General features: G+C 39.7%; 6 protein-coding genes across 9 annotated transcripts; 2 read left to right on the top strand and 4 right to left on the bottom strand.

Moving 5' to 3' along the window:
* Positions 1-9,372: 9,372 nt before the first annotated feature.
* On the bottom strand, positions 9,373-18,381 carry leo1 (LEO1 homolog, Paf1/RNA polymerase II complex component). Its single transcript, XM_067584950.1, has 14 exons — positions 18,229-18,381; positions 16,429-16,577; positions 15,570-15,859; positions 14,364-14,572; positions 13,942-14,046; positions 13,739-13,833; positions 13,351-13,499; positions 13,006-13,090; positions 12,784-12,878; positions 12,566-12,700; positions 11,465-11,600; positions 10,251-10,443; positions 10,029-10,126; positions 9,373-9,739 (listed from the first exon to the last, which is right to left on the bottom strand). The coding sequence occupies exons 1-14, from the start codon at positions 18,284-18,286 to the stop codon at positions 9,605-9,607; spliced, it is 1,932 nt and encodes a 643-aa protein (XP_067441051.1). The 5' UTR covers positions 18,287-18,381; the 3' UTR covers positions 9,373-9,604.
* On the top strand, positions 11,614-41,731 carry tmod2 (tropomodulin 2). Of its 4 annotated transcripts, none has more exons than XM_067584968.1 (11): positions 11,614-11,632; positions 28,830-29,051; positions 31,876-32,032; positions 37,118-37,240; positions 37,535-37,609; positions 37,700-37,830; positions 37,925-38,032; positions 38,144-38,287; positions 38,726-38,870; positions 39,034-39,065; positions 39,440-41,731. In XM_067584968.1, the coding sequence occupies exons 2-11, from the start codon at positions 28,926-28,928 to the stop codon at positions 39,710-39,712; spliced, it is 1,314 nt and encodes a 437-aa protein (XP_067441069.1). In that variant the 5' UTR covers positions 11,614-11,632; positions 28,830-28,925; the 3' UTR covers positions 39,713-41,731. The 4 variants fall into 4 exon arrangements, with proteins under 4 accessions (XP_067441069.1, XP_067441061.1, XP_067441086.1 ...); XM_067584960.1 differs by lacking the exon at positions 11,614-11,632 and adding an exon at positions 22,916-23,052; XM_067584985.1 differs by lacking the exons at positions 11,614-11,632; positions 39,034-39,065 and adding an exon at positions 22,917-23,052 and having other exon boundaries at positions 39,440-39,608.
* Positions 41,732-50,795: 9,064 nt separating this feature from the next.
* Positions 50,796-57,215, top strand: lysmd2 (LysM, putative peptidoglycan-binding, domain containing 2). The gene is made up of 3 exons (XM_067584936.1): positions 50,796-51,239; positions 53,063-53,409; positions 56,444-57,215. Exons 1-3 carry the CDS (start codon positions 50,994-50,996, stop codon positions 56,493-56,495), a joined length of 645 nt encoding a protein of 214 aa, XP_067441037.1. The 5' UTR covers positions 50,796-50,993; the 3' UTR covers positions 56,496-57,215.
* Positions 57,216-57,295: 80 nt separating this feature from the next.
* On the bottom strand, positions 57,296-71,616 carry scg3 (secretogranin III). The gene is made up of 12 exons (XM_067584922.1): positions 71,122-71,616; positions 70,209-70,261; positions 69,997-70,039; positions 69,577-69,801; positions 67,658-67,800; positions 67,196-67,351; positions 66,899-67,121; positions 66,425-66,541; positions 63,163-63,246; positions 62,617-62,727; positions 60,563-60,652; positions 57,296-58,194 (listed from the first exon to the last, which is right to left on the bottom strand). The coding sequence occupies exons 1-12, from the start codon at positions 71,222-71,224 to the stop codon at positions 58,076-58,078; spliced, it is 1,467 nt and encodes a 488-aa protein (XP_067441023.1). The 5' UTR covers positions 71,225-71,616; the 3' UTR covers positions 57,296-58,075.
* Positions 71,617-79,170: 7,554 nt separating this feature from the next.
* Positions 79,171-104,263, bottom strand: tnfaip8l3 (tumor necrosis factor, alpha-induced protein 8-like 3). Its single transcript, XM_067584909.1, has 2 exons — positions 103,747-104,263; positions 79,171-80,374 (listed from the first exon to the last, which is right to left on the bottom strand). The coding sequence occupies exons 1-2, from the start codon at positions 103,790-103,792 to the stop codon at positions 79,812-79,814; spliced, it is 609 nt and encodes a 202-aa protein (XP_067441010.1). The 5' UTR covers positions 103,793-104,263; the 3' UTR covers positions 79,171-79,811.
* Positions 104,264-112,686: 8,423 nt separating this feature from the next.
* cyp19a1a (cytochrome P450, family 19, subfamily A, polypeptide 1a) lies at positions 112,687-115,793 on the bottom strand. Its single transcript, XM_067584895.1, has 9 exons — positions 115,530-115,793; positions 115,273-115,423; positions 115,027-115,181; positions 114,725-114,919; positions 114,447-114,561; positions 114,229-114,340; positions 113,876-114,038; positions 113,476-113,717; positions 112,687-113,168 (listed from the first exon to the last, which is right to left on the bottom strand). The coding sequence occupies exons 1-9, from the start codon at positions 115,723-115,725 to the stop codon at positions 112,911-112,913; spliced, it is 1,587 nt and encodes a 528-aa protein (XP_067440996.1). The 5' UTR covers positions 115,726-115,793; the 3' UTR covers positions 112,687-112,910.
* Between the last annotated feature and the right edge of the window lie 3,619 nt (positions 115,794-119,412).

The following is a 119,412-nucleotide window of genomic DNA, read 5'->3' as shown; positions in this document are numbered from 1 at the left end:
TATAGTTTGTGAGTGGAGGTCAGGAAAGGGCACATATGTAAATCTGCTATCATGTAAGAGTCACAGATAAAATAAATGTGTGAGACTCTGACTGACACTCCTCAGAGAGAAGAGTGCATATATTCCCACACGTGCTGATACAGCAGACACTTTCGTCCTCTTGCTCCCTCGGCTATGTGGACCCCCGGCTCCTATAGCTTTGTCTACTACACTTTACTCTCTTGGCAGTACTTGAGAACCTTTAGCCTACATACCATGAGAACAAGGAGAGGAGAGTTATTCTGAGAAATAAAGTGAAGCAGAATTACCAACAGGCTGTCAGACAGATTGACACAAAAGAAATCCAGACAGTAAGGCGGTGAAACGGCAAAGAAAGAAAAGCTTGGGGGAACTAATGAGGGTATTTTGATGGGGGAGGAGGAGTCTTAGCCAAGGAGACATGTCATGGCCAACAAGAATGCGGTCTATCTGATTAATCTGGTAACGGGCCAAGGAGAGGAGGTGTTGAGTTAGGAGTTAAAAAGGAAAGAAAAACAAAATTTTCAAAGAGATGAGCAATGATTTGTCATTTCTCAAAGCAGAAAAACAAAAATAAAAATGAAAAAAAGAGGCTTTGTGGGGCCTGGATGGGAATGGGATGAATGGTGGCACTGTCTACTTCATAACATCTTTTCTAAGAAACAGAACCACCTATATGGTGCTGACTATTTTTAACTACTTTCCATTTGCATTATGCTGTCAGCGTATTTGAGAGGGTTGAAGCTGCATGGGGCGTGACCCGCAGCACATTATGTTGCCTGCATCGTCATGAGGGTATAATAACTGCAAAGGAAATGTAAGGGACATATGAGGAGAAATTAAGAAACTGAAAAGAAGCAGACATACATGAATTAAGAAACTAAATTAAGAAACTGAAAAGAAGCAGACATACATGATCACAGATACCTCCTACATAATTCAACAGAAGAGTCAACGGTCCCGGTCCAGTGTTTTGTCTGTTCACTTTGCTTGTCGTTGCTCCTAATAGCTAATGAACCAAAACATTTTTGAGTGAGCTATTTTCTGAAGTGCCGGCTCACACAGAGATGATTGTGCAGAGTGAGTGAGCTAGAGGCAGTAGGTTTAGTTCAGCGGGTTTATTTCAGGGACAGAGAGAGAGAGAGAGAGAGAGGAAGTCTTCAGCTCTGGGGAGTCCTCAATGGAATATGCTGCTCTTCACATTCAGGCTTGCTGTGGGCATTCCTCACTAAGACAGAGACTATACTTCCCAGCATGCAACCGAGCCTCCTGGCATTTATCAGTCAGTCAGTCAGTCAGTCAGCCATTCCCAAGTAAATGTCCTACATTCAACAGTGCATAAAAAGAGCAAAGGTAAACAAGTAGTAGTTAAATGAACTCAAGTGTGAAACTCACTCATGGTGATAAATCCTTCCTTTGGGTTTTAAATGATTAACTTGACATGTAAGCAGTATTCAAATGTTGCACTGTAGCTGGTGTATGGTGCGTGGTGTTATTTTTTTCTAATTTGGGAGATTTCGTGCTTTTAGATCAGTTTGATTTCATACTTCTCTACAGCTGCAGAAATATAATTGAAGAAATAGTTCAGCATTTTGGAAAAGTCCCTTTTTTCAGGAGATTAGATGAGAATATCAGTATGAGTTATGTTTGTGTGTTAAGCACTCAGCTGCAACCAAGTTATTAGCCTAAAAAAATATGCCTACACTTTTGAAGCTTGTTAATTATTATGCTGTGTCATGTTTGTTTGTGTAAAAAATAAAACTTGTGGTTTTAGGGGGAGTTTTGTGATGTAACTTTGGACAGAGGCTAGCTGTTTTCTCCTGTTTCCAGTCTCATGCTAAGCTAGGTTAAACTAATTGCCTCCTGGCTCCAGCATCATACATGAGAGTGGTATCAACTCTTGGAAAGAAATTGAAAGAAAGTCACAGTAACTGCATTAAGAAACATCACATTTAGGCAAATAAACCAATTCATCCATAATTCATCACATAATTCATGTTGCCGGTGCTTTGTTGCAATAGTCAGGAATCATATGAAGCAATACCACAAACATCTGCATTTCCCAAAGACATGAAGATATTTTAAGAATGAAACGTCCTTTATAGAGTGTGGATTTGAGGGTATGTTTTTCCAAATATTGGAAAGCATGTCTCTAAATGTGTCATATCCCCCACAAGTTGTTCAATTCCAACCTATGTATTTGTCTGCTGTCAGAATTTTTTTTCTTTCTTTTAGCTCTGTTAGTTTTCTGATTTTGCTTTATAAACTCAGTATAGACCCCCCCCCCCCCCCTTTCTTTCCGACATACATTGTGTTCCAGTAAAATGTCCACAGCATGTGTGTGTGTGTGTGTGTGTGTTCTTACTGTAATGTGCTGAGCTGTGATTGTTAATATGATGTTGAAAGAGAAAATCCCTCCACAAAGGTATGTAACCTCACAGATCAATCCTCTTAACTGATTAAAGCTTTACCAGAGGTTGCACTCCCTGCAGCCATCTGCAGGTCAGCTGCCTGCCGTTATGGAACAAACTGGGTTCAGCGGTGATTAGGATGATTACAGCTGTTGTTGTCTTTGCAGAAATAAATGAACATCAACCACAGCAAATTTAACATTAAGCATTGTACAAAAACTGTAGATAGTCTCAGCTGTGTTTAAGGTTTATTCTCAAAGAAATGAAACAGATTCTTTGCATTTGGGAATCTCTGAATGACAGTGCATCACGCTGAGAAACAGCAATCTGACGTGATCGGTTCATTCATTTCCCAGGTCCATTCACTTTATAACAGGAAATGTGCACTTTGAACAACTTTATTGCTTTCTCCAATTTCTACTTCCTTCTTGACCCAGTTTGAACACTTGAATCATCTGACTATTTTCCTCTGTGTCTGCACTTCTCTGCTATGTCACAGTTAAGGAGACTGGAAGTGGGTCAGACCAAGCATATGAGGGGCCCTGAAAAGAGGCTACCCAGCAGGCTAGACCATTGTCCCCTCACTCCAGGTATGAAATTGGTGTGTGTTTTGTGTGTGTGTGTGAATGTATGTGTGTGTGTGTGTGTGTGTTTGTGCCTTTAGCGTCTCTCTAATGCACTGGTGTTCTCATTCAACTGATGCTCTATTTGTGGAAGTATCCATGGTGATAATGATTTGCAGTCATGGAAAAGGGTAGATGGACAAGTGGAAGCGTCTATTTGGCACACATGGGTGAGATCTCTGCTTCCCTGCCAGTTTTATATCCTATATAAAGAAGTGGGGTAGTGGGCTGAACAGGGATAAGGGTTGTGCGGGTAAGGATGGGTAAAAAGTTTCAGAATGGAAGAAAAAAAAAAAGGAAGTACAGAGCGTTTAGAGCTCCAGTCAGGCCCCGAGGGTAAGTTGGATTTGCGAGGAGACACGTAGCTGTACATTCCCAACATGACTAAAGCTGCTGCGTTCTGCTTTCCTTGCTTTTCTACAGTATAGACCATTACATAACCAGCAGCCTGTGGCATTAATGACGTTGTTAACTAAACATTTAAGTGAAAAGTACATGCACACCACAAACACACTGTACAAATCCAAAGACTGCATAGTCTCATAGGAAAACCATATGGAAGTCCTAAAAGTCAGCAAACATAATGTGAAAACAGAAGAAAACGACTGACTGCTGAGAAATATTCTGTTTACTATTGACTGTGCACTTCTGCAGAAGACATAGAGGGACTTCAGAGAATGAGAGCGGGAGGGAGAAATGGGCACAGGGTGAGAAAACATGTAATTAGCCAAAAACAACTGTTACCTGGAGACTACAGATAGGAATGGGTGGGAAAAAAGATAGCTTTGTTAAACAAGTCCTGCTGATATGAGGTGCGTGTCACTTGCATTTTGCATTTAATTCTTGATTGTTGGTGGTGTTGTTGTGGAGCACTTTGTTGTTAAATGTCTTTAATTTTTTAAGTAATGTCTTTCCTTTTGTGGTTGTATTTGTCTGACAGTTGAGACAGACACGAAGAGAATTTCCAAAAGGATAATAAATTAAACTAACTAGGTATACACACACACACACACACACACACACACACACACACACACACACACACACACACACACACACACAATCATAACCAGATTTTATAATTCCCTCTCCGTCAGGGGCCTGTTTTGAGCAGACAAAGGCGTGTTAGCTTCAGTAGAAACCAGTTCCTCTCCCTCCGCAGCAGCGCTCTCAGCAGTTCGCTATGGAGTGATTTCATAACTAAAGACAACAGAGACCAGGCCATCAATCATCAACCAATCAAAGCAGACATCTAAGTGAAAGTGTCCCAAAGGGGATATAAATGTTACCCGTGGTGCCGTGTGACCGAGGATGAAGAAACAACCCCTCACTGTTTCCTCTGATACTTCATAGCTGCAGATTTGTTCCGCAGGGTCGAGGACATTATGCCAATGTAGCATCAAATGTAGCATCAAATGTAGCATCAAATGTAGCATCAAATCGAAGCTATCAAATCTAATTTCGGTGACTTCTCCTCAGTGTGTGAGCCTTTTTTGCTTTACACACTATGTAACCGAGGAACTATTTTAAGTTGTGCACAGATTTGTTTCAGCCTTTCTCTGACATCAAGGACTCTAAATATCTGTGTTACTAAGACAGTTATGAAAACTGGTGGGAGACCAGTTCAACTGCACCAGAGAAAAAAGTGACGCTGGTTTCCAGGCAATCAGGACTCAATTAAACTAAACTGGTCACTCAACCAAAGTCTGTACATACACACAAAATCAGTACATTAGTGATCTGTTATTATGCTCTAAATGCTCTGGCTTATCTAACCGAGGTGGTGAGACATTAGGGGGTAGGCGACAGACAAATTGAGATGGAAAAAGAGAGAAAGACAGAAAGAGAGAAGGATTGCTTGGCTTGGTGTTGGCAGGGCAGTTAGATAACTGAAGGTCAGAGGCAGAGTGTACTGTGCTGTGAGTCACAGCAGGCTCTGAAATACCGCAGGCTGGGGAGACTGGGCGAGCTCTCAGCCCACACCTGACCTCAGCACCTTTTCCCCTTCCTCAACACTCCACTCCTCACTCATGGTCCCCCCCCTTCTCCTTCATCCGTCCAAGACATGCATCTCTTGGACAGTGTGTTCTACTTTCTTATTTTACTCAGTACTGGTAATCAGGAACTTTCTGACCTTTAGAGAAAGGCTTTATAGGAATCCATAACCCATGTCTTCCCAACATTTCACCTGATCCGTTTGGGACTCTTTTATACAAAAGCAGATGTCTTGTGATATCCTCCATGTCAAGCTGTTTACATATACTGCTGGCATGAATGGTATGGGTCAGGAATTGTGTCACATTATTGACTATTTGCGAGCAACCCATGTTAGGTATGTGTGCCCATCTGAGCCTGGTCTTGAGATTTATCATTTATATGGTCCTCTGGACACAGGTCAACCTTTTTAAAAGGACACAAAGCCACCAAGTCTGTAATTAACATCCTTCACTTACATGTGAGCTCACAACGAGGCAACTAAAACTGTTTTTTTTCATTTATGCATTCAAATTGGTTTTGTAACAGGATGCAAGAAACAGATAGTGATGGTGCATTTGGGAGACAAACAACTTTTTGTATTTAATGAGGTAGAAGAGTGTCCCTTGCTCTAGAGGAGCTGTGCCACAGAGGGTCACCTTGCTTGTTTTTTTTTTTTTTTTGTCTGTTTTCAGAAAAGCTCTAGTGTAATCTGTGTGCAGAGCAGCTCACAGCTGAAGGTAACCCGTTGTTTACAGATTAAGCTCTGTTCCTTCAACAGAACAGGCTGACCCAAATCGTTAAGGTCAGGAAGGAAAAAACAGATGATACTGAATTGTTACAGTTGTGTTTGTGCATGTGTGTGTGAATAATGCACACCTGCTTGTGTGTAAGGGAAAATGTTCTCGCTAAGACCCTCGCTGCAGTCTTTGGACCAGTGTCATGTGTGAGTGTTTGAGGATCCCGTGGTGAGAGTAGAGTATTGTGTTTCTATTTTATTTATTAGCCTCTTATATAAGCACCAGCAGGGGGAAAGGACATACTGAGACAGGGGTAAAGGGCACCAAGCTATCAAATATAGTCAGGGTACACAGAGTCTGTTATTGAAGTAGTATAGAAAATTACGAGAATGAGATTATGGGAACAAAAGATAAAGCACAAAGAAAAAGGACTTCTCATATATTTATAAAATCTTTATCTTCTGAAAATATTTTGACAACTCCTGGGAAACTAAATGGGAACTACAGATAAGAAACTCGATTACATAGTAAACTGGATTGAGAGTTTTGAGCAAAACTGTGTTTTTTCCTGTTTACAGCAACAAAATGTACTGTATGCAGCACTTTTTGTATCCATTTGTGGACACTTTATGGTCGCAAATATATTCAACTGACCATCAGAGCTCGACAAGAACTCATCTTACAGTATTTAATTTCAGTTACTACCACTTCCTCTCTGATAAAGGTCTGCAGGGACTGAAAGGTTACTTAGAACACTATTTTTATTGCATGTTGAACAAGTAGAAAACATTGCTCTATAAAAGTGAGACAACACAAAATAGGAAAATATAAAAAAAAATATACATGAAACAATACAATTATTTTAACCACAAAGAAGCCAACAAAGAAAGGACATGATTAAGCAAATATCTTTCATCAGCTTTCATCTACAGAGAAAAGAAAGAAGAAAGGGAATGAAAAATAAAGTGGGTGTTGCTCATTTATTTATCTTGAATCGACGTGTGGGAATCTCTTTTTTTTTAACATACTAACATTACCTCAGCACAAAACGTGACTACAAAACAATGTTATAATTATGATGAATCCAGGAATGAAACCAAGGTATGAGTCAAGTAATGTGAGTGTGCAGAATATTATCTGACAAAAAACGTAGCCAATCAAAACAGACGTACAGTATCTGTGGTATCTGGACACACACACAAACACACACTAAGGGCAAACAAAGAGGCGGCCGAGACTAATGGAAACACATCTTTGTTTACTTCAAGAATCACCTGGCCTGATACTGACCCAGCCGTTGCCTCCCCGAGGGCCTAATTGGCAGAACGGTGGCCAAGTTACCCCTGAATGACACTGGAGTTGCTCCAAATGACTGACCCATGTTTCCCTGTGTCTGCCTGCAAGGCTCTAGGATTAGAAAACATACTCTCTCTGCTCTGCTCTGCCCCTGTCTGTGCTTTCTTTACAGAAAAATGTGATGTTACATCGCAAGTCCAGGTTCAGGCTGGACAGCGGGACGATGGAGGGAGCAAGGAGAAACAGCCGGAAGTGATACAGAGCAAGAGATGAGGTGAAGTGAGGGGAGAAAACAAAAAAAAAAGAGGGTAAAATGCTGCAGCCCTCCCTCCTGTCTCATCCTCTTTCAGTGCTGACTGTGTATAGCAGTGCCTCCCCCTCTCCTCTCCTCTCCTCTCCTCTCCTGTCCCCTCCCTTCCCCACTCCTTACTGTGTGGAACTGGGTTTACATAACCTACTGCAGTCTGAGATAGCGCAGCACACAACAACTGACGACACCTTCGCTTTCAAGGCAACAAAGACACACAACATTTGCATGAAGCAGCATTAAACATTCATGCTATGCACTATATATAGCTTAGAATGTGCTAAACAGGACACGGTTTCTACTCACTGCTGTCACATGCATGTACAAGCACACGTACACACACACAGGCCTGTCATGAGTAGACGACAGGAAAGCTGCTGGGTACAACTCGCCCTCAGCAATAAGTGGTGTAATCGGATGAAGAACTCATCCTCACCCTGCACCTTTATTATCAATTTTCAGGGAACTGGTCTTGTCAGAAAACACAGGATCTTTTAAACACTACTGTCCTAACAGAATTACCTCTCGTACACAAATCTGCCTGTACCGTGTGAACGGTACTCAAGAGGACTTCTAAAACTTTTCCCAGAGCAGTGTGTGTGTATGTGTGTGTGTGTGTGTGTGTGTGTGTGTGTGTGGCACAGAGAAGCCGTTGTCAAGAGAGAGAATGCAGCCATTTTATGTAACTCTTGATCACTGAGTTAGTGTTTTACCAGTTTTGTATTGTGGGTGGCTACAGCCAGTTCTGTCTGGACGGGGCTCGGGGAGAGGTCTGATTTGAGGGTTATCTATCTCTGGGAAGCTAGTTGTGTGTGTGTGTATGTGTGTGTGTGTGTGTGTGTATGTGTGTGTGTGTGAGTAAGGGGGAGTGTGTGCGTCATTCAGGCTGATGAACTTGAATCAGTAACCGGGGCTGTTGTTCTCTACATTCCCCTCTCACTCTGTGGCTCAATGGGGATCAAGGCACAATACCTCATTCGACCTCGCTCGCTTTCTTACAACTGACGCACTGACGTTACTGGCCGGCCCGAAATGTTCTTTGAGGGTCCTTCAATTTCTATTTTTAAATATTTCATAATAACATCATGTATTAGCCAATATATTTTGACATAGATTTCCACAAAAGGGCAAACTGCTGACTTTATCTCGAAAATATGATGCTCAACTGTGGCTACGTTATCAGTTACATCAGATTCAAGAAATAAATAAATGATTTCAGCAAGACTACTGTGGTATTTTAAAAAGTTGAGGCATGTAAAACAGACATAAAAAGGCAAGATACAGATAGATGCTCAATTTGTAGCAACACTAGCAGCATGACCACCTTGGCCCAGACTAAAATATCCCCTAAACTATTGGACGGCATGAAATTTTGCAGAGATTTATGGTTCCCAGATGACCATAACGTACTTCTTAATGCTAATTGGTCAACGTAAGCACACTGAAATGCTAAGCTAAGATTGTAAAACATTATACCTGCTTAGCATCAGCATGTTAGCATTGTGATTATGTTAGCATGCTCATGTTAGCATTTAGCTCATTCCTGTGCCTGAGTGCTGCCTCACAAAGCCAATCTTATCTGACTTGTGACTTCTCTTCTTGTCAAATATACTCTATTACTATTTTATATTACTATTTTGGTTTACTTAAGGCAGTTAATTAGTGTTAATTAGTAATTAGATTTATTTGACAATGATAAAGGTTAAAACAACATGTCCAGGTATAAAAACTAAAATGGTTGATGATTAATAGAGGAGGAAGCTTATTTTCATAATGGTCTTGATGGGAAAACGAACAGGGAAAATGCTGGGGGGCTAATTTGATAAATTAATTTGTAAAATGTAAACTGAGGTAGGTGTTGCTTTTACCTCCTTTAACCTCTCAACATTTATCCCATTAACATCCTTTTTGTTTGGAAACTGGACTAAACAGTATGTTTCATAATCTCATGGCAGTGTGATTCATGCATATGAATCATATTGTTAAAAAAGATAAAAAGGGGCTTTGGGAAGCTTTGGTTACATAAGACAACCATTTCTTTATTTCTCACCTCAGCTGTACATAACATAAACAAGCAAACACACAGTCTCACACACACACACTCACACATACACACACAAACACACACACACACAGGCCTTAAGAAAATATACAAAACAAATTATGGCTGTTTATACGCCATGTGGGCTGAGCACTGATAATACAGTGGAATGGTAAAAAAAAAAAAAAAGTGAATTATTCATCGTCATCTTCCTCTTCTTCCTCCTCCTCCTCCTCTTCCTCCTCGTCGCTGATGACATACTTCTTAGCCTTCTTGGTGGCCATCTCATCATCGTCCTCTGCCTTTCGTTTGCCCGATCCTTCACCCTCCTGCACAAAACAAAGAACAGGATAGATGAAGCGATAATACGCTGAGTGCAGAGGACATTGTGTACAGCTTGTCAGTACTTTCAGTTTGTCATGTTCCAGTTGAAACTTAACATGACTTTTTGTTTGCAGAAACAGTCAGTGCTGAGTTAAGTGCATATATTAGTCCAGACTAGTATTTCCTGTCTCGTTACATTCACATGAAAGTAATGCATGAAAAGTTGGCTTTTTAATCCCACCGGTGCCCTGCATCACACTGCCCCCTGTCTGTCCTGCAGGATACTACACCTACCTCGTCACTGTCTAGCTTCTTGGCCTTCATCAGCCTCTGGGCTTTGTCATCATCAGAGCCTTCATCGCTGTCTGATGAGTAGATCCTTGCTCGCTCCTCTGGATTGGGTGCAGAGAAAAAAAAATATGTTGTTGACTAGATCTGAGTGATTTCATGAAAATAAAAAAACTCTTCTGGCTCTTGTGAGACAAAACAAAAAGTGATTGTGCCAGATGTCCTCACCTCTCAGGCCTCCTCCTCCCTTGTATTTGCTCTTGATGGCTGCCAGGCTGATGGCCTCCTCGCCCTCCTCCTCGTCATCGTAGCGGTCGGGCTCCAGGTAGCTGCTGCTCAGGCCTCTCTGGTGCTGCTTCTCCCTCATCCTCCTCTGCTGGGACTCTCTGCGGATAGATGCACGCAGACGCTCTTCCTCTTTCTGCAGGGAGAGACACCATTTTTACATTGACAAAGTGCACAATTCCTGTGATAAGCACACCTGTACAATGTATGATAGTGCAACGGTGCTTTAGCAATGGGTGAAGGAAATATTTTATTAGGAGAGAAATGATAAATGATGAGGTGTTATAGGTATTTTAAATATTAGTGCTAGGTATACCATAAGCAAAATTAATTAAGAAATGTCTCGTCAAAGTCTTCACAAATGTCTGTAACATAAACATCTTCTTACAGCTGCATGAACTGCATGAACTCTTCCTTGATCAGTATTTGCTGACCGCCACCTGTACATTTTGGCTGCTCATCAGCTCCAGTCTCGTTAGCCAAAACCCTTTCTAGGCATTCTTCATCTGAATAAGCTGTACTTTTGAAGAAAAAGCTGCTTTGTTGGTTCTATCCAATTGTAATTAGGATGTTCATTGGAAAACAAACAAAAAAACAACAACCTTCTGTTACAGCTCAATGCCAGTACAAATACAACTGGCAAGTACGACTGCTAATGAAGAGCGAAGCCACGCGCGACGGTAATTATATAGATTCTCTATGTGCTCCACCAGCTTCTACACATCATGCCAAACTCAGACATTCTACACTGATACATACAGTGATGATTATAAAGCATTTAGCATGACCTGCAGTAGCACCACGCTGCCTTTTTTTTTTTTTTTTTTTTTTTTTAACCAGGTCCTGTCACTCTGTCTCAGCCGAGCAGAGTGAAATTATACACGATGCCATCGGCGGTGTTTGTTTGGGTTGACAGTTGATATACAACCAGCCCCCGAGACTTGCTGACACTGTTTCCACTTCACTGACCACTGCGTGACCTCATTATGTAAGCACGTCAGGTTATGTCTTTATGTAACCGCGGACGATTGCTTGTCAACAAGTGGGCCTCATGTGATCTTTTTTTGGTCCCCGTGGTGACAAAAGCATTCTCAGACAGAGCTGAGGAAAGACAAACAGAACAGAGCAGAGGACATAAGAGAGTGCGAGCGTGTTACCTTGATCATTTCGTTACGATGCGACTCGGGATCCCGTCCGGCCATGGGAAGGATCCTGATCTTCTGTGTCTTGGAGCAGCGGTCAGCCAGAGACAGGGTCATCTTCCTGTGGGTGGCGCTGTCTGTGGAGTGGGGCCTGACGAGACACAGGAAACACAAAGAATAAAGGTGACTGTGCTTATTTCCCCAGAGCTTATCTGCTTATTCTTTAAAAACAGAAACTTTTGAGGTCACTTTTAGCCAGTTTATTTCATTTTCAGGTATAATTTGGTCATTTTTTTGGTACCACAGTGATTTGAGGGGAATCAGTTTTTTATTCTGTTTATGGCTGCATAAATATCAACATACTTGCTGCCTCAGCTTTCCCTCCTAAAAATGGCTCAATGTTACTGAAATAGAAAGGACAGTAAAGATTCTCCTAGTGATCAGCTATTATGTAACAGAGGTATTTGCAACTTTGTTGTTGTTTTTTTTTTTTTTTAAAGGAATCAATATGTTGCAATAAATGAGGGAGACTTTTTGTTCGCAGACCAATCTCTCACTTCAAAAGCCCCCTCCTCTCTCTCTTTCTTCTCTGTTCCATTCATTTGTCATGTTGCATAACTCTCCTTTCAAAAAAACATTGCGTCCTAACCATCTGTACCCTGAGCTGCTTCAGCCCTAGTCCTAATCAAAACTCTGTGCTGATGAGAATACTCAATCAGAACGAATGTCAATATCCTGTCCGGGAGCATGGAGGGCCGTTGTGCCATAAAGCAGCTTTGGCCAGTGTCCTACTAGTCCCATGTGGTCTGAGAAGACAGAACATCCAGGTGGACTTGGGGGCGCTAAGAGGCTTACACAGTTCTTATTGTGAGAAACCTGGGCAGCTTGTACAAGGTGATCCAAGGACTTACAGCATAGAGTACATTTCAGAATGGAGCTTGAATGAAGGCTGCTATTGTTGTTGTTTGGAAATAGAGGGGCTTATGTGGCGCATATGCAGACAGAGGAGGAGTATCCCAAACAACTCCACATTTTGCACCTAGCGAGCGTTTGTGTGTGACGTTGTCCTTAATAGCAGCCTGTCCCCGATACAACGATGGTATGTGACTGCATTACCTGAATGTGAGTTTGGTTTTGAACACAGCCTGTCCCTGTAGTCCAGTACCCTGCCGGATGAACAGGTGGTTGTGGTCTCCCTGGAGAGGAGCTTTGTAAACATCAAACACTTCGTTTCCCAGGTGGAGGGACATGCTGTGGCGAGAAGAGCGAGTTTTAAAGCACGGAAAGTACAGAGAGTAACAACCACCAACATCTGTCTTGACTGTAATACACACCTGCCGTCAGACCATTTGACGATACGCGCGTTGCTCTCTCGTGTTTCGTTTCCCTCCTCGTCTTTCTTGGCCCGCCACCGAATAGTGTTCTCCACCTGCGGGAGAAGCAAAAGAAAAAGACTCTGGTCACTCTTTGATAACAAGATAACTTTCACTTTAAAATGTACCGACAGGCATCTGATAGAAAATGAAACACACATTCACGTATACACAAAAGTATACCTTCAGTTTGAGCCTGGTGCGTCCCTCTTCATCCAGCATTTCTTCATCCTCAAACTCATCCTCATAGTATTGAGGATCAAAGGGTCTATAAAGGGCAATCCAATGAAAATCAAATTAAACACACCTCTAAGTTACACAGAGGATTTGAGGGTCATCAGGACCAGACGTATTTAGCTGAACACTATGAACAAAAGTACATTATAAGCTTTAGTCATTTTCTTCCTCACTAGAAATGTCTTTAAAAGTATCAAAAATTCTGTGTTTTCTCATCCCTTTCTATCTTCGCTTTTCTCTATTACAGTGTGTGTTTAAACTGTAGTTTATTGGCAGTGTCAAGGATCTGACCTGGGCTCCACAGACAGGAAGTTAGGCAGCTTAACAAAGTACAGGTCAGATCCCAGGTCAGTGCTGACTTTGGGGATCTCTACTTCGATACGAGTCTCAGGTGCAGGTTCTTCTTCTGCCTGCTCCCCCTCCATCCCATCCTCTGTATCCTGAACACACACACACACACACACACACACACACAGAGAGAAAAGGAAAGAGAACATTTAAAAACAACACTGTATGATTCATTGAGCCATGATAATAGGGATCAGCTCAGAGAGGCTTAGTGAGAGGCTCTGAGAAAAAGAGATTTGGGAAAAAAAAAAAAAGGACTCGGCACGATTTAAGGCTGGATGATCAGCAGAGGAAAGAGAGACAGAGAGCGAGAGGACAGGCAGATAGATACCAGGGGCTGTCCTGGGGTCGGGGGCTTTTCTGCATCGCTGTCTGAAGAGATGTCGTCGGCCTCTCCGAACAGGTCATCTGCTGCTGATTTATTTCCTGTGGGACAGTATAGAAGAGGGACTTTAAACTTTAAACTACATAAGTGCAATAAAAATGCCAACATGATTTCCGAAACATATATTTTTGCTCAGACGGTCTTCTTGCCTTTCTTTCCTCCAATATCACTGTCAGAATCGGAGTCAGAGGCAGCTTTTGCTTTGGTTTTCTGTCTGAGGAAATCGTCTTCGCTGTCGCTACCCTTTGCAGACTCTGAAAAGTAAAAAAAACAAAACTGCATCATATATAACAGCATGACAAATTAACCTGTTATGGTATGAATTTGTGCCGCAGGACATGAACACATCCTGCAGGAAAGTAGAAAGGATCACTACCACATGCAAAAAGTCTAGGAGATAAAGTTAGTCTCATATTAATCTCAGAGTCCTGAGATTAACTCCAGAGCTCAGGATAAAATATTTTACATATGGCTCTAACTCTCTTCCAAAAAATCTAATGTGTTAGGATTAACACGGAGGGTTGGCTCATGATCCGTGGCCTCAAATTATGACACCAGACCCCGGGAGTACCTGACTTTCTGTTCCTTGGTCCCTCGTCATCAGAGTTCTCTCTTTCTTCATCTGAGTAATGTCGTTTCTCCTCCTCATCCTCTGACTGGTCGCTCTTAGCGCCCCTTCCCCATTTCTCATCATCTGACTGGTTCTCCCTGCCAGAAACTTCTCCGTCAGAGTGAGGGGTGCCGGGTCCCGACTGCGGAGTCCCAGGATCACTGTGCACACTGGTTTGAAACAGACACGTTAGAGAAAAATAGTATCAGCGAATAAAAATCTGCCAGTCTGAAACATGAATGATGATTTGACTTCATTGACGCACAGTCACAGAGCCGGTAGAGCGACCTCCTAATGTCAACACAGGTTAGGCTAAAACCGTTCATGGTCGGAAAGTCACCCAAGATGGAGGAATAACTTACATTTGTTGATTTGTTAAGTTATTTAAAGAATTAGTCAAGCAGAACACAAGTCAATAATGATTAGAATTGATTAATTATTTTTGCCTTTATTAGTCAGCTGACGGACAGGACATGAAGGGGAGAGATAGAGGGGTATGACACGCAGCAGCTGGAGTCAAACGGGAATTTTAATTGATGGCTTATTTATTTAAACAGATGCACATTCACAGTTTTCAGCTTCTCAAATGTGAAGCTTTTCTATTTTGTGTTTTTTAATGTAAAATGAATATTTTTGGTCTTTGGACTGTTGATTTAAAAAGAAAAACTACTGAATATGTCACTTTGGGGTCTGAAACTAGTGATCTGGCGTTAGACATTTTATGAACTAAATGTTTATTTAGAAGAAAATAATCAGTGTTGTCAACAAACCCCATGAAAAACAAACCCAACAATGTGTTAGTCTGTCTTTCTATACTTTCTGATTTCCCCAGCCTGTCAGCCCCAAACCCATTTATTGCTACTTAAGATGTAGATCTTTAAAAAAAAAAAACAGGTGGTTCATTTGTAAAAAGAGATAAGAAATTTCCTTTAACAGCTGGGCACTGTTGTTTTTAGCAAACAAGAGGAAATAGTGCATTTCTGTGGCCTCTTTGCTAGCAGCAGATTAATATACATTTGGTCTGTTAGTATTTACAGCAGCAGGACGTTGTGTGTGGGATTGACTATGTGTAATTTTCTGAATCAGCACCAATATCATGTCCCCTTCCAGCATCATCTCATGTTACCTCAATTAAACAATGAGTCACATCAGCGTGTGTCATCTTACCTTCTGTCTGAGCGGACGCTGCCCCTTTCAGAGTGAGGGCTCCCTGCTCCAGACATTCCACTGCCAGCTGGGCTTCCACCATCAGACCGGTGGCCCCCGTCTTCCTCATCTTCATCGTCATCTCGATGGCCGCGCTCTGAGCCGCTGTGCTGCTCCGCGTCAGAGTGATCGTTGTCCCCCTGGTCCGAGTGCATGCTGGCGTCCGACTGATTGCCTGACCGCTCCGACTGGTTGTCGCTGCCGCTGTGTTGACTGTGTTGCTCATCCTCGCTGTCGTCTCCAAACAGCTCCTGATAGGTAGAAGGGAAGGACAGTAAGTTTAGCTGGTTTTTAGATCTATCGTCTAATATGGCTGATGCTTGAAAATAAGCATGAAAGGAGGGCTGTGGATTTTGTCCCCTATCACTTCCATTGTAAGCACAGTATGAAGGGATCTCTTAATGGTCCGTATGAGCAGGAGGGATGATTACAGTATGAAAAACATGTCAACGTTCATTTGGGCAGCTGACTTTTGTTTTAGGTCAGACTTGAAACCATCCTTAAAGCTCAAAATGTTCCATTGTCCTTGAAAACAATGACTTCTTGAATGGGAAGATGTAGATGGGAGCCAATATGTTCTAGAGAGATTATTTCCTGGTGGAGACTTCCATTCTCTTTAATGTCACTGATATGAAAATGCAGGCACGTTAAAGTAAGAATGTAAGACATGTTCATTTATTTCTTGCCTTTACACCTTATATTAGGGTGATTGATGGACAGAGCTCAAGCTAGCTGGCAGTGTGTTCGAATGGTCTTTACTCTTAAACCTCCAGACCGGAGTTCACACTGCATTTCTGCTTAGTCAGATAAAGGCCCACACCTTATTCATACTGGGCTTTCCTGCCTCCTGGCCTTCATCTTCATCATCATCATCTCGTTCCCGGTCACTGTCGCTACCGCTGCCGGAGGCGTTGCTGGCAGACCGGGGTCTCTCCTGCTCCGAGTCTGAACCGGAGCCAGAGCCGGACTCTGAAAAACAAACTGTACTGTTATTCTTCTGGCACATAGAGGAGCACAGTTCCTCACTTCACGCTGGGTGGACGTTGTGGTTGCTTAGTGACACATTTAAGCGCATTACAATTTGTCTCACTAACTTTAATACCAATCATTATTCCTAAAACACTGCGTGACACACTCTATATGGATAGCTCATTTTCTCACAACACACACTGTGAGCCTTGGTGATCAGAATAGATTACATTGCTTTTTCTAATAAACTATATTACTTCCAGTTCCATTGATTAATGTGCTAATTCTGTAAATTCTCACATTGAAAATATTCCTTTGATCAGTAGCTTTCAAACATAAATGTTTCATCAATTTAAGTATTTGGGTATTGTCATAATGCCACCATTTCCCCACTACGTATCGCAGAAAGGGCAATAATCAGATGAAATGCTGTGGCCAGTGACTTGGTGGAGGAAGTTTATATTTTATTTTACATACAATTTCTACAGTAGATCATAGTTTACCTGAATGTGTTGTTTTGAGATATTTGTCTTAACTGCTCAACAGCAGAAAGCCTTTCATGTTTTACAGTTCTGTTGCTGACACTGCAAGTGAATACTAAGGTTGCGCGATATATTATATAAATTCGTTAACTGTCAGAAATTGTGCCAAACCGTTTATGCTGTGGAAGTTATCCCTTCATAATCTCTGGGTGTTGTGGGGTATTGTAAGCAATGTTTGTCAGGTATTCAATTCACTTGACCAAAAGTTAGTTATTTGTTCTGTAAACTATCAAAATGTCTTGTTTTGTCCTGACCAACCGTCCACCACCCAGATATTCAGTTTACTATCATAGAGGACTAAAGAAAACAAAATATTTACATTTTAGAAGTTCAAGTTCAGGTTTTTTTGTTTTGTTTTTCAGAAGTGTACTCAAAACTATTAATCAGTTATCATCAACATAGTTAGAAATTAATTCAATAGTTGGCAACTAGCTAATCAATTAAATCAACAAATCCTTAAAGCATTTAGCTGTGATGGCCAGTGAGTTTGGTAGAGGTGGTTTAGATTTAGTCTTACATATCATTTTCTACAATAAATCCTGGTTTACATGGAGTTGAATTGAGATATTTGTCTTAACTGCATATTTTATGTCTGTGAATATGTTATATATCAGATATAGGGACATGTTAAAATACTTTAGGTTAAATGCTTTTTTTGTTGAAACTGCTGCTTGCATTAGTTATTTATCTGTGTAAAAGGAAAATAAATGTGATGACAGTGATGCAATGGCTGGTTAATTGATTAAATCTTGGAATATAAGTTAACAGCTGATCAGGAAATGTGCTTGAGTTATAAAAAAAAAGGTCTGTTACTGCATTCACAAGCGAGACGATTTAAGGAGGAGTTCAATCCGTTTCATAAAGATGCAATTTTAGCCAGCTAGCTGGTTACTACTAGCTAAAATAAAAGGTTAAAAGATCGGATATCACAAAATTATGCTGGTTCCTAACAAAGCAAGTGTTTAGAAAGCACACTGGAGTTCATGCAGGCGAGACATGACTGTGTAACGACGTTACAGTTTCCCTGATCACCGTTTAGCCAACGCTAAAGCTAAAATCACGTAACAAACAAACAATAGCTTTCAGGCTGATATCTAGCTACAAGTTACCTCTCTGATCATTGTCGCTGTCTCCATCACTCCCGAACAATTCATCCATGTCCGCCATTTCTTCCAAACTGTAGTAATAATGTGACCTACAGGAAATGAAAGCAGAGCTTCGAGAAAACGTTTTTGTTTCCGAGGTCAATCGATTGACCAAGAGGGAGCTGCTGGCGAATTATCGCGATGTTAGGGTTCAGGTTAAGGTTAGGATTAAAATCTCACGAGAGTTTCGCGAACCGTCCCTATGTTTGATAGGCTGCTCTTATAATACGTCCATGATCCAATCTAGCACCAACCCTGCTGTAGTGAGCTTTAACTGCCACACGGAGGCGGTCATTTTACATGTTTGACACATTTCTCCAACTGAAATATTTTCATATTTATAGACAATTACGGTTTGTGTAGGAATTATGGCTACTATTGACAATAAACAATGATATTTAAACTGTACTATATTTCTTATTTACACTGCTCTTGCATTTTAACATATTTATATATCCCATTTCTCAGCATTATTATTTACATCGTTGTTATATATTGTAGTATGATGCACATATTTTTTTTTACATAGTTCTTATTTTTCTTATAATTTCTTGAGTATCACAAACGTATAACTCCAACTGGAATACATTAGTATTATAATTATTGAGGCTTTAATGCACATTTGTGCCCACACTGAAAGAGTTATTGATCGCTGTAATTGTTCCTTCCGGCCATATTGACCATAGAGAGATATCTTCCTAACACAATGTCATGGGGTTGTTTTATTTTATTACAGATTATCAGTTATTTTTTTGGTAATGCTTTATTTTACAGGTCCCTTAATTTTATACTAACTTCCTACTAACTAAGTAATTCGCAGATATTTAACAGATTTTATAGAATGGGTACCAACTAAACCAACCTCACAGTTTTTTCATTTTTTCCTCGTAATTTGTCAAGTCAAATCAAGTCAATTTTTATTTGTATAGTCCAATATCACAAACCACAAATTTGCCTTAGGGGGTTTTACAGTCTTTACAGTGGGAACAAATGGAAGAAACCTCAGGAGGAACAACAGAAGAGGGATTCCTCTCCCAGGATGGACAGACATACATTAGGACAAACAAGATGACAAAATTATAGATGGATTGATAACATATTGGTACCTAATTGCACCACCCTTTCTGTAAAATATCCTAAAAATGTACCATTACCTGCAAATTACTCCGAAAATCAGTATTTCAGAACATTTTGAATGACTGTCTGTGGTTGGTAATTGATGTATTGGCACTTGCAGGTTGTATCTCAGTGTGTGTATTTGTAGTATAAGCGTGATAGTGGTGCTACAGAGGTCCCTTTAATTAAATTTAGTCCAATGTTTCAGTTAAATCTGTTAATTTATCAGTCACACAAATAACAGAATACAATGAGTAGGTTGTGTTTCTCAAAGTTGTGTTTTGTTGAAGGATTTCGCTTCTGCTGTGATGTTGTTTTTTATATCTGTGTTATGCTCCATGATGTGATGTGCAGATCATCTGCTTAATTAATGATTGTGTGTGCATCATTAGGTTCCCTAGTGACAGGCATTGTCAAGTCGAGGGAGGATGGGTAAAGCTGTTCTGTAGTAAATTATATGTTGTAAAATTTTGTGCATTTATGGCTGTGTGTGATAAACTGTCATTGTCAGCAGAAACAGTAATCTTATATTAATGTTTATTTGTTATTATTTATTTTTTGAAAGCTTTGTATCACTGTAGCTCGCCCTATAGTAACCTGAGCAGATGGTAGGTTGCAGTTAGGTGAAGCTGCTGAGAATGTAAAAGGCCAGTCACTTTTGTTGTTTTTCCCGGGGGTCATTTGTGCCTCTGTTTCATTAATATTCTTGTAAATAAATGCTTCTTTAACATCCCATTTAAAGTTTTCCAGTGCCAAGCAGCATCTGCCCTTTATATGGCCTGGTGGCACTACAGGAGGATTATAAAAACAACATAATTTGTGACTGATTTAAAACACTCATTATTGAGTATCACAGACTTATAAGTCCCAATTGGAATACATTAGTATTGTAATTATTGAGTCTTTAATGCACATTTTATCAACTGCAGGTTTATTAAAATCATCTGATTTCCTTGGTATATACTTGGGTTGGGGTTCACATTTTTTCAAGTCTGTGTCAAAACAACATTGAAAGACGTGATCGCTTTAATTGCTCCTTCTGGCCAAACTAGCCATAGAGACATTCCTTCCTGACACAATTCAAATGTAAGTAACGAGGGAAAAAATCCACAGTCCTCGCTCTGTGCTAAAATGCACTCTAAAGTTCAGCTGAAGTTAATATGAGGCTTCAACAGTCAAGTTATAGTCTTTTTAGTAAAAAATCCCCTTTTTGTTTTTCCTTGCTCAGCTGCAGTGGAGAGATAGTAATGCAAAGATGTTTTTAAAAATATAAATGCTGCAACTTTTGCAAACAATGATTTGTCAAACCACAAAAGTTTCATATTAAATACAGTTTAACTTTGGAATATATTTTGTCATGGAACAAGGTCAGTGATTTTGACCCCCATCTCTTACATAGGAAGGGATATCTTCACAGCCAGTAATAACAGGAGAAATGACTGAATGGATCAATAACTCTTTCAATATATGGGCATATAGGTATTGTTTTAAGACAAACGTGTAAAAATGTGAACCTATCCTTTATTTATGTCCATATGTCAGAAGCCTTCTGACCACTGCTATACACTCAGCAGTTAGTGGTGTTTTAGTTGGCAGATGCTGAGACAGTGAGTCTCATCTTTCCTACACCCACGCTAGGCTAAACTGTAAATGTCTATAATGTCTGTCATATGTTCCAGGTTTTCTGGACAGCCCCCAGAATTAGCCATTTCCCCCCCGACACAAAACCAACATCTGAGTGACAGAATGAACAACTGACATCTCTCAGCAAAAGTCTGCAAAACATATTTGTAGTAAACCATGTCTTTGCCTTTAATCATTATGTATTAATGCATGGACAGGTATCTATCTGTATCTGTGGTGTAAAGCTGGTTTAAAATAGCAATAAGGAAGTCTTCCTCTCTGTACATTTCAACTGCTTAAGCTGATTACTATCGTCCATCTAATTCAGCAATATAGGCTATTGATGTATGTTTCAGCACCCACATCTGTTCCCAGAGTTTTTCTGTTACATGCAAAGCATCGTGTTACAGTGCACATATTATGTGAACCCGAGAGGGTACATGAAATTCTATCTTCACTATTGTGTAACAAAGTGTACTGAAAAGAAGATGAGCTGGCCTTGATCTTTACAATCAGGGGTTATGTCAGGTTTTTAGTGTAAACAATGAATGTTGTGTGTGTGTTTGTGTGAGAGAGGGACAGAAATATGGAAAGAGAGAGAGATTTTAGTTTAATGTGTGAAAAAGAGATCTGGTGAAAAGGAGTGGTAAAGTCTGCACTCTAGGTGTACACAGAGATGCAAGACAGAATAATCTGTGTATATGTATGAGTTTTGGCTTTTGTGTGTATGTGTGTATCTGTCTGTCCTCCCAGGTCTCTGAGGTGTTTTGTAGTCCAGTACTTGGTGGCCTCAGGAAGCTCCTTGATGTCTTCTCTGATTCACAGACCTTACTAAAAACATTTTTACATGGAAAGACCTCTGAAACCCCTCAACCTATTACACTTAATTTACCTAATATTATGTGTGTGTACTTAATTACTTCATTTGAATTACTATCCTTCTGTTTCTTCATATTGTACTGTAATTCTACTACTGCCACTTCAGCCCACTCTATATACAACACCTACCTGTTAGCTTTATTTATACAGCCCTTATCACAAATCACAAATTTACCTCAAGGGGCTATTTAATCTGAGCAACATATGACACCCTCCATCCTTAGATCCTCAATTTGAATGAGGATCTAAGGATCCCCTTAGATCCTCATTCATGGGAAAAAATGGAGGAAACCTCAGGTCAACTTGATCATCCTCACTGATGATCAACGATGACCTACAATGATTCATATTATGATGATCATTATCATTATAGGTGTGTGTCTTGAGTTTTTCCTTATCCGTATCTAGAGTTTAAGAGCGTTGTTTTATGTTGCACACTTTGCAAAGGCCTCTCAGACAAATTCATGATTTTAGGGTATGTATGTAAATTGCCCTGATTCGACGTATTACTCTATTAAGTGTGATCTGTGGCTTTCTTCATTAATTTGATCAAAACTAAACTATCTATTTATCCATCTCAGCTCACAATAGTGTAGTTGTGAGTAGTTTGACAAAATAAATGAAAACCTTACTAGCCTTTTTCTGGGGCTTTCAGCTGTACCTTCTGGTCTTCATGGGCGGATTATCATTAATGTGTCACATAATATGACGTGCCGCTGTGTGTCAAAGTTGCCATAATGAGTTATAGTTAAGCTATCATTCAGGTCTGAATAAATGGTTTCAAATAATTATAGTAATGAAATTGTTTGTATTGGCAATCAGGCCTACTTTAAATGATACAGATAAGGCTTTTCTTAGACTGTAAGAATGTGTTAAAGTAGTCATGTTGCCAGCAAATCATTTTACTTTGTCTTATTTTACTTACCTACCTTTGCTGCTACCTGATTGGTTTTTCTAGATAAAAGAGGCGGGCTCATGTACACCATTGGTTTACGCAGGGAAGACTCTCCGTCTATTGGTTCGATCAGACGTCAGTCAGAATGCTCTGGTTCTCTTTTCCCCGTGTTACCGCCCTTCGCCTGAGTGAGAAGTCAAGCACTGAAGACATCGCTTTCACTGGGAACACTGGTATTATTTGGAGATTCCTAAGCCCGGCCCCAGTAGCCTCAGGTAAGGAAATGGATAGCTTCGTATGTGTTTTAAAATATGTATGTCAATCTAGGGAACAGACCAGCCGCACAGTTTTACACACTGTCACTCTCTAGCTGGGTGGTTTAGCTTAACGGTTAGCAACTTGAGTCAACTGCAAAGGTTAGCGTGTTAGCCGCTAGATCTCATCGGGCTGTTTCGCATGGTGTACTGCATCCGACAAATGTAGCTAAGTTTCTAAAGTAACCGCTTGGTTTTGCTTTCATTGTGTCTCAGCTAACGAGGGTTGCCTTCCGGTAGACGATGAATAATCATGAACAACATGTTTACTGTCAGCGTGTTAATTTAGCTAACGTCGTTCCGTAGCCCGCTGTGTCTAACGTTACATAGGAGATGGATGAAAGTATTTCATTCAGGGCAGCTAAGTTTCCACGAAATGAACGTAACTTAACTGTTACACGTTGTGTGTAATCTTGGTGTTTCATTGAGTAACGTACTGCATTTATGACCGCGATATAGGTTAATTCTCATGACAGAACTAACGGTAACGTTAACTATTTTCTTATTATTCAGGTATCTGTCATAATCATGGTCCTTGTTATATTGTCGTAAATCGTATGAAGAATGTCGCACCAATTTCATCTCAGCAGCCCATCCCTGTCAGCGCATCAATTTAGCCAGTGTTTGTTTGTCAAAGACAAGGGTTTCAGTGTTTTTAAGGACATATTTTAGCTGGGATGACTCACACTGGTGGTGAGAGCTGGGGAAGATTGTGGATGGAGCAGTGCTACTTCATAGTTAGGTGCAAAGGCCTTTATACCTGTGTCAAAGAGTTTACTGACACACTCCTTGTTCAAGAGGTAATATAAGGGTTTATGTGTGTGTGTTGACGTTAACAAAGGTAGTTTGACCAGCAGTGCTCAATGGTGAATGAAGGGTGTGGTCCCTGTCTTAAGGAGGACGTCTGCATGGGGAAGTGTGGTTTTCCTTTTAAAGCCTGAAGGCAGGTTGCCCCCTTAAAGCTGTGAAGCAGGTATTGTAACTGAGTTGTATGCACTGGTGACTGCTGACAAAGCATTTTTTGGTGATACTGCCCTGCTCACCATGCCACCTCCTGCGGCACAGTATTGCAGAGAAACAGGCTCAACAGATATGATTTGTTTAACCTGCATACCTCAAAGGGGAGAGTGAAACCTAACTGCGAGTGCTCAGTTTCTCTCTAGCTTTTAATAGCCACTGCAGTAAGTAGTGATTGTCATTAGATTTTTAAAAGGGGTGTGGAAGTGTCTTTCTTGAACGTGTATTATTTATATACTAGTCCTTGCCGAGCTGGAAAGCAGGGCACTCCTTGAAATCTGCTCTCATTATATAATAATGTGGTGTGTGTCTGGAGTGTGTGGCAAGAACAGGAGAATATACAAATCATGTGTGTTTGTTTGAGAAACACCCTACTTCCTGCCTGCCGGGTCCTTGCCAGGTCTGTGAAGACTTGCAAGGACAGAAATGTTGATTGTTTTTTTTCCTAAGAGATGGTTTCTGGTAAATTGGAAAAAAAACTAAAAGTCTGGGTGAGATGTGCCAATGCATGTTTAAACATCTGCACTATAACCATTTCCTTAAACAAATTTTATTCTTCCGTCATCCCCATGCTGTGTGTATGTCTTAGTGTCAACATGATCTGTTGCTATCTCTGTCTCCTTCCTGTCTGTTTTCTATCATTTTCTGACACTTACAGCCATCATAAGAGTGCTGCGCACCAATGAAGCATAAAGGAGAGCAGAATAACAACAGGGTGGAAAGAGTAGAGAATAAAATAGAGGAGAGTAGGTGGGAGGAGGAAGTGCAGACTCCAGTCCCTCGGGTGGCAGAGCTGGGTCATTCTAACTATAGTCTTTTTGTGTGTTGTTGAGGCGGTGTGCTATAATAATGTAATAACCAGTCAATGCTTCCTGTTCATCTCTTCGCCGCATATTAACTATTCCTCCTTTCGGCCTCTGAGATGTAAAGTAGCACAAACAACCTGGATATTGATCGTAAGAACCTTTACTTGAAGGACATAAATTTAAGATTTTTTTAACTGCTGAGGATTATATAAGTCAGTGATATCTAGGATGGTGTTTGGTTTGCCACATGCTTAATATGGTCCAAATAATCTTCCAATTTGTCTGTCATCATTACTTTTTTGAAAGAAGACAATTTGACCTGAAACAGGCTCAGACATGTCTCTTAAAAAATGGGTAAACTTCAGTGAATGTAGTGATGACAAAGATGGAAAGAGATGTTTTACATTTCATTTTCCCCTTTTCTATTATGTGATTTCTAAAAGAAAGTGATCAGTATTCTTTAGTGTAACTTAGTTTGATGTTGTTCCTGTGACCTACAGGTCATTTGTTTTGTTGGACATCTAGACAAGCAAGCATTAATTATGCATATTCCAAAGAATAAAAGTGCAAATATTTATTCATGTGTTCACACATAAATACACGTTTTAATTGAAAGCTTGGTTTAACTTTGTAAATGTGATCGTACATCTTACAGCCTTGTTTAAATCAGCCAGATTTGGCCTTTCCCACTGTTTATTGAAAGAAAAAATGAACATCCTGCCTGTCAGCTGAACTTAAATCATGATATTTGTGTCTCTGTCCTTGTGCAATCTTCACAACTATGCATAAGTGTCCAACAGTAGCCAAAGTGTTAAGGTCAGTGTAGGGAAGTCCAAGGTGAGTGTAGAGTTCAGACAGGTTTGCAGTATTATTGGCTTGGAGCCATCTGTTGTTGTCTTGAAGGATTAGCAGAGAAGAGAAGGAGAAAGGAATCAATCAGATTGGACTAATGGATCCTCTCAGTGTCTCCACCTCGTCCCGAGTCCACCCATTATCTCTGTCTGCATGCTCCGTTACTCTCCTGCCTGGACTCTCAAAACTACTGGGCCTCACTCTTAACAGTGGCTGTTTGCTTAGACGTGTTGAATTGCTTGTCAGTGAAGTGGAGAGTGTTTTTGAGAAAATAGGATAATATGATAAATGGTGTTATTTTGGGCTGATCTTGTCATAAGAGCATTATATGTGTGTGTACACGTGTGTGACTTATGTTTATCCCAGTCTGGCCTCTCGACTTCCTCCAGACCCCCGCCAGTAATGTCATCACATCATTGCGCTCTACCCATCAAAGAATTTTTATGGGTAATTTAAGCCAAATTAGACCTTACAATCATGAATCATACTTGAAATAATGCCCAAAGACCCATCTTTACATGCTCATATTGGCTAGTAAATGTTTGACAAGTGTAGAAGTAACTAAAAAAAGATTTGGGCCTAGATCTGAGACTTTTTGGCAGAATACATCAAAATTAGTCTTTCTATGAAACCTAAATTATGGAAACTGGGCACGCTGTGCAGGGATACAGTCATAATCACACTAAAGCCTCCATGTGTTTCATGTCTCTGGGCATGTCAAGGTTTATTCCAAAAGAGGAACAAAACTATCCTCTTTCCAGAGAAACGCGTACACATGTGAACACAGCACGCAACAACGGTGTTGTGGATGCAGGACAATTTTCATATGATTTGGATATATTGGATATTTTTAATCTGTCAGGTGAAGCGTTAAAGTGAAAGCTTATTTGAATGTAAAGATGTGAGTGTTGTTTAGTGCTGTGTTCATAGTTTTCCTCTGTAAGCATATATATATATATATATATATATATATATATATATATATATTGCAGTGTTACATTTTATTTACATTATTTTACAGCCTGACATTTTCATTTGGGCCAGATTTTAATGTCTATTTATATCATTTCAATACCTAAAGGCGACTGACTGCACCGAGGTGGAGCGGTGCGGTGCCAGTCTGGATCAGCAGGTGTTGACAGTCGGCAGATAAAATGTGTAAAGATTCTAATCCTAAGTCTTCAGACGCAGTCACTCGAACGTCAACACAAGGGAGACGTACTGGTTAATAAACAGAATAAGGAGAGAGAGGTTTGTGGTGTGAGAGTGCACCGGACAACTGAAATGGAAGAAAAGCTGATTGAGCTGTAAAGACAATCAATGTCAACATAAAATCAAAGAGCCGACCAGGACCTGAATTTAGCTTTGTTTTACAGACTTCACTCATCTCCAGTTCCCTCTTGCCCACACCTCTCCATCCAGGATCTCACCCAAACTCTGTGCTTTTATTCTTCTTTTTTTTGTCTTGTTTTGGTACAAGAACACGCGATAATTGGTGTTCTTGGAGGGATTTACAAGGTGGTGTACCGCCAGAACTCCAGTCATTACTGACCAGTTGTTTAATGTGCTGTCTGTGTGATTACTCACTCGGAAGGTTTGTGCTCCGTCCTGACTGTCAAAGACTAAAAATCAGCACCAGTTGGGGTGGAAACAATCTTTATGTGTTGTCTGTCCAGACTTTGTAGGTTCAGCTAGTCTTCAGCTTTGTCCCTACTATCTTTACCTGTCACCATTAGTTTCATTTCATTGCAGCTTGAATAGCTGATCGCCTTCCTCACAGTTAGCTGTGTTAATATCCTGAAGTAGCAATGTACAAGACCTCATTGCACTTCTGACTCTGTTCTCCATGATCTGATTGAACCGCTGTACAGTAGAACATTAGGGTGACATTATCATTGTAGATCATTATATTCATTCTTTGATTAAAGCCATCAGCGCTGACATTTTAGCGCAGCTTCCTTTGCTGGCACACAGGCTTGTGAATGCCCCCGCTACGACTCTAAAAATCATTTCAGATTAAACGTGGTTGTTGTAGAGGTCTAATGGAGAAGGTGAGGGGAAGAATTAGGCCAGGACAGAGCTTGGATTGTGGTGATGAAGAACTGAACAGCGTGAGAGATGCAGACAGAGACACAGACTGTTCAGGGAACTCCTCTGAACTGGAGAAATCACTCAGGCAGCTCCGGGGAAATGGCTTTAAATGTTTAAAGAATCCTTGGCTAAGCCACAGAGGTGAAACACAGACTATTCACAGTTTTCTGCTGTCACAGAGTTTAGAAACGGTGTTGTATTTCAACATTGACATGAATCAGTTGGACTGATGGGATATGTTTGTGTAATCTAAAGCATTTACAGGTACCCACTCGCATAGTAAGGTTCTTCAGCTCAATAACCAGCAATTAAGTGCTTAGGCCTACACACATAGATGTGGTTGACTATAGCGTGAGCAGACCATTTGGGAAAGTACAAGTTTAGGTTTAAATGTCTGTACAGTAAGTGTATGTGAGTGATTAGGACTAAGACCATCTGTGGAGTCCTGCAGGGAATCTGGAAATCATGAGGTCATATTTTGTTCGGACTGTGGCGTGGGAGAGGCAACTGAAGGCTGAGGCCTCTTCATTTACTTTGAGAGGATATACAGTCACTCCCTAACTCATTCTCTTATTTTTGTTTAAAGCTTTATTTAATCTTAATTGAATCTTCTTTCATTTTTCTCTGAAGTTGATAACGGTGTCTAAAGTTTGCTTACAGGAAGAGTTGTCAGTGACCATCCTGGGAGTGGTCAGATGTTTTTTTTTTTTTTTCTGAGTCTGAGAAAGTTCTTCCTTTGTTCCAGCTGTGTGTGTGTGTGTGTGTTACATCATTGCAAAGCGTTATTATGCAGCCCAGCTGTGCTTCACTATGGTTTCACAGAGATAAACAATGCTTATCTCATTTTACAAGATATAATTGAATTTGATTGTTTTAGTCAGCAAAATGAAAAGGTAATTGTATGCCTCATCTCTCATCATGAATGTTTATTTGTCTGTGTGTGTGCCATCGTTTTTTTTTTTTTTTTTTTAGGTAGTGTCTCCCTGGTTTTGAAGCAGCGAGCCTGAGAAGCAACAGTGTGACTGTGGTCTGCTGTCCAGTGTTGTTTAGCAAGCTATAGCCGGCACCATGGCACTGTCGTACAAGAAGGACCTGGACAAGTACAAGGATCTCGACGAAGATGAAATCCTCAACAAACTGTCGGCGGATGAACTGAAACAGCTGGAGACAGCCCTCGAGGAGATGGACCCTGAGGTCAGGGCTCGGTGAGGGTTGGAGGAGCTCCAGGGCTCTTTAGTGGGAAGGAGTTTCTGTGGGCAAGGGAGCATGTTGGGAAATGGCCAGTGTCACAATAGCCTCAGTAGAATAAAAATCTTTTCAATCGTTTAAAGTAGGGGGCACATCTACAGTTTTAGATAAGCCCCTATTTTCAAAAACCAGATTGCTTTCCTGGTGTAGTTAGTTTCTAGTGTCATATAATATAAATAATAGAGAATGACATACACCAGAATGTATAGGATATGTGTCATCACTATTGAACTTCCTGAAATGCATTGACCGTCACAAATTAAAATCCAAGGGAGGAATTTTCCATTGTAACTTCTAACTGCAACCCCCCAGCTCCCAGCCTCCATGGTTGGGAAAATAATTTAAAGGGTCTGAGCTACAACAGCTCTGTCAGCAGGCTGCTAAGTGTTTGTATGTTTATTTGTAAACAGAGATAGAGAGTATAAAGAAATACACCACAGCCCCTGCTTGTTTTATTTATTTTCTATCTAAACTGAGTGAGACAAATCACCCCACTCAAGGCCCACAGGAAACGGTCAGCAGCAGTGGGAAAATTTTAACTTTTAGATACACAGTCCTTTGGTTTTCAGTTCAATTTGATGAATAAAAGTTGAATTTTATGTGTTCACTCTGGAAAAATAGTAGTTTTGTGACCAAAAAGAAGTGGAACATTTGGCTTTAATAGCTGCAGTGCGCCCGTGCTGGTCAGATGAACTATTTTAACACATCCTTGTTCACCGCCCCCAACTTTTCCCTCACCTTCAAATGGTCAACAATTGGTTGTGTTTTTATGTTAGGTCTTTTAAGCCATATGTTTTTGGTTGACATGCATCAGGTTAAACTAGTTCATAGTGTGTAACTCAGTTGGCACTTCAGACCGATGCATCGACTCAGAAAGGCGCGGGGGGGGGTATTCTCATCTAAAGTATATTAGTATTAATCTTGTTACATATATTTTGTTTTTATAGGTGGCAGTTACAATCAAGCGCACCTGCAGAGCAGCCACCCCACACTAAATTGATAATAAGAACCTACATGAGTCTTATATTTTACCTGTAAGACTGATGTGAAAATGTCAGATTTCCACACAGTCAGAGAAATAAAAAGTTTGCGTCAGTTCTCTCCTTACGGCTGCTGACAGCACTGTCAGCTGGACAGTTGATCACACTGGACGGTAGAGAGGCAATGGTCGAGATGCTGGTACGCATCTATTTAAATAGTAGTTTAGCGGACTTTGCTACATTTAACACCAGGGCTGAGTGCTTGGAGCAGGAAACACACTTGCTCTGCGTTGCACTGTCCTCTCTTTCCATCATCCCTCTCTGTTTCCATCAGTTATGTATTTAGGTCATTCAGAGACAAGAATCTGTCAAAGTTTACAGCCTTTCACACTATCATGCTGTGATACTCTATGTATAATGATTTAGCGACTGATGCATCGACTCAGCGACTTCAAGGGAGTAGCCCTAGTATTTTGTTTGGAGTAGACAGGCAATTTTTTCAACCTTTTTCCACCTTCTACACTATTCTGAAAAATGCTTTCAGAGCAGAACAGTCAACAAATAAAAAATAAAATTATTAATGTAAAAAAAATGATAGGTAGAAGACAAAGTAGTGAGTTAAAAGTGACAAGACCAGGAATGTGCAGACACATAAAAACTCAAAAATGTATGCTGGAATTAGACCATGGAAGTGCTTTAAAAGTAATGAATAAAACCTTAAAGGGGACCTATTATGCTTTTCCTTATTTTCTGTCATATATATAATGGTACAATGTCGGATGTTCATATTAAACGTGGTCGAAGTTTCAAATAGTGAGGTAAACATATGTAGAAGCAATCCCTGTTAGCAAAAAGCACTGGCTTCAGACTGCTCTAAATGCTTGGTTTCCAACAGTTTTTTATACTTTCAGCCCAGGCCGACGTCAACTTGTGACAGATTTCTTTATATGATCATCTGCTCCACGCACAGCGCGCGTGTTAACTGTTCCGCTCTGCTATCATTATAGCATTTTTACATTGTTTGGGGGGCAGTCACACTGAGCCATGACTTGAGTCTAACTGATCCGCTGAACAAGGAGCTCCAAATATCTCCATATGTTGTTCTGTCACCCGGTTTTTAGTGCTACTATCAAAGCTCTGCTGATTTGGTGACGAGCACAATTATTCACAATAAAAGTCTCCCGTTATTTAGTCATTTAAAAGCTTTCAATTTGAAGCAGCAATGGCAGGAAATGTTGGGTTTTCATCAGCAGTAACTTAACACAACTCCAATACGTGCTGAGAGCAATCAGCAAACAGTAAAATAAGACATATCTTATCGCACTGAGCTGAGGGGATAAGGAGTTTTTCAAACTGTAAATCATGCAAAGCTACTCCAGTAGAGTCCAAAAATGAAAATATAGAACTGAAAATTAGCATAATAGTTCCCCTTTAAAATGATATGGAAACAGATTCAAAGAAGCTTGTTAGTTCCCTTTAGGTATCTGGCTTCAGCATTCTGTATAAAAACCTCAGCATTCTGTATAAAAACTTCATATCAACACACATGTATCTTCAGAGAGCTATTGACATGCCATGGGACAGAGCCTGACTATTTTACCTGTATTTTTGCTTCCTGATATAGAAATGTTCTAATAATTTGTTTTACAAATAGCATACAGACTTGCATTATTTACCAATATACTAAGCGTGTCTACCCTTTTTATAGACAGAAGACAGCAAGTCTATGGTGAGTGTATTGAAGTCAGTTATCAGCTGACTCATCTAATGTGTCTCCTTGTTACCTACAGAATGCTCTTCTCCCGGCGGGTATGCGTCAGAAGGACCAGACGGTGAAGAAAGACACGGGACCATTCAACAGGGATAGCCTCCTCAGATACCTGGAGAAGGAAGCCATCGAGTACAAGGACAGAGAGGATATTGTGCCCTTCACAGGGGAGAAAAAAGGTGTGTGTTTGTCGACATTTGTCCATAAAATAGCTCCAAACAACACTTTAAGTTATATAAAATAAAATAAAAGTTTTTGAATTATTGTTAATGCTTGTTTTGAATGTTGTGTGGCATTTTGACTTGCAGTGAACCTCAATTCTTATAGTTTTGACAAAGATAAATGCAAAAATTAATAAAAGCCACAAAAGTCAAGTATTGTTGTAGAAATCATCACTGGAAACTTGCCAAGTTCCAGGAGGGGTGTTAGTGCATGCACAGGCAGTAACAAGGTGCTATCTCATGTTAGCATTGTATTTCTCAGGGGATGGAGAACCGAGGTGTGTTTGTGTCTGTATCAGCAGTACAGACACATAGCAGTAATTACTGTTCTGCTGTCTTTGCAGGCGTTATTAATGCATGTCTGCTCTTATGCAACATGCAGTGTGGGGGAGGTGTGTTTGTATCAGGGGATAGGAGATACTGCAGGGAGTGTCAAAGGAGTAGGCAAGGTTAAGATGAAATCTTTTTGAAATGTTCAGGTGTTTGGTGTCTGGAATCGCTCTTTTTATTGATGTTAGTTGGTGTATTTATTTTATTTCAGGTTCTAGTGATTGGTAAATCTTAACTTAATGTGGTTCAGGCTTTATCTTTCAGAAGAGGCTATGCAAATATTAGCTTAAAGCTTTATTTGAATGGGAGTGATTTCTCAAGTTGACATAGATTTTTTTGTTGTCTGGCTTTTGCTCATTGATTGAAATGCCAATGAACAAAGTATCCTGGTGGTTCTCTGGTCGAAGAGCTGTACTGTGAGTCCAGCTGTGGAGTTTTGTCTCATAGTAAATATACAATAAACTCCAAATTCCATAAAAATGATCTTAAAGGATACATTCACCATTTTTCAAGTCTGTCTTGAAACAATAGTTGGTGCTCATATGAACATTGAAATAGGTTTTACTTGCTGTAATCATTCCTCCTGTTCATACTGACCACTAGAGGATCCACTTCAAATGTGCTTACTGATGTAAGTGATGGGGGGGGTCACATTCCTCATATTGAGCAAAAACATATTTAAAAGTTTATCTCAACATAATATGAGGCTTCAACCAATCTGAGTTAGTCAAATAACGTGGATATCTTCCCCAGTTAATCTTTTTAGTAAAAATTTCCCTCTTTGTGTCTTGATGGACAATGTTTTCCTGTTCGGCTGCAGTGAAAGGATAGTAACAAAAAGAGGGAATTTTGCACTAAAAACACTTGAAAATATATTCAATTTATTTCACTAATTTGGATGGCTGAAGCCTCATATAAGCTTCAAATAAACTTTTAAATACACTTTTTCTCACAGGGAGGTTCCCCATCACTTACATTGAAAGTGTATTATGAAGACCAGTATGAACAGGAGAAATGATTACAGCAAGAAAAACATATGTCAATGTTCATTTAGGCACCTGACGAGGGCAGACTTGAAAAATTATGAACCTATCTTTTAATTTTCACAGTCGTTGAGTTCGGCCATATGTGACACTCCTGTTACATAATCATGCACCTGAGCCTGTGGCATGAGTGAAAACACACCATGATTGAATGTGGGATGCATCATCACATGTGATATCATAGAGCTGTTGGTGCAATAAACACTCACTGGATTAACCTCGCTGTATAAACTCAGATTACCAGACCTTCTCGAGAGAAACCAGTTCTGGTTAAAACTGGTTTTTACACATACTTGTAGTAATCTTTTTTGTAGAGAAAATGAGGAAATACTTTATGTGACACTATGACAAAAAAAATGAATAGAGTAGAAACATTACCAGGAACCAGGAAGACATTCTTGTCCAGAGGAATTCCTCTTGTTGGGATCCCTGGAGATCTGAAAGCTACTCCCTCAATGGAGAGGAAATATGGAACTGACATCTTCCCCCTGACCCAATGCTGGTCTGTTAGAAATCATACTCCCTCTGAGTGATTGAGGGTGTGTGTGTGTGTGTGTGTGTGTGTGTGTGTGTGAGTGAGTCAGTGTGTGAGTGTGTGTGTGTGTGTGTGTGTGTGTGTGAGTGAGTGTGTGAGTGTGTGTGTGTGTGTGTGTGTGTGTGTGTGTGTGTGTGTGTATGCGCCCTATGACAACATGGAAAACTGAAATCACTGTGGTGGTTCTGTGGAATTTAGCTGATTCTCTTCCCCTTGTTATACTCACCCCCTGCTGATAAGTGGTGTGTGTGTGTGTGTGTGTGTCTCCTTTTGAATAACGCACATGATATTAGAGCAAAACAACCTGCTTAAATGCCATGGCAACCATTTCAGCCTTTCAACCACTTACATGTTACTATATTGGGTCAGTCCTTTTTATTACTTTTCTCTAATCCGTCTTTTTTTATTGTCCCGTCCTTCTTTCCAGCCTTGAGTTCCCTCCAGGTTTGACAACATTATTTAAAGGGGACATAATATGCTTTTTATGATTTTCTCTTATTTATATACTGTTATGATGTTGGATGCCTGTTAAACATGATCAGAGTTCCAAAAACTTGAGGTGAACATATGTAAAAATGCTTGCTGCAAGTCAGAAACCAGGACTTCAGCCTTCTCTGAATTCGTAAAGTTACTTCTGCTTCCTCCTTGTGATGATTGCACATTTTGGATTCGTGCTCAAACATACACAGATGCATTTGAAAGGTTGATCTTTCAAGTAAAGAATGAGGAAAAAGAAGTTAAATCCGACTACCGTTGTTTGTTTACGTAGCCTCTGGAGCCGATGGAAGTCTGTCGAGGGGCAACTTCTGGGGGGGCTAACCAATCAGAACAGAGTGGGCTCATCAGGATGGGGGTCTTAAAGAGACAGCAGTGTTTTGAACTGTAAATCATGCAAAGATATTCTAGTAAAGCTGCAGAATAAAAATACAGACATGGAAATGTGCATTATAGGTCCCTTTTAACCAAGAAATTGTGGCTAAATGGTGGTTGAAGTAGAACCTATATGCTGAGCCTCTATGGAAGAGGAGGATGTGTAATATCACAGGATTTTGGTGGCCTGCTCAGTATTACTATCAGCATGCACAACACCAGATGACAAATTGATGCAATGTCATGAATGACATTGCTTTAAAATATGCTTATGGTGCATTGCTTGCATGACTCCACTTTCTTGATGTATCTATTTTCCCTTCAGCATTGTTACAATTTTGTCTCCCCATATGTTTTCCTCATTTAACCCATGATATACACTCCGTTGGGATTACATGGACTGTCAGATCATGCAGCTGTCAGTTTCTTGGCCATGTCTTTCCTCAATTCTGACAGGCCAAATGTTGCTCCAGAGGGACTGGCACAGGATGCTGCCTGATGACTGTATTTACTGTTTGCTGGCTCTCAGGAAGTGCCAGAGACCCCACTTGGGACCAGTTTGAGCAATTTGACTGGCTTGACCGACTTAGACGGAGGGAAAGAGTGAGTGAGGGCCAGTTCTCGGGGAGTTTTTGTCTGATTAGACAGGCATAAAGAAAGGCAGTGAATGTTACCCACTGTATGGTCTCTACATCCAGTGCAAATGTTTGTTGCCTGAGCAGTGCAGTCAAGATTAGAGTCCAGTCATTGTTCCATGACTTCCTTCGCTCTTCCTGTTTCTTCCCTCAGATAGGTTACCATGGTAATACCATGCTTGTCAGACAGTTGTGGCTGGACTAAGTTCAGCTTGTCTGAACTGATGATTGGGGAAAGTTGTGTAAAATTAGTTCCAGCAGGGAGGTCCAGCACATTTCTGCTCAGACTTTACCGCCTTCTGAGGAACATCACAATTACTCTAAGATGACCTCTACAACAATTTTATATCCCAGTTTACTGTTTGTCATCCTAAGTATTGATCAGGCTATTATATGAACAGAAAAATACTTCAGTGTCCAATCTTCAGTTTGATCTGTGTTGTTCCCCCATGCATTGCAGTAAAGCATAATGCGTTTAAGTAAACAAGTCAAACACACAGATTGGCTTTGGTATTAATTTCAAACCTATTTCATGTAATTACACAGTAGCTGTATTTGGAAATGTGTCTATTTTCTTTTCGTGCAGACACACACACACACAAAGAGTCACACAGCAATTGGTAGTCATGCAGTCTCATGACTGTGGCACAAGGCAAGAGTATAGGAATGATGGTGAGAGAATAAAGGTCTTTTCAAATGGTAAGCAACACTCCGCCTGCGTACCCGCTTGGATCTGCAGGGTCTCACTGCGCTCCTCATGCAAATAGACAGGAGTAAACGGCAGGCGCTCTGTGCTGCCAGCAATGGCGCTAAAAGCTGTTGTAATTTTCGACTGAGGACCATTATTATGTCACATTATCAAGTTTTAATATTTTGTCAGGCGAGAAAGTATCCATTTAGATTCTCAATATGTGGTCAGTTTATCCAAATGACGCCTTTTGAGACCGGCCAAGCAGTTTGACTACTGAGATGATTGGCCGGTCAACGTTCATCGTCGTCCCGGGGAGAAAATGATCTGCTGATAATTCACCACTGCCTCTAATGTCTCTGTAGCATGTTGATATCTTAATGACGTCATTGCACAGATTCACTGTAAACAGAAGGCTTCTTCATCCTCTCATAACTGTTTAGAAAACAGTTGTATATCTCAGGGAACTCAGAAATGGCAAAGATCAGTCTCTTGTCCATCGATGAACACTGCACGTCGCGTAGAAAAAAGTTCAAGACAGTTCAACTCTGGTGTGTGTGAGACGAGCACGGCTGCAACAGTTTAGCGGTATTGCGCCTGCTTGTCGCTCCAACTGTCAGATTGCCCGCACTTCCCTACCTGCCCCCAATGAATTCCTTATGTGCGTCAATTGCTCCCTGTCTGAAAAGACCATAACAAGTCACATTAACCAACATCTACCAGTTTGACAGTTTTTATAGAAATGGAAGGTTGCGTAACATCTCGTAAAACCTTTACTCGGCCTGCTTGTACCTGTTTCTTATGTCTGCGTTAAAGTTAAAGTACTTTATTGCCTGCACATTTTTTTATGAGGGCTAAATCATCTCCTTTGAGGTAGAATATGAATGACATCGTCTCATCCTTTCCTCGTTTCCTCTTTCCTATTTCCCTCTATCTTCATAGGTAAAGTATTTGTTCCTAAGCAGAAACCAATAGAAACATGCCAGCAGGAAGTCACAACCCTCGACCCGGAATTGGAGGAAGCCCTGTCCAGCGCCACAGATACAGAACTATGTGATCTTGCAGGTAAGAGAGAGTGGAAAAAAAAATGCTGAGAAAGCAAAACACAGTGTTGGATTTGTGAGAAACTGTGACTCTGCCTGAGCCCAGTCTCTGCTGGGACAGTAAAACACAAGCTCCTTTCATTCTCACTGTCTTTCTCATGGCTTTGTCCTTTTACTCTGTGTGTGTGTTGATGGCAGAATAAAAGGGCTCATTGAGCAAAACAACACCACTTGCTATGACCTCTAGATTTTGTTACCCTTATTGCCCTACTGATGCATTTTTTAATTCTGGAGAACATGTGTGTTTTGTTTGCAGCAATTCTGGGTGTTCACACGCTGGTCACCAGTACTCAGACGTATGATGGGACTGGAACTAAAGAGGGCTACAACAGTAAGTACAATAGTAGAATCAACCTCTAAACTTTTGTATTGAATTCAAAAGTACAAAAGAATATTAATATCCTGTGTTTGGTTTTCCCAGATGTGATTAAAGGAGAGAAGATGAACCCAGTGTTTGATGAGCCTCCCAACCCCACTAATGTAGAAGAAACCCTGCAGAGGATAAAGAGCAATGACAGCTCCTTAACAGAGGTTAACCTGAACAACATTAAGGTACAACACGCAAACAGAAACACAAGCTCAGAGAATCTATACGCTGTATGCTTGTCTATCTTTGGACCAACGGCTGTGTTTCTTTGTTTTTCAGAACATCCCAATTCCCACGCTTAAGGACTTGGCCAAAGCCATGGAGAAGAACACGCACGTCAAGAAGTTCAGCCTGGCAGCAACACGGAGTAACGACCCCATCGCTGTGGTGAGAGGGAATGCTATGCAGACTTGAAATGGCTTTGTTTAGACCTAACAGCTCCACATTTACGTCTTTTACCTTTATTTCCTCCTTCCTCCTACTCCATGTCCCTTCCAGGCGTTCAGTGAAATGCTGAGGGAGAACAAGACGTTGCGAAGTTTGAACTTGGAGTCCAACTTCATCACCGGGGCTGGGGTGCAGGCTCTGGTTGATGCGTTGCGAGACAACGACACACTCATAGAGATCAAGATAGACAACCAGGTACCATATGCTTTGTGACACCAGCACACCAGAATCATGAATGAACAGGGACTTTACTAGTTAAAATCTCTAAATAAAAGCTCACAAAATTAAAGATTAAGGTGATAAGAGAATTGTTTTTTCATGTCTCTATAGGTGATTAATGGGAATTTATGACTGAGGGACAATTTATGACAGTTAAATAAAGTGGTTTCATGTAGCCTGAAGTAGTAAAAAATATTTGTGCTATGCAGCATGCAGCTGAAGAAAATGCCAACCAACACAAACCACTGACCTAACAAAAAAAATTAAAGAACAGTTGAGAGTTTCCAGTAGTGGGGAAGAACATAAATCACATTTTAGTGGTCGGAAATGAGTCTTACTTCTATAAACCAAAGTGAATTTCTTACTCTCATGTACAGATGTTGACCTCTTGTATGTTATGTGTGTGTGTTTCAGAGGCAGCAGCTGGGCACTACCATAGAGATGGAGATAGCTAAAATGTTGGAGGAGAACAACAGCATAGTGAAGTTCGGTTACCACTTCACCCAGCAAGGACCTCGCTCCAGAGCTGCAGCAGCGATCACCAAGAACAATGACCTGGGTATGTTACACACACACACACACATTCTCAAGAACTGGAGACTTGTCGAAACTTGTCTACCTTTGGGAGATCGCATCATGACAAAGTGTTGCGACATACCCAACGGAATCCAGATGTTTACAAGACATCATTCCACAGTGATGACCTCTGTTCTCTCTTTTAGCTCCTCATCCTGTAAGAGCTGCGGTAGCACAGGTCTGATGCATGGGTGTGGTCGCAAGTGTATAAACGCATCAATGATAACAGTGATTTCTTTCACAGTGTTTGAATGGAACATTCACTGCTCTAACTGTATGGAGATTGACACGTTTTGATCTTAGAGCTTTGAGAGTGACGACATCTCACTTCCTCTTTTCTCGCTCACACACACTGTTGAAATAGGTGTAAACTTTGACCGTGTAGCACATGATGACTCACTTAGTTGTCATGATAACTAACAGGCCTGTGTAGGTTTGAAGGTTGTGTAGCATGTTTGCAGTTCATCGTTCTTTATTTCACTTATCTGTCCAAAAAAACAAAAAAAAAAATCATATATTTGACTGTCTTTTTATTCCGCTTGTCCTCTCCAGTCCGCAGGAAGAGAGTGGAAGGGGACCTGTAGGGGCGGGGTCCAACCCGTCTCCCAGCCAATCCTGTCGTTTCATCTCACCATGTGGAATAATTTCAGCCACTGCCCTGGTCTCATCTCACTGTGTGGAAACTTAAGTCTTGTGCCAAACTGCGGGGCAAGGCGTGCTCAACCAGAACATACATCTGAGAAGAAGGGAAATAACTGGAATTGCCCTCTCCCATATACATGTTTATACTTATGTTTATTATTATTATTATGTTGTTGTAATTGAAGGTGTAAATCTGATTTAGTTTTTAGTCGTTTCATTTCAGCTGCTCCTTTTTTTGAGCCTTTAAATGACTTGTCCAGACTTTTTACTTTTTTTCTTTTATACTGTGCTATAATCATTTTCATTTTAATTTCATTTTTCGTTTATTTCACATTACCAAGTAACAGAAAGAACAATAACAACTTTGTATAAACAGTAACTAACATTCAGAAACCCCTGTCTTCTCTACTAAGATAGTTTGCTGTTGAGGCCTGAGCCTCCAGTAAAAATTCCTATATTGAACCAGTGGAGTTAGTCCTGAAATCAATCTGTTTGATGGAAAGCAGTCTGTTAGCAGCCCAGCTTACTGCCATCTCATACAGAACAGTAATAGTTTAGCCATGACTACTAGTCCTGCAAACTTTGTCTGACTGTACAGCCGTAGAAAAGACAAGTTGCTGTCTGTCAGCATGTAGTAACCAGCAGCACAGTGCAGGTATGATCCTTTGCTCTGATGTCACTGAGCACATCACTTTTGTACATTTCACATGTAGGGTGGTTTGCAGGTGTTGTTTATTGGTGTTGCCTTGTAATTCCAGCTATAACTGCTGGGCTGGTGTACGTAACGGTTGATGTGTGCACGGTGTTTTAGTTAGTGCTGGCCTCACACTGTAGTCAGCCTAAGAAATGATGCTGACTCACCCCCTTAAATGGAATCTATACTGAAAGCACCAGTGCATATGTTTTCTATTTCTTTTATTCTATCTGAAGATCTTGATTTTCATACGGTTCAAATTCTGATGTCGGTTATCCCAATCATTTATATTTCTTAACAGGACATTATAACTGTATTTTGATATTTTGGATCAAGTAAAAGTGGGATTGTACTGTAAAACAAAAAGGATATTAAACCTAGTTTAGACTGAAGAGGTGTAACAAATGACGCTGTAAATGTCTGCTCGATGCACTGAGCTTCTCTGATGCTTAACCATGCCAAAGACTAACAGGTGCAGTGCTTAACGTATCAATATTGGAGTGATTGATTATTGGATTAGCTTTTGGCTAATAAGCTACAGTCACATCCTCACAGTACACATCTGAGAAAGGAGGCAATGATCTAAAAAAATTTTTTTTAGATGGCCCCATGCTCTGCTACATTTTGTCTTTCATTTTTGTCGACCATTTATAGCAAAATGTTCATCAAGTAGCTCAGTGAGATGTGAGGAAGAGTTGGCAAACAGCTTGTGTGAAACCTCTCAGTTCAGCTCCTCAGGTTGCAGCTACTTTTTGAGAGTTTTTTTTTTTTTTTAAGTGAAATACATCTCCCAGATAAAAAAAGAATTTTACAGACCTTAAATTTTACTTTTCACACACACTTGGCACTCAGCAGGATCTTAGCAGTAGCATGTCATTCATTATGTAAGAGATGACAACATGCTGTGTGTGCCTCTAACTGAACTTAGGTACACTAACCTGCTTGAGATGGGATGGGTGTAACAGGACTAATTCAGGAGTTACTTGAAACTTGTATATACTGTTCATGTGTAATAGGAACAATATGCTGGCATGAAGTCATCACTTGTGAACATCATGTTTCTATCGACCAAAAATGTTCTTTCATCTTAACAGCCTCACATTCCTTGGACAAGAGTTGTATGGCTGAGCTCAGTACTTTGGGTTTTATAACTGTGTGCTTCTTCCATGATCATATCCGCTAGTGTTTCTTTTTTGACATTATTGTGCTTTGCTGATGGACAGTCAGCTAAAGTGGAAAACTGCTTCTTTGCTTGGGCTTGTTAATACTATTCTGTGATTCATAAAATGTATATTAATTGTAAAATGCCATCTCAAGTTTAAAGTGCACACACACCCTTTTATGTGTGTACCACATACAGTAAATCTACACAACTCACTGCTGAGATTTTTTTTTATACCTTAATTCAAAATCCAGGTGTAGAGTCAACATAAGGAATATGTACTATTATAAAACGCACTGCTGAATATAAGACATCCTCAACAATAAATGTTTTTACATACAGTAAAGTCTGTGTGCCATTTTTTTCATTTTTACTTTTTGTTTTAACAAGCATATTAAACCACAATAAATAATGAATTGATTCTGCTTAGTATGATCAAGTATTGTGGGTGTGTGTGTGTGTGTGTATCCAAAGACTGATATATTTTATTCCTCTTTGCTGTAGACCTCCACTGTTGTCCAAAAACTATTAAAAACACGAGTCTTTGTACTACTTTATACATTGTAAATAACTTTGGTATGAAGTCAAGAGGTTGTGATATGTAGCACAACAAGCTAGCAAATCACTGTAAATGGCAAATGTGCAGTGGTGTCTGCCTTACACAGAACCACTCTCCGAAGACTAAAAATGTGATTGCAGTCGTAACTCTTTGGAGCTGTTTCTAAACAAACTAATCTTCCCGTACTCTTCTGGGCAAAGGAACATGTCACCCAGTGCAGCTGTGTGGCTCATTGACATGTTTTTAATAGTTTTTGGACAACAACAGAGGTCTGCGGCACAGAGAAATAAGACATATCAGGCTTTGGATACAAACTCAATACTTCTAAGTACGATCGATTCGTTGTTGGTTTGGCTCTGCACATGAGATTTGTTGACAATGAGAAAAATATAGAACATTGCCAGCCATACCCTTTAATATGTACTAATAAGGCATTGATTACTGACCCAATGTCCTCTTAAATTTCCATAAACAACTTCAAATTTACAGAATTTCTTTTTTTTTCTCTGTCTCACATAGTTAAAGCAAAAACAGGATGCCATGTTCCTGTCTGCTCTATTGGTTCAAATGAAAATATACATGTACTTTGCATTATCATAAAATCTTGACATGTTGACTACAGTTTAAAATGAAGATTGAACACTGTCTGGCCAGTAAGACGTCATAATGATGACCCAACACAGCCAGAGTTAAAAACAAACAATGTGTGAAGTTGAAGTGCAGATTTTAAGAGTACTGGCCAAATCCAAAGCACAGTATTTGTTAATGACTGATAGTTGGGCCTTTTGGTTTGGCCAGTACTAGATGGTAACTGTCTGCATACACCCTTTAATTAGATCCAGTTTTCTGAAATTGTTTGCACATGCCTGAGAGATGATGTAATGCATATGACTCCATCCCTCTCTGGGCTTCCTGTGCCAGAGTTCTGCGGTGAACTGCTGTTAGAGAAAACTCTGGGTGGTGGTGGTGGTGGGGGGGGGACTCAATGACTCAAGTGTTTCCACTCTATGAGAGCCGAGAGAACGAGAACAGCAGGTTTATGTCATGTCTGTTAATCGCACCAGAAGGCATCATTTCAAAGGAAAAAATCCAAACTAGAATCAGAATCTGACAGTAAAATATACAGTAGTGTGGCTTATATAAGTACAGTACATCTGGTCCCTCAGACTGTGACTATTAATAAACACTGCTCCTCCGCACAAGGAAAAAAATAGACTATAACTAACAGCTTCTAGTCCCATGTCTTTATTTGAGGTTGATGTTCAAAGCACTCATAATTAGTGTGTTTAGTACTAAGTGAAAGAGGGGACAGTCTATTAAAGCAGAAGAAGCTTTATAGCAGATATTCATGGCTCATATACATAGATAGCAGCTTGCATGCTTATTGAACCTATATTACAGAAGTGAAAATAGTAGTGCTTTCCATCAAACAGCAATGCCTGCTAAAGTAATGAAGTAGGGAAGGCAAGGCAAGTTTAGCTTCTCCATATTTTGTTTTTACTCTGGGGACAGAAAGCAGACCTGTTCCAGAAGACGTAAGAGGTCTAGATGGTTCATAACATAGCAGCAGATCAGAAATGTATTTTGGCCCAAAACCATTCAGTGCTTTATAAACCAACAGCAGTATTTTAAAATCAAGTCTTTGACAGGCAAGAAGCCAGTCTAAAGATTTGAGAACTGGAGTGATATGATACACTTTCTTAGTCTTAGTGAGGACTCGAGCAGCAGCGTTTTGAATAAGCTACAGCTGTCTGATCGATTTTTTAGGGAAACCTGTGAAGACACCATTACAGTAGTCAAGTCTATTGAAGATAAAGGCATGGACAAGTTTTTCCAAATCCTGCTGAGACATAAGTCCTTTAATTCGTGATATATAGTCTTTTGGTGATAGTAGGCTGACTTTGTAACTGTCTTAATGTAGCTGTTGAAATTCAGGTCTGAGTCCATGACTACACCAAGATTTCTGGCTTGGTTTGTGGTTTTTACCATCATTGATTGAAGCTGAGTGCTGACTTTTGATCATTCTTCCTTGGCTCCAAAAACAATTACTTCAGTTTTATCTTTGTTTAATTGAAGAAGATTCTGGCACATCCAATCGTTGATTTCTTCAATGTACATAATCAGTGCTATTTTAGTATTGGACCATAGTCCCCTGGTGATATGTTTATGTAAATTTGTGTATCATCTGCATAACTGTGGTAACATATTTTGTTGTTTTCCATAATCTGAGCCAGTGGGAGCATATAGATGTTGAACAGAAGAGGCCCCAGAATGGAGCCTTGGGGAACTCCGCATGTCATTTTTGTCCGCTAGTAATGATAAATCATGATAATCTCTTTAGCACTTTGATATGGGCAGTCTGATTAGATGTGATATTAATGCAGCTGCTGATCAGGAGTTGGGATTAGGTGAAGCCCAGGCAGTGATGCTGGCAAAGAATAGCCTGACTTGTCTCCATGTGAATTGGGGAGATGCTAAAAGGCAGCAGTTACACATTTACATATTTGAACTTGTGTCTTCACACCCGCTCTTAAAATTTTTTGCTGACATGTTTATGTTGGAACCCTTTACATCACCATGGCGTCATATCAGTGCTTTCCCTCCAAACATCACTCACCAAACTCTGCCTTTCCCCTCCTCTCCCTCACCTCGCCTTCACACAGGGGCTTTGTTATTGAACAGGTATGTTCACCTGCAGTCCCAGTTCATTTCCCTTCAGAATGTGCGAGAATGTAGTGAGTCAGCCCTGCAAACCCCAAACAAAGCAGCAGTCCATATCTATCATGACCTCAGCTCTTGGTAAATAAAAGCTCACAGATTACAAGGGCGAGGAGAAAATGGGAAGGACATTTGTACTGTGCTGCATTCACAAACTGCCAAGCAAAAGGTGTGTGTCAATCAGTAAACCACTAGAAATATGTTTTTGTTAGAGGGAGGCAGGTGAAACACTGATTTTACCCTGTAATTTTTAAGTATGGAAGAAATTAAAAACAAAAGATGTATTCAACTGACTTCTTTTCATTGCTAAAGCCCTTCAGGATGAGAGCTGATGTGTTACTAGAACCAGGAAAACCAATGCTGGGGTGCTCCAAACACTATCTCATACTTGGCGGGTTTATGTAATTGTCCTAAATGAAAACAGTGAAATCTAAGAAAGAAGTATAGAAGAAGAATAAGCAACATCTGTGAATATGTGTTTGATCTGATCTAATCTACGCCTGTGCAAGTTTGGTCAATCTTTGGTGTAGTTAGCAGACTGATCACCGTTTACATAAGAGATGATGATGAAGATACTGTTACTTCTTTAACATTTGAGTCCAGGGAAGATGTATGACAAGCCATGAATAGCCCTAATGACTAAAAAGTGCTTGTAGCCTTTAACTTGAATAACAGCTGTGTTTATTACAAGGCAGTCAAAATAATGTATATATATATATATATATTTATATATATTTGTATATATGTAATATTCCTTCCTTGGTTATTAAAAATAGTAAGTAATCTTTCTCTCATAATGTCAAACACAATCTGCCAAGTGAAACAGTCAGTGCAGTCCCTGTTTGGAGTGGAAAAGTAATCATTAGCAATGCTTTAGAACGGCGACTGGCTCTTGAAATCTTTTCTGTGGGCTTGATTGTAATAAAAACTGTTTAAACCCCTAAAGCGTTACTTTCCGTTATATGTAGAGGCTGTTCACTCCAGCATCTTGTCGCTCAGTAAAATGAAAACATGCTGTTCTGTGATTGTTTGAAACCTGGTACGTTGTTCTTTCATAATGGCTCTGGTTGTGAAATATGTATGGATAAACAGTCTGTCTGTATAAACCGAATCAAACCAAACCAACAAGTTCCTTTAAACAGAGAAAACGCATTCTTCTAAAATGTGGTGGGCACTTTTACAAAATATCACAAAATAGGCATGCTGAACTGCCCTGCAAATGCATGGAGTTCCTCAAAACTGAATTGACAGACTGAAATTCAATTCAATCCTTGTTTATTTTGATGAAATTCCACACCAAATCAGAACTCAGATAAATTAAAAATAAGAATATGTATAATCATTACTTATTTTGCAAATGTGTTGGAAAGACAAGACTGCTCCATCTTTTAATTTATTTCTTGATCAAACATCTTCTTCCTCTAGAGAAGCTTAATTGGAAAACAAAATGTGGACAGACGTTCTGTGATTTTTGGTCACCATTTATCTTGTATTTGGAAAATGCAAAATGCAAAGAAGAGAAGATGTTTTGTGATAAGAAATAGTGTTTAATGGACTTTTTATAAAGACATAATTTTGGCTTACTGTATACAACTGTTCTTTTGTTTCTTTTTGTTTTTCTGTTGTTTTTTTGTGGGCTGGGGTGGGAGTAATGATGAAAAGTGTGGACTGCATTGTTTGTATGACCTACTGTTTTGAACGTTGTAGGATTGACTGATGACTCACTGGTACCATCTGGTGCTTGAAAATATTATGAGAGCTGACAAAGGTGCAACACCTCAATTCTCCTGTAGGGGTCAGAAGAAGATTGTTGTTCAGGGGAGAATAAAAACATCACTGTAAGAGACAGTAGGTGTCTCATGATGATCAAGTTATCTAGGGCAGACTGATTACTTAAACCTCATAAGGATAGACATTTCAGTGTGTTGTAATCATTAGACAACAGTGTAACACTTAATGATTTGACAATTGTGAACTAATAAACCACCTGTGTATACTTGGAACAAAAATGCTCCCATCTGATTAGTTTCATCAACCCATTTTTTTCTCCTTCAACAATCAGACTGAAGTTAACTGAAGCCCCTCTCATCACAATAAAACTTATATTCCTGCAGGCTAAATGAGATGTGCCCTGCTGCCTCCTCAGCAAGGATGAAGAAGTGATGGTGAGAGTGATATGGCACTGATTATAATTTCTTCTCTCCTGACCTGTGGGTGCTATTGGATCAGGAAGCAGCTCAAGAGATTGTTGTCATGGTTACGTCGTGGCAGATGAATCACGGAGCTGCTGCTTATCCTCCCTCTTTTCCTCTTGTCTTTGTGTCCTTTGTTTATATTTGCCTATAAGAGAAAGAGAGGGTGGGGCAATGCAAGTGAAGTAATCCGATTCCTATTGTGGGTCAGTCTTCCGGAGCAGTCTCCTATTGTTGTTTTTACTGCTTTTATCCTAGGAGCTCACTGAAAGAAAAAAAAAACTTTTGTTGGAAAAGAATTGGATGACAACAGATTTTTTCCTCCACAAAAAATCAGTGATTTATGCCTCAGGAACTGACATGTACCTACTTGAATTGGGTAAGTTTAGATCAAAGATGTGGAGCAGGTATGACATAAATAATGAACTGATTTGCAGTTCAATCTAAAAAGTGTCATCTCACATTGAGAACATCATGTATAATTAATGAGTTGAGCTCCCTCCTCCTGGTCCCTCTTTGTACTCTTAATGATCTGATTTCCATTAGAAAATGCCAGTGACAGTGAGATTACCACATGACCATCTTTAGCCAAGAGAGACTCATTTAATAAATGAATCATTCAGAGATCATGAATCCACTTGTTGCTTTACAATATTTGTTCCTCAGTGAAGTAGATTTCATGAAGGTACATTCTGTGTATCCCAAAGTGGCACCTGCAGTCTTTGTGTTCCCGTCAAACAACACATTACTACATCTCACCACCACTACATTGAAATTACCTAGTATGTTAATAATTTTTGTGCCATTATTGCTTCCCTCTTCCACCACTTTGTTTGCAGAAGTAATCACACGGCACACAGTAAATCAAAAAGGAGAAAACAAATTTCAGTGCCATTCTGGATCCTGAATAAACATGGACCATCCCAGGTGCACAGACGATGGAGACAGGAGGCACAGAAAATTTCCACCAGCTACTATCCAGTAATGAATACATGATGAGAAGAGTGCTGTCCTTCATGAGTTCACGGCTATCACGTAATTTATTTAACCAGGATTTATCTTGTTATTCATTTATGGTCTTTTATCTGCAGCTCTGCAATGATTAACTGGCCTGTTGCTTCTCATTTTACAGTATCCTCAAAAATTGAGTCCTCACACTCAGACTGCATGGTTGATATCTGATAATAATAAAAGATACACAGGTTTCCCTTGCACCACATTTAAAATAAAAGATTAGTTAATAGAGACTTTATTGCATCTCAACCTGTTCAATGTAGTCGTTTATTTAGCTATCATCGGTGTCATATATGAAAAACATGTATTTACTGAGGAATGGGAATTGACAATGTAATTACTGTAACCAAACAGCAACTTAAAATTAGTTTACATTCAAAATCCCTTCATATGGTTCAAAATGTGATTTTGATAGAGGCAATATGGAATTTAAATAAACTGCGATTAGAATTTTACATTAAAACAGAAGTCTTCCAAATCGTGGCTCAACACCAAGGAAGCATATCTAAAACCTTACTCAATACCAGTGGAAGAAGAAGTCAGATCATTTAAGTACCAATACAGCAATGTAAAAATACTCCATTACAAGTAAAAGTCCTGCATGAAAAATCCTACTTAACTAAAAGTACATCAGTATCAGCAGCAAAATGTATTTCAAAGTATTAAAGTGAAGGTAGTGATTCGGTTCCTCTGACTGATATATTATTATATATGACACCATTAGATTATTAATACTGAAGCATCAGTGTTAGAGCAGCATGTTACTGTGGTAGCTGTTGGAGGCGGAGCTAGTTTGAACTACTTTATATACAGTTAGCTAGTTTAGTCTGGTGGTTCCCAACCTAAGTGGTTTCAAATGCTTGAATGGTGAATGAACCTTTTGTTATTCTTCAATTGTAAAAACAAAGGTGAATGGTTTGTTTGTATGACTGATGTATTTCAGGGAATACGGAATATTTTCAGTTTGGTGAATCAACAGTCAGTTCCTCATTTGACAGACTTTTGACACCAATGTCCCGGCTCGGGAAAATCCCATATGTATTTTTTTTTATGTGGTGATAATGGAAAACATGTTGTTTTCATGCACAGCAGGTCATGAGACTGTTCATCTCACAGATCCAAAAGTCAGCCAGCATTTAGCAGCATTGGCTCCAGATGCCACATGCAATGGTTAGTGATCACAGTGACCTGCTGAATGTTTCTACCCAATGTGAAAGGATCTCTCCACTCCTTCATTATCACAACAAAAGTGAGTTAACAAGATGCTCAATCTCAGACCGAAAGACCTGGAGCCCTTTCAGTGTAGCCATGTAATGAGGAACTTTTTTACAAATATTATTATTATTTATTTATTTTACAGCTGTTTTACAAGGCCAGTGCAATTAAGAGCAAGTAGTTTATCTACAAGAAGGGATGATGAGCATAAATTTGACTCCACATTATTGGGCCAGCTTTGTATTAGTTATCAGTAATTGGTTTGTGGTAAATTCATTATGTGCAGTTTTATTTAGTAAAATGTACCATGTAAACACAATGTATAGACCTACTAAAACAATAAAGGCCTTAAAAGTAAATAAATCAAGGACACTCGAGACTGATGCAGGTGTTGCCTTAAGCCTTGTTGTTAACAAACAAAATTTGCATTTGATCAAATCACTAACTGGTCATTTGCCTGCTTTGACAATCATGACAATCCTGCTGTGATTGTCTTTTGGAAATTGTCTCAAAGTGTAAGTAGAATTTAGGTACAAGATGTTGGCCCCACATTTGAATTTTTATAACTATGCTACATACAAAGGTAACAACAACAGCAACTCCCTTTCCATTCTTTCTTTGCCATATCTTCATAGTGTCATGAATATGGTTTCACTGGAATATCAGATTAATAGGTCATAGTTTTAGTAATATCACTGCTTGAATTAGCTACACTTGCACTCATAAATACCTGAATTCTGAATATCTAAATTCTTAAAGTGGTACTCCCTGATGATTGGAAACAGACAGACAACCAAGGTTCAAATAAGGCTACTGGGGCAGTTGGCTGAATAAAACTAGTCTATTTAAAGATCCCCTCCAGGACATGTTTTAAAATGTATATAAAATACTGTCAATAGGGGCAAGTTTATGCATGTGTGTGTACTCTGTCACACAAACAGAGGACAAATTTGAGTTTAAGACCTGTTTGTCAGTGTATGTGTGAGGGTGTCTACCTTATTGACGATACGCACCAAACAGGATGTTCGTGTTGTCATTCTCATTATAAATAGCTGTGATTCAGCAACATATATATGGATGAGGTTGTGTATGAACATTAGTGTTGTAGTATGAGAGGTAAGTAAAATAGTTACCCACTGAAAAGAGATGGTAACCCTAAAATAAAAACGATCATTATCAGACTGGAAAAGATGTGTTTATAGACAAACTATATGGTTACAATAGCTTTTTGCAGCCAGAGTATGATGTGCTTGGTCTTATTCCATAGAGCTGATTATATCCGCCCCATAACTGAGTTTAATCCCAACAAGTCACCAGTATCATGTTCACTTTCTCACGTCTATAAAAAACTAAATTTCATGAAAATCGGTTCAGAGTTAAATGAGTTGCAGTCGATTTTGTAGTGAAGTCTGCAGCTCTCAATACACGTTGTTTACTAGCAGAGATTTACCGCCCCAATATGGCGACCGCGCAGACGCATAGCGGCGACGTACATCTATATTGCGAAGAACCGCCCCACTCTGCCTCTGATTGGCTAGTACTCATTAACTTCGTTGGTTAGATTGGTTAGATTTAGACATGAGGCGTAACAATGTCAAGGTCAGAGCCAATCAGAAGCCGAGGAGGACGGGTCTTCGTAGAACACTTCCTGACTGGACCAACATTCATGGACTGGACGCGCGGACGTTCTTTACGTCTTTACGTCTACGTAACAGATCTATGACAAAAGCGAACTGTGAGGTAGTGGTCCCCGAAACATGTCTCTTACTCCCTCAGCTGACAGGCACAATATGACCGGGGATGGGAATCTCCCTGCGGCGTAAATCACCGGGGTTTTTTTTATTACAGCGAGTCAGGTGGGGCGTTAAAACACACAGAGGCAATCGGGCTCTTTATTTATTCACGAGAAGATGGCGGAGTTCTCGCCCGTCCTGCCGATGCGGGATGGAGGAGGACGATTCGGCCAGCCCATCTTCCCTCGGTCCAGGTCCGGTTCCGAGTCAGAGAGCGAACTGTCCCAGAGCCTGGCCCGGACCAAGATCCGCTCCTACGGAAGCACAGCCAGCGTCACGGCCTCTCTGGGGGAGAAATACATAGAGCATCGGGTTACAGACAGTGATACTCTGCAAGGGATTGCTCTCAAATACGGTGTCACGGTAAGGTTGCCAAACAGCCACTGCGATGTTAGTTTACACTTTGATGTTCACCTTGACAAGAAGAAAGGATGGGATATGAAATCAGAGTCATGCACTCTACCACTTTTAACAGATAAAATCACGCCTGTTGACTATCAATCATGTGAGCATCCTCTGTTGATCTGTCAACACACCATGGTCTGATTCCCCTTTAAAGTCAATTCATACACCAAAATAAACTTGAGCTCTGAAGAAATGCTGTTGTAGCGTCTTGTAGGATGAAGCTGTGAGCAAACACATTAAAGGATATGTTTGCATTTTTCCTCAAGTGTGTCTTAAAGCAAAAGTCAGGTGCTCAAATGAACACTGGCAATGTAAGTGATTCGATCTTTTTGTTACAATCCTTCCACTGCAGCTGGACAGGAAAACACAGTCAAGTTATTTGACTAACTCAGACAGCTGAGGCTTCATATTATTGTCAGATAAACTTTCAAATACATATTTTCTCAAAACGAGGACTGTTGATTTTGACTTCCATCACTTACATTGTAAACACATTCGGAGAGGATCTTCTAATAGCCAGTATGAGCAGGAGGAATGATTACTGTGAGCAAAACTTGTTTAATTTTCATTCGGGCACCTGATGATGTTTTAAGACAGACTTGAAAAGTGTTGAACTCATCCTCTAAGTCTTTTTTCCGTTCTTCTTTTCATCATGTGCTTCCTGATTGAACTTTCATTTCAGATTTTCCAGTCATGCATACCATTTCATGCAGCTTTCAAAGTCAAAGCAGTTCAGACAGTTGAATGAAACTGAAAAGTTTATCAAGTCTGCTTGTTTACTCAACTTTCAACAGCTGGATTACCGACCAGGCAAAGTGGCAACTGCACCAAGGGACCCAAGACCATCAGACCTCTTGGGCCCCCACGTGCTCTGTGTTTCAATTGTACCTACGTAATTTGATTAATTGCACCACTAAAGTACAATATCTACTTACTTTATTAAATATTGGATATTGGCTCGCCTTCCACTGCTTCTATCCTGAGTACCTCCACATAAATATTGTATACAACATATAATGAAATATTACCTCCTTTACGCATTTCAAAAATGTAAACAGCTGCCAACAAACCAAACAGAATCTCAAAGTATTGATTCAGTGAGTTTCAGTGGAGAGTTATGATGGTCTAAATGCAGTTTCAGCTGCATTTGTCTCCAGTTAAGAAAGCATTTTTAAAGTAAAACTCTCTTACTTTTGGTTTACTTGCATGGAATCAAAAAGATTTAAGCACTGACTGTCAGGTGGACAAAATAACAGAGACACCTTATATTTGTTACTTAAAGTCAAGATGAAATGAATTTTTTTTTAAAACCCTTTCAGATCACATTCCCAGTCATATTGTGCACCTATTTAACAATATATCCCAAAAAACTACAATTCATTCCATTTCTTTGTATTATGTCAAAATGCAATCATGTGTTCTGCCTGTAAAACAAAATACGATGTGTGCTTACGTAGGCTTGAACCAAACAATTTCAACCAATAACATCATGACATCCATCCATCAATCAACTTTTAGCAGCACAGAGCTAAGATTCATTATGATACACCCACTTTTCAACATTCAAATCAAATCCCTCACAACATTTCGTCCCACCTGTCTATCCTTTTTCACTCGGAAATATGTCACAATACAGGAGTTAGATAGTCTCAAAATGCTGTTTCATCTGGACTTTAAGGTCGTAGATGGCGGACACAGAACCAGAACAGTAATGATAGTAATCATGGTGGAGAGAAGCTGCTATTAACACTGTCCTTCTTGCTGTCACCCCAAAATGCCAGATGGAGCAAATCAAGAGAGCCAACAAGCTGTTCAGCAACGACTGCATCTTTCTAAAGAACAGCCTCAACATCCCCGTGGTGTCGGAGAAGCGCTCCATATTTAACGGACTGTCTCTGGAGTCTCCCGATGGGGACGGCGAAGCAGCGTGCCAGGAGACAGATACACCTTGTGTTATGTTGCAGGATATCGAGGGACCTTCACCACCCCCTTCCCCGCCCCCTGAGGACTCCAAACCCCCCCAGCCCCAACCAGAGGAGCTCTCAGCCAAAGACTTCTTACACAGATTGGACTTGCAAATCAAACAGTCAAAGCAGGCAGCGCGTAGGCTGAAAGAAGAGGAAGTAAGGTGAGGTATTAAACAAGCCCCTGCCAAACCGCTGCTTGTTTCCTGCATGTGAGCGCCATGCACTCTTTTATACCAGGCTTGTGAAAGCTCAGGCACAGTCATTTTCTTTATGAATTTCTCTAAATTGAAATAAGTCAACAAGCTCAGTTCTTCCCTCATAAATGCTGAGTCATTTTTTCTAGCCTGCCAAACTGGGAGTTAGTGTGATTATATGTGTTAATGTGCACGCTTGCTTACAACACCCCTTTTCCCAAAAGCAGATGATCTTATCACACAGACGCACATAATCTCAGCCTTGAAATGCTTCTAGGAAATTGGGCACAGTAGGTGAGCGTCTAAAGCTCAATCCAGAGGCACACAGACACAAAATGCAGAGGAGTGAAAATCTTCTCACAGAAGTAGGATGGACTGAAGACAGGAATCGGGGGTTTTTTGCAGATCGGCTTCACTAGTCGGATGCCAGAGTTGTGCAACAGTCCAGTATTTAGCAGGAGATCAGGCTTGCTGAATCAGGCCTGAACATATTTTCCTGAGACTGCATGTTGAGACAGAGAATGCTCAGTAGCAGGGTAGTAATGGATGCCTGGCATGCACCCAGTCACGAAGAAACTCTCTCTGGTACTATCAGTTAAGTCAGGACTGAGTCACACTGCAGCAGTCTTAAGACATTTCAGGCTCTCTCAAGGTTTTTTTTTGCGCAAACTATTATGTTTTCACAACAGACTCTCCCTGTAGCAGCTGTTACGTTAGTTTCCTCGCTGTGGTCCTCAGGGTCAAGCAAAGTAACACAGGGTTACATTACCGGACCTCTTTGGCAGCTGCACTGGCATCAGCTGCCCATTGTATCTGATTTCTATTTTTACTGGTATGGGTGGGACCATGCAAAATTAAGACTTCCAATTTCTCCTGAAAGAATAAAGAGGGTCACATCGGTCATCTAGTATACCATTACCATAGTATATATCCCTACAATTCAGCTATTTGAATTTTTAAATTTTGACTTCAAATACTATTAGATAGGCTCTGTCAATGTGTCAGGACATCACACTATTATTTTTTTCTAGTTTTAATTATTTATTTTTTTTAGCTTAATTGTGATGTTCCAGTAACCCAAGACCTCTGTTTCATTTTTCGAAGGCACAAGCCTTGAGTAAAAGGTGCCAGACAAGGTTTTCAATTCATCTTTAAATGTTTACCTATCGGCTGAAGCAAAGCTTTGCTTTGTGTTAAGCCGCCCTGTCTCTGACTCCAGCCACATCAAACGTTGGCCTGTGGAGCTGCAGTGTGTTTAGACAAACAGAGGCTTGCTCCGTTGTTTCTGCACAGAGCAAACACAGACCACATGCCTGTTTGGCTTCCTCCCAAGTATGAAACAAACCACAAATCTCTTAAGCTAACTGAAGGGAATAAACTGATTGATGCATTTCCTTTAGACCATATATCTTCATATAACCTATAAATACAGTAGTTTGATGTTAGTTACTATGATATTACCATAAATTTACATTATTTACATTCTACATGACAAATGTACCACAAACTAAATCATGTCTTTAACTTGCTTTTCGATACAAAGACCTCACTTACATTTATAATAATCATATAATAACTGTCGGCTATTTGTATGGTAGTACAGGAATTATAAAGTGCTTCAACAAACACAAAAACACTTGTAACTGTAGTTATGACAACTTCAATTCAAATTCTACTAGTCATAGAGATAGATTATAGAAAAGCCTTGCGATTAAAAATGCACTTTCAAAAGCAGCTTAGAACAAGAGTCCATCAGTCTGATCTCATCGAGCAGGCCGTCCCAACATCTGGAGGTCATCACAGCAAACACCCAGTCTCTTGTTGACCCTGTAAACACACCCTTAGAATGTGGACTACTATTGTTTGTATGATTTTGATAATGTGTGCCTGATATGGTTTTTCCCTTAAAAAACATTTCTTAAAAGCTACTAATGTACTTACATAATCAATGAATATGCAGATATGTTTCATTTGAAAAGTTTAACAGCTAGAAACAAGACGCCACCTACAATATTTCACTGAAAAATGGACTCTCAGTGTATTTGTACTGTACTTGTATAAGTTGCGTACTGGACCATGACTGACTCCCGACCTATTTGTGATGTCACTAAATCATGCTTCTACGTGCATGTTTTTAAACTCAGATTTCTGGTGAACACAAAGAAACTTTCCCTCTTCAGCAGATGAATGATGAAAGCAGCCACATGCATCATTCTGCACAGTGAAGCTCAAACATCCAACAAGTGAAGTTACAATAACAACAATAAGTGAAACTCATTTTTGAGTAGAGGGGGACTTCCATCCATACAACTTGTTTAGCTGTGATTAAAAAGAGCCGAGTAAACCGGGTTAAGTTTATCTTCCGCTACATCCTTGCGAGAAATTAGTAAGTTTGGCATCTATTGTACTTCTATTCTGTTTCCATGAGAGGTCTGTAGAACTGTGCCGAGCGCTTGATATTGAGCTCTTCTTAGTTTAAAAGATTGATCCCTCCGACGGTCTAACGTGTAAGACAGTCAAAGAAAATCCACCACCCTGTAGCAACTTTTTTTTACAGCTTCTCCTGGAAAACTTTTTTTCAGTCGCTATTGATTTCAATGCTGCTGTATTTCATCGCCTAATTAACCGTATTACTGATTATCCCAACTTACGAATACTGAATTTTTTAGACATGTACACCAATAATTTGTAAAATCGTGGCTGGCTTAAAAGTAAAACTTTCTGATGGAGCTGTGTGATACTGGGAGGCCATTTCCTCGCCAGATGAGCCCTCGGCTGCAGCTGAGAACAATACGGCTGTTTGATTAGCTTCATCCATTATTCACACACACACCACACTCACCTAGACACTGTGGTGACCAGTTACGCAGAGAGAGAAAGGGATGGGAGGAGTTCAAATCAAGTGTGTGTGTGTGTGTGTGTGCAGTCCTGTTAAAATGTGTTTCCACTGTGGAAAATGTCCAAAAACGTAAAAGTTGTTTTGTCTTTTCCTCATTTCCAGAAGCAGTGAGGAGAACTACACGGCCCCCACGACGTCATACCAGGAGATCTAAAAGGACGAGTCTGTTTACCTGGAGCTCTGTCTCTGATGCACACACACACACACACACATACACACACAAAACACTTTTCACACCATGACCTCATGCTTTATTCTTTACCTTTTTTGCTTTTACCAAACGATGTTGAACAAATGTGTCATGTTTGCCTTTTTATTTATTGATATGCAATTATTATGATGTATATGATTGTTATTGTTTTGTAAAGTTTTACTGGGAGACTTACAGTGCAGAGGAGCATCTTATATCCTAGCACATGTGCCCATCCATTCATCATATGCTTGTGAAGCTGCTGTATAGAAACCACCTGCTGCATACTTACACACACACACACACACACACACACACACACTCACTCACAGAGCGCTAAGCAATTCCAGAAGGATTAGCTTGTTAGCCTTGCTAACCGCTTCTGATTTTCTAAATCCCCTCTTAGAATAGCATCATTGGAAAGTATATTCAGGCCTTCCTCATCAGTGTTTACCCTGTATGAGCAAACCCCAAACAGAAGCGGTGGATGGACTCAAGCCTTTCAACACGTTCCGTTTGCCTCATTGAAGCGTTTTCTTTAGGAACAGAAGGGACTGCTCTATTTTTTTGAAGTGTGAATGCATTATTTATGTGTGTGGAGAACTGTCTGTTACAGCTGTTTTAATGTGCTTCTAAATTATGTTGGTTTTATTTGGGGAGAATAAATAAGTATTTAAACCAAGACATGAAGATCTGGAGTGTTTTCATGACAGGTTCTTGTGAGCATGTGGGGATGTGAGTTTTAAGTGAGTTAAGTACACAGGTAAAGAAAAGGCAATGTTTTAATTGCTTTTACACTTTAGGAAAAAAAATCACAGATATTTACATTTAAAAATACTTCATCTTGTGTCTCTAAAGAGATGGAAATGTTGAACTCACAGAGATGTGCAGAGAAAAACGATTCATTCGTCGCCCCCTAGTGGGCCCCAGAAGAATTACAGCAGAACGGAACAAAGGAATACAGAGGGCACTGACATGATGATACACAACAAATATATTTTTGGTAAAATGAAAAGCAGGAATACATTAAGATCTTACATATACACCGGAAAAAGAAATATAATAGGCTAAGACAGGTTACACATAATGAGTACAATTTGATATATATGTAATTTGTTGCAAAAAACTTATTGGAAACAGTAGTTGATGACGAAGCTACAGCATCATACTCTCATAACATTAATTTCCCACGAGGGTCAAGATGGAGTAAATGCTATTATTTAGTTGGATGCGTCAGTCAGTTACATAAAATTCTCTCTCAATAATATTCTATTACTCTGCAATCTTGGCGTGCAAATATTATCAGTTAGGAATGATTTTTACTGTTTTGTTGATAGTGTTGTTAAATCCCTTCTCTTGATATGTTTGGGGGATGTATGGGAGAGTAAAGGAGTTCCTCTAAGCAGGTAGTTTTGAATACATAGTATATACTTTACCATGCCATGGGAAATAACTGTAAGAAATTAGGGTTCTGTTGCAGATCTTAGTGTCAGATTCAGTCCTGTGTTTTAGGCCAGAGTTTGGCTGGATGATGGATGATGGCGTTACAGGCTGCTGTAGATCCTCTTGATGGTGTCACCTTCGCCCTTGGCGATGATGCCCTTCTCGATGTAGGAGTCAACCTGCTGGTCCATGAAGTCCTTCAGCTTGGACAGGTCATAATCTAGAAAGGAAGACAAGAGCAAATGACGGGTTTTATAATCTGGGACACAGAGAGGAAGATCATAAGACAGATCAGACATCAAAATCCTATCCTGAAGTAGTGTCTTCTTAAGACAAGACACTCAAACAAGCCATAATCTGGTTCGGTAGTTCATTATCAAGGAGGATTGAGGTCAGGGTTAGTATGTCTGTGGTAGAAGATAACATGTACAAGCATTAAATAAGGAGGTCAAAAGATCACTGACTGAAACATAATAGGTTAAGTTACACTTCTTACAATGATATCATAATTATACCTTCTATTAAGCACAGTTTGTATCCACCCTGTTCTGGACAAGTCATTGCCTTTTAAAATAGTACCATAAGGCCGCAGTATGATGTAGCTATATTTAGATATGAACCAACTCTGTATTATAAATCATGGCAACAAATGAGTTTCAGAGTGAGCAAACAGCTGCTGCACCACTTCCCCCTGTGCTGAATGACTGAATAAAGAGGGAACAGAAGGACAGAGGACAGCCCAGAAGTCACGCTAACATTTCCAGCTACGGCAATTTATTGAGTTGCTTCAAGATACAGTTGCTGCAACACACAGTTTACCGATGACAAACATGACATGTGTGAGGGATTAACTGAATGTGATTAGACACAGCACTGATTCTCTCAGTCTTGGCTGTGAGGAGCCCCAGAGCCAAAACCAGGATGACGACTCTACGTCCATCTGCTCCTCTGGCTAATCTGTGTAGCGTGTAGGCGTAAACACACAAACACACACACACACACACACAAACATACACACAGGTACGCACACATTTACACACAAACAGTCCACTGAGATTGTCCTAATGGGTGTTTCTGGTAGAGTAAACACAATAAATGGCTTGTTGCCCACGCTGTTTCTATGACACTGTTTTTTTGGTTGAAAAGGCTTTTGTACTCCACCTGCTGTTCTTTCACTGGAGATAAACTAAAATACAGAGAGAGCATGCAGAGGGAGAAATTTAATGTGATACAAGGTGTGATGGATGAGTAGGAACAGACGGTGTATCATTTTAGTCACTGAGAGTACCACCCTGGGAAAATTGGGCGAGGGCACATTTTGACTCTCTGAGTGCGTGTTCACTCTGAGCTTGTCTGTCTCCTCTGCCCAGATCACTGACAGGCAGGCGGGGAGGCCTCTGTTGTCCCAGACAACCGCTAAGCGCACTAGAATGCTAATGAAGTGTCCCATATGGAGCCAGGTTGGAGATGAGCACAGAACAAAACTTCCCTGCTGCTCCGGCCCCTCTGCTCTGGACACTCCAGCTCTGTAAGCTCAGCGTCAGGCTTTGAAGGCATTCTTTCTTTCTTTGGTTTTTAAGATGCACACAGGAATCTGGGTCAAACTTTGTTTTTTATCTGTAATTCCTCTGTCCTCAGCGGCTGAAGCACATATTGATCGGCTCAGATTAGATCAGGTCAGTGAACATTAACTGTACGTATAAGTATCACTAAGCTAGAACTTTTTTTTTTTTTGTCCGAGAAGAACTAATGTGATGATCACCAGTGCACGGATGGCCTGAATAGTGGGAACTCATTAACATTTCATTCTCTGCTGCTTAATTAAGCACCACTGGGCATTGATTTTACACTGCGGAGAGCCGAACAGCAGACTTTTGTGTGTCAGGCTATCACAGTTTTCACAGCTCTGCAGACTGGTGCAGTTTCTGGGTCGCATGCTGCTTCTTTATGAACAGTGACAGTTAACAGTGTTGGTACGGTTGTATCACAGAGATGCACTCACAAACATGTGCTATACATCTTGAGAAATGAGCAGAGATTGACGGTCTGTTCGTGGCGTTTTTGTGATGTTGTGATAGAAGTGTTAATTATGTACTAGGTTCAATATTTGCAATAACATCTCCTTTTTACACATTTGCACGTGTGCTCAACTGGACAGACACACGCCATAAATGTTGAGGAACAGGTAGGAGGGAATAAATGAATAGACTTTTGTCTCTGAACAAAGCAGCTGCATCATGAGTAATTAGGACAGGCTCATCAAGATTTATCCATATTCATGAGATCTGGAGTGAAGCATCTATCCAGTATCCCACACTCATTTTAATTGCAAATTCAAGATAACAAAAGAGGCTTCAATTTTTTTGTTCTTCAGTGTGTCGCCTTAGACCTGTCTGTGACCCCCCACAGTTTACTGAGGACACGAGGTTTGCAAATGAAGATGTTTTCTTGTTCTAGCTCTTACAACTAAAGCCAAGATCGGACAGGGGAGAACATATTAATTAGACTTATAAAATGGAAACGTTAGTGAATTTTTGTCTGCAGTTGGTTTCTTTAGTTGGTTACTAAGCAAAATGAGTGTCTCTCACCATCTTTGCCTTCTTCTTTGCTGTGTTTCTTCAGCCACTCGATGTTCTTTCTGATGGCCTCCAGATAGGTCTCTGATTTGCCAGGCTGATCTGAAGTTTAGAGAAGGAGCAAATAAAAAAAAGGAGACATGAGAACGCTCCCGTTTTATGTTTAAGAAAACAGAAAATCATTTCTCTTTACTTCTTATGTAGCACATTAATACTCCAGAAGAGCATAGTTTCTACCAAACAGTAAGACAGTGCTGCCTTACACTTATTAATAATTTACACCACAACATTTTCCTAAAGCAAGAGTTTTGCTTCAGTTTTTAAATTTCTGTAGCAATGGGAACACGCTGGCGGCCAGGATTGTACTTTCATATTGAACTAGCAGCACAATAAGACATGCACATGCAGAAAACGTGGGAGATATGTATATGAAATCTACAGTTTGAGATTAAAGTTGTGGTGATAAAGTAAAAGAGAAATGGGGAAAAAGAATTAGAAATGAACATATCAGCAGAAGACTGGAAACTTTAAGACATCACAATCAAAATTGTGGCAGGAATTTGCTGGGAGAGTGAGCATGAGATATTTTATTATGCATTATAAGTATCGGAAATGTTACTCATTAGGAGGGACTAGTTGGTGGAGAGGATGTGGGGAACACGTAGCAAATTATACACACACATTCTTTTCCTGTATTACTTTTCTGGGAAGAGGTTGAGAAAACCTTAAAGTTTAATTTTGATTAATTTATTGACCTTTTAAACTAGAAAATATTGTGGGTATTAATTTACTAGGAAAGATAAAATCAACAGCCATGAAGCAGGTGACAAGGACATGGAAACAGCCAAATCCACCAAAACTAAATTCACGTCTATCATAGAATATAGAATAATAGAACAAATTTTGGACATGAAAAGATTAACCTTTACAATCAGACATTGTAAAAAAAATGGAATAAGATTTACCCCAAAGACAGACTCCATAAAATAACATATTATTTCAATCTAGCCCAAGATTTGCAATGAACAGGTAACCCTCCACCACCCCAATCCCAATCCCCACTCTCCTAATCCACCCCATCCCTCCTTCTTTTTTTTTTTTGGTTTGGTTGTGTTCGCGCCTCTTGGTTATTTTCTGTTATTTACATGTTGGTTAACAGAACTCATATAAATAGTTAATTTGAAGTAATCTGAAGTAAACAGTTGTCTAGAAGACAATGAGGAAAATTAAGAGATTAAAGATGAAGAGATTAAAATTGAAGCTAGCTACCAATCAAGATTAGATTATTGCTTAACCACAGATTAAATGTAAGAATTTTGCTTGATTAATGACATATGACCCTCATATGTCCATAAATATTATGATGTAACTCAGTGCAGCCTGTCAACATATACATAACACAGATTTTAGTTGACATTACTCTGGATTTACTTCATTTCCTGCTGGAATAAATGTCCTGAGGGTAATCCTGCTCTATGTTTCATTTTGTTTTTCCTTTTTCATGTGTGTTTGTGTGTGTGTCTGTGTGAGTGTGGATTAGGCTGTTGCGTGAGTACAGGACAGTGTACAGGGACAGAAAATAATGGCAGCTGTGATAGGCTGTCCTGTGAGTGTTATTGGACTGGCCTAGTTCAGGGACACTCAGGAACTTAGCTATGATTGGCCTGGACTGCACAGTGTTGTTTATTTCCTGTTGGCCCCGCTGAGTCAAAACAAAAGGTCTGCCGTCACAGCTGTGACTGTCGCATTCAGACAGCCGTCGCATTCAGACAAATTTAGAAGACTGTTTACTGAAGTAGAGTGAATATGAACATTTTTGCTTCATGAAATTGATGTAAATTTGCATATTTGAGAATAATAATATTTGAAAATTGTGCATTTATTTGAAATGTGACACAAAACAAAACAATGAAATCATATTGCAAAGGAAAAAAAAGGAAAAAAGAGGCACATAGTTCATCATTTTTCGGGGGCTAAATGGAAAATTTGTATAAAAGTATTTAACACATAATCAAATTTCTAAACGCATGTTTCCTCTGGTCATCAGGATTAGATTGTGGACTGACTGGTCTCAGTTGACGGCTGCTCCTCCTTGGTTGAGTCTTTCAGGTTTTCATACTCCTTCTGCATCTTGGCAGCCTCGGCCTTGGTGTTGTCATCCTCATCCAAGTATTTTCCTAGAGCGAGGAAACAGTACAGGGAATGATAAAAATGTAAAGCTATTTTCAGAGGGTGAATCAATAATATGTGAGAAAATAGATCTCAGTTGTTGGTGGAGATATGTAAAGGTAAATTTAACCCAACCAAACCATGTGTTTCTGCCCTTAGAAATGTATCCCCATAACTGGTGGGTGAGGTTATGGAGAGCATTCTGGCAACAAACTAATCCTCATGAAGACTAAAATGAGAAAAATAAACATCTTTTGTACAACTTAAAAAGTTTTAAAAGACCTCAGGATATGCTGTTGGTCACCAAGATTAAGTTATTCCCATAGGTTTCCCCATATTTTGTAGGGGAGACGTACTTTCACAGTCAAGCTTATGTACTTCCACATATTCTAATAAACAAGTTTGTGTTTTTCTGAACATATTTGACTTGTGAGGCTGTTTACCGTTGGATCCGGTGAAATCAGGAGCCCCGAGAGACTTGCCCAGCTTGTTCTTGGTCTGCATGGCGATCATAGCATCCAGGTTCTCTACAGGTGGGTGAGACAGGCCAAATATTCATGTTAGATTTAATCAGCGTTGTGTAGTCAGTTCACTGTACAGACGATGAATGAAAAGCCTCTTAACCGCTTGAAAGCCCCTCGCTTTTCCAGTGTGACTCAGAGGGTAATTATCATTAGAAAAGGGTTTCATCCAATTAACGAAAAGGACATGCGAGTGTGTGATGATCGTAATAAACAAAATCTTATTTTTCTCCATTTTCATTTTCAATAATTTATTTATGAATCATCAACTGAATATTGCCAAAAACAGCCTTTGTAGGGATAATGAATCCACTTATTTAATAAACAAAGACACAATCCTGTAATTTTTTACCTCTAGATTCACGTGTAAACCTTAAAGTTTATAGTGTCACCTTTTGAACACAGCACAAAAGAGTTAGATTTCATTATAAAAAGGTAAAACTGGGGGCCAAACATATAACAAAAATAATCACATTTATTTGAGGAGTTGAGAACATGAATAAACAAAAGTGTAAAAATGATCTAATAACTGTATGTAATCCTCTATATCAAGTTCACTTAACGCTATTAGAGGGCTCAAATTTAGCAGTTGAGACCATAATGACTCATTGGAAAAAAATATAGTGACTTAGTATTTCTAGAGAGAAGGTGACACTTTTTGAATAGAAGTCAATGGGAGCCAGGGATTTTTGGAGGCTAGTATCTGGTGGCCATTGGCGCACTTTAAGATAATTCCGCATTGGTTTAAGTCTGACTCATAAAAATATAAATGTTTTCTGCTTCGGGTCCAGATCCTGCAGGAGTTTTGTACTGTGACAAAAGATAAGATATCTGAAACAGGAAGGCTTAACTTCACCTCCATAACTGCGCATTGAGCCTTATGATTTCCATACTCATCTATGTTCACTACAGCCTCCTTTTATTTCTTATTATCTAACCATCTCTCTTTCCCTTGTGCTTTCTCTGTGTATTCATGCCGCCCCCTCCCACCTGTAGCACAGTGGAAGCCCATTATTTCATCCTCTCCCTCTGCCCACACAAACACATACACACAAACACACCGCCTTTACCTCCCCCGCTCTCTTCCTCTGCATCTCTCTCTCTATCTTTGGGCTTGTATCACCCTCAGGCAGATTATCTTTGACTGATAGCTGTGTGTATTCAGTTGTGTACCTGTCTGACTCATCGGAGCATTATGGGCAGCTGGGGGGGCAGAGGTGGGGAGGGGGGACATTGATGTGTTGCTAGGCGATGGTGAAATTCTGTCCTGTTAACCCTGCGCAACCTATACTACATAAAGCTAAGGGGTTGCCTAGGAAACTCACATCTTGTGTAATGGTATATGCCTGTTATGTTGTGGTGTGTAACATCAGCAGTGGTCATTTGCTCCGCTGTGTGAGCATAATGGCCAGCAGCTGCTACAGGGGTCATCTGAGGGAGTATTGATTAGGCCAGCCTTACTTTTACTAGTACTCGATCACTGTTCTTATAATAGGTTATACACATTTTAAACTCATTATAATTAGCAACATATTTATATTTCTGCTCTTTGTTAAGTTGATTAGCTGGTCAACAGAAAATTAATCTGTTACAAAATTAATAATTAAAGTGATTGTTTACGTCATTTATTAAGAAAAAATGGCAAACATGCTCTGTTTCCAGCTTCTAAAATGTGATGATTTGCTGTTTTTCACTGTTTAATCTCATTTTAATTAGAATTTCTTTTGGTTTTGGGCTGTTGGTGCAGCAAATCAAGCGATTTGAAGATGTCACTTTGAGCTCTGGAAACTTGTGATGGGCATTTTTTTTTTTTTTTTTTTACAATTTTCTGATGTTTTATTGACTGAATGATGAAAATATTAAATTAATAGATAATGAAAATAATCTTACAACCCTAGTTAAGAACGCAATTGTCTGCCGAGCTGATTTTAAAACACACACACACACACACAAAAATCTTCTTCCTTATATAGCATTTCTGTTTTTTCTGTGTGGCATTGCGTGTCATTTGAAACAGAGAGAGAGAGGAGAGAGATGTTGTGTCTGGGGCTCTCTGAGGTTCGCAAAGAGAGATGACAGCTGTCCCTTACAGGTGGCTGACCTTTCCAATGGCTACTAACATGATGGGCAGCCATGAAAACTGGCCTGGTTATAGGATGCCCCTGACACTAATCTGTCTGTGCAGGATTCACACTCCACTGCACCAGCTGATGGGGAACATTAACTCGGCTGAACACACACAGAAAACAAGGAAAAAGCACTCATAACACACAGAGACGCAGAAATTCACACACATTAGCCAGCTAATGCAACTAAGGGATTTAAACTTAAAATGTGAATCTTTCATCCTTCTGTTAGAAACACATACTGTATGAGGGGCTGTGCAATATTGTTGGAATTACAATATTAATAAGAATATTTCATGATATTAATATATACTGTGATATGGTGAATGTATGCAAAATCACACAAAACAAGAAATTAGACTTCAAAGCAATCAACTATGTTCCACTGTAAAGCATTACATCAGCAACTCCTCACATGTGTAAGATAAAATGATGATAATTAATAATATTGAATAATGGTTTCCACTTTCTAATAAGCTACCATTTATAAAGAGTTTTTAAGCTGTAACTAATGGCTTAATTAATGGCAAATAAATAATTTACAGATCAGTTAAAAGCTATTAATAGTTCAAGAAAGGCATTCACTTTTAACCTGTTTAACCCTTCTATTTAATAGGTTTCTTCCTTCCTAATAATTCATCAGGTCTACACTTTATAAATCCTATTAAGTCATTCATAAAAAGTTTTTAATCCATTAAGTTTGCAAGTATAAATGCTAACAAGTTGTTAATAAATGGATTTTGGTTCAAGTAAATGGCCAAACAATCAAAAAAATCCTTAAAACCTGGCAACCAAAAAGTTTTTCTTATTATTTGCTTATAACTGATCTATTTGATTAGTTAAACATTAATAAAGCCATTCATTACAACTTATAAAGTGGTACCATATTATTGACTCATCACCCACTATCACAACATGACATCATGTTATTCACCTTTGATGCAATGAAGTCTTTAAGGACTTTGGAACCTAAGATACCTTTTAGATGAAGCCTTAGCTTCAGGCACTTGATGTTCCCGTCTATAAATAAACACATCCGCCGTTCTGTCATGTCTTACCCAAATAGGACACTCCCTCCTCAGGTGTGATGGTGCCGTACTTCACCATCATCTTCACAAAGTCAATCAGAGTCTTCATGATAGTGATCAATGTTTCTCTCTCCTGCGCGTCTTCATCTGCAACAGCAAACCAGAAGACTCACTCAAAACCAACGTCTAGTATCGATGTTTTGGCACCAGTAATTGGTTGCCATGGTGTTAATGTTACCACATGTTGTTTGACCGCAGGGGTCATGACGATGGGTTTATGAATAATTAGTGTGCACATTTCATCCGCACTTCCTAGGAAGATATGTCAGGGGAAACAAAGGCGGACAAAACAGGCACTGACTCATCTTTGAGAACAATATTGCCATGACAACAACAGCTCTCTAGTCTTGTTCTTGATCTGAAGAACTGCTATCTTTGGAGAGAAGCAATGATAATATGTGATTTAAGATGTCAAAGCGACCTCTGGTACGTTTGTGTTTTTACCTGAGTTAAGGCTTCTGAGCAGGCGGTAGAAGTTTGGGAAGTACTGCAGGTCCTGGAGCCCGTCCTCTGGGCTCACTTCATTGCCCTCCTCAGTATCTCTGTCCCAGGTGTTGTCCGCTGTGTCATCCCTATCTTCTTCTGCATCCCTGTCCACCTCATCCTCAACGTCATCGGTGTATCCTTCTTCGTCCTCCTCGTCTTCGCTGGGCTGCTCCCACGCATCCTGGAGAGAAGTTTCTGTCATTATTGTTGTTATAACATCAATATCGTTACTATCGCTTCTTTTAAGGTTTTTACCACGTTTGCATCCGAGCCCTGGTCATCCTGCTCTCCTCTGGTTTCTTGGTTGTTGTCGCCGTCCTCGATCTCATTGTTCTTCGCGTTTTTGGTGATGAGATCCTGGAGAGCCTCGGCCACCTGGTACTCCAGAGTGTCTGCCTGACTATCTGTTATCTACAGAAAGACAAACAGAAAGACTGAGAACAATGATAACAATGTAAAATGTGGTAGACAGAACAGCATTGATCACTGCCACTGAGAGATCCATCTCAAGACCAAACAACTTATTGAATGTCAAAAAAGTAATTCACAACTGGAACTATTTTTTCCTCAAGGAGTGAAGTACGTTTCACACATCTTTTCCTCTCCTAGTGAAGGAAATGAGCAGTATACCGAGAGAGCAATCTCCTGTTGAGGAAATGTCATGCCACATGCTGTGTCTTATCGAACACCATATGAGGTTACAAGCTCACGACCTACCAGCCCCAGTTTGAGCAGCTTGGAAACAATCCTGTCAAACACCCCTCTGTCGTCCTCCTCGTAAATTTTGTTAGCAATCTTCTGGACAATATCCTCTGCTGTCAGCGGAGTGCCGTCCACCTGACGGAAGCTCTCTGGGTCATCTGGGAGGAGAAGACACATATGTTATCCAACTTCAGCTTTCTAAAGATGCTTATTAGCTGTGAACTGGTATAAAGCAGGTGTTTCTGCTTTAATTCAAGGTCCCCCTCCAGTCAGGGCAGAATGATGTGTATGCAGAGTTTGACACTAGAAGGCTGTTTTTGCATAAATCAGCTGAAGAAGAAAAGTTTCTTTGTACCTACAAGCATAATTTGTGACATCACAACTATTTGGAGCCAATCCAGAGCCAGTGCACGACTCACACAAGTGTAATATGGAAACTTGAAGCCTCTAGTGTACAAACACTGAGAATGGACTTCTCCGACATCTTGTATCCAGCAGTTTAAACATTTGAAATGAAAAATATTTGCATATTCACAGATTCTGAATTTTTCAATGAGTGCGAAGGAGTTGATGTAATTTTATGGAGTTTTAACAATGTAGCTGAACATTATTGTGGAAAAAAACATATCAGACATAATTTATTTTCTAAAACATGTCTGGAGGGGGTCTTTAATGTGTTTGACTGACAATGTTCTTCAATATTTCAGGAAATATTTCAATGTATCTGTATTATTTAATAAACAAATGACACAACATTTGTAGGAGCTTGCATGGTTTGTCTTCTCCTTTCTCTACTGTCTCCTTATCAGTCTTTCGTACTTATTCTTTGTCTCTCTATTGTGTCATATCATGGATAAAAGGTTAAAACTAGACACCTCTCCTCTCCTCTCCTCTCCTCTCCTCTCCTCTCCTCATACTCAATGAATCCATATCCGCATTACTGAGTAAGAAATGTACAATTGTTACAGTCTGACTCTTACTTAACGGTCCCTGCTGCTTTCCGAGGTCCACATGAGAAATAAATAAACCACACCAGAATACTTTTGCCCATATTAGCAGGTTGAATCATCAGCGATGTACCTTCAAGTACTGGGTCTATTTCTGTCACACTCCAGGAAATAAGAAATGAAATCCAGACTGCGCTTGCCAAATTTAGATGTAGCGTAACCTGACGAGGTGCTTGTCATTGCCGGGCCGACCACATCAATCAATGAAGTGTAGCACTCAGCGCTTTGTGTCTGAGTCACCTCACCTCACAGACTCTGCTTTATGCTGATGACTGGAAAGGATATCAAATTATATGTATATACAGTGAAATGTGTACTGAAGTGATTCAATCTGTAATGAATGAAAATCAACATCAGCACAAAATTCAGTTTTAAAACAACAGAATTGTCAATTCAGAGAATTGGAGACAAATGCTTTTCATGCTTTTCATTTTTCATTAGAGACTAGAGTTGAGTGATTCTGCATCTTTATCACTATAATTTTAAGAGGAATGTCAAATAAAGGCAGAGGAAAATCCATGACATGTATCTTCTGTGAATAGTTAAAAGAAGGTGTATTGCTGCTTCAGTAGCCTAGCGTTAGCTTTCACAACTGTGTCTCAGAGGGAGGGAGGATAATCTTTCTCTCTTGCATGCACGTGTTCTCTCTTTGACTCTTTCTATCTGTCTCTGCTTATCCCCATCACGCTGCACACGTGTTTTCTCTGTCTACTCTTCTTTAAAATGTCTGCCCGGTGGCTGGCCAGAGACAGACAGGGGCATGCGGCATGAGACCTGCCCTTAGCGGAGAGGGCAAAGGTCACACAAGCAGACTTACTCATAGCCAACAGCCTCACCTTTCCACCAGCCGTCAGCAGCTCACCCACTGCACCCTTACAAGCAATAGGACCTGTTAGTATACGGTGTTTTGGTGACAGGGGTGCCTACCCTGGTACTTGCCGTAGTCCATTCCATTCTTGGTGGAGTCGTAGTCCTCAGCCAGACGGCGGCTCTTGGTGGAATCTGATTCATCTGGGATGTACTGATCCGCCTTGACTGGCACCTCAGTGGGCTCCTTTGATTTCTGGCTGTCAGCCAGCGACTTCAGCACGGTAGAGTCATCACGGTCCTGCTCCGACTCTGTGTCCTTGGAGCCAGTGGGACGCTTGCTCTCTGAACGGCAGCAGAAACAAAATGATCAAACCGGAGAAATACAAATTGTGCGGATGAACTCTCACAACAATGTGGTTTTAATAAGTGTTATTACAGTGCAGATGAAGCCTGTTTTACTGGAAATACTGCAACAAGAACCCACTCAGCAGTCGGAAAAAAAGTCATTAATTGATTGGCAATAAGGTTTCCACTTACCAGCTGACTGTACTGCAGCCTTTACACTGTCCACTTCAGCAATCTGGGGAAATGACGAACATGGAACAAATAATTTCCACTCTGGATATAAGCTCATTAATAATGTTTGCTGAGATAATACTTAGGTTGTTTGACAAGTGACCATAAAGCTTAATGTGGCCGGATATTGGATGGGAAATTTAGCAATGAGACATGGAGACAGAGGAGTTTACCTGCTCTTGTAGTGGTCTTTCTTCTGTCAACTGTCTATTGTACACAGTTTTATCTGCAACAGAAAAAAAGCATGCAATTATGAAAATGGAAAGTGAAAGAAGACTTTATTGATAAACCCAGATTTTGTAGGCTACAGATGTAAATTACACATAGAGAAAACAAATCTTAATCTTAATCTATTTAATTTTATAGGAAAATATCATGAATTTACACTTTTAAATTTTGTTTTATTGAATTGTTTTTTCTTATCATCAGTTCAAATTCTCTCTCTCTCTTTTTTTTTGCTTTTAGACTTTATGTGATCGTTCCTGCTCTCCCATCCCACCACCGCAGAGGCAGAGCTTAATCGGATTATCAAACAAAAGATTAAACTGCGGCGAAAATAGACCACAAGCGGCCTTAACGGACGTCCAGGCGTCGTTAAAAAACAGTCACTGCTTAACTGGAGCTGAACTTTAAAGGCGTTTGCTTTTTTGCTTTATTTTCAACAAGTTTGCAGCTGAATTTAAAGGAGAGCTTTAATGTAACAGCTACAGTAAATTATAAATCACTTAAAAAAGCTGAACAGAAACCGCCAAGAAATTCCAACAATATCCTTTTAACTGCCTACACATGTAGACTACTGCTCAACGTGGCCTATTTTTATTTACATTTCTTCAGCTATTCCTACGTTTTTAATGTAAGGATTAGGTAAGATGATCGGTAATGAGTTTATGATGATCCTGTGGTATTTATCTCATTTTAAAAAATGTGAGGCATCAGCCATGTGTGCTGAAAGTTTTATGACCTTATTGCACTTTATGGCTTTTTACAAATCTCCTTTCTAATCACCAAATGTCTCCACTAACTGTTTTAGAAGTAATAGACTGACCTATTGCCTCTTGAAAAAAATGTATTATAAAGACTACTCACCATCCGATGAGGCTGTAGGTGTGGGGAAGGCAGATATCTGGCTCACTACATTCAGGGCTAGAAGATGGAAAAGGATGAAGAGGCCAACGTATTTTGACGCCATCCTGAAATAAGTTGTCTCGGAGCGTCCAGGAGGAAGATATTTCCTGGCTGTCTTCTTCCTGCGGAAGGTCTTGTCCCCCCCTCCAGCAGCAAAGTGCTGAATGTGTGGACAGCTCCGCTCCGGCCGCTGGTGCTGAAACTGCCGCGGAGGCTGCGCCCTGGGTACCCGCTCTGTCTGAAGCACCCGGCGGGGAGGGGCTGACCAAATCTCCGCTTTTGCACTGGAGCTGTTGACGAGACGCGGTGCTGAAACCAGGTCACCTCTCTGTAATTATAACCAGATAAGCAGGGAGGCTCTTCAAGCCCCGTGTGAGCTACAGCATCACCTGCCAGGTAAGTAATAGAGCCTACTACAACAGGACCTGCCCCCTCTGTCTTTACAGAGGAGGAGAAGGAGGAGTAATGGGAGGAGGAAGAAGAGGAGGAGGAGGAGAACACTGTAAAAAGTGTCCATCTGATCTTACCAAGACATGTCAGCTAGTAGCCTATCGAGTCCCTAAAGGTTATGTTATTTTGTTATTTTTCATGATTAAAGCAATACACGAATAGGATGAGATTAATCTACATATGTCTAGTGACATTAGACTTAAAAATAATTTCAGAAATTTCTTAGTAAGTTAATGTCATGCCTCAAAATCCTTGTTTAGAGAAAATAATCCTGGAAAAAAATGGGACTACATTTGCTGGAAGAAAGCTGCTGTTGTTATAACAATTGTGTGATTTAAAACTTATATCATTGCTATGTGAATTTTTGAAGTTTTTTTAAAAGTATTTTTTGCAGCGTACAAGCAGGACACCCGCCCATGACGTGCGTCACACACAATTTGCGTCATGGTTGTAGATCTTCCACTGTCCAGTCAATAGCAACCGTTATTAAAACGGCAAACAATTAGACACATAAACACAAGGGAGACATATAAGGCCGGTTTTATGACCACTTTCCTTTCATAAACTCGGTGTCCTGCTAATTAGATATAAGCCCACGTCTCTTACAGCTGTTTCTGCAGGTGTTATTGGGTTCAGTTTCCAGTGTCAGTCCCCAAAGTGAAGCTCACTACAAAAATGATGTGGTTTAAATGCCCAGTTTTCGTTATTAGACTTCAGCAAAGGGAGAAAGAATTATTGTTTTGATCAAAGATGTCCTTTTATTTTCAAAAAAGATTCCCTTGAATCTCATGAAAAAGAAACTCATTGTGAGAAAGTGTGAGTTGCAGTACCTTATGATACCCTCTAATATCTCACAGTTTGAAAAGGAGAGGCGGAGAGGGGGACTCCTTCACAGCAGACTGTCAGGATGCAACAAGCAAGTCATTAGTAGCATTAAGGCATATGATTTAGATGATGTGACATGTCACTGCTAATCCTCTGGTTCATGAAAGCCTTATGTCTGAGATTAAAATGCATCCTGGTCAGTGATTGGATAATTCCTGTCTCAGAAGAGTCATTTCACAAACCATATTTGTTGTTATTATGACAAGCAACTGAATTAAACACATCGTTTCAATACTTTTCTCTCTGTTATTAAAGCAAACGTAGCTATGATTTAATGCTTTCCACCACACAGTAGGAGCAGAGTTTGTTTGCTTTCACCCTGTTAGGATTCAGTTTCATTGTTGGATGGCTGTCCATACAAGAGAATACAATACAATATAATGATGTCATGCTGTACCATGTGATATGATGCAATATCCCTTTCTTGACTTGTCATGGTAGAAAAAGCATTGGCATTACTAATGTAATTAATGTTGATTCTGCTCTATTCAAGCAGGATACACAATACAGGACCAACATGGTGAAGCAGATAAATGGACTAAATGTCTTGAGGGGAAAAGGCCAATACAATATAGATGTTAAAGGCCACGCAGACCCACACAGGTGTTTTCAATTAGTCTCGCTGATTAGACTTCTAGTCAGGGAGAAGCTTGATGCAGCTCTGCTTAGAGTGAAGTCACAAAACTCTATGAACCCATGAGAATGCTACTGTGCAACAAAACTAACAGGAAAATGAAGTAAATGTATATGAATCTCAGTTTGTACATGCCCACACAGTCCTGAGACGAGGTCTAATAAAGCATCATGTGAAAACAGCTGTGTGAACTGCAACGATTAGTGGATTGGTAGAAAATAAATCAACAAATATTGTCATAATCGATTAATTGTTTAAGTAATTTTTTAAAGCAAAAATGGTAAAAATGCTTTGGTTTCAGCTTCTTAAATGTGTATATTTTCTGGTTTTCTTGTATTCCATGATGGTAAACTAAATATCTTTGGGTTTTGTACTGATAGTCGGACAAAACAAGACATCTGGAGACGTCATCTTAGACTCTGGGAAATAGTACATTTTCCAACAATTTTTGAAAAATTGTGAACTTATCCTTTAAGGAACATTTCAATTAGTGAAGACCGGCACAGGAGACATAATACACAATAGTGTATGTGCAGTATATACTGCATCAACCAATAAGCACTACATTCACTTCAGGTCTAGAGAAGAACATGAAAGGTAAATTGTACTTATAGTTTAGCAACATTGACAGAACAGATTTCAGTCTTATCAGGGTGTTTTCAAGGAGAATTTGGCACACGAAATGCAACATTATAGTATAGTATAGTATTCACAAGCACGTAGAGGGCAAATTAAATAGGGCAGGACAATATGCTCAAATGAATTACACTATTAATTTAAGTATCTGTGTATTTATCAAGCCATATGTTGAGAAAACGTCTGTTTCTAATGTGCTGTAAATAGACAATCACTGTCTTTGAATTTTATATTCACTCTTACAAACTATGAGTGTTTTGTACCAACACAGTTAGTATGATATAATATAGTGTGAGAATAAACCCAACAGTTTTGCTTTACAATCATGCCCTTTGCAGTGCAGGATGGGATGTTTGCCACCCTCTGTGGGATAGCTGTACTTCCTGTCCTCTGCCTGCCTCAGCAGTCTGAGAGCAGGAGTGCTGCCAAGGTCCGGCTGATCAGATACTCAGTCTATAGGAAGGCCAAAGGACACTGCCAAGGATCATCCAAAGCAGTGATAATCACCAAACAGATCAGCAGACAGGAGGTTCTGAGAATATGCAGCACAAGTGCTATATGTATACCGGTCAAAAGTTTTAGAATACCACAATTTTTCCAGTTTTTATTGAAATTAAAGCAGTTCTAGTCCAGTGAATAACCTCAAGTGGTACAAAGGTAAGCGGTAAACTGCTGAAAAAAAATTTAGATTGCCAAAAACTGAAAAACTTGGGTTAACAAAAAACAGAACAAAACAGCTTTCGTGCAGCAATGGATGTAAATTAAATCTTGAAAGTTGATGCAACAAATTCCTACAGATGTCCCTTTGTTTGTATAAAAGCTTGGAGGAGGAAGCATGATGGTCTGGGGCTGTTTTGCTGGATCCAGAGTGACTGGCATAGTCATAGACCCTCTGGTCTATGCCTAGTTGCTCACAGGTTCATCCTACAAGCAAGATAATGATCCAAAACATACATCCAGGCGGTCAGAATTACCTCAGAAGAAAAGAACAAGATGGTAGGCTTCAAATCATGGAATAGCCAGCACTGTCTCCAGAGCTAAAACCCATTGAGCTGGTATGGGATGAACTGGACTGCCTGTCATATCTGCAAAAGGCAGCTACTTTGATGTGTCAGAAAATTTAGATTGAATTTAGATTTGTCAAACAAAGAGTTTCCATGATATCTTTTTTCAAATCTCTCACTATTTATTTGTTCTACATTGAGACATTAAGCTATGTACTGTAAATTTCAATAAAAACTGGAAAAATTGAGGTGTTCTAAAACTTTTGACCGGTAGTGCATATTCACTATCAATCTCTTGTGTTAGATTTCTCTTTGTAATCTTTTGTGTCTGCGTCTTACTCAGCACAATGTCTGCCATGTGCAAACTATGCTACACTACTGACATCTTGTGTGTAGTAGCTGTAAGTACACATCAGTACACACCAGAAATAAGAGTTTATTGGTCAGTGTCTGGCCCTGAGAGAAACTATATTCTCAAGGACTTCCTGACCTCAGAAAAAACAACTTCATGAATATCTTGTTTACTTGAGGTTTCTAATGGAATGCTTGGGCTTATTGCCATTCTTTTTTCCGTAAGTGCTCCTTCATTTCCCTCCTCTTTCACAAGACTATTAGATGCTATAGATAATTTCTTGGTACCTTTTTACTGCAAGCTATCCAATAGATGATTTCTTTCATCAATCTCTCTAAAGAGATGAAACATTACACTGAGGGTTTCTTTTCGAATTCTAAGATAAATCAATGTTAACTACTGTACTGGCTGTTAAAATTGTATTGCAGGAACATATCCCCTCAGTCTCTAGAAATGCTGGCAAAGCCTCATGTGGGAGCTGCTAAAATGAAGAGATGGTCAGAGATACCAATATAACTTTTTTTCCTGTATCAGTTTTTACTTCCAGCCATGGAACAGAAGCTAACTCAGAAAAGGGGCAAACCTTTGCTTTTACTCTCTGTGAAGTAGGGAAGGTTATATAAAGTTATATAAAGTATTGCTTTTGATGAATAGTTTCATCGACAAATGTATCATTTTATTTGCAACTGTTAAAAACATAGGAGACAAATCTCATATCAGGTATGTGGTATATGAAGTGAATACACTGCCACCATGTGTTTACCTGATATACTGCCGCTTCTGCTGAGATGAAACTTTTTTTTTAAGTGTACATGATATAAAAGCACACATTAGAAGTAGTGGTGACCACAATCTAGATCACCTCCAATATTCAAATGAAAACTCTAAAAATGGAACACCAATTGTTAAATTAATAATAATGACTGGAAATTATTAGGTGATAACCAAGTAAATGATAGTAAATAACTAAAACATAATAATGAAGTGAAATTGATGTAGTTGCAAGTTGTTTGTTGGAATGATTTATAATTACATGATTATAACTATGTAAAATCATAGAATAATAAGGAAGTTCCACTAGTATTAATATTGTAATCAATAGTTATCTGGTAAAATAACCCAAACAGGTGCAAAGTTAAGACAGGTAGCGTGTATAAGATGTACAATAGAGACTAGATGCTCCATTACTTTTATAAAATCATAAACATACTCCAGATACTTTTGTGCACCTTTTATTAGGGGTTGTTTTTTATGCTTCACAGCGAGTGATTCATAGTTCCTTAGTTACAGTAGAGGAAAATCTTAATGTTACAGCATACAATGATATTTTAGTAAGTTGTGTACTTCCATCTTTATGGCAACTTTATAGGAAGGAATCGCCTTTCCTGTTCCAACATGACGATGAGTCAGAGAACAAAGCCGGGTCCATAGGGAAATGCTTTTCCCAGATTGTTGAACTTGCACAGAGGTCTGATCTCAACCTCATCCAACTCCTTTGGAATAAACTTCCGACCACTAACAAGACCTTATCACCCAACATCAGTGAGAGACCTCACGAATGCTCTTGTATCTAAATGACAGCAAACCCAAAACTTTGTGTAGTTCTTACTACGAAAATTATATCCTTGAGTACTTCTAGTATTAGACATTTAAATACATGATTTAGTGTTAAAATATTTTATGACCACAATTCTGAAATGATTTCAAACATAGCTGTTTGCTGTCAACATCAGACACAGCGGATGCAGACAAAGACGACATTTCCTGGTGCATAGAAGGTCTAGTTTCGGTTTATGACATGCGACTGACCTGACATGACCTGACATGTAATTGGATGTAATTTGAGGAAAACAAACAAAACAAAAAAATATGAAACTCATTATTGTCCGTGGTTTTGTGTGTACAGTGAGTGTGTGTTTGGGTGGAGAGGTGGTGGGATGCACTGTTGTTTGTCTTTTTCTGTTGTTTCTAAACAGTCTCTGACGTTCTTTCCTTTGGGAAGGTCTAAACGCGGTCTGTCTCCAGAGAACAAGGCAGAGATGGGAGGACATGAATTTTCTCTTTATATCAGACCCAAGGGCAAACTGTTTATAGGACTTCAAAGACTGCTACAATGACTTCAGGATTCATTTTCGAGGAAATTTGGGGGGGTGGAGGGTGGGGGGGCTTTTGATATATCATCTATTTACAGGCCTTTTCAAACACTATGCAGAGGACACGGTCATTTGTTCAATGTTTTTGCAGGAAACCCTTTGATTATTTAGGACAAACAACCCTTTGAGTGGACATGTTGATTCATTTTTATTGAGATTGCTATCTGTGGTCAACAGGCCTGAGTAAATAGGTCCCATTGAAAGTGCTTCCTGTGTTCTATGTGAGCAGCAAATCATTCTGTGAATGAAATCTTTGAATAAACCTTGACATGAGCAACTAATTTCTATTTTCCTACAATGTGTTTAGTGACTGACTGCTGTCAGCTTGAACAGCACGCACTTTACTGAAATATTAATCTGTGTGTGAAGAGTCACTTCACCACTAGAGGTCAATATTTGCTTCTTATTCACATAACTCCACAGTTTAAGGACAAAGAGTAGATAGAGAAGTTATGAGGAATCAGAGAGGAGGAATGAGACTAAAAATTGTAAACATTTTAGCTATAGAGTTATTTATTTTCAGCAAACTGGTTTAATAAAACATAATCATTCATAAAATGCCACTGCACATCAATCACACTGCCAAACCCTGGTTTATAATTACATAACATTTTCTTTTTCAGTTTACCAGATTTACTTATTTTTACATTTCACCAGTGTCAGGCTGTTGCAGTGAATGGGTCCAGTAGTTCCCCATGTTCCTCAAGGACATTTTTAAAGGTTACATGTTGTGCGGCGGGGATCAAACATGTGACCTCCCAGCGGTGTTATCAGCGGTTGGGCCTCTCTTTCAGCTGTTGACATTAAGTGATGCTACTGACTCCTTCCTCATCCTCTGATCTTTGGGGCGGTGGCTTCGCGAGTTCATTGAGCCACAGGCCAGTTCAGTCCACCAACCCTCCTCGATGTAGAGAACATACTGTAGTTTGTTTGCTTGTTCTTGTACAGCTGTGCTTGTGAGAATGAGTTTGGTTTAACACATTGTAGTAAGAATATGATTTAATGTTAGTTATGCTAAGCTAAGCTAACCCTCCCCTAGCTCCAGTGTGTGTGTGTGTGTGTGTGTGTGTGTGTGTGTGTGTGTGTGTGTGTGTGTGTGGTGTTCTCTCTCTCCTTACAACAGAATTTATTGACTATGAATTTATTATGAATTATGTGTTTGGCACACTCTATCTCTCTATCTTGTCTGATTCAAGATGCTGCAAGCAAACAGAACAAAGGGCAATAGAAGTTAATTTAATATATGTTTTATGAAATGAATGCCACTTTTATTTCATTTTCCTATTACATTTTAATAGACTGCAACCACGTGACTAACTTGATGTGTATGTGTGTGCCTGACAGTGAATGAATTCAAGTGGATGCTTAATGGGTGGGCGGTCTGTCTGTCTTGTGTTTCTATGAGGAGACAGAGACATAAAACTGGACGTCTTCTCCACTGGCTGCCAAAATAAGTCAGCTGGAGTCACACCAAGCCACCAGTATATTTTCCTGGACTGGGGAGCAGAATAGACTAGAGGGCATCTAATGAACCAGAAATGACAAATCACTGATTCTCCTGCTCATTTTAAAATGTGCGTTGGTAAATTTATGCCTGGTGTGCATGTGTGTCAAATGGACAGGAAACTAGTAGCTTAATGGACCATTTGTGGCTTATTTTCCAGATCCGATCCATCCATGCATTTTCTGTAATGGCTGCCTTCAGAAAATAAGCAGTGATATCTTTAATTATTTCAATCTCTCAGTGAATTTAAGGTATTATTCTAAGTGTTGGCAGCTGTTTGACCTTGTGAGAGAAAATTGTCGTAATGACAGTCAACAGGGAGGAACAAGCCCATATTTCCTAAAACTTTTCCCAGTTCACATGGAGATATTGTTGTCAGAAGAACTGCAAAATAATGTTTACAAGAAATCTTTAATAAAAGACAAGTGTTACACCCTTGTAGAGAAGGTTAACAAAAGATACATAATACACACAACATGTCAAAGTTGGTCTTATGTACAAACACACGAATCAAGCAAATCCCATACATAGACATACACGCATGCACGCATGCACACACACACACACACACACACACACACACACACACACACACACACACACACACACACACATACACACACACAAAGAAAGAGACTGATTACTACTACTGATTATCTTCCATATCCAAATATACTTAATGCATGTTTTTTGGCCATTGGTACAGTACACTTTTGCACACAAAGGGAATGACTTGGAATGCTATAATGCATACAACATGATACAGGCTGTCCCAGTGTGCAGCAATGATCCACTGAGTCGAAAGACAGTCTAAAAAAAAATTCCCTCATTGAACCACAGCAGCAGGATGTTACAACTAGCTCCATGGAAATGGATGCAGAAGAAACAAGAAGACAAGGGGGAAAAGGGAAGAGGGGATGCGAGCGGTCAGGGTTGAGCAGGTGAAAAGGAAACAGGAGGAGGCAGGAGAGACCAGCAAGAGAAGGAGCAAGAGGAGAAAGAGCTAGAGGTGGAAGAGGTCAGATGTAAAAGGTTAAAGCGTTCCTTCATCCAGCAGTTTGTTGATGCCATTGCAGATCTTTCTCAGAGAGAGTCTGTACTCCTCTCCGTCTCCGTACAGCTCGGCCAGGAACTCCCCATGGGCAAAATGGTTGAAAACGTGATCGATGCGTGCATGTGAGCGCGCGGTCAGGTGTTGCTCGACCAGGGTGTGAAGCAGGTCCCTGCACTCCAGCAGGAGCTCTGACAGAATATTCCTGTCAAAGGTGTACTCCACCTCGTAGAACGACACCGCTGTCATGGCCGCCTGGTTCATCTTCTTCTTGAAGCGCTCCACCGTGTCCAGCTCGTCTGGGCTGAACTGGTGATTGCGGTAGAGGATGCCGATCTTCAGGGCGATCTTGATGACGTCCTTGATGATCTTGTGGGCCTCCTTCTTGCTCTTGGTGAACTCCCGGCTCGCTTTGTAGAGCTCGTCCAAGATCTCGCTGCTGGTGTCGTCTGTCAGCATGTTGGCCACCACCATGGTCGCCATCTTACTCAGGATCTTCTTCTGGGCCTGCATGGCCAGGGAGCGTGAGTTAAAGCTCTCCTGACCTGAAAGGAGAGAAAAGAGAGAGACAGAGAAAAGCAAGGGCTTAGTCTTAAAGGTCAGAAATCTTCAGTGTATGGTGACAGTTGGATGATAATCCTACTAAAGTAACACCTCATGCACTGATAATTTAAAGCAGTGTTAATTGACATTTTTGGATGCTTGGGAGCACTGGAAAAAGTTGTAAGCACAACCATGACAAATTATCACATAACATAGTTGTTATAGTGAACATGTTAGCAAACAGCCTATTTACACATCAAACAACAGAGCAACGTTAGCATTATTTTGGAGTCACATTTCTGGCCACCCGATGAATATAAGTCCAATATTCACTCTTTTTTAGCTCTGTTTTGGTGTCCACCAACTCCTGACAGTAATATCTGGCTCTTTAGTTGCTAAATGCTCTACTGCTGTACAGTATTCTCACCAGCTAGTCACTAAATTTGTCTGTCTGTCGTTTGGTACAGTGGGTTTATCCCAAATTTTTCACTGAAAACAAGGTTCATGAAAGTGGTGGGGGTGAACAAAAACAATAAAGCTACGACCCAAAAAAACAGAACAATGACTTGAAAGTCACTAAAACACTAGAGTTGAGGGGAAACTGAGTCAAATGACAATTCTCTGTGGGTTTATTACTATTTAAAAACAGGTGACATAGATGTTCTCCATTTGTACAATGAATCTGTTGTGTGTTGAGTACATAATAAGATGAATGTTATATATTCAACATCTGCTTACAGGAAAAAATACCATCACTGCCAACAGCAGAATGCAAGTTGTTTATTATAAGAAGTTCTTTGTCCAGAGAAAGCTAAAGTCACGGTAATGTTCTTTTGTTGTTGCTCTCATATTCTCTGGCACCAAGCATCTCTTTACCTCTCTGTACCTTTTGGATGAATCATTATGCAAAGTTGCCCAGTTTAACATCAGCAGGAGTAGCTTTTCTTCAAATCTGATATTCTACTTTTAGGTAATTTAACAGACTGTCTATAAAAATATTTATGAAATACTGAATGTTAGGGTTTTTTTATAAACACAGCTGAAAACAGTAGGAAATCGATTGATCTCTTTACCCATTGTAATAAAACTATGGATGTTTCCTTTCTCCAGTGTTCACTGACACTACTTTACTTTGTCCTCGCATAGAGATTTGTGTGCTAAAAACGGGCTGATCTTAAGTTTATATTTCCTACTTATTCAAAGGAATAACAGTGACTTTTTTCATTTTTCTTATTACACAACTATCTTTTGTGTAACAAGACAGCAGGCTTTTTAATAGGATTTTAGTAAACATGAAAGCACAGTGTTGATACAAACTGCTCTTGATGATTCTGTGTTAGTGATCTGAATGAAAGCTAAATCCATCAACTCCAAACTTACACAGAGGTGACGCTGATGAAAAGCTTATTTGCCAAAAAATATATAATTGTTTTGCTATGAGAGGACTTGTAGATTTAACAAATTACAAAAGTGACTCACTATAGAGTCTAAAAGAGTGCAGGCTGAGGAAAACCTTTTTTGAGCAGATGAAGCGCGGTGCAGCCACATTCTACAGCAGGGCGGCGTCCTTCCTGGAGCTGGCAGTGGTGTGGTGGGCTGACTATGGGAGGAATGACTATCTGCTTAGGATAACATCAAACAGCTGTACGATAAGAACCCCTCCGCACACTGTCTCTCTACAAGTTCAGATTGATCACAGTTTTATGCCGTGTCCCACTGCTGCCACAATTTATCATAGAGGAGAACATCAAAGGCTGAGTGTGTCCTCATACAGCGATGCCAACAGCCTAGCATGTGTCTGTGTGAATGTGAGGAGTGGGAGGACGGAGAGGGGTTTTATTTAGGTGCCACCCAGCTACAAATTACACACCAGATAACTCCTATTATGATTAAAGCCGAGGAAAGAGGCTTCACTTTTTCCTCCTGTTCCCTGTGCACATTGTCAGAGAGACAGAGAGAGAGAGGGGATGGGGGTGTCATTGCCCAGTGGGCTCAGCACAGAGCAGCAGATGAGCCCAAATTCAAAGCGGAACACCTGCTTTGTTGTCATTATAATTTTATTAAAACAGACAGCTATGTGACCATGCAGTTATCTGTGTGTGTGTGTGTGTATGTGTATGATTTACATGCACGCACGCACATTCACAAGAGATTGAATGCTGCAAAACAATTGGGAGAAACACTATCCGTGGCATTTCATGTGAATGTACAGAAGTGACATTTCATGTGTTGGTCTGAAGCAAAATGACATTTCATGCACATATAATTAGGCCAGCATGACATTTAACTGCTAATAAAGCAAATGTCTTTGTCTACAGTCATTTCCCAATACATGTGATCTGATGAACCCTCCTACTGCTCTTTTGTACAGCTTCGTGAGGGTGTAGGTGAGACCTATTGTATGTTGAACAAAAGTGTGGTGGGTGAGTTTGAGGATGTCAAACCTGCAGAGTGAAATTGCGAGTATTAGCTACTACTCATATTTAGTAATTTTTGTGTCAATAAATGAGCAAACACTATACTGTTTGGTGTCTATAAAAGACAGCCAGGTTGGCATCCTGACTGTCATCCGTAACACACCCACCAACCAATTACTCTCCAAACCAATCATACTCTCCAAAGTAATCAGCATGTTTTTTTTTTAAAGGGGGCATATCATATGCATTTCCAGGTCTATTTTTTTATTGTGGGGCTAGAATATCTTTGCATGATTTACAGTTCAAAAAACTAATTTATCTTATACTGGCCCTTTATGAACCCCCTCAGTTCAGCCTCTGTCTTAAACAGGCCATTTTAGCTCCTGTCTCTTTAAGACCCCCCTCCCACTGAGGATGCTCTGTTCTCATTGGTCAGCTCCAGGAAACAGTGGAACAAGCTGTAAGCACGACATGTGTAAATAACAGCCTTTAATAAGTTGTTGTGATGAACATTTAGAAAGCAGAAACTTTTCTGTACATCTAACATCTGACATCTAACATACATTGAGCAACATTGGCGTTGATTTGGAGTCCTGTTTCTGTCCAATAATCACTCTCCTTTTAGCTGTGTTTTGGTCTCCACCAGCTCCTAGGGAATGCAACAAATAGTAAATTTGCAGGCTGTACAACCAAACAATGTGTTGAAATATGCTAAAATGCTTAGTTAGGTGATAATAATTTGTGTATTCGTCACTACGGGCAACTCCACTCGCATCACACATAGTCATTTGATCCTTTTTAAAAAAAAAACGGACTAGTGCAGCTTTAAGCGATATTGAATGACTGATAAAAGAAAGTCATCAAAAAGTACAAGTACAATAAAAAAAACATCTGCGTGTTTTTTCAGTGGATAGAAAGTTACTGTCCAAATTTCACCTACAACGTACTGTGGCCACAACTTATATACAGTACTGGAGTATACTACAGCAACTCTAAACAAATCTTAGACTTTCTACAGTCAACATCGGTCTGAGACAGATGAATCTTTGTCTCCTTCCTGCAGGCTGCCGTTCAAAAACAGATCTTGAAGATATCAAATGTAAAATATGGCCTGAGCTGATGAATAGACATGTATTTAGGCTTCGCAACAGCAATGCGTCAGATTCAATGATATTTGAATAGCAACACCAGGATATATAACTGTGGTTTTCATTAGGCAGATCTGTGCCTCTCATCAACAGGCTCTCTTTGTCACTGTCATTTCCTGTTTCTCTGAAGCAGCTCTTTGTTCTAGTGAGCCTCTGATATTCAGAAACCCAACTGGATAGATTTCTGAAACCCTGGCACACTGATAAAGGTGACAGCTTGCTCCATAAAGCCGGCCTTGTCAGACCAATGGCTGAGCTGGCTATTTGGATTTCTATCTCTTTGCAGTGTGTGATTAGTCGCTTTCTAAATTAATTTCTCTTCAGTGCAATTAAGTGACAAAGGTATCTCATACCTGATTGGTTCTGTCCTGTTTTTAATGCAGGGCTAAAAGTAGACTAATTATTTTTCTGCCACCTCCCACTGCACAGCCTGGAGCTGTTTCTGAAGGCCAGCAGGTGGCTATCAACTTGCCTTGACCCCTGTCTCAAGTCTGTTTTCACATCCAAGAGCGGTGAAGAATGTAAGCAAAATTGAAGGAGTGTGGAGGGAAAAAAAATACTGTGAAGAATGGACATGAGGCTATTTGACGTGTGAGTCACAGTACTGGGGAAGGAGGTGGGTGATTCAGAGTCTGGCGAGAGATTTTAGCACATACAGTAAGTGAGGGTAGATGATTATAAAGTGCACATGGAGACACTGAGAAGTCCAAGCTCTCTCCCTCACTCACATACAGCCTGTCACCCAGCGGCTGAGATGAGTGACATGCATGAGCCAGAGTGTCAGAATGAGTTAGAGAAAAGTCCAAGCTGTCAGGGGAGAAATGGCCAGAAACCGTCTTTCCCGTTACTTATCTCTTTCCTGCCTGCTCATTATTTCCTCTGTATCACTTGTGCTCTAACGTTTTCACAAATTAAAGTGAGTATTTCATATGGCATGTTTGACTAAGTTGCTGAAAACAAACTGGGACCAGAGATCTCTGCCGATGTAGCGCCAGACGCAGATGCCATCGGCCCATCAAAGTGGTTACATAAGAGTGTTTTGGGAGTTGGTGAAGTTTACTTTTAACATCAGGATTAGTAAGGTGCTCGCTGCTCTCGCTGTTGACTAGACAGTCTCTCTTTGTTCCGCCTGATGTTTTTAGAGCGCTGAGTCAACAGTTTCTGCTGCGTTGCATCAGAACATACATCCAGTGTGGAACATGGAGAACAGCCAAACCTGCTCTGCTAAAGGTGGTGCGCTGCAAAAAATGTCCCTCTGTACTGATTTATTTCCATTTCAGTCACCGACAATTATGTCAAGGAATTAGCTATTTATAGGAAATGACTGTCCAAAGTAAAATAAGTAAAACCCCTACTCCTTGCTAACAAGCTGATGTCATTGTGCAGGCCCATAAATGGCCGTCTGTACCATAGCCTTTGTTGCTAAGGTGTTATTTGTGTTGAAGTTGACATTTTGAGTAAAGAATGAGAAAAAGAAGTGAAATCATACTACTACTGTCCATTTACATTGCATAGGCTAACTAAACAGGACAGAGTAGGCTTATCGGACTGGGGGCCTTAAAGAGACAGGGGCTAAAACGGCCTGTTTCAGACAGAGGCTGAACTAAGGGGCTGCGTAAAGGGTCAGGAGGAATTAAATAAGGAGTTTTTTGAAGTGTAAATCATGCAAAGATATTCCAGTAGAGCCCCAGAAAATAAATATAGACTTGTAAATGTGCATAATATGCCCCCTTTAAATGTTAGTTAACTCAACAAACAGCCCATAGAGTTACAGTGTAAGGTCATAATGGCCACACTGTACACCTGCATTATGTAATATGACTGGAAGTAACTAATCAGCCGGTAGTCAAACAGCTAATTAGTAAGCCAGTGATAGTGAAGCATGAATGAATGTGCTGATGACAATCAGTTAATGCAAGCGTGACCAAAAATCAATGATTTGACATACGATCCGGTACAAAAAATGAGTAGGCTGTCTTTGGATGTTAATTGAGCTGATTTTGTCCCATTAGGAGATTTCTCATCATTTAAAAACGTCACACAAGATGAAATAGATGAAATGACTTGTTAATCTGGACATTTTTTGCAGTGTGCCGGGCAGCTGGGCTGTGAGAAGGGATCCTGAGGCTTGTGTTGGTCTCATTCCAGAGTAATAAGAGGAATGAGCCATTAGCAGGACCAGCAGCTAACACTGACAAGGGCCGACTGGCCTTCACTGAGTCAACGCTGGAGGCACTTGTGGGCTTATCAACCGGAACACCGCAGAACACACACGTCTGACTGGGGCAACTGTGTGAGTGCATGTATATGTGTGAGTTTATGAGTGTGCGTGTGTGTGGGGGTCTTTCAGTGGCTGTTTTTCGTCAGTTGCTTGTCTACATGTCTCGACAGCAGAAAAAACAACTTCAAGATGAATGGAATACAGTCAGTCATCGTCACAACTTACTGTAAAGACTGATCACTGACAGATTTACAGTGATGGTTTCTCTTAATTTTAAGATGCACATATTAATAGTCATCACATATTATATCATGTATCACACGCAAATATTATTAAATAAAACTAAGATGAAGTTAAGATGATAAGAAATATCCTATAAATATGAATTCAATAAATAAAGTAAGTGGTGTTCATCAGCTGAAATGTCCCCACATGTCAGGCTGTAAAGAGGAAGTTTGATCTGTGTATATGGGTGTTTTTATGTCCAGATATGTAAAATAGAGAACAGCATGACTGCCAGACTGTTTAATGGTACCAAAACCTGCGCTTAATACATCTTAGATATGTCAAATCTGCAGGAGTTCATTTGACCATTTTAAGAGGGAGTAACAACGCTAGCAGTTTGATATGATATGGATAATTTTTTTAATTTTTTTTTTATTGCCATTATTTTATTATTTGGGTCTGGAATAAACATTAGATGTAAAAAAAACAACAACCCAAAAACAAGTCTAAAACCGCAGCATGAATTTATCTAAATTAACTGATATAAATATATGAATAATGAAATACATGTACAGTGATATGTAACATGTTATATGATTTAACATGATAATATATAACAACAAAAACATATTCATTTTCACGTATATTTGTCGAAAAATGTAAATTAAACTTAAACCACAATGATATTTAAATAACACTAAAAGCTGAAACGAACATAAAATAAATAAAATTACGGTATCTAAATATAAACAGTAATGAAAATGCAAAACAACAGTAACCCAGAAATAAAAAAAATAACCCTGCAGCTGGCTGTAATTGTCCTTTTTTACAGTTATTCAAAATTATTTCCTATTCTGGGTTCCTTTGCCGGCAGAGCTGTGAGTCATTTACTTCTGCGGTATAACATAATGTTTTTGCTTCAACACGGCTCAAGATCCTGAATGTATCAGGTATCAGGAACACACACACACACACACACACACAGGCACACACACGCGAGAGGTTGCTAATGACAACATGCTCATGTTTTGGACTAAACCAGGTGGCACAGGTGCACAGGTTGATACTCAATGAGGTCGGATATATATGATGAGTGTATAACAGTCACAAAGAGACAAGAAGAAGAAGAAGAAAAAGGAAAAACAATCTGTTTACCATTCTCTTGACTGTTTAGCACCTGTCACTTCTCTTCTCTCTAAACATTATCAGTGCAAACAGACAAAGCGTAAAGGCCACTGACCTGTCTCGGAGATGCAGAAAAGTGGGTGCGGTTAGGAGTGTTATTGCTGAGAGACAAACAAAAAAGCTATTGATCTTCTATTGAAGCTTCCTTCCTTGCAACACAGTGGTAGCCGTCACTAAATTCCCTCGTTGTACATTCACTTTCCATCTGCAAACTATTTTACATTCACAGCCAGTGATGTATTGTATAAGTGAATAGCCAATACATGTTTCTCTGGAGTGGTTACCATGCCATTCATTGCACCCTGTAAATGCTATAATGGCAATAATTTTCCAGACGTTTTCCTTTTAAAACGTCTTTTTATAAGGGAAACAGTGCAGCGCTAATCCCATTTTGCCTCATGTGAAGAGCATTCAGTAAAAAAGTTAGGCTTCTGCAGTAGCTGTATGTATCCATATTTCATATGTTACAGTAGAAACATCCTGTACTGTAAAATCTGCCAGCTTGTGGGCTCACACTGTTGCGAGAAATCCTGGAAAAGCCTTCAGTTATAAAGTCTGTCATCCATCAGCTCTGCCATTTCACAGCAGAGAACAACCAAAACAACATCAACAATGTATCAATACCAAGAAAATGTCAGAGAAAATGCTCTTCACCTAGGAGAACTAAACAAAGGTGACAGCTTGACTTCCATTACTTTCTCTTTGGCCTTTTTTTGTTGCTTTTAGTTTCCAATAAGAGGCTTTCTCTGGCTGCATTTACAAGGCTTGAGGAAAACAATGGAGTGGGTCATTCAGCCGCGGTAAAGGGGTTTTTAATAGCCTGCAGGGTTAGTGTTAAGCAAGCCTGAGAGGCCAGTGGACTGGAGTGGGGAGCAGAGGATGGTGTGTTGTGCCAGCTGGTACCAGAGCTCGACTAGTGGGGCTGGAGGCGACGGGTATTTATTTTCCAGCGTCACTCTCTGGGCTGAGGGCTTCCGACTTGTTGATCGAGTGTGTTTGTCAGCTCACTTCTGCGATTCCACCTCCGCAAACAAACAGACACACACGCACATTGATATACAATACAGTGTTTAAAGAGTCTGTAAAGATTCATCTAGATGCAGGCCCAGTGTCGAAGAAATATCCATAAAGGCTTTTTTGTCATTTCATGTCTCTCATCCACTCTCTCTGTATATAGCAAAGGCTCCATACTGGTGTATTTTTGACTCCCACTGCTTTAATCAGATGACTCAAACATACCGCCCCTGCTCACTCTCTGTCTGTTGCAATGCATGCGTGTGAGTGTGAGTTTATATCTGAAAAGATAGATTAAAGACCGAGAAAGATGAGGCTTCAACAGAGAGAAAGACACCACGATACAGTGCAGTACGTTGAACTGCATTATTCATGACATGCAAAATCTGACTCTGAGCCAGTTTCCAAAGGGCACTTTGGTGCTGAAAGAGGTCATTCACCGTGCAATCAACAGCTGCTCAGGATGTAGAGGGGCATTCAGACCTTTAGGGTTAATAAATAACTTTGAATACTTTAATAGCTTTCATTTGAGTGAAGTTGGGTTGCAGAGTTTAAAGTTCATAGATGTGGATCATTTAGTATCACTGGCTGAAACTGGAATGTACAGGTTAGAGCTTACTCATGCTTTACTGGAATGAAATGGCAGAAAACACAGATACATCCTCCTCACAGCTCCCCAAGACTTGTAAAAGGCAAACTGCTAACTTTGTGTAAAACAACTTTATGACAAGACAAATGGATGTTATGTTTTTTTGTGCTGTTAATGGATTCTGCAGGTGTCAACTGGGGAATGTGGAGCACAAAACTACATAGTCGCAAAAAACATGAGAGAAATAAAGATCGAGAATAAAAATATGCATCAAATGATCGTCACAAATCACAGAAATGACTTACAAAGCAGACAGATGGGGAGTGAGGTTGTGTACAATGTTGCTAAAGTGCTTCATTAATTTTGCTCTTAAAAATGCAGTAAATGGTCAGATTAAGACCTGATCCTATGAGTCACTATCTTTGTCGGAAGACTGTGAGAATTTTCTCCAGACAAGAAGATGATGAAGAGCAAATGGTTGTATTTGTTTACCCAGAAAGTGTCACTGCCAGTGCAGAAATTCAAAAATAATTATTCTTAAAAGTAGAGCTTGACCAATAAATAAGCCATATATTGGAAGGGTTATTAACTTATTGCATTTATATTGGTATCTGTGTATATATTCAATTAATAGTATGTATGTATGATTGGGTTAATTTAGAAACACTGTGTTTATCCACAACAGAGAACCAACAAGTTTCATCTGTAAAATGTCCCACATAATAATGAGATCCTTGTAAAAAAATGTTTTATTTTTATGTTGATTGATTTTTTTGATTTTCTTTTATTTTCCTGTCATGCACACAAAGTGCCTAACCCTCATGAGTTTACAAGACACCAAAAGTACAGTTGCAGTGGTCAAACATTTCATTTCATTACAAAATTACAGATTATTATACAGCTCGGTCCTCTGCCTTCTCCTCCAAGTTTGGCAAATAAAATCTGCTGCAAAAAAGACTCCCTTCCCAGAGCACACTCAAGTTTTTTCATAATCATCCAGCCCAAAGAAATCAACATAACTGGAGGACATTTTACTAAAAAGTACATTCCTTACGTCCTTGTAGACAGGGTAGTAAAACCTGCCGGTCTCGAGGGCTAATGGTAAGGTTCCTGAACATAACTGTGCACATAGGGATCTTAGTTGTTTGTTTAAATGATACTTTACATAAGCTTCCACACCATAGCTATTTTTATACCATATATCAACAGACCATTTTTCTTCATATATGAGAAACATTTAACTCCTAATCTCCTGAATATCACAAAGTAACCTCTTCTGGAAAATGAATGACAAATAGTTCAAATGAAATAAGGATTTCAACTCATTTGGCCAGGTATGACCATGCCAAATGTCCCAATTAAATATCTTTTTATTGAGTCTTCACAAGTCTATTCCAAAACCGAAGCATTTTACATTTATGTCTGATGTTTGGACGTTCCCATCATATCTCCACTAATGCCCAAAACCTGAATTAAATGTATGGACTCCCGTCGCAATGTTCATGGAAACCACAAACACTAGAAGCATATTCAGACACAGGACACACACATGAATTATAGAGTTGTGTATAAAGATGGAATCCCAAATTACCACATTGTTTAACTTTGTTCCATACAGATCCCAGTGCTCTCCCCGCTGACTGAGCTAGAACACTGACAGCTTCGTTAAATGTCATGTGCTCGTCCAGCATCAAGCCAAGATATTTATACTGATTAGTATATTACAGCACCAAAAACAAGTGAACTTCTCTCCAAAGATTTTTGTCTAAATCATGTTATGCGTTTATGTTACCAAATCAGCTGAAATAATGTTTTTAGACTTTTTAAACTCTCAGATATTGAAATTTAATTGATTATGTGTATCTCATATATTATACTGTATGTGTTCTAAATACATTATACAGAATAACATGATTGAATAATTTATGTATGTATATTTTTGGATTATTAGTGAATTGTGTTAAAATTATGATTATATTTAGGAGCCTGCTTTCTTTTGTGCTAAAAAACAAGCCCATAATATTCCATGTATTTAGGTCAATGCTGTAAAATTGTTGAGTGTGCCTGTGTAAATCAGTAATAGGAGATAGTCTGCTCGTTGTGGAACAAAACAACGTCATATAATACTGAATACAACATTAACTCAGTAATTGACTGGTTTAGATAAGTTTCACATATTTGTATGGCTCTGACAGTGATTTACAAATCTTAAAATAAGCTCTTCGTTAATATTTTCCTGCCTGATGGACTTTATTTGAGATACAAGAAAGCTGGATTTAAGTAGATGAAACTTAAATCCAAACAAGAAGAGTGCAGTCAGTAGAGTGCAGATCTCTGCCAGGTTGGTACAATCAAGATGTTGGCAAAGAAACTATGCTACGTCGTACATACACGGCCAGATACTGGCCCCTCCAGGCTTATGCCTGGCAGAGATATTTATGTTTTTCCCTATTGGTCAGAAAAGTGACACATGTCGAGACAAGAGTTGGGAAAGACCTGGTCAAAATGGCAGCGTAGGGCATAAATAATGGATGACAATAATAGAGGAAGAGTTGTGAGGAGTGTTTCTCACTAACAGCACACTGATGTATGTTAATGTAGCTGTAATAAAGAAGCTTGATATACAGTAGGAGACAGTGTTTGGAACTACAAGTGTGTTTATCCTGCTGGGACTGGACTAAGTGTCTCTTCTGTGACTAACAGTCCAGAGAAAAGCACTTAGGAGCCTCTCTGACTCAGAGGGGACACAGGAACAGATTGCCTTTTGCCGATGTGCAGCCTTATTTAATGCTCCATCCCTCATCTCTGTCTTTGTCTCTCTGTCTATTAGTTTTAATGGCCATGTCCCTGTAGAGCTGAAGTAGAGAAATGAGGCCGTGGCGGGAGATGTCTGATTGATTAATGTGCCGCTGGCCTGATCGCCTGTCATAAGGAGAGGGAGAGGGAGAGAGAAAGAGAGGGAATCAGCGATTTGACCTCCACCTTTAGCTGTGCCCTTGGCTCTCATCACAGTCACTCCTTGTTATGAAGACAAGAACGAGCTGGTCCACAGAGCATGAGAAGTGGTATCCAGGACATCCTGTTGGGACACAGTGTGGACTGCAGGACCCTGTGAGATCCCTGCCCTTTGACCTCTTCTCTGCTGTAAACCTAATGCCTTCACCAGCTGTGGGTCGCTGACGTCTGGCATTGTTTAGCTAGTAAAAAGCCAGGCCACGGTTAGTTGGTTAGCCGGGCATGGGAACTGTCCGGAGGCTGTCTCCCCTCTCTGTTTCCCTCCTCTGGGACATTCTTTGGTAAACTACTCTGCTACAATCATCATCTGACAAATTCTTTTAGGTGGGTGTTGTTGGCGGCAAAATACTGGACTTTTTTATTAGCATGAATGACAGATGATTTCTACAACATGCAAATGATTCAAACTATAGCTAGGTTTTGTGTTTACTGTTCGAAACAGCCAGCGTCAGGTAGGTCTCGGCACACAGGAAGTGGTGCTTTTTACATTTTTGTCAGTTTTGAATATGCTAATTGGAAACCAGGAACCAGAAACCACTGCGACTGGACAAACAAAGACAAGAGCGCCAACCACAGTCAAACGTCAAAGATTGAAAATCTAAGCTAATGTAAGACAATATAGAACAGGAGGTTTGATTGCGTGATTACAGGAAAATTAAGCTTAGAAAGATAAAAGATAAACCACCTCAAGGAATTATTTGATTCATAAAACAGTGGCACTCTATTTATGGAAAGTTGGTGCAAATGCGTGGGTGTGCGTTTGTGTGTGGACTATAATGATAGGCTGTGAGACTGGGCCTAATAAAAAACAGAGGAGGATAACATATTGGGGTTTTCCTTACTTTATCTGGCCTGAAACCAGACAGAAAGTCCCCTTAACTTTTTCCATAATGAATCAAAGCTTTTACAGAGAGAGAAAAAGGGGCGAAAGAAGGGAAAGTGGGTGTTGGGGACAGGCAAAGCTGGCAAAATGTACATTTTCATTTCACACCATTCAGTCATACTTAATAGAATAGAAGTAAAGAGGACTATGTGGGGGAAATTGGGAATGTGTTTGCTTGAAAAATGCTCTAAATGAGCACAGATGAGAAAAAACATGTGTCACTTCATTCAAAATGTGTGGATGAGTGATGCAAAGAAAGATGGAGGAGGTGGGGGTGGTAGGGAAAGAGAGGTGAACTCATATGTCCATATCTTGATTGAGTGTCTAGCTCCTGTCAAAGTCCCTTTACGTCAGACACAGACCCACACACACACACACCAGAAACATCTTCTCACTCTCACTCCCATTTGTATCATCTGCAGCTTTATTAAAAACTGGCTGCAGCGTGTCTTTGTCTTATATTCATGATACTCTCGTCTCTTTTCGTCTATCTCTTCCTCTCTGTCCATTTCTCACCAAATCCGCAGTGAGCTGAGCGTGAGTGGCAAGGAAGTAAATGTTTTCCGGCCTTGGGTGAGTGGCTTCTCTCATAGACCTCAGCCAAGTCTCAGCATGCCGTGGCATCGCTTACAAAGATACACACACGTGCATGCAAAGACACACACGCACACACACACAAACACACACACACACACAAAAAAAACCACTCACACACACAATCATCCAGGCGGTGCCAGCTTTCCCATAACTTTGGCCTTCTGGTTTGTTGTTCACTCACTCTAACTGAGTTTACATAAAAGTGAGGCTCTGGGAAGCTTAAGAGATCACTTACAGAGAAGCTCAGACTATTTTTGTTCATTATTATCATTATAAGAACATAAACATGTTCCTGTGGTTCTTTGTCTATAATCTAATTTAAATGTACTGTATTGGACTGTGTTGGGCAAATAACTTGAAAAATGTAATTAATTGACCATTTACTAAACCGCTCCTCCAAATAGTAATTGTCCAATCATAGCTTAGCAGACTTCTCTCTTTAGGCCTGTGATGTGTGCATGTAGTAAGAGTGATACTTTTCATCTGAAGAGTTTAGGGGGTTTGTGTCTTTTTATTTAGCCTTTCCAAAACCAAAAACATAAAGCAAAAGTGTAAGGAATGGTGTTTATCTGCTAACTAAGCTGTAGTTGTTAGCTAACCAGCTTATCACCTAAAATAGTAACCATGCCTTACTTCCAAGGCCAAAGAAAATAATAATACTTTTGTTTGTGCCGCACTTTTCATTCATAGTGAAACTCAAAGTGTGCAGCAATAAATACATAGACTATATACAATATAAAGAAAATAGTAATAACTCTGTTGCAGTAGTTTGTTGGGTTACAGGTTAGGAAAAGCCCCGTTCACGCCTGTAGTATTTCCCTACTGTGTGAAAGCTGGTCCTAGATACTATCTGAGATAGGCTCACATTAGCACCTCTGTCATGGATTTCATTGGATTTGAGGTTCATACTCAGCAACCCCAGCCAACGTTACCCCCGAGATAGAGTTATGTTTACCAAACACATTGTTCTTGTAACGTTTAAATTGAAACATTCAGTTTAAAAATGTATGTAAAAATGCAAAAAAGTATGTAAGCTATGGAGACCAATTACTCAAAAGCATAGCATAGCATAGCAAGTTTGTTACTCAGACCACTGAAAAGTGCCTTTAGACAACCCCAAAACCTCCAAACACACTCATATTTTCTGCAGCAAACAAGTAGAGACAGAAAATTAGACTTTGCTGTCCTGACCATCAACAGCTAGCTTAGTCCCGGCATCTAATGTAGGCAATTGAATATAGGCAAAGCTACATTTAGCTTGCTAGCAGACAAGCTAGCATGCCGAAACATATAAATAAAACCACTTTGGATGGAGATAACATGCATTCCTTTACTTTTGGTAGAGAAAATGCCTCCACCTTTAGCCACCTTTAGTGATGTGAACTCTTCATCCAACCAACGGTAAGACAGCAAACAACCAAAATGTTTAGGCAACAGATCCCAAACTACTCCACAATTGTAAGAATTAATCAAAGAAATGCAAGCTTATCTTTGTGACAAAGATTAAACAATGATTTTTTGAGGTTTTCATAGCATGTCCATGGCTGATGAGATGCACATAGGTTGCCACTTTGGTTTACCTTTGTAAAATGACTAAGTTTTCAAATTTTGCAATACAAAAAATAGTACTTAGCAGTCATTATCATGAGGCAAACTCTGCAGGCCAATGTCTGGCCTCATATGCCGTTTTTCTTTTTTTTTGGCAAGGTGATCATATTTTATGAGCCAGATGTCTCAGCTTTTCAGGAAGTAAAATACATGTTGATATATTACCATGGGGGTTCAACTGTGTACGCCACCTCAATTAAAAGGTTGCTCCTGCTTATATACTTTGAGCTTTGGCCTTTAAGGCTCTAACTGTGCATGACATGCTTAAGCCAAACTGCTGCTGCTCTCTTGGCTGCCAGCCCACCAGTAACTAATGACCAGGAAATAACTGTGGTTCACACACTCACACTCACATAAATAAACACATATCAGTAGATTTGTTTCTGACTTAGTGACTATCTTAACTTTAACCCTCTCAAGACCTAATCCTCCCATAGTTAATTCAAATCCCAGCCTTCAAGGAAAACAGAGTGTGGAATTTTTGTTTCTCTCTGTTGCCATTATTGCCCATGAAATGTCTAAACCCACAAGTATAATTGCCGCATTTGCTGTTTCAGACTGTTCTGCTGCTGGTTTGCTTTCTATCTCCGAGAGGGAAATAGTTTATGAAGGTATGCTAAAAGCAGCTTTAAGTGACATACTGCTATGCTACACACATATATCACAAAATATGCTGAACATGGGTATTCAACTTTTTCCTTCCACAACTTTATAATGCTAAAAACAGCACAGTTTGTTCTGTTGTGTCAGTGTGAAAAGCTTTTCCTGTGTAATTGCCTCCCACTCTGTCTCACTTTTGTTTTGCCTTTTCTCTGCCATTAGAAGAGATAAGGTTAAGTCACAGTTTAACTTGATAATAAATTGCATTTTGAGATCATATTAGAAACTTCTTGTTGACTGATATCCCAGATAGCAAAGTGACATTGATTCAATGTTGAAACTCCATCAGAATCATCATTTTGGTTGAGGTTGAATCTTTGCATGATTTACAGTAAAAAAAATCTCCCTATTTATCTTATAGTGACCCTTTATGCAGCTCCTCAGTTCAGCCTCTGTCTGAAACAGGCCCCCTCCTGATGAGCCCACTCTGCTCTGTTTGGTTAGCTCCTGGAGGCTTTCCCCCGGGAGACTTCAGCCAGCTCCGGTAGCTGCTTAAATGAACAATAGTAGTCGGATATGCTCCTTTTTTCCATTCTTTACTCAAAATATAAACATGTCAAATACATCCATACATGTTCGAGTCTGAATCTGACCCGAAACATGTGAGTGCACAACGTGAACAACCTGTGGAACAACCTTAGCGACAAAGGCTACCAATGGATGGATGGATTTAAGTATGCACAAACAATCTGACATCATTACATAGAGGAAGTAGAGGTAACTTTGCAAACAAAGCTTTCAGAAGCAACATTTTTACATACGCTCACTTCAAGTTTTGGAACTTTGACTATGTTTAAAGGTAAAGTGATTCTAATCCAATACACTGTCAAATTCAGTAAATGTCTCCTCACGGTCCGCTAGCTGTCCGTTCTGTGTGTGCGCTGAAAAAAAAATCTGGTGTTCATACACATCACTGGTTCTGTAAATGAGCATGTAAATACAGTGGCTTGGAGTGAGCTACACAACATTATTCCAGCCAATGAGCAACGGGCATTCGTACCCGTGCACAGAACACATACACTTCCATTTTATTAAATGTATCAATCCAAACTGAATCCAAGATTTTTTAGGCTCTGTTGCATTTAATGAAGCATAATGTGAGCAAGCAGCTGTTTAAATCACACAAATATTCCACTGTATATGTGTTTTGAACTTATTAACTGTATCAATAAATACAAACATTGTTGATCTCTCTGCATGGAACCAACATGTAAACTATTTCAGTTCGGTAAATTTCTGCTCTCAGTCAGCCTGGTGAGGGCAGTTTGCCCAGCCACTGTCCTCCCAACTCCCCAGGAGCTGCAGCTGACAAACGGCTGCCTCTGTGGACAGAGATGCTGAACGCAGGTTGAGTGAGAAGTGGGGAGGCTGCAGAGAGGCGGAGAGTGTGGATGTACTGTTGTACTCATATGAGACGAATATTTTGTTCCGCTCGTGATAATTTGTGAGAGGAACAGAAGTGACTCTACAGCTGACGCATCGCTCTGGATTTCTCCATATTTCTCTTTTGGTCATTACCTTGGCACTTGGGTGTCCATGAATTTTGGTGGTGGAGCTTCTGAAGGAGCATGAAGGGAGGGGTGTATTTGTTTGGGTGTTTAGTTCAAATATCAACAGTCTTTCTCCAGAATGACTGACTCTACCTTTAAAATTGACATCCGATATAGTGGCCGTTTTACCATCTTCCAAGTTCCTAGTCCACTTAATCTGCAAAGTATCTTAGTTTTGATGTGTCAAAACTAAATCGACTTTTCTTGTGAAACCCAATGTAGTCACAAGTCCACAGGAGGCAGGGAAAACATTGGATGAAAATGTATTTGAAGTCACACACAGCTTGGTCCATTACCAACTTGATGTTTTATTCCAAATTGTAACACACACGTAATTACCTGCTATCTTGATGTAAATGTTAATCACGTTATAGTTACACCTTGTTATACATGGATATACCAAGTCAAAAACATATTTCGATCTGAACTTATTTGCAGAGGCACGTTTTTGTGTCTTTGTTTATTGCACATGTGCAATAAAACTATCTTATGTCACAATCCACTGTTGCAAACAACAAAAATATATGTTATTGCATTTAAGCACCAAAGAACACAAAAATAGCAAGTATTTACCCCTACAATCCTCTTCAAAATATAGCTGACCTGTGCTGTACATATACTGTGGATTAACTGCATGAATTTAAATAATGTTAGAACATATATAGCATGTGATTACAACAGAGACAATTTGCCAAATATCAATGTGCACCCAAGTGGCTCTTATATCTGACATCATAACAGTATATAAATGACAGAAAACTGCAAAAAGCATATTATACTCCCTTTAAGGCAGTATGTCTCCTGTGTGTTGTTAAGTAGCCTGTAATTTCTGGAGGTTCCACAAACACATCAGGCTTTTAATTGGCACTAATGATGAAAACATCTGTGTGAGCCATCAAGTCCATGTAAAAACCAGAAATGGACACTGTAAAGAAACAAAACACAAAAACTTTCCTTAAAATGTACTGCAGATATAAGTCAACGAAAGGGAAGAAATATAACAGCACATATACGCATACCTGCATCACAGCCCCTGTAGATCTACAGTAGATACCTGTGCAGGCACAACGCACCACTGATGCCAGCCTTCCCTCAATACACACTGCCCTCCCTCAAACAGCTTGCCTCTCACACCAGATGCCTCTAGTGACTGTTTGCTTTGCTTCGCCTGGCCCTCCAGTGAAACCACAGCCATCTCCTCCTCCCGAGTGTGTCTATGAGGCCTTGTCAAAATGCCTCCGTGGTCTAATTCCATGTTTCAGTAATGGCTCAGCCGTGGGGAAACAATTCTCTCTCCAAATGTCTCACACACATTATGAAATGCCACAGTGTCAGCATATGTATGTGCATAGTACAAGAGAAAACGCACCCACACACAGGTCAGGGACCTGGGAGTTATAGGATTTGTCTTTTGCTGCAGCTAGAGGAAAAAACACACTTTATCCTGAGTCGTCTTTTCCACTTATGGCTTCACTCCTGTTTTCTTTTTTTTTCTCAGTTCATTTTACAATTTTCCAGAACCAGCTCCTGGTAACTCGAGTGTGTGTATGTGTGTGTGTGTGTGTGTGTGTATGTGTGTGTATGGAGAGGGCTGGGACACAGTGAGCACTCTCCATCTGTGGACCAGATTAAAGGCGGAGAAAAAAAAAAAATCAAGGATGCATGTGCTTGGAGTGCACACGAGACTAAGGGAATGAGCAAGAATGCAGGCATTTTAAGAGAGTGTGTGTGTGTGTGTGTGTGTGTGTGTGTGTGTGTGTGTATGGGAGTGTTAGAGTGTATGCAGGGCTGGCCCATTCTGCCTGTGTCATATGTAAAGCATGTGGCCAGTCTGCCAACATGGCAATCATGGGTGCTCCTGGCCCAGTGTAATACAGCAGTGAGCGGTAGAGATTTTTTTTCATCTGTGATGCCATCTTTGAAGTGTTTGTGGAAGTGTGGATCAGCAGCGATCAGCGAGAGCAATGGTAGAGTTTTAGAGTTAGTTTGTGAATGTGTGATTACTGAAGACGATCACCTGGATGAAGATTAAATTTCAGTTGTGTCATCAAACAACATCTGCAGTTTTTTTGTTTATAGAACCACAGCAACCGCCTTCATGCTCTCATGAATCCCACAGATGTTATTGCAACAGCCACACAGCTTCTCAAGTCTGCTTTCCATAGAAAATCTGAAATAAAGTCAAATGGCTGGAAATAGCTCTGCAGATGGCAGATCGAGTTATGGTGTTATACTGATTCGCATCACCATGATTAGTCAGCCAAGAAGAGACCGTGGGCTGATTATTCATTGTCCCCTAAAAATAATATCAGAGGACTGTAACAATTCAAACTAGAATGAAGGAGAATGCTTTTCTAAAATGCAAATATAATAATATGTGTTGTGCGCTGTCTGTGTGATGTGGACTCCACCAGTCCTGCAGCAGAACAGGTGTGTTGACAGTCAGCCTCCCTCTGACTCATAATCAGGTGTGGTCATCTCCAATCCACCGCAGGAAGGACAGGGCTGCTGTATGAATCAGCTTGTGGCTATTGGTATGGTCAACGGCATGCTTGTTGCATGACTGGCTGACGGGGTGATTATGGGAAAAAATGTAAGCCATTTTTACAGGGTAGTTACAGTACGGCTGAGCTCTGTGTATTGTGGCCAGCCTTTGAGCTTTAACACAACAAAAGGCACAGGGGAAAAAAACAGACGAGATTGACAGGAAATTCATCGCTCCCTGGAGTGATTGTCTAACTCCATAGTCCAAATCCTGACTCTCACGTGATGACCTGTTGTAAAAAAAAAAGTCAGCTATAATGCAAAACTATTCCCTTCTTTGATGTTTTTGAAGAAATGTCTTGCATTCTTTGGGCCAGACAAGCATAGATTATGTGATGTCATGCTGAAAAATGTCCATTGCAGCTTAAAGGTTTATGTAGGAGAAAAGCTTCCATCTGTATAAAACAGCAGCAGTAAGGGCCAGGTTTTGGCACCACCCCTTAGAACTGAAGAGACCTATTTGTAAACTCAACATTTTATACAGGAACAGTCACCTGAGCGGAGGAGATATCATCTCCAACAACATTAACCACATGATGTGAATGCATTGCAGCTATGTGAAATGTTTTCTTTGTGTTATTGCCATCTCTATCTCAATCTGTAGAGAGCCAGCGCCTTTAAGTGAGGTCTTGTTTAACAACTGCTGTGGTTTTGCTCTAAATTTGTAAGTTTTGACATGCACAAACATTTGCACCTTAATAAATTGCTAAAGTGTATTGTGTACTCCAGTATGTTCTTTTGGTGCAGTCTTTGAGAAGTGGTCCTATCCTGAGAGCACCGAGCTCCGCCAGTGGAGGGGCTGAAGTGCAAGAGATTCCTTCAACTCTGCTATAAGTTTTGACAAAAAAATTGAGCTCCCTAAAAATACTTAATAGACTTTATTGTTTCTTTTTTCCTTATTCCTAGTGTAGATTTACTAATGTTTATTGGGATGATTCACATATTTCAATCATGGTAATTATATTAATATTTTACAGTTTAAAATGTTTTTATGTCTGAGTCGACAATGAACTACATTAAGCTGTGTACATTACCGGTACTGTTAATAATTTAGTTTGGTGGAGTGATATGCTGCAAGTAAGATGATGTGTTATGAGTTTTGTTGTCCAAAAGTTAAAGTAGACAAGCTATCCTGAAGAAGCTGCCACTGTGCTTTTGCTTTCAGCCAAAATCTGATAGTACCTATCTAACTAACAGTTATACTAGTAGACCATGAAATGAAAACAAAACAAAAAAAACCCACAAAATCATTCTACGTTTTCTTTTAGGGAGAAAGCAACAGTCATTATTTAATTTTTTCCTGTGCGTGCATGAGCAACTAAACCAGTTTTCCCTCTGGGGATCTATCGATTATCAGTCACCTAGCAACAATTTCCTCATGACTTAAACCATCTGAATGCAAACATTATTATGTCTTGACTTCCCATGCTGAAAATACAACGTCACAAGTTCCACTTGAAGGCCCCATAACCTGCAGCTGACTGGACCAAGGTCAGGCATGTTCTCTGGAGCTTGTCAGAAGTCATTGTGAGGTAAGTAGAAGTGAAGAAATATGCAAGACAAGCTGAGGGAAAGCTGCTACAGCTACAAGGCAATATCCCAGATACAGAGCATAAAAATAGCTGATATAAACAGTATCTACCACTGAATTTATGGCAATGGAAAATGCTAAAATGGCAGTCTCACTCACTAACAACAACCATAAACAGCTCAAGGGCAGAACAGAAGGATGAAGGGTCAAAACCACCTGAAACAAAATACCTCAATATTTACACTGCTTAAGTTTTGTGCCACAATACATGTTAAAAGCTAAGATCAATCACACGGCCCTCATTCACACACGCAGGTATAAGGGTCATGTTTGTGTACAGCAGCTCTTTCAAAATACGCCTGTTTTCAAAATACTTTTACTCAGATTTTGTTAAGACATTTGACCTTATAAAGTCAGACATACCAGTTTTTTTCACAGACAGTAGACTGAATGGTAGAAACTGCAGCACAGCCACAAAGCACGGTGCAATTTCAGTATGAGTCAGGCTCTTGCTCTCTATGGACAGGGAAAAATGTCACTCTGCCTTTGCCCTGATGTCACCCTTCCTTTCAACATGTGTAGCACTGATTTTATGCCAAAACACAAGCTTATAAGAGTTAATTCATCTTAAATTACAAAGGCTTGGCCACATTACACTGCTGGAAGCTTTAGCAAATCACAACGTCTGTAGAAAATTGAAAAATGTTTCCATGATTTACCTCTGGCCCAGTCTCTGGAAAACAGTGTACATCACTTCACATGAAAGTGAAATGGATAAAGCCTCTGTCTCTACATAATGGCTTTGCCGTGGCGCACCAGTCGTGGCCTCATATAAGAATCAAGGTAGATGTTTCAACCCTGAACTGAAATCGGTAGATGATACGGATCACAGATAATAAGGTTCCTCTCCTTCCAAATTGAGTAAAAGACAGACAGACAGACAGACAGATTAGGGGCCAGCTGGGCAGACAGATGGTCAGAGTTCAACAGAGCATCATTAACACACAAAGCTCTAAACTGTCAAATAAACAGGCAAACAGCCACATTATTACACGATCGCTAACATGTGCCAGGCAATTACATGTCCATCTTTTGACATCTGTAGTAGATCTGACCACACACCCTGAGAGAGTATATTTATATGTACCTGATGGAAAATAATTTTAGGGGGACCCACATTACTCAAATAAAGGATAAAGTCATTTAAAGCATTAATCTGATTCTTCACGGGGAATTAGTGAAAACAGCAAAGAGGAAAGCTTCCAGTTTCTGCATGATATAGCGCGGGTATTTGACTGTTTCAGCATGCTGTACTATGTTACAGTATAAAAGCCTCCTGGAGACACATTTGATTCATTGATCTTTGAGCTCAAACTTATCTCCAGGAGGCTGTTTCATCTCCTGGCTTGAACTTTCCAGGAAATTACAGTTCAATAAATCGTCCACGCACTTGGAATGCTGGTAAGACACACAAAACTTCAAGGAGTGTTTATGTAAGCGTTTGAGTCCAAATGTTTACTCTCCTCATTGAAATAAATCTTTGCCCTGTATTATGACGCCATAAAACCTCTTCCACGCATAACTTCCAGTAAACATTTTCATGCTCTGCGGGTGTGAGATGCACCATAGAAAAGATGATTTTAGCGTTCAGGGAGGCTGTGTTCTCTATGTGGTTGGATGTGTTGATGAACAAACTGGCTGCACGTGTTGGAGCTTGCCTGTTCCTGAGGGCGACTGAGCAGGCTTTCATCCGCACACTCAACGAAGGTCGGCCAGTTTCACCAGCATCTGAGTGTACGTGCATCAGGGCTCACAGCAGCACCTTTGACATATCTCTGAGCTAAGGAATGAGCTATCAGATACTGGATGAAGTGTGAAAGAATCTTAAAGACATGGTTTATAACGTACTTTATGGGCTTAAAGAAATATTCAGATGTGTAGACAAACTGGTAAGATGAAGAGGTACAAAGTGGATGAGGGTGACAAAAAAATGTGGATATTTTAAGGGTCCAAATGCTGGTAAATTTTCAAAATGTGCTAAAAAAAAAGCACCAAGAAACCACTGATCTTGTTCATAAACTAATAAACTACAAAGCGGAGAGTATTTGCTTGTATTGTAGTTATCTCAAGATGTCAGAAACTGATGTTGTAGTCACAGTAATGGGCTTGAGGCTTAATGAGACTTACCTGGAGAGAGGTCTCCGTCACTCTGCTCTCCGGAGTCTGAATCCATCTTCCTCTGCAGGACACACGGAGGCTGCAGAAGCTCTCTGATTCCTCTTTCTTCTTGTTCCCTTTCCTCTCCAGGGAGCCTTCTGATTTCTTTTCCCAGAAAAAAAAGACCACAATTTCTTGTTTTTTTTTTTTCTCTTTCTCCTGGTGAGCTAAACTTCCCCTCCCAGCCTGGATCACTGCAGCTGTGAGAGGAATGCTACTGGGCTGATTTGCTGAGCTGTCCTCTTTTTCTTTTTTTTTTCTTTTTTTTTTGCTCTCTTTTCCTTTTGCTCCCTCCTCTCTTCTCCTGACTCCCTCAGTTTTCCTCTTGCCTTTTCCCTCTCGTCTACTTTCCCTGTCTCTGATGCTCCCTCCCCTCTCTCACTCTCAGTCCGTCCCCCTTTTGGTTTCTCCCTCCCTTGTCCCTGCCACTCGGTCCCTCCTCCTCCTCCTCCTCCTCCTCCTCCTCTCATTCGGTACTGTCACACTCAGCCTCTTCACGCTCTCTCCACTCAAACTCTTTCTCTACCTCTTTCTGTATGCTGTAAGTGCAGTCTCTTCCTCTCTCTCTCTTCCTCTCTCCCTCCCTCTCCCTGTCTCTGGGTAAGAGTGCTGCCTGTGTTTTAGCAGAGCAATTGGAGAGACTCATTCATGGCAACTTGAAATTCATCTCCAGCAGTAAAAAATCCCATGACCCCTTGTTACTGGCTGTCATAAAATCACTTACTATAAAGTCACTTATTATCTGTGGTGGTCATGTGATGTCAGGTCAAGTTACTGTTTTACTATTTACAATAATCATTGTAATGGATCTGACATGTTGTGGATCATTTAAGTGTGATAGGTAAGTAGTTAGTAATGTTTTTGTTGTATTTGATGCATCTGAAGATTCACATTTGGAAAAAAAAACATGCTAAATCACACAAACAGTCCTTTTGTACTCGTCATCAACAACCACTTCCATCCAGAACATACATACAATAGATGTTTGTTCCCATGATTTATTTTTGATAGATGTTTGCAGATGCTTGGATATGTCATTAATCAGAAACAGCTGCCAAACAGCCATTATTCCCACCATTATTTTCACAGTCTCCATATTTGTCATGTGTTTTGTGCTCTGGGTGTGATTTTCTGACCACATACTGTAACTCATAAACACCAACTCTGAAATTTTGAAAGTCAGGGTGTTTTTGAATTCACCACAGAAGAGAATTTTCAGCTCTAAACTGCATTAACATTCAACAAATATAACTTCAAAAACAACAAAAGTAATAAAAGGAGTGGGAGTCAATGGCTGCCTGGAAGGTCAGAATGCAAGATAGAAACTAGGTTTTTCTTTCGATCAGGAGGTATTTACAATAAACATGCAAAACTGGTTTTCTATTTATAGCTGGACAAAATAAGTATGTGTAATGCCAAAGTGGTGACTTGTAATGACAAACCTAAAGACAAATATAACCCAACTCTGCAGCTCCCCTCAGCTCAGAGCATTATAGCTTCTTTCAGCTCATTGTTTCGGTTTTGCGGCTTTACTTCACCGCTTTTGTTCACTCTCACAGATCTCAACAGTGTTTAAGCAACAGGAAGGATTTTTATCAAGGAAGAAACTTTATCGCTCACACTGTGAGATAATTATCTTTGGTTTCACCACGCAGCACCAAAAAAACAACACAAAGCAGGACAATACAGGACACTACATCAACAAACGACATCAATTAAAAGACATAAATACAGCTGAAAATAGTTGCAGTACAGTAGAAAACAGAGTACAATAAAATAAAATGGGAGAAGGTTTTTGTGAAATTCAGGATAGACTGCTTTTGGCAACAGCAAGAATTAATGGCTTGATGGTGAACATAGTGAAGCATTTAAAAGCTAAAGAGACAGATATTTCATCTAGGGGTTGGTGCAAGAACACAACTCTAACTCTAAAGGTGTTCCATGTCTGCTGTACGTGTAAAAAGGCTGTTTGCTATCACGTTTGCCATATAAACTTTACAAGGTGATTATATATCAACGTGGTATTTAAAGGTTGTTTAGCTGCCCCCGAGTGGCCAAAAAAAATAAATTAACCCTGCTTTAAATGCTGTTACAAGGCAGCTATTGGAGACATTCTCTGTAATATTGGGTTAAATTGCTCCCATGAACAAAACCAATGTGTTGTCATCTGTAGGTATCTTCCAGCACAGCTGCAAGAGATTTTCAGCGATTAAAATCAGGTTTGGTATCAGAATCAAACAACAACAGCTTCGTTCCTGACTCACCATTTTACATATTCAATGTTCATGCGGAGAAGCAGTTTGTTTTAGAGGATGAAATCTCACTTTCTGCCTCCTATTTTGCTATGCTGTAACTGTTTCAATTTACAAGTAACCCACAGCTGAAAACAAGTCAGAGGTGTGTAGTGTCGTAGTAGGCATTCTGGTAAATATGAAGGGAATCACTAACTGAATAATAATCACAAAATACACAAGGAACACGATAGACTGGTGAACTATAAAATGAGTAAAAGACCCTTTTCATAGCAGATATTTTGACTTGTCAAAACAGGAAAAGCACAGGTGTAAATAATAACATTAACGATGGCTGGATTGCATTTAGGTGAGCCATTTCCAGTGCTGTGGTATCGTGCGTGCTCACTCACAGACATGGTTTACTGGGACACTTAATGGAATGGAGCCATCGTTAGTGTTATTATTTACAGCTGTGCATTTCCTGCTATGAGGAGTCAAAATGTCTGCTGTGAAAAGGGTCTATTACTTTTTGTCCGTTGGTCTGCTGGAGTAACATAAAGCACAGATTCAGAAGCATGGGGGCAGGTGGGCGTGCAGTTGGTGGTCCGACAACAGTTGCAGGCGATACTGTCTCCCAGGTGTGGAGCTGACTGTTGCTCAGCATGAACACTGGGCACCAGATGGCATTAGCCTGCCTGCCCACTGCCCAAGGCTCACTTATCTTCAACACTGTGTGCATTTGTATGTGTGTGTACATGTGTGTGTGTGTGCTATGTCTCCTCTGCAATATTGCAGCGACAAAAAAGATATGGCAGTTATCACAGCAAGCTCAGCTACTTTGATCCTAGCAATAAAGATGTGTACTTTGACCTGTTGCGAGATGGTGTGTATAGACTACATAAGCATGAATAGAGGCAGTGAGTCTATACAGGTTGTCTTGGAATAATGTTTTGACCTTTTTTTATATAAAAAGTTACAGAACCAAAATATTATATTTAAAGATAATATATTCTAGAGCACAGTACAGTCCCTCTGGCCTTTGCATGTGAGCTCAAGAGTTTTGGCAAAGCTTCAGTATTTCAGTTTCTGATCTAATCTCTTTCATTGGCATCTTCATAAATGTGCCCTCAGTAAAAGCGGGGCCATTCTTTGCTTGTATAACTACTAAGTGAAAGCTACTGTCAAATCTACTGTGTCTCTACAGGATAGAACAAACAACCACAATACACTAATAGGAGATAATGACCAGTGGTGAAAGTATTCTTATCCAATACCACAAAGTAAAAATATTCCCTTTTCAAGTGAAAGTCCTGCACGCAAATTGTTACTGAAGTAAAAGTAAGATGTATAATCAGCAAAATGTGATTGAATTAAGAAGCATTTGTTGTAATAATGTACATTATATTATAGGAATAGTAACATTTTAACATTATAGCTAGCTAGGGGATGAACTACTACTAAGTACATTATATACTGTTGTGTAGTTTAATTCATCCATTCATTATCTATATCCTCTTATCCTTTGCAGGAGGACAAAGGGGCAGGACCCTATCCCAGCTCACAATGGAGATGGATCACCAATGTATCACAAGGCTAACACATGTAGATATAAAACTATTTAAACTCACATCTTTGGGCAATATAGAGTCACCAGTGTACTTAACCTGCATATTTTTAGGTTGTGGGAGAATACTGAAGCACTGTTTAGTATTGAGTATATGTTTAGTATAGTATCACCCTTGGTGATGTGGAAGCATACAGTATAAAAGTTGTATAATATTAAAATACTGTACTTTAAAATTGTACTTTAACAGCATTAACTGAGTTTTTACCACTTGGGAGAGCACAACAAGCCATAAACTCATTGACGAACACTATTAACACCATCCAGACATGTTTTGACACATAAAAATACTCTACTACTCTAAATATTCTAATAAAAAAAGTTCAATGACCTTTTTAAAAACTCTGAAAATTACTCCTCCTTGAAAAAATCCGCAATCTATGAATACACAATTTGTTTTACTTCCAAAGTTGAACTGCTTGACAAAAGAGCCCATTCTCAGCGTAAGTGCACTGGAGGCTTCAATTTTCCACATCACACTTGTGTAAGTTGCATATTGGACCACATTTGGCTCCAAAGTAGTCGTGATGTCACAAATCATGCTCGCAGGTCCACACCTTCAACTCAGAAAAACATTTCCTCCTCAGCAGATGAATATGAAAACAATCTCTGCACAGCCTAAACATCCAACTGAAGGAATAACACATTTTTGAATGGAGGGGGACTTGGCAAACTTGTAAGGAAACAGTTGCTTATTCACATATTGAGCAGATACAGAGCAACATTAACATTTATTTACTCATATAACTTGTCAACAGATGAATATAACTCCAGCATTAAAGGTGCAGTGTGTAGAATTTAGTGTCATTTAGCAGAACGGACTTGACAGAAATGGAATATAATATTCATAAGTATGTTTTAATTGGTGTATAATCTCTTGAAAATAAGAATTTTTGTGTTTTCGTTACCTTAGAATGAGCCCTTTATATCAACATAGGGAGTGGGTCCTCTTCCATGGAGTTTGCCATGTTGCACCGCCATGTTTCTACAGTAGCCCAGAAACCAAACACTGGCTCTAGAGAGGGCCTTTCACGTTTTTCGTGAGTTTCACGGCCACTGTAGGTTCTCCTACATGCTTGGTAGGGGAGGGGGGAGGGGTATTCAATGGGTTGCAATCTGCAACCTCACTGCTAGATGCCACTAAATTCTATACACTGGTCCTTTAACTCTACTTTTATATCTTGTTGGTAAAACCTGTCTCTTTAGCAGCTTAGTACAGTACTTGGGAAAAAAGTATTTACTTAGTTAATAACTTTCCACCACTGATAATGACCCAATACTCAGTGAACTGGCTGGATTTTTTGATAATGGAAATGTTTGGGTGTGTTTTAATTCCATTACTTACCCAGCCCGGTCTCCAAACTGGTGCTAACAGACAAATGAATGGACGGAAAGAGAAGAGAAAAAACTGCACTGATGTACAGACTAGCTGCCACACCAACTTTACAGCCTCAAACTGAAACCTCCTGGCTGACTTACTCCTGGCTAAAAGAAGGGGACTAAAAGAAGAAGATGAGCTTCCTGTAATGATGAGCTCCACCACTCCCCTCTGATGTTCAATGAGAAACAAATGAACTGACTTTGAAAAGCGGGCCACATGAAATGGCCATGAAGTGAGAGTTTGCCTTTGATCCAGTGCCTTTACTGGCGGAGAGCCTCCCATTTTGGGGTTCTTCGTTCGAGAGATACACTCCTGTTTCAAGAGGAGTCAGGCTTTTCATTTTATTACTTTTTTATTCTGGTTATCAAAAAGCACTGAAATACACATTTCATATGAGCACACACTGTCTGTGAAGCCACTCAAACAGGCAAATGTCTCACAGCATGGAAAACAGTGTCATTGCTGACTGTAGGAGGTACAATTTGCACTGACGATGTACTGACAATGTAGACAGTACATTTCCAGTTTACCCTTTTTGGTAGATGTTTCCATGGTAACTGAGGTTCTCCTTTAATGAAGCAGTAATCCAGCAGGGGACTGAAACAGGGACAATATGGCCAGTGGCATTTGAGAATTTTATCACATTATGTGTGTATACGTATGTGTTTGTGTGAAGTAAACAGCATGAAGTCAATCAGATTGTCAATCACAAGCACAAGATCGGACAGTCTAAACTTTTTGCTGCAAGGCTCTTACGTCGGAGTTATTTTAGAAGCTGTCTGGCATCTTGCCTTGATAAATCTGTCATGCAGCAATAGAAATAAATGGAACGAGACGGAAAATATATATCGTGGCCAACAAAGAACCACAAATGAAGAACCATGGACTTACTTAAAAGGAAAAATACATTGAATATTTCAAAGAAGTACATCAGATGGTGCAAGGCGAGCTGTTATAATAGCTTTAAACTGTAAAGTACTGCCTAAAATAAGTCTTTGCTGTTTCAAGGAAAATGCAGTTTTGTGTTGTAGATTTGTACCCCGCCTTAAAATATTTAAGAAGCGTCAAAGTGTGAAAACTTTCATTTTAAAAGATGTTAGCATGATAATACTGCAATGACAGACACACAGGCAAGCTTTTCTGCCAAAATAAGCAGACATGGCTGACACAGTTTGAAACCACAGGTATTATTCAATTCCCTTTTAGAAATATTTCCTAAACTGAGACACACACACACCACAGTCCCAAGTAGTAGACTTGAAGTGAAAGTTACCACAGATCTATTTAGCAGATGCCTGATATCCCACAGTTTGGAGCCAGAGGAATCACATAAGCTCAGTGTGTACTCTGTATACTGGAGCCCTCCACATGTTCTCCTCTCCGCTACACTGCTTCGCTTTATTTTAAACTGCTGATGCTTTTCAGGTAAAAGAGTATAATTCTCAGTAAAATTTTCAGTATCAGAACATATTGATTTTTTCGTTGCCCTTGACATGACCAATGGATGATCTGTTGGCCAGTCTGTCAGTCCACTGCTTTGTTCCAGACTGAGATATCCCACTATACTTGCCATAAAATATGTGGTCTTCTGAAGGTGAATCCCAATAACTTTTCTGGTCCTCAGACTTTTCATTTAATTTGTCCAATATTTGTTTTATGAGCAAATACTGCAAAACTACATTCTGTCATTCCCATCAGCCTCAGCTATACTGTACTGTTTAGTGTTAATCAACAAATGTTAGATGATGAATATGGTAAACAATATACCTGCTACATATCACTGTGAATATGTTAGTATGCTGACTTTAGCATTTAGCTGCAGCCTCACAAGAGCATGGCTGTGGACTTCTTGTTCTTTTACATAAACAGTCACTTGGAGCTGAAATGTTAGATTAAGTGGAGAGTTGTTTATTTACTCAGACATGTCTCTGAGGCAGTTGATAGGTGATAGGACACGACAGTATTAGGCCTTCATGTGAGGAAGTGATAATTAAGGCATCCTTTCACCCCGAAGCTTGTAAGTGCTAACAAATATGACAGATGTTGTTTGAAGTAGTAGCTAACTTTAAAACTAAAACTGATACAGATAATAAATTGCTCTTATATTGGATTACACCTTTAAGTGTCACTTCTCTTGAACCACCTGCTTAGCATAATCATTGGTTATTCAGACTGTATTCATCCACTATAGGAGACTGATTATTGATTTAACTTTATTAGCAGAAATAAATTGACAAACTGTCGCCTAAAGGATTTCTGGGTTGTGGAAACACAAATTGACAGAAGCAGCAGGCGACATATAAGTGGAACTCCACAGCAACAGATTCATTTAATATTCAGTTTGATATTTCCTAGTGTTCCTCTGTTTACACCCCTTTTTAATGACTTAATTGCCTCTTAACTGTCATTAGTGACACCAAGCTTTACAGAAATTATGGAAATTATTGTGAGATTATTGTTTTTGTCTGGCACATTTATACGATAGATCTAATAAAGTGCAGTCAGGGCTACGTGAGATGATTTCCATCCAGATGGAGGACAGGAGTGAGATGAGGGTTAATGAGAATACAGTGATTCATTCGCTATATCCCAGGACACCTGCAAGAAACAGCCTGTTATACACACATATGGGAGATAACACATACACAGTTAACACTTTGTAAACCTGAAAACCCCTTAAAAGGAACAATTTTAGAGCATGAATTAAATAGGACCAAGCCTCAATCTCAAAATGGATTAAAACAGTTCACACACACACACTGCTACAGTACACACACAGCTGCTGGGGTGGTGAAGTGGTCTGCTGCAGATAATGATTAGCCTACCAACCACTTGTGTTTTCTTTTTCCTGAAAAACTCTTCTCATGTTACTGTAATCAGCACAACCAGCTCCCAGGTGGTGGAGTTCCTTTATTTTAGGCGTTTCACAGTCTTGCATCATCAATGACGGACAGCCGATGGCTGACATGTCTGGAGGAGCTGCACTGCGCAGCTGACAACCTTATCTACATGTGTGTTTTCTCTTAGTTTTCATTCAGTACCTCTATCTCTGTTTCTCTCCTGTATCAAATGTGCACATGTTCAAACAAACATGCTTGTGAGTAGAGCTCCTGTGGTCTTTCAGTTTAATCCTTTGAGTGGTTTTAGTGTGTTGAGAGTGGAGGCAAAACAAATTGAAGCATCTGTGTGTGAAATGTATTGTTTGCCCAGGGGCGGCTGTAATAGAACATTATGAACAGATTGGTTGCTTAATTTAGTCTGTGCTGAGGATAAAGACACATCACTGTGTTATGTGTTGTAGTGCCCTCTCCTGACTGCTATTTGCAAACACAAAAAGTAAGAGTGATATTATACATTAATAATGATAATAATAATAACACCAAGAAGTAACTTTACTTATATTGTACCTCTCCTACACAAAATGCAGCTTCACAAGACAAAAAAAGCAGATGATTTAAAGAACAGTGAAAAAAGGAATACATTTAAAAAGAGGAAGGAGGTAAAGTAGTTAAATAATATAAAATTATTAGGTGGATCCATGTTAAAAAAAAACATATTTAAAAAGATTTTTTATCTTCTAGACTACTGGGAGGTTAAATCATGCAAAACTGTCAGTTTTGCATGGTTGTTAATATTTCCTAGTGAAAAGAAAAGACGACATCACTACATAATGTTGGCACAATAATTTATTTACATGTGTAAACGTAACTTACATTTCACATCATGCATAAAAGTTAAGTAGAAATACGGTTTTGAAATATATACTTTAATATAAAACGTATAGCTATGTACAGTCATGAGATAATATAAATGTAGTTAAGGAGATCATATATATGTATTTACATGTATGTGTATATTCTGTATAAATGTTTGGTAAGAAAACAAAGAAAAAGTCTCAGAGTGTTTGCCAGCTGCCTCTCTTTCTAGGTAAGAATCTCATGGTGAGATGTTCGGCCTCCTGCTCATGCTCCACAGGCTTCTGGGAGAGGTTGTTGGTTTGTAGGAGGCAGTCCAGGGTCAAGCCCTTATGCGGGCAAACAGAGTACTGGGAGAGCAACGTCACCAGGATGGATTTCATCATGACCATGGCGATGTGTTTGCCAACGCAGGCGCGAGGGCCTGAACCGAACGGCTGGAAGTAACGGCGAGGAGCCTGAAGGACAATGGAGGGGTGGGAAGAAGGATGATAGAGATAGTTAAAGCCTCTGACAACTTGGTTTAAAATCATAAGTATTTTTCTATAACATTAAATATCAATTAATGTTAAAGTTAAAAAAAACAGTCAAAAATCACAACTGTAAAAATCTGCCCCCAGATTTTGATTGTAAGAAACTAGTTCAGAAAATAGGTTTTAAGGACTTTAGGAGTTTCTTTATTCACTTGAAGCTTTTAAAAAAAAAATCTTATGCTTTTGAGCCTCAGACTTGCAGATAAAAAACAAAACAACTTCGCCCACTTACATTTTTCTCAAAGTTTTCCAGACTGAATTCATTGGGTTTACAGAAAAACTCTGTCCGATGCATGCGGCCGGTGTTCAGAATGATATTTGTGCCCTTTGGGACCCTGTAGCCATCAATGATGTCATCAGACAGGGCACGACGCATGGTGAAGTCCACCACAGGGTGGAAGCGCAAGCATTCGTCAATGAAGCTCTCCATCACCTGCAACTTCTGGAGGTCCCCGTTCTGAAGCTGTCTGTCACCTACAGCAAGAAAAAGAATCTTTATTTTCATTTCGCTTACATTATTCATTATTTTGTTTAACTTATTCTAAAAAGAAAATTGACAGACAGCACTTAATGTCTTTTATATTTCATCAATGTGTGTGTGTGCCTTTAAGTCTTGATTCTCAGGTCCTTACCTACAACGGTGTCTATCTCCTGTAGCATCCGCAGCTCCACATCTGGATTCTGTTTGAGGAGCAGCAGCATGAAGAAGAGGCTGACGGACATAGTGTCTGGTGCAGCAATCACCATCTCCAACACACATTGCCTCACATTCTCAGCAGACAGTTCGCCGTGGTTCTGAAAACACATACACACACTAAGGTGAATGTGTTGACTTGGCAGGAAAACAAGAATTCCACCATCATAAGAGTTTTAGCTTATGGGGTAGAGGAAGGAGATAAGTTGAAGAGTGAAGAAGGGAGAAGGTAGTCGACTTTCTTTCAAGTTGAGATAAAAAAAAAAAAGAAGATTCAACTGTCAGACTGACCTGTGCGAATATGAGCTCTGCAGTGAAGTTGATGTTGTCCAGTTTATCTGCCTGCTCCATTTCTCTCCTCTTCTGTTCTACAAGGATCTCTATGGCATCTTGCAACTCCTGGCTGCAAAATAACCAACAACACTCGATAAAAAATCGAGAAACCTAAAGGTGGGTTTCTATATGTTGAAGCATGATATTATAAATATCATAATAATAAAATGACTCACGCTGCTGTCTTGTGCCTCTGGTAAATCCAGTCGAACTTAAAGTAGATGTCTGGTTTGATCAGCACAGTCTGCCAGGTGTCAAAATACTTTTGAATCTTCAGCAGCAGCTCTTCCTCTGGACACAGAATTAACACAAATTAATGCAAAAATTATTGTAAAATCTTAATTTATCCAAACTAATGAATATGAGTATTTGATCTCCTACGTGTGTCTGTTCCATCTTTCTAGACAGATAGATTTAAAAAATACAACTTGCATGATAACACATGCCTACTCACCATTGACAGGTACACCCAGGAAGAGTCTGTTGGAGATGTCAACCACGGTGCCGCGCAGCAGACTGAGAACATCCACATGACCCAAGCTGTCACTTGCTGTTGTCTTTGTGTGAACTCCCCTCAGGCCGTCCAGGTGTGTCTGTGTGGAAGAGATGCAAACATCCACCGTCTGCTGCAACCCCGGACCTGTCAGGGCTGACACAGAAAGTTTCTCCTGGTTAAGTTCAGTCAGATATTTTGTGTCTGAAATCATTAACTGGATACATCAGTGATCTGCAAAGCTGAATGTATTAAAGTGTTACCTTTGCTGAAATAGGTGCGCATCTTTTTCCACAGAGTTATGTTGTTGTTAAATATGATGCCTCTCTCATTCATGCCAAGGCAGCTGAGACCCAGCTTGCTCCCAAAACGTGAAATGTAATGCCCACGCCTTAGTACATGGTGCACTGCTGATGCCCTAAAGATAAAAAAAACACTGCAGATGATCATTTTACCCTTTCATTGAGTTTTTGGTAAATTTAAATCTTCAGGATTAAAAGATAACAAACCTGCTGATTATGAGAGTCTCCTCTCCCCTGATCCAGACTCTGACTATGTCGCCATATTTGTTGTTGTAGTAGTTGCTGGCTGTGCCTATACCAGTCCAAATAAACCTCAAATATGACAGAAGTGGTCCCACACCCAGACAGAAAGAAGGACCTGTTGGTAAAAGATAAAAAGGTATGTCAGCTGACACCAGTTTCTGTATTTCATACTTGATATATGACCGCTGAAGATAGTGATCCAGCTGTGTGACATGACCTACCTGGTGCAGTTTTCTTGTCTGTGTGGCTCCAGGCAACCAGCAGCAGACAGAAAAGCAGAATCAGGGTTCTGGTTGATACAGAAATGCCCATTGATCCTGCTACAGTGGCATTCTGGGACACAGAGACCAGGTCTGACACTATGGTGTCCAGACCGACAGGAGCCAAGGCCCCTTCACAAGCAGAGATCAGATCCATAAGAAGACAGATTCAGAACAACCTGCACACGTCTGCACTAAACAATCGACAAGCCCAAGTGATGAAAGCTGCCTCAACAAGCAGGGCATCCTCTTTATAGGCAGTCTGAGCTGGTTATGTGCCAGGTCAGGGTAGTCCAAAAGCCAAAACATGGGATGGAAAAGGTAAACAATACACTTGTGACCTTGGGGGTTGGGTTTGTGCCAGCGACCTTGAGGGTACAGGGCTGTATTTGACATTTTGGTGATGAGAAGCATGTGCTGCTCCTTTGAACATCAAAATAATCTGGAATCTCAATCTAGTTGGAAAAACAAAACAAAAAAAAATAGCCCGGGGGCAATCTGTGTTATTATTGCTATTATTATTATTACAGATTTATCTGTCTTGCAAAATTAAATGCTCTGTTTTATTAAACATCCAGAATTTAGTCTTCTTTCATTTCAATTATTCTGTTATAAGGAAGAAAGACAAGAGACAGTTAAGATTGAATTACTGTAAAATATGTCAAATACAGTTAGTTTTTCAGTCTCCATAATAAATATACTGTAGGTTTCATTATAATGTTTCAAAAGTTCCCTTTGCATTTGAATTATTTTTTGAATGGATTCTTGAGAATGTACTGTATTTGTGTCCATCAGCCCACCAGTAGATGGAGATCAGAGCAGTGAGGCATTCAACCTTTAGATTTACTGCAGCTTACATGCATGAGTTTGAATCACATGCACTGACTATGATGACTATGATCAAACCATAAGTTCAGTAGCAGCTCCTGTGTTTAACTACTCATTGAGGACGAGGATGTCATATCCTCTGTACTTTTTTCAGAGAATTTGGGGAGTGCAGTTTATATTTAAAGTTACACATAATGACAGATCCCATATTTTTCAAATGAGGGCCATTACATTCAGTCAATCTTTTTTTTTTTCAGGCCAAAAAAAATAAAGAAATACATGAATGAATATACATCAATGCAACCATTTTCTTCACCAGTATTGAAAGAAAGAAATGAAAGAAAGCAGCTTTTAAACTATCAAAATTCATAGATTGTACAGAATCTTTCAAGTCTCTTCAAAATGATTTTGACCTTTTTTAAAAATCCTGTCTTGTCACCACTGGATCTTTTCCATGTCTGTGTTCATATCTGTATAATCTGTCAACACAACATGCACTGTGTCAGTTTTGTCTCCAAGTTTATCCCCATATTAAAAAAAAAACATACTTAGTGTACTTTTAATGGTCTCATTACTCAACTTGTTTCCTGTTTATATGTTTTTTATGCACCCTTTTATTGCTTTCAATGAAATATGAACTCTTTGAACCGTGTTTCTATCCTCTACCTATCTACTAAGTCCCAGTTGCTTCATGTTATTTGTTTGGTTTTATTTCATTAGTGACAAAGCCCATGCTGTTTGGAGCGAAAACTGCCTTTGTTCCATCTAATCTGTATAAACGACGCCATGAATTCACTCACCGCCTACACTCAAGCCCAAGAATGTGCGCCGTTCAAATGGCCGACTGTGTGGTGAGATGATGGCTGAGACCTAGATTGTTCTGCATGATTAAGCAGAGACATCCCCCCCTGTTCTTCCTGAAAACAGATGTTAATGTAACCTTGTCTCCAGGCTCTGTGTTGTGGTCAACCGCATCTTTGTCTCCAACACAAATGTAGGAAATTGTTAATAGAGAGTTGTTGAAAAGTGGTTAAATGTCTGGATGACATTTATTAACTTGTTTACTTTTGACTTATGCTACCCTGTTCTTATAAAAAGGGGAATATTACACATGTATCCTGATAACTGTAGGAGTATGTTGGGATATTCATAGTAAATATATAGTAAAAGAGATATATGATTAATATATGAAAAAATGAGAAAAAGAGGGGTATGACATGTATCAACAGTGAGTGGATGTGAGTTTAAAACATATGCGAACTGCTTAAACAAACTCGAGGATTGATCTCATTGCAGAGTTGGAGACAACGAGGATGAGATGCATTAAATTCCCCTCCACCTCTCACTTTTTTCACTCACTCATTTTTGAAGAATATTATTGTGTCTAGAAATTTACAGCTCATGGCTGTTTTAACATTTTTCTGTCATCAATTTACAATCAAATTCTATAGTTCTCAATGACTGTCAATCTTTCTTTTAAAAAATAAGGTCAACACTCATTATTCTACAGCATGACTGTATTTTGACAAGGTTTTGTTCGTAAAAAACACACCAAGAAATTAATTTTACCTTCAAATTTCATAGTGACAATAAAAACATGAGGCTTTCTGTTACAAATAGGGCCAATACTCTTCTAAGTTTTGTTAGTAAAAATACTTGTAATGCCACAAAAGTGACAGGTCTTTCTTTCAAAAAAAAAAAAAAAAAAATAGAGTCAAATGATGGTAATGCTATATTGTCTTAGCAGGAAATACACTAAATTTTACTGTTAAATTCCATAATGACAAAAATGTGATATGATGGTGGCTCTACGACATAGCTGTATTTTTACAAGGTTGTTAATATACTATTTATGACTTTACATATTGGCTTGTTTTCGTTGTCTGTCTTTACTGTGCCATTTTATTGATTTCGTGTAATTTATTCAGTTCTATTTTCAATGTCATAAGTAACAAACATTGAATGACCCTGTGTATGAATTGTGTTATCCAAATACGGTTGACTTGACAAAATGTGTTTTTTTTTTTACTGTCATTTCTTGTTTTGAAGCCTTTTGAATTTCACTGACAACAGCTTGCATTAAAAAAAAAAAATCTTGGAAAGAGAGGCTGTGGCAGGATGAAGTTTGCAGAAGACTTGCCGAGTCTCTTGGGTGCTCTTGGCTTAGGATTAGTAAGACGGCCATGAACCTCTCAGCTCTGTGGTTGGACGACAGATAACGCTGCTGCTTTGCCAAAAACATCCAAAAAGAAACAGAAAATATAAGACAAGAAACCAGAGGTGGAGAAGATCATGTCAATCAATTTCCACCACATACTTTAATATAATGAATCCTCATTTTGTCTGAGTCTTGTAGCTTTGTGCTTTTTTATCCTCAATCTCAAGCACAGTGAAGGAGAGACTACAAAGGGAAAGACCACAGTGCTCATAAGACTGTATGTATCAGATGTACACATCTGCTGAAGCAATTCAAGCTGTCCAACAACTGTCTGTCGGTGACCTACAGCTTCAGGCGGGAATCCACACACCAGCTCCGGTCAACAGAGCTCAGGACCTGAGTCTAACAGTAATGTTACATGACTATTTTCCCTCTCGCTCTCCTTTCTCCTTTTGTGTGTGTGTGTGTGTGTGTGTGCAAGTTATATGGGGCTTGACATGCCTCCAGGAGTGCTGTAGGTGAGCTTCATTCATCCAGCACTGCTCTGTGTCATAACAGAGGCCAATTAGCTGTCTCACTGTATTGTTATTAAAGAAATCACTGGGTGATTACTGAAAATGAGATGAGCCACCCACACTGAGGTTAAAGAGGCAGCACCAACTCCCGTAACAGTCAAGGATCCTTCAAACGCCTGGAGCGACTTTTTTTTCTTCTTCTGCTGACTTGTCATTTTTCTGTTTAAATGTCACTTTTCTGTTCCAAATCAAAGCAATGGAAATGGGTCATAGTTACAGATAGTTGGTGGATGGAAGCTGCGAGGATGTGACAAGGAGCAGCGCCCAGGAGAGAAATAAGAAA

This window comes from Thunnus thynnus, chromosome 1 (assembly GCF_963924715.1).
Source record: "Thunnus thynnus chromosome 1, fThuThy2.1, whole genome shotgun sequence".
In the NCBI taxonomy this organism is placed as follows: Eukaryota; Metazoa; Chordata; class Actinopteri; order Scombriformes; family Scombridae; genus Thunnus; species Thunnus thynnus.
This window is presented reverse-complemented; position numbering and strand designations above follow the sequence as displayed.

Coding starts and splice junctions, on each gene's coding strand:
- leo1 (XM_067584950.1), bottom strand. CDS start 18,286: ATGGCGGACATGGATGAATTGTTCGGGAGTGATGGAGACAGCGACAAT. Junction 11,601..12,565: donor AAAACCAAACTCACATTCAG/GTAATGCAGTCA, acceptor GTGTCTCGTCAG/GCCCCACTCCACAGACAGCG. Junction 10,444..11,464: donor ATCGTAACGAAATGATCAAG/GTAACACGCTCG, acceptor CTCTCCCTGCAG/AAAGAGGAAGAGCGTCTGCG.
- tmod2 (XM_067584968.1), top strand. CDS start 28,926: ATGGCACTGTCGTACAAGAAGGACCTGGACAAGTACAAGGATCTCGAC. Junction 29,052..31,875: donor TCGAGGAGATGGACCCTGAG/GTCAGGGCTCGG, acceptor TGTTACCTACAG/AATGCTCTTCTCCCGGCGGG. Junction 37,831..37,924: donor TTAACCTGAACAACATTAAG/GTACAACACGCA, acceptor TTTGTTTTTCAG/AACATCCCAATTCCCACGCT.
- lysmd2 (XM_067584936.1), top strand. CDS start 50,994: ATGGCGGAGTTCTCGCCCGTCCTGCCGATGCGGGATGGAGGAGGACGA. Junction 51,240..53,062: donor CTCTCAAATACGGTGTCACG/GTAAGGTTGCCA, acceptor CCAAAATGCCAG/ATGGAGCAAATCAAGAGAGC. Junction 53,410..56,443: donor CTGAAAGAAGAGGAAGTAAG/GTGAGGTATTAA, acceptor CCTCATTTCCAG/AAGCAGTGAGGAGAACTACA.
- scg3 (XM_067584922.1), bottom strand. CDS start 71,224: ATGGCGTCAAAATACGTTGGCCTCTTCATCCTTTTCCATCTTCTAGCC. Junction 69,802..69,996: donor GGCTGCAGTACAGTCAGCTG/GTAAGTGGAAAC, acceptor GCTGCCGTTCAG/AGAGCAAGCGTCCCACTGGC. Junction 67,352..67,657: donor AGCTGCTCAAACTGGGGCTG/GTAGGTCGTGAG, acceptor GTCTTTCTGTAG/ATAACAGATAGTCAGGCAGA.
- tnfaip8l3 (XM_067584909.1), bottom strand. CDS start 103,792: ATGGATTCAGACTCCGGAGAGCAGAGTGACGGAGACCTCTCTCCAG. Junction 80,375..103,746: donor TGACGGAGACCTCTCTCCAG/GTAAGTCTCATT, acceptor CTCTCCTTTCAG/GTCAGGAGAGCTTTAACTCA.
- cyp19a1a (XM_067584895.1), bottom strand. CDS start 115,725: ATGGATCTGATCTCTGCTTGTGAAGGGGCCTTGGCTCCTGTCGGTCTG. Junction 114,562..114,724: donor CCTGGGTGTACCTGTCAATG/GTGAGTAGGCAT, acceptor TTCTGTGTCCAG/AGGAAGAGCTGCTGCTGAAG. Junction 114,341..114,446: donor CAGAGGCACAAGACAGCAGC/GTGAGTCATTTT, acceptor GTTATTTTGCAG/CCAGGAGTTGCAAGATGCCA.